This window comes from Amphiura filiformis, chromosome 3, assembly GCF_039555335.1.
Source record: "Amphiura filiformis chromosome 3, Afil_fr2py, whole genome shotgun sequence".
Classification (NCBI taxonomy): Eukaryota; Metazoa; Echinodermata; class Ophiuroidea; order Amphilepidida; family Amphiuridae; genus Amphiura; species Amphiura filiformis.
The window spans coordinates 642,794-786,972 of NC_092630.1; the positions used below are offsets into that span (position 1 = coordinate 642,794).

At 36.6% G+C, this 144,179-nt stretch overlaps 4 protein-coding genes across 7 annotated transcripts; 3 read left to right on the forward strand and 1 right to left on the reverse strand.

The window, feature by feature from the left end:
* The first annotated feature begins 2,368 nt into the window (after positions 1 to 2,368).
* Positions 2,369 to 31,760, forward strand: LOC140147819 (monoglyceride lipase-like). 3 transcript variants are annotated; one of them, XM_072169569.1, is made up of 8 exons: positions 2,369 to 2,570; positions 12,913 to 13,019; positions 13,697 to 13,833; positions 14,969 to 15,079; positions 16,959 to 17,069; positions 22,887 to 22,976; positions 23,417 to 23,632; positions 27,533 to 31,760. In XM_072169569.1, the coding sequence occupies exons 1-8, from the start codon at positions 2,446 to 2,448 to the stop codon at positions 27,791 to 27,793; spliced, it is 1,158 nt and encodes a 385-aa protein (XP_072025670.1). In that variant the 5' UTR covers positions 2,369 to 2,445; the 3' UTR covers positions 27,794 to 31,760. The 3 variants fall into 3 exon arrangements, with proteins under 3 accessions (XP_072025670.1, XP_072025673.1, XP_072025672.1); XM_072169572.1 differs by lacking the exon at positions 16,959 to 17,069; XM_072169571.1 differs by lacking the exon at positions 14,969 to 15,079.
* Positions 31,761 to 45,121: 13,361 nt separating this feature from the next.
* Positions 45,122 to 72,569, reverse strand: LOC140147820 (ankyrin repeat and BTB/POZ domain-containing protein 1-like). 2 transcript variants are annotated; one of them, XM_072169574.1, is made up of 13 exons: positions 72,519 to 72,569; positions 70,378 to 70,475; positions 69,505 to 69,567; positions 68,741 to 68,796; positions 67,051 to 67,195; positions 54,830 to 54,989; positions 53,141 to 53,186; positions 51,436 to 51,552; positions 50,592 to 50,716; positions 48,793 to 48,894; positions 48,301 to 48,462; positions 47,167 to 47,367; positions 45,122 to 46,201 (listed from the first exon to the last, which is right to left on the reverse strand). In XM_072169574.1, exons 2-13 carry the CDS (start codon positions 70,434 to 70,436, stop codon positions 45,995 to 45,997), a joined length of 1,443 nt encoding a protein of 480 aa, XP_072025675.1. In that variant the 5' UTR covers positions 70,437 to 70,475; positions 72,519 to 72,569; the 3' UTR covers positions 45,122 to 45,994. The 2 variants fall into 2 exon arrangements, with proteins under 2 accessions (XP_072025675.1, XP_072025674.1); XM_072169573.1 differs by lacking the exon at positions 53,141 to 53,186 and adding an exon at positions 53,291 to 53,336.
* Positions 72,570 to 72,926: 357 nt separating this feature from the next.
* LOC140147821 (N-acyl-phosphatidylethanolamine-hydrolyzing phospholipase D-like) lies at positions 72,927 to 85,272 on the forward strand. The gene is made up of 6 exons (XM_072169575.1): positions 72,927 to 73,024; positions 77,520 to 77,753; positions 78,180 to 78,661; positions 80,013 to 80,168; positions 80,979 to 81,093; positions 85,084 to 85,272. The coding sequence occupies exons 2-6, from the start codon at positions 77,550 to 77,552 to the stop codon at positions 85,189 to 85,191; spliced, it is 1,065 nt and encodes a 354-aa protein (XP_072025676.1). The 5' UTR covers positions 72,927 to 73,024; positions 77,520 to 77,549; the 3' UTR covers positions 85,192 to 85,272.
* An 8,503-nt stretch (positions 85,273 to 93,775) lies between these two features.
* On the forward strand, positions 93,776 to 100,463 carry LOC140147823 (N-acyl-phosphatidylethanolamine-hydrolyzing phospholipase D-like). Its single transcript, XM_072169576.1, has 5 exons — positions 93,776 to 93,952; positions 95,497 to 95,978; positions 96,761 to 96,916; positions 99,052 to 99,166; positions 100,227 to 100,463. Exons 1-5 carry the CDS (start codon positions 93,776 to 93,778, stop codon positions 100,341 to 100,343), a joined length of 1,047 nt encoding a protein of 348 aa, XP_072025677.1. The 3' UTR covers positions 100,344 to 100,463.
* Positions 100,464 to 144,179: the final 43,716 nt, after the last annotated feature.

Here is a 144,179-nt window from a genome sequence, read left to right on the forward strand (position 1 = left end):
AGATAGTATTTATTTGTAAAATACAAGGAAATTGAGAAAGGTTGAATATATTTTGATAGGCTTATCTACTGATGATAACATTTTTAAACCTAATGAAATAATACAAAAAAGAAGGAAATCATAAGGCCTTTCATGTTTGTTTGTCTGTCTGTCTGTATGTGTGTTTTTTGGGTTTTTTTAATCTATTCAAGATACCGTTTATGGTGCAATTTGCAAATCACCCGTTGCGACATCCATCATCTTCTGTGAACACACGCGAGCCCACTTATACGACCTGCGTTACGATCTGCATCATTTTCTTGTAACGCGCTCGCAAACGGCTATCTTCTGAAGATAGCATTGCGGGCCTAATGAAACAACAGAAAATATTTCACAAATTTAGAAAACGTCTGTTAGGAAAGTTTGTTTTGATGTTTTTGGTTTTCTGTTTGCTTGTTAGTTTTTCCGCTATCTACTCAAGATAGTATTTATTTGTAAAATACAAAGAAATTGAGAAAGGTTGAATATATTTTGTTAGGCCTATCTACTGATGATAACATTTTTAAACCTAATGAAATAATACAAAAAAGAAGGAAATCATAAGGCCTTTCATGTTTGTTTGTCTGTCTGTCTGTATGTGTGTTTGTTTTGTTTTTTTATCTATTCAAGATACCATTTATGGTGCAATTTGCAAATCACCCGTTGCGACATCCATCATCTTCTGTGAACACACGCGAGCCCACTTATACGACCTGCGTTACGATCTGCATCATTTTCTTGTAACGCGCTCGCAAACGGCTATCTTCTGAAGATAGCATTGCGAGCCTAATGAAACAACAGAAAATATTTCACAAATTTAGAAAACGTCTATTAGGAAAGTTTGTTTTGATGTTTTTGGTTATCTGTTTGCTTGTTAGTTTTTCCGCTATCTACTCAAGATGTATTTATTTGTAAAATACAAAGAAATTGAGAACGGTTGAATATATTTTGTTAGGCCTATCTACTGATGATAGCATTTTTAAACCTAATGAAATAATACAAAAAGAAGGAAATCATAAGATTTAGCATGACTGAATTTGTGTTAGTTACACTCTCTACATTGAGTAGTGAGTACATTCAGTACAAAACAAATTAAAATGTTAAGGTTTGCTTGACTTTAAAGGGCTCGGATAGCGATGTTTCCACGTATTTTTTTTTTAATTCGCGATATACACATTTCCCGACAAATGATTAGGGCCTAAAGATTCATATAGATTTTTAGTGTAGAACATATTATTGAAAAAAAATTTATTGCATTAGCCACTAGATTTGCCATTTCACTGGCCCGGAGGGCCAGTAGAAAACTGAAGTCTGTCCCTGGCTTTTATCCAGCAAGATAATTATGTTGCTTCATAATTCAAGATCAGCTTTTTCTAAAATACGTGTTATTGCACATTGTCTATAGAATTGAAAAGGGAAGATATTCCATTTCAAAAATTCCACCTGAGAATAGAGTTTGTGAAGTCTGTGACCTGCATGAAGTTGAAGACGATTAGACGAATACCATTTCATTATGCGCCGTAAACCGTGAAAAGTTATTTTCTAGTATCTCAGAAATGTTGGACATTGATAATCTTTCTCTTGATCAACTATTATTGTATTACTTTAATGAGGTCACAAGAGTATGATATTGTTATAAACTGTTATATCCAGTGGATTTTCATGAATTGATGAGGGAGGGAATTGTTTTTTGTTTTGTTTTTTTTCAATGTAAAATTAGCATTGTCAGTAGTTTTCGGTCTTCTCCAACAGTGCTCGAGGAAACGATGAGGCCCTTTTTTTTTTTTTCAAATGTGAGATTCTGAGGATAAACCCCTAGAGTACCACAAAAAGACTTGGAAGTGATGCTTGTTCTCTAATAAACTTATTTATAGGCCCTATGTATGAAGATTTCATAAATCATTCCAAAGTCTAAAAAAATTGAAAAATCTATAAAAAAAAAAATTTAAAAAAAATCTGACAAATCCCAGAAATTGAGGAGGGAGGGGACGAGAACCAAAATATTAATTTTACACGGCCTTAGCACTGGGACTAGCATTTTTGAACTTTCTTTACCCATGCAGGGTCAAACACTGAAATTCGTAATAATGTTTTCACATCATATTACTCAAGAATACACATTCAGTTGAAAGTGAATGTGTATTCTTGAGTTGATATCATCAATATGTCTTTGTTTTGTTAATGTTTTTCTCTGTTTTTGACCCCCGGGTTTTGACCACACCTATAATTATGTTGCAATGTTGGGTTAGTAAAATCTTGAATCTTGGTAGGGCGGTCTGGCCTGTTTGGTTTTTCAAAAGGTTTAGCGCCCTCTATAGGTGTGGTCAACATTGTTGATAAATATTTACACGTGACATGATCAACTTTCACTTGGAACTGGCGATCTCTCTGACTGAGCTTTCTGAAATTTCATGAAAATATCCCAGAATGGCAGAAGTGACTGCATCAAGATTGAGTCCTTTAGGCAAGCCTTATTCTGAATTGAAACATATTGTGAACGCTGATGGACAGAACTTGTACTGCAAATATTGGGAGCCGGAGGAAGAACCAATGTAAGTAAGCTTAAAATTTATTTTCATGTTTATGTGCTGAATTCCGCACCACTTCCGCAACATTCACTTCGGGAGTTAGATTTATACTAAAATGCACAAAACCTTTTACGAGAGCGTACTTCCTCGATGTTTGTAACAACGCGTACGGCGCACACTATTGCGTGCTGTATATGCACCGTAGCTTGTGCATGTACAGTGCCTGTACGGTGACGTGGAGATGCCCGACGTTCACGGCTCACAAGAAATAATACGCACACACACACAGGGCAAAAAAGAAAACTAGTAGAGCCAAAAATAATAAATAAGCCCCGTCGTCTGCTGTGCATAAATTCAATATAAACACCGGATGAATTAATATTTAATATACTTAAATGGTAGATAGGTATGTTCATAAAATTTTGAAGTTCAATAATTTTAGCTGAAAGTTCTTTCATTTGAAAGAGAATCAAATTACCTAAACAATAAGGGGTCAATCATGTTTCTAGTGCATATACTTTTGAAGTTACAGACAAAAATAGTGTCACCAAATTGTCCAAAATTTTGTGTGTGAAATTGTGACAGCAAGAACATGTACAATGTACACTACTGTATGTGACCCCAGATGACCTCCTAGTCCTATTCTTTACTGTAAGAAAGCTGTTTTGGATGGTCTTGATTTACACACAAATTGCTTTTGCGCTTTAACGAGTGTCCACTTGGTGGAACATAGATTGCACCGTGTGATAGCTTATGAATCCATTATTATGCCAGTACCAACATAAGTCAACATCACTTAGGTTTTGGTGGTCAAAATTAATTTTTAGTAATATTTTCCATTGAGCCCCACAGTAAAGCCATTTTTGGACCGTACAGGCACATTCCACTTCCCTATGGACGAATAGCGCCACCTATAATGTGTGATATGAGCCTGACTATGGTAGATATCATGTTTAATCATGCTTCCAAAGTGTGTTTTAATAGTACCATACCCTCTGATTGCTAACTTTTCAGCCGGCGATTGCCCGGCAAGTTTAATTGTACAATTTTACTCACCGCCTATTTCGCTGCACGTATGTACACACGTCGTATATCCACACAGGAGTAAATTTATAGTTATTTTCCTTCGATTACTGTGCAAGATTTCCATATTTCAACATGGCTTCCATTCTTGGTCAAGGTAAAGCCTATTGCCGACAGGCACAGGAAATTGTTCTGCATGTATACCGCTATTTTGCTGGAAATTCCCATGAAGATCGGGAGAAGATGACACCACTTCAAGAAGTAGTAGAGGCGACAGGCGTTTGTAGGCAAACCGTATATAAAATAAGGAAGCTCGGCGTTCATTCTCCGAAGAAAAACGGCAGAAGATCCAAGCCAGTTCAAGATGAAGTCGATAACTTTGATCGTTCCGCTATACGTCGGATAATTCAAAACATGTACGTAAACAAATCGTGGCCTACAATAGCCAAAATCCACGAGAGTGTTAAAAATCAGTTAGGATTCACAGGTTCAGAATCAACACTTCGCCGAATATTGAAGAACATGGGATACAAATATCAAACTCGTTCATCACGAAGTATTGTCAAAGAAAGACCCGATATAGTGGCCAAGAGGCATTCATTTCTTTTAACAATGCGAGATATTCGCCAAACTGGTAGACCCATCATATATTTAGATGAAACTTGGTTAAATGCTAACCACACAGTATCAAAGTGTTGGTTGGATAAAGACGGTGAAGGTGGAATAAATGTACCTAGCGGTAAAGGAAGCCGACTCATAATTTTGCATGCCGGTAGCTCCGCGGGTTTCGTCCCTGATGCCCTGCTCTGCTTTCAGAGCAAACAAGGCAAAGCTGACTACCATGATGAGATGGACGGGGATACTTTCCTCACTTGGTTCCAATTACAACTATTGCCAAATATTCCAAATAATTCCATTATTTTAATGGATAACGCGTCCTACCATTCTGTTATCATGGACAAGGTTCCAACGTTGAATTCCAGAAAACAGGAGATGCAGCAATGGCTCACGGATCATAACATACATTTTGAACCCCGGATGATCAAAGCCCAGCTTCATGAACTTATTCAGCTAAATAGACCACGATTTCCTACGTACGTGATAGATGAACTGGCAAAAGAACATGGTCATCTAGTTGTTCGCATCCCTCCTTACCATTGTGAGTTCAACGCCATTGAACTTATATGGGGACAAGTCAAAGGTGGTGTTGCACGGAATAACGAGTGTTTCACAATGACTCATGTAAAAACTCTTCTTGAAAAGGAGCTGGATAAAGTTACTCCAGAAAACTGGAGAAAGGCTGTACACCACGCACAAAAACTTGAAGATGATGTGTTCGAAGAAGAACTTAAAATTGATTCGCGATTAAGCGGACAAGAACTGGCAAGTTTTCGATTTCACCCATTGCTCGCCGATTCAGACTCGGAAGACAGCAGTGAAAGTGACGGCGATTGGCCATCGGACATGTCAGACGACGAATCTATGATCTGGTTCCCACAACAAGAAGCTGTTAGCTCATCATGTCCATCATCGCAAGACAGCGAAATGAACTGCCCGGAATTCCCTTCGTTTACAGCAGCTGAAGCTTGACAAAATGTTTGACGGTTGACATGCAGAATGGTGAGTAAAAATCCACATTTCTTATATTCCATTTGCACGGAAATGACTCCAAGCCTTTGTAAATGGATACCCGTTGATATGCAATCCTTGTATGGTAGAATTGGCTACATTATTATGGTCCAAACAATGTAAAAAACAACGAAATAGAACACACATTTTCGTGACATTTTCTACAGCTGTCAAATCGCACGTGTGTTGTGATTTGAAAGCATGCAGTCGGGTCATGTTCAGGTCAGCGGTGTACGAAAATACGGTACGGTTCCTGTGTGTTAATGTACGGCGGTATGAGTGCAAAGGTCACGGCTCGACAACAGCCAACGGCTCGGCAGCCAATCAGAGGCAAGTACGTTTCAACGCAATAAATACGCGGTATAGCTTATGATACGCGCTCGTAAAAGGTTTTGCGCATTTTAGTATAGTCCTGCAAGCAAGATTTCACTCTTTATCATAAACATAATGACACCCCACGGACCTGAAGTCTTGCAGCGGTACATACAATGTAGGGATGCACTGTACTGGTACATCCAAAGTTCATGAGTTCAAGGGTACATAAACACAATTCTGTCGGTCGAACATCCGGGCTATCTCTAGACTAGTCTCGGGCCCAAACTGCATGTGGCGCACAGTTTGTTGTGAACAACAGAAACCGGCTGTGAAGGAGGCTACATAGCGATGTTGCTGGAGTGGCATTCAATTTCGGAAAAAACGACACTCTTTCGACCATGGAATTTAATTTTAAGTTTGTCAGTATATAAACGGTAAATCAAGTAAGTTTCTTTTTTCACTCTTAAGACTTAGAAACGGTTGTTTGATTCCACTGACTATTTGTGATCGAAATTTACATAACACCAATGACAGAAATCATCAACAAAAATCGAATCAGGGACTTGTTTTCACTCGAACATCATCAACCGGAAGTGACGTGACACGGACCGACAGAATAGACTTTGCATGCAAAATAGGATAGGGGTTGCGTTTTAGGGCATAAGTCGAGTTACATCTTACTTTGAAATATATATAAATATATATCAAATTAAAGCCCTTGAGTAAAGAAAGCCAAAACTGAAAACCTTTTTTTCATAGCACTTTCCGTAGCAAAGTTACATCTTGTCAAAAGATTGACTTTCATCAAAAAGATTCAGCTAGCAAAATTCCCCCAAAACGGCATTTCGGGGGTGTTTCTAGATCTTAGTCTCATGTTGATAGCAGCTTTTTAAATGGAACTGCTATCAAAATCCCTCTAAAATTCCATGTGCGAGTGACTTATCACCATAAAAAATATAGCTTCACATTCTAGGCTGGAGACCATTGCATTCCAAATCTAGTCGGATTCGCTGAAGCAGGACACAGTGCAAAGCAATGGAAGTTCATAATTAAACACAGCCGATCATGACAGGCGATCGCATAAAAAATGTTGCTAAAATAGTAAAATTACACTTTCACAGTAAAACTTTAGACTGTCCAAAATAGGTCAATCTTGCGCAAAAGATAGAGTTGACTCATCAAAATAACATTCATCCAAACTTCAACATTTACAGAATAAATAAAAAAAAAAAAAAAATTGCACCGCTGTCCACAGGAAAACGATAGCAACGCACTCTAGCATCGAATGCATAACTATCATGTGCATTTTTGAAGCTGGCCGTGTGTTATGAGTTGGGGGTCTCATAGGCTGGAGCCTGCCCTGGACATTTGCGCAGAATTTTGTGCATAAATTAGCTCGAGATACTCTAGCTAAAATACAGGTTTACATTTACTATCTTACATTATCTTGCTGTATTTCAGCTAGAGCTCCAAACGACAAGCTTCCGGGTTTTTTGGAGAACAATACTGTTACGTAAGATGAAGAAGAAACCCGCCTCGAGCCCGCCCTACTCATTATTTCATTGTACTTATTGCAATTTGCCTCCCACACATTACGTAATCAACACAAAGCTTTTGTGAGGATTAGTGAGTGTATAAGAAATTGACAGTGGAGGATACGAAGGACACGCCGATTGTTAGTTGTCAATCATGAATTGCCGCAACGTATTAATATTTTACTGCATGGCATTCCGCAAACACCAAGACAAATTATGCCGTATTTTTCCCAAGATCATCTCATATGAAGTAAGCTGAATGCGATCTGTACTTTTGTAACATTCCGATCGCTTTTGATCACCTATTATCGGCGAATTTGCTTGAAAACACGTGAGTTCATGTTGTGTAAACATAATTAGCATAGACACAAATGAAATTACGATGCAATACAATGCAATTTGAATGCGCAGCAGATCTATAGAAATAACGTTGCCGGGTTTTATGCAGAATTAGACCCTGTCTGGCATAAATGTTGAATTGTTTAGTTACTGTAGATACCTACATAGGTAAATTATAGCTCTTAGTGAGTGCTTCACATTGGTACCTTACCTTTTAATATAGCATGTATACTTCAAAAGTTATAGCAGCTGAACGAAAAAAATGTCAGGGTGGAGTCGGCCCATGATATGCTGGCCCATGATATGCACTTTTGTGTTAATGTTTGCTCCAGCTTATTTACATGTTGTTTCTGATTTGCTTTTTTGCTCAAAATTAGTAAAATTGCCTAAATATGACAAGCCTGAATACTATTAAGTATGGTATTCTGAATGTGTAATCCTCCCAAGTTTTAGGGTTTTAATTGAATTAATTAGCCAGGCTAGAGTCGGCTAACGATATGGTTGCTCGGGAAATGCCGGCTCAGGATTATGCTCTTTTCCTATATCAGGATTGTATCTAGAGTTCTCAAGTAATCCAAATCGTGAACATGAAATTTAAGAAATTTGCATTGCAGCAATATTTTGACAAAGTAAATTACTCCCATGAACAGTTAGCAGCCTGGACAACCGATTCTTTTGTTATGCAAGGCTCACTCAGTCATTTAATGTGGCAATACAAACGATCGAATTTGGTGTTGAAACGAGCTAAATTTTGAGTTACACCTTTTCAATGTAAAAATAATTTTCTCGGCCAAATGAAATGCAATCATTTTCATTTTTTCAGTAAATGTCAGGTCAAATTGTAGTGCTTGATACTTATTTTTTTTCAAATCCTAGTGTTAAACTTAGGCGTGAAATTCAGTCATTTCGTGTAAGATTTTCGATTTTGATAGGCTTAAACTCTGCCCATGAGCCTTTTCTTGGATCAACCTTTTAGCTTTTCAAAGTAATATAGTTCGCTAATGAAGGATTTTTCCCAACTTTCTAACGCACATCACCGAGAGAGTTATATCATAGTTTTGTCAGAATTTACGTTTTGATTTCACCATTTTTTCACCGGCTGAAATTTTTTCAAAATCAACGCGTGAAATATAAGGTTTATAATACTAGCATTGTGGATCGATATCCCTGGGTTTAACAGGAATACCGGCATGATGCAGTGTTGCCAGAACTTCAATATAGCAACGAAATTCCCAGGCCTAATAGCGCTCCTATACTGATCATGCTTATAGCACGATGAGGATATTTCATCATCACGTGAGTGATTCGGACCAATGTGTTGAAATTTGCTTCTCCTCAAAACAACTTTGCCCAAGGCTTACATGCAATTGGGCAATATTTTAAACAAAACTTTCTTTTACAAAACATTATATTACGCTGTATGTTTTATGATCACAAACTGTTTGGAACACACTTCCAAAGAAATAACCTTCAGCGCCCGGCGTAACGCCCCCAGACTTTCATTATTTAAACGCCAGAAATAGATTGTCCTTATAAGAACCATCAGAGATTGTGGCTTATAAGAACCGTTCATTATCATTGTTAACTTGAACAGGTTTTTGTTTTTAAACATCTTTATAAATTGATTGTTTTTATGTTTGTTTGTAAATTTTAGGTGCTTTTACGCGCTTTGAGTTCCTCATCAGAGATTGTGCCTTATAAGAACCATTCATTTTCATTGTTAACTTAAACAGGTTTTTGTTTTTAAACAAAAACCTGTTCAAGCAATTATTTAAAATTGCTTGCCTAAAAACAGAATAACTTGGATGTTAATACTTGACGTAGTGTTTCAATTGTCATGAAGGTGACTGGGTATGGTGCCTTTTGTTTGTGTTTGTTTGAAACTGCTTTTTGAAACCCACCGAAAGTCATAGGCCCTAATGAAGCAGCCAAAACAATACCAGGTTAAACATGGAAGTTTATAAAAACTTATTAAATAACCTTAAGGAAAAAAAAAAAAACATTTGTGGCAACAATAAGCCTTGCATTGAAAGTCATGGTTAAAGTGTGTTGATTACCACACCAAAGTTTCCCTACATACACCCCCACTACCCACCTCACACACCTCTGCACCCACCCCACCCTATAGGCCTACATGTACATGATATTACATAATAATATATAGCATAGCTATACATTTAGGTATAGCGCTTAATTATGACAAATATGGTTAGGCCTATATATAGGCCTACATGTCAAATGAAAAACAAACCCGAACACTGATGAATCTCTACAGAAACCCGAACACAAGTCTGAAGGGTGTAATGAAAATGGCAACCCGCGATGGGGGGGTAGGTCATACAAAATTCACATGGAGATAGGAGGGACAGAAGATTAAAATCCCCTATAAGAACACGCTAATTTTTCTAAGTTTGGACCGTGGATTTTCATGAACCTCAAGCGTGCGTCTCTTAAGGCGGACTAACCTAGGTAAACAAACACACAGACAGACAAAATGGTTTTCATAATCACGGAATCCATATAAATTGAAATTGCAGGCTATCACGGGAGCAAATTATTAAAATTCACCTCATTTACCAGAAAACCCAATTGGGGATTTGGGCTACCAAATCGCTAGTCGGGCAATCTTCATGATCTTTGCTTTTCAATGGAAAATTGCCCTGGATGACAACCATGAAAATATCGACTATTTCTGCTGGTTGCGCACGAGATAAAAGCACCGAGTTTGACATTTTGAGAGCATGAAGGGAAAAAGGATAAAATAAAAACGGAAATTCTGACAAAACTATAATATATAGACCCACACGATGTGCTTTACAGAGGTGGGAAATATCTTTCTTTAGCAAACTATATTAGTTTGAGACGCTAAAAAATCAATTCCGTAAAAAGCTCGTGAGAGGCTAACTCAAGGCCTATAAAATCAAAAATATCACACTAAAAGATACAATTTGATGCTTAATTTTAACACCAGGATTTTTAAAAAATGTATATCCAAGCACCAAGTTTTTAACTGACATTACTGAAGAAAAAAAAAATATTGCTTTATATTTGACCGAGAAAATTAATTTCATAGCAAAAAGGTGTATCTCTGAATTGTGCTGATTTTAACATGTATCGATCGACTTTTAGCGCGACTAAGCATTTCTAAAGAATCGGTTGTCCAGGTAGGTGACTGTGAAGATTGTAGGTTTTGCCAACTCAGGGAATTTTGAACCCACCCAAAAGATGAGATCAATGTAATTACTGTAAATCAATCTCAACTTAAGGCAGTATGCAGACTCCGAGTATTAGACGACATTTGATGTAACATATCTACATTAGTCCCATTCTATTTCCAGTAATGTCTAAGTTCTAACGAATGTTTGATGACGTTTAATCGATAATATGTTATGTATAAGGCCCCAAAAAAAATTGTTGTGTTGCCCTCAACCGTCCGGTCCTAAATCCTGAAAAATCAGAGTCGCAATTTTTTTTTGAATGATGATTTTTACAGATTTGTTCAAAAAAATCAATGTTTTTCACTTAAAATTAATATTATATTGAAAGACTAGTCTTTAATTGATGTCTAACAGGTATCCAGAAGTCAAAATTGACAAATGTCCCCTAATTGAAGAAGCATTATTTAATATTTGAGGGGATTTTTTAAATCTGAAGGTTTAAAAATGAAAAAAAATAAAAAATCCGACCGCCCAACCCAACTTTTTTATTTTTTCCACTTGAGGGCAACACAACAATTTTTTTTTTTTGCCTAATATCTGGTAGATAAGCCTAATTTCGTGTATAATTACATGAAGGAGTAACCAATATTTGGCAGGTCGAGAGGGGGGTGGGAAGCAACAGGTCATTGAAGTGAGGACTTTTCTTTTTGCATTGTATTTATGACAGGTCATTTAAGTGAGGACTTTTCTTTTTGTGTTGTATTTATGACAGGTCAATGAAGTGAGGACTTTTCTTTTTGTGTTGTATTTAGGTCAGATCATTGAAGTGAGGAGTTTTCTTTTTGTGTTGTATTTATGTCAGGACATTGAAGTGAGGACTTTTCTTTTTGTGTGTGTTGTATTTATGACAGGTCGTTGAAGTGAGGACTTTTCTTTTTGTGTGTGTTGTATCTATGACAGGTCATTGAAGTGAGGACATTTCTTTTTGTGTTGTATTTATGACAGGTCATTGAAGTGAAGACTTTTCTTTTTGTGTTGTATTTATGACAGGTCATTGAAGTGAGGACTTTTCTTTTTGTGTTGTATTTATGTCAGGACATTGAAGTGAGGACTTTTCTTTTTGTGTTGTATTTATGACAGGTCATTGAAGTGAGGACTTTTCTTTTTGTGTTGTATTTATGACAGGTCATTGAAGTGGGGACTTTTCTTTTTGTGTTGTATTTATGGCAGATCATTGAAGTGAGGACTTTTCTTTTTGTGTTGTATAATAATTTATGACAGGTCATTGAAGTGAGGACTTTTCTTTTTGTGTTGTATTTATGACAGGTCATTGAAGTGAGGACTTTTCTTTTTGTGTTGTATTTATGACAGGTCATTGAAGTGAGGACTTTTCTTTTTGCATTGTATTTATGAAAGGTCATTGAAGTGAGGACTTTTCTTTTTGTGTTGTATAATTTATGACAGGTCAATTAAGTGAGGACTTTTCTTTTTGTGTTGTATTTATGAAAGGTCATTGAAGTGAGGACTTTTCTTTTTGTGTTGTATAATTTATGACAGGTCAATTAAGTGAGGACTTTTCTTTTTGTGTTGTATTTATGAAAGGTCATTGAAGTGAGGACTTTTCTTTTTGTTGTGTATAATTTATGACAGGTCAATTAAGTGAGGACTTTTCTTTTTGTGTTGTATTTATGACAGGTCATTGAAGTGAGGACCTTTCTTTTTGTGTTGTATTTATGACAGGTCATTGAAGTGAGGACTTTTCTTTTTGCATTATATTTGTCATAGGTCATTGAAGTGGGGACTTTTCTTTTTGTGTTGCAAATAGGGGTGTGATTTTGAAAAAAAAAAAATTAAAAAAAAAAAAAATTAAAAAATTAAAATTTTTTTTTTCAAAGTTTTTTTTTTCGGTTTTTAGTAGTGTCTCTGGACCTAGACCTAAATACTAGGATCATGGTTGACCTAAAAAAAAAAAAATTGAATTTTGCACATTGTTTTGTAATTCGATATCAAAATGCATTGAATTTGAATGCATTTTGATATCATTAATAGAGTATGACATGAAAACTATGTATCAATTTTCATATTAAAATTACAAAACAATGTGCAAAATTTTTTTTTTTTTTTTTTTTTAGGTCAACCATGATCCTAGCATTTAGGTCTAGGTCCAGAGACACTACAAAACCAAAAAAACACCCTTTTTTTTAATTTTGGGTACCCGGGCAGGGAATTTCCTGCCCGGGTAATAGGATTATCGGGCGGGACTCGAATTCCCGGGACTCGCTCACACCCTTAGTGACTTGCAAATATAAATTTTTAAACTGAAACAATTAAGCCATTGATGCAATTTTTGTTTGATTTCATTTTCAGAGCTTTGGTTGTGCTTGTTCATGGAATGGGAGAACATTGTGAACGCTATGACAGAATTGCTGGAGCTTTAACCAAACATAATATGCTCGTCTTTGCACATGACCATGGTAAGGGGATCAGCCCATTACTCTGAAAAAGTTAGAGTTTAGGTTAGGGGTAAGGCAAGGGGTAAGGTTAGGGTTAAGATTAGTGTTAGGGAAGGGTTAGGGTCAGAGTTAGGATTTAGATTTATGGTTAGGATTAGGGCTTAGGTACAAGCCTTGGTTCAAGGCATCAGGCTTATTTTTCTCTCTCATTCTTTTCTTTAAAAACTTGTTTAAAAAAAATAGTTCATCATGATCTATAAATGCATGGCTATTAAGTATTATGGCTCTACTATCGTTTGCATGTTTTGCCTTTTTTTTTATAAACCATGGCAAAGTTTCTTTCCTACATATGTATCTTATATGAGAGATACTAGTACTTACTCTGTACTGTATGCCTTATACTGTACTCAAGATTCTGAATCCTTAGATATGTGCCAAGTCTTTGAATTTTGTGACTGCGACTGTGGTACAATTTCATACGCATGCAAAATTGCAGGTTTTTGCCTTTTTTCCACAAAAAGTACAAGAAAAGGGTGTGTTTCATTTGGTATAAAGCATACATGTAATAATGTTATTATTTGATCAATACATCAAAATTAGTGCTACATTGTATATTTTCTTTTCTGGGATTTACTTAATTTCAGAAAATGATTATTTAAAAAGCTAATGTATTGGGTACTTTGTTTACATTTGTGCAGTTGGCCATGGACAGAGTGAAGGTATACGGTTGGATGTGAAGACATTTCAAGTATATATCAGGGATCTGTTTCAGCACATAGATGTGATGAAGAAGAAACATCCTAAATTACCATTATTCATGGTCGGACATTCAATGGTGAGTTGATATGAGTAGAGTTGAGTGCACTTTTGCAAGAATCAGTTGTAGCATCTTTCATCTTTCTTTAAGCAGTAAAGTTAGCTCAATCGATAGGTATTCAAATATGGTGCGAGAGGTTGTGGGTTCGCACCCGGGCGGTGGTTAGTATACTCTCATGTAAAAAATATTGAGTTAGCTTGAAATTCCCTGGATAAGGAACTTACTGCTAATTGTCTCATTGTAATCCGTACAAAACTCGGGGAGCTGATCCTGGCTGCAAAGGTCTATTGTCTGTTTAATGGTTTATGGAATGATGTGGAACCGTAGTGGTCAGCAACAACGTGTAAAGTGTGCCGAGGCTTGTGGATCAACATTCAGGCGTTGTGCCAGTGTGTAGTGCACTATAAATCACTGAGCTTTCTTTTTTCAATCCAGGACAGTGGCCAGTGCCAGAGAGTTTAAATTCAGGTTTCAAGAGGAAGGAAGAATTTGAAAAGCAGCTGACTAATTTAAAAACACAAACAATCAAGATAATTTCTCACAATTCTTTCTGTAGGTTTGTAGATACTCATAATACAGTCCAACCTCTCTTATTCAGCCATGATGGGACCAAGCATTGGCTGGATAAGTGAAAAATTTATGATAAGTGAATTATATGCAATTCAACATTGAATGTCTGAAGGAAGTGTTAATATTGAGATGGCAAAAGGTCACTCCAAATGGGGTTATAACATTGAAAGATGGTATCTGAATGCTTTAATTATGCCACATATATGTACATGTAGCTTTCTAATGCTTCCATGCATGAAATCAAGCTCTCAAAGCATTAAAACATATTTTTCTATGAAGATCACATGTCCAGATAATAAAAGATATCCGTATAAAAAGAAGTCCGGATAAAGGAGGTTGGACTGTATGCATTTTCATCCTGCCAAAACCAAAAGTTATTTGCCGAAACAAGTTGGATCTACAAGTATCACTCTGAAGATGACCATTGCCAAAGACAGTCAAAACTGACACATCAGTAAATAACTTTCGGGTTTTGACATGATGAAATGTATAAATGAATTTCTCACAAAATCATATGCATGTTCATGTAAAAATTCAATTATGTTTGATGTTCTTATTACAAATATAATGGTCATACCACTAGGGTGGGACAATAGCAATTAATGCAGCCATGGATAATCAAGTGGAATTTGCTGGATTGGTGCTTATATCACCTGGGATTAGGCCCAATCCAGTCACTGCTACACCATCTAAGGTATTGTACCCAAATCCTTGGTTGGATTACTGGTTAATATTGATATTATTGCTTATAAAGCTAGCATGGAAATTGGTGCAATAGCTTTTACTTTTTGTTTCTTAGCAGTTTACTTTGCAAAAAAATTTATATCGCAAGCCTTCGCTCGGCTGTTGCAATGTTTATAGTGCAAAAAAAGTATAAGTTTTGTGCTCATACATGTAGATTTTCCATACTTCTCACAACTCAAAGTTGAATGGACAGATTTTATTGCAACATTTGACCTCAAATTGCAGAGTATGAGTTTTTGTACTCAACTTTTCAAAGGTCATTCAATGAATGTACAAATGTATTGGGGTTAAAAAACTGTGCCCTGATAGATGAACATGTTGTGGATCCTTTTGTTACGTGTGTACAGCAATTTCAACATGTACCAAAATAGTCTCATATCCAATACAAATACGAGTATGAGTTTTGTATCCAGAATATTCAAAATGTCATTCTATGAATGTTCAAGCACATTGGGATTTTAGGAACTGTACTCATAGATGACTATATTTGACATTCTTAAGAGTTTGAAGAATAAGAATTTACAATGTTATGCTGTCCAATCAACTTTTGTAATAGAGATTTCATAAGTTTACCTTTTCATATTTCCTTGGAATTGTTATTGTAAGTTTGTTGGTAGGTCAATGCAGTGAAAATGGATAGAGATTTCTAACAATAATACACAATGAAAATTTCCATAATTTTGCAATTTCAAACATGTGATGTTGTATTTCAAGAAAATGGAGATAAAGCAGGTGCCATGCAGTGTAGCTCCTGGTCTCTACATGTATTGAATCTCTATTATTATGATTTAGAAATACCCTTTTCATACTAAAAGTGCATGCATTGAAAGAGGACAACCCCTTAATAAGAGCCACTGGTATAGCACAGTTACGTAAGATCATTGCGCCGTACTTGTAAATATATACAAACTAGAAAAGTTCATAGGGTGCTACTTTTGGAGAGGGGGCCAGGGGAGGGGGTCCATGGTAGGGTGGCTTTTAATTAGACTGAATACACTACAATTGGCCAAGCAATACAACTCAAAGAAATTTCTATCCATTATCCTTCATGCATGTGACCACATCAAGTAAACTTTATTCCAAGGATTTGCATCCTATGTTATCCACTTTTGCTATATGTGTAAGAGAGCCTTCCTTTGGTCAACCACTGTTACTTGGACAGAAGCCTCCTCCCTCCCTTCCATGTAGCATGAGCTGATGTACCCACTTTGGACTGACAGAAAGAGAATTCAGTATTATAAAATACAGGGGAAAGAAGAACCATGCACCATACTCTAACACTATATGTAACAAGAAATTACAATGGAAATTAAACATAACATGCATAGACCGATAAGCCAGTGAAAAATCTGCAGATATGCCTGTTTGTGCAGGGACTTGAACCCCAGACTGTCAGATATAGTGTTTGATGCTCTAACCACTGAGCTACATACAGATTGTCCCATAGTGGACTAATCTTGTTTTGATTTGCTGCAAGTATAACAGACTTCTGGACCTAAATCTCTGTTGTTTCATGCTAAATTTTCACAAAAGATATATCAAATTATTGTATCTTCAATTTTGTTTTTATTGAAAGACTCTTAATTTAACAATGGTGGCTCATAAAACTGAGTATTTCCGCATTGTTTTTCAGGTATATTTATTGATAGTGATTTGAACAAGGAAGGATATTAAAGCAACATACACTATAGCAAAAGTGACGACTAACATTATTGGTGCAGACATTTTCATCAGCTATGAATGTACATAAAGACCCGCACTAACAATCTTAACTCATGTTTTTCTGTTCCCTTGTTCTTGTTTTTGTGCACATGGCCACATTTTTTCAGGGTGGCACAATAGCTATACTGGCTGCTTTTGAAAGAAGTTCGCTATTTACTGGAATTGTGTTAAGTTCACCTGCCATTGATGTTAACCCTGTAACTGCTACACCTTTTAAGGTATTTGGAAGTTTGTATTAAAATTAACACTCCAACAGATTAAATTTGCATGTTGTATGAATTTAGAATCAAATTATTCTAGAAATAATGTTTGGAATATGACTCTGCAGATGCAATACTTTAAGAAAATCATTTATTGTGGTTTGTGTTAGGTTCTTTTTTGTTAGTGATAAGTTGAAATAGCTCAGATTTTAGTTTTTTGTTGTTGCTTCTGTTACAGTTGTTTATTTGTTTTTGTTTTTCTGGTGATTAATTATGCATCATGGTGTGTATATATACCGCAGGGGTATTCAGTACAAATAACCATTTAGGATTCAATCATGTTTCACCGTTGTTCATCACCGTTTAACAGCGATGTGACGCGTCGTCTGCGTGGTTTATTTCAGCGAGGGCAGCTTTAGCTGCCCGTAAGTAAACCATTTAGACGCTGCTGGACGCGAGTTGTTAAACGGTGATGAACAACGGTGAAACATGATTGAATCCCTTTCAACAACGAAAATAAGCTAAAGATCGTATAATTCACGATTATTTCACGAGGAAATGTCAGTTAATCATTGTCACTAAGCCTTACAAAAACTTCGATGATTTCTCTGTTAATATCATCAATAAAACTACAGAATAAAACGGCAAAGTTTAGCCGTTATTTGAAAATACTGAATTCAACTTGTAAGCTTGCATACGCACAAAGGTTCCAGGCATGACGAATTTTACGCTCTCGCCAGAACGCGTAGTCTCGCTCGCGTTCGCAGTATACGCTACAGTAAAAGTGTGGATTCATCACGGATTAACAACGGTTGGCTCCTGTACAAAGGTATAGGAGGAGTTGTTGAAATAATAATATGGGATGGTCAAGTAATATAGACATTGAAAGTACATGCATGCATGGGCCATGGATTCATGTTCGTGATCATACAATTAATTGACAGCTATAATGAAGAAAACATTGCCTTTTCCCCAACATTTCAGAATTATATTTTTGAATTAAATCATATTTCTGTTGCAGAAAGGTAAAATATAACACAGTATACGATCTGAAACTTGGATGCTTACGAGAATCAATTTTGGTTCTCCTAGTTGTAATCCAGCAAGAACCTTTAGGAGAACCGGTTCTCGGGTTCTCCTCGAATTTGAAACCCTGAACATAATAGGGATGTTCTGCCAATATGGATCTCATTTTGGAGCCTCCTCTGTTGTAACTATACTACATCCGACAGTTCAAATATTAGCCCTTTCCGGGGTATAAGCCTACCACTTTTTTGCAAATCTAGGGGGATGTGGTTTACAGGACTTATACCTGTGTCATCACGATATATGGTACAAATTGAAAACCTCAGAACTTAAAGGGGGATCAGTCACAGGAGATGGTTTTGTCCATGCATTTTAAATGCCATTATTTCACTAAATTGTGGGGCGTAGTTGTAGCAGAAACAGACATATGTGATGCGATCAAGCAAAATTAGTTGGAACTCGGAAATATTGATTTTGAGATACAGCCAAACAAAGAAAACATTTCCTTTTGTTTCCTTTTGTTTTGGAAACTCTTTAATTGCTCATATCTTTGGAACTGGTTGTTCAATTTCAATGGGGTTTTCTGCAAAATCCAGCTTTATAAATGCTTCTTACTATCCTATAAGAAACTGAAAATTTAATATTTCCGAGTTCCGACTGATTTTGCTTGATCGCGTCACAGGGGCGCTTATTCTTCCGTTAATCGCCCCCAAAGGGGAGGGAATAATTTTACCCCTTTGGGGAAGAATTTTGCATTTTGAAAAAAAAAAAAAAGAGAGGGGAAAAACAGAAGAAAGTCAACAGGATTCAAGGAAGATTAAAAATAAAATTAACTAATTTGGGGAAAAATGTATAACTGGAACATGTATTATTATGTTTTATGGTATTTTTGGAATGAAATAGATGGTCACTGGCTGGCAGTGACTGCTCTACAGGGTGGGTGAATTTATCAAGTGTCATTTAGGGAAGAATTATAATGGGTACATAACAGCATACATGTAGTGGTCCCTTGGCTTTTACCCATTCCCATCCCAAAAACAATTATTTGAGGGAAACCATGGACTTTATCATAAAACAGGGAAAAGTTGGGTCAGTAATTCTTCCCTGCCTGGGCAATAGTGACTAGTGGTCATACTATAGGTAATAATGCACAGTTTGCACACTAAAATTAAGGGAGCGCTGCTTTGCATATTTCATACAAAATCCATTTTCTTTTTAGTTTGGACATCTGCCTATCTAGGGAAGCATTTGGGATTCTAAGGGAAGAACCATCAATTAGTTAACAGCTCTATTGTCATGTTTATCTTCCCTTTTAAACCTCAGCTTAAGATCCAAATCCTTGATTATTCTTCCCTAGATGCAATAGTTAAGTGGCATTCTCAGAACTCTGCAACAGAAGAATTTTAATTCTAAGGCTTTATAAATCAGGGGCATGCGAGTCACCACATATATAAAAGAGCTGAAAACGCAAAAAACAGATAGCAAAAAGCTCAAAACACCTAGCAAAAAGCTGCAATTTGGGAAGATCCTATACTTTTATACAGAGCAAGTGTACTGGTACAAAAAAAGCTGAACTCTCACACCCTGTAAATAATAAATCACAGCTAGCTCTGAAAATAATAAAGAGCCTAGAGGTGTTTACCAGCCTGTCTTCCCTTTGAATCATTAGTCCATAGATGGAATGGTTCAGTGTCCAGACTGTAACATCTAGGAAAGAATTTGATGGTTTTAGGGAAGACAGAATAGAACAACTCACAACACACCTATGTTCAGTCAGGGAAGGGAGGGAACAAGAAAATAAGGAAAAGTACATGTAGATACCACCCGGGGAAGGCACTCGAATATGAAAGTGACATACCTGTGCCCCGGGACCTGTGCCCACCAGCGTATGAAACTAGGGGTCTATCGGTGTGGAAATTTTTAAAAAAAAGGTGGTCATTCGGTGTTGGCAATGTCAAAAATGGAGTGTTTTTGTATGGGAACGCCTAAAATTTCACATAATTGACAATCAAAAATAGCTTTTTACCCAATTTTACTGTACAACATAGACAAAACTTATTTATTTTGCTCAAAATGTGTGTGAAGTGTGCCAAAATTTGGCAAAAATAATGCTCTCTTCATGGGCTCATGACGTATGTCAATATGGGAGTGCCCCCCCCCTTCCCGAGATAGCAGCCAACCTAAAATTTTCCCTTTTTGGTCCATTTTTGGGGTTTTCAGTTGGGGAAGAATCTGGGGACAGATGTGACACAGCACGGTAGGGTGAGGGAATAATTTCAATTTTCTGGAAGAATAGACACCCCTGTCGCGTCACATAAACTCATTTTGCATGGTTTTGTGACTTATTGCCCTTTTAGTTCTGAGGTCTTCACAATCAGAATACTAAGCACTATATAATGGCCTGTAGTACGTAGTCTTAACAAAGCTGACCTGTCCCATCTCAGCCTGTTATACTCTAGTTTCCTGTTCCTTGTGCTAGTCAGTGGTAATCATTTCCCACGGGTATAATATTAATATAATATTAGGTTTAGTAGACATAATTATGCTCAGTAGGATTAATTGCAGTTATATATCCAGGTTATATATGCTTTGGAAACTGTGTGTGTGTACTTTAAAATTTGTAGTTTTGCCTTAGGAACTTTTCAAAGACCAAGAAATTGTCAGTTCTACAATATGTTTAGAAAAGCCAAAGCAGGGAGGGGGGCAAGGGGAAATACTTCTTGGGGAGGTAGCTGCCTCCCCTTGCCCCCTGGCTATGTCACTTTAAACAAGTCAAAATCGGTAAACAGAAATGGTTAGTTATACAATTTCAAAATATTGCACTAGAACCGGGATAGATGATTTTTGAAATGTATTTATTATGGACATTTCAAAGCTGTTAAGGTTAAAAAGTCATCTGCCTTGGCCTATTTTTGAAATGCTTTATGGTTTTAGATGATTTCATGATTAATAATTTTTAAATAACTTAAAGTGCCCCCTATTGGGCTCTTTCTATACCTGGAATTTTCAACCGTGAGGTGATGAGCCACTTTGGTTGACTCATAGGCTGGTTGACTTTAGGGATACCAATGTGGTTGGAAAGGGGGAAAATCAATTTAAATAAAAAAATCTAATCTAATTATTATTTAAATTTTAGTGCATTTTTTTACACATAAAAAACTTTATAAAAAGTACTAGTATTTAGAAGTTTAGTTGGTGTTGCAGCAGAGTCATTATTCCAGACAATTGATAATTAACAATGAAAATGCCTTTGACCTTGGTAGTGATTTTGACCCTTTACTTTTGTGCTCCGAAACACCAGCAAACAGGCTAAAATCAGTTATGCACCCGTTAATCCGTTATGCATGATAACACCAACCCAGTGCTCGCATATATACCCACTGAGAGAATACAGCACCACTTTCCTCCTGCTGTTTGAGGAGCTTAGCTGTCTGCAAATAGATTCAGCTCTAGCATAGGGTAGCTAATAACCGAAGCTAATAGTAGTGAATGTGAAAAGCACCCCCTTTTTAGTGATTTTTACCCTTTAATATGGGTGTAGTGTTGTGACCTTAATAAATTGTCAGTCTGTTACATGTGTGCACATTGTTTTTATATCTATATCTTGTTTGATTGTGTGACTAGCTGGTGTGAGTAGGGGTGCATGTGTACAGGGGGAATCTAAATAATGTGTACCCAACTTAATAATTTTTTTGTAGAATTTTGGACACCCAGAATAAAAATTATGATGCGCTTATAGACATGATAGAGTTGTCCACATAAATTTTGAATAATTTTACATTGAAACTTAGTTTCGGGGTGTTTTTTTCAAATGATTTTGCTCTGCGAACTAAATGAGGTATTATGTACATTCATAAACCTGAAACATTACATTAGAATAGACAACATAGCATTCTATATTATCCTCCAGAGTTGTTTAATAAATTTAAATATAGCTAAGTATTTTTAGGAATTTTGTTCAGTTGGGTACAGTCTACATGTCATTTTGACTTTCCCTGTAAGCTGGGTGTGTGTGGGCTTGTTAACATAAACGAATGGGACATTTTCTAGTCTAAAACCAACCAAATGGAGACATCTAATGACTAGTGGTCTTCCTTCTCCCCCTGCACCCCTTTATGGCTAATTGTGTCAAATATGGTATTAACTAAGATGTTCGCGGGTGTCAAGGGGTGTAGAACATGTAGGCCTACCCGATTGTAGGTTTTAGACAAGTGTCTCTAAGTTGACACACAAATGTCCCCAATTTGTGGGTTTTAGGCTAGAATTGTGTATCCCCTTTTGGCAGTTATAGGCAAATGTCCCCAATCAACGTATGGTACAAGAGGGGTGTGGGTGTGTGTTGTATTCTGTAGATAGTGTAATCTCTTTCCTTTTTTAGATTCATTTCAAGTAATTTAGTTTTGCTTATACCGGGTGCTTATATACATGTCTTTTTTTAAAGCATTTCTTGATCTTCTTTGTTTTTAACTTAGTGCTCTATTTTCAGTCAAAGCAGTAACTTTATACTTATCATTTTTGTAACAATTATGTTATTCAGAATGTTAACAAATCATGCAAAGTAATCCATATATGAAAGCATCATTCCTTTCTTTAGATATAAAAGATTCATACATACGTGTACGAACCTAAATTCCATTCCAAGCAATTTAAATTAAATTCTGATAAATATTTTTAAATCTCTGTAATTTGTTCTCTCTGAATTCATTTGCTATTAAATTAGTCAATATAATCATGTAGCTCAATTTTGTTTTCTTCATTAAATTGACTTTCTTGTATACTGATTTTTAATATTACATTCATTATTAACAGGTTTTCATGGCCAAAATGGTGGCTTCAATAATACCACAACTACCAATTGGTAGTTTAGACCCTAATGATGTTAGCAGAAATCCAGAATCAGTAAGTACCAAAATGTTGTTCGGCAAAAATCAAATGTTACATTTCTTCCATTGTGACTTCAAACTTGTTATATATTTAATATTTATTTATCTGTCTTTATTTTAGTTGTGTTCACATTGTCGGATGTGCACCCGGCGGAACTATCAAAAAACATACCTGTACCACCTTTACATATCTGCACTCACAAGAAAAATTCCTTTAAATCAATATCCTCAATTTGTGTATGTCAATCCCTTTATGACTTTTTTTTTTTTTCCATCATTTCAATTTTATTCATAATACACATAAAAACAGATATATTGAAAAGGAATACATTTAAGGCCAGACAGGAGGGTTGAGAAGGTACACGACCAGGCTCAAACATCTGCAGGCATATAAAAACAACAGCACAATACAATAAATAAATGCAGGTTATTAAGTACTTGTAACTGTTGTTTCAGGTTAAATCCTATTCAGAAGATCCTCTGGTGTATCACAGTGCCATCAAAGCTAGGATTGGTGCCCAGACAGTGAAGGGAATGGAGAGGATAAGGAATGGTCTGAGTGACATCAGGTGGCCATTCTTGTTGCAGCATGGTGATGAGGATAAGATGGCGGAGGTCAGTGGCTCCAGACTCATGTATGAGAAAGCAGCTAGCAAGGATAAGACATTAACAGTAAGTGTATGGATGGAATTGTAGCAGTGCAATTTTCCCTCAAGATTTCAATCAATTGTGCTCTGTATTTGTAGAACGTATATGTACATTCTATCTAACCTACATACCATCACCACCCACCCACCCAAGTAAATATATTAACATTCCCCGGGGGGTCACTCCCATTGTGGCCTGTACACCATCCGCGATAATAAAAACGCGTAAAAGGGTCGTTTTAGGTGGGTTGGCACTATACTGTGGCGTATCGTGTTTAGGGTGTCAAAAACATGAACAATTGGAAAAAACTAGCAAAAATGCAATTGCAAAATACGCGGAAATGAAATTTAGGGTATAAAATTTGATGTAAGGAATAAAATCCCTGTTTAGGGAGTGAGCAGGCTCGTGTTACCTGTTTAGGGTATCGTTTTAGCCAAGGGTTAAATCCTTGTTTAGGGTGCTTTTCAAAAGTTGATTATCGCGGATGGTGTACAGGCCACAATGGGAGTGACCCCCCCCACCTACAAACCCTCTCCACCCACCCACACACTCACCGAGGTAAACTTGCACACATAACTATCCACCCACCTATCCACCAAGCAGCAAAGCAGCATCACACATTTAAATTTCAACAGAATTTAAAATACAAAGATTACCTTACCTTAGACTGATTTGAAATTGTCTTATTATATTTGCAACTGTACCACACTAACCAAGATATGGATATTTCTAATTACAAAAAAATATTCATAGTGTTGAAATCACCTAAAATTAATAATGCTGGTATTGTATTACTGAAGCTGTTTTCAATACAGGTTTTTTTGCGAGAAAAAAAATGTGTGTGTACCAGTACATGCAATAAAATTAGAACTTTAGTGCATGCAATTTAATTTGTCTTCCCTTATTCACCATGGTGAAATGCAAATTATACACTTTCATTGTATAAATATATAATACTCTGCATGCTGGCCATAGGCTTTAATATAAAAAGCCAAAGTTTTGAGATATTTTCTCAAATTATCAATAGCTATCTTAGCCCCTGAACCAATATCTGGCTTGTTTGTACTCATTTTAATGCATTTTCCATGCTGATTCCAAATATGGTCATGAAAATGTACAATTCGGATTTTGGAAGAAAATTTGTAACTTGTCGTCTGCAGTCGACACCCGTGTGGAGATAGTTAAACATGTTGATAGAATGGTATCCATGATATACCTCAGACAGAAGATTGTTTGCTGATATATGACTGGCATGGTCAAAGATTATGTTTGTACAGCTTGGTTATATGGGAATCACAAATCTTTGTCATCTTGTAAAAGATATAAAGATGCGACTGAAAATAATTGCTGCCCTTTGCAATGTTTTGTCAAGCACTTGAGATGGGTTTGCCAATTTGCCTGGAAAGGCTTTAATTTTTTAAATTTTAACAGGGGATGGGGGCCGGGCACTCGTAGTGACGTACAGGTGCCTTGGGCCTTTCCGAACTAGCGGTCTTTTGGTGACATGACCAATTACATTGAAAAAATAGGGTCTTTCGGTGACTGACTCTTTGATAAAAAGAAGGTGGGGTCTTTCAGTGACAGATGCTTAAAAGTGGTAACTTTGGGTTTTAAAAAATAAGCCTTTTTCATAGAAATTTGCAAAGTATCAATGAATAACTTGTTGCAAATAAAAACAATCTGTCACAGAAAAGGCAAATTACATGGATTAGTCATTAAGGGATGGTGTTTAATAAAAACTGGGGTATTTGGGTGGCATGCTAAACAAATGTGACCAGGTCCAACAAAACAGCTCAAAACACGGAACAAGTCACCAGACATGTTTTTGAGTTCTAGGCTTTTAAAGATGACATTCCCATAAAAAAATTATAATTTTGGAATTCTTAATTTCATGGTATTCTGAAAAGTACTTATTCAAAAGAGGTTTATTTAATCAATAAATAACAGTTGAATCCCTATTCAGTCCTGTGTGAGGCAGGAAACTAATTGGCCCTTTTATATTCAGAATAACAAATTTGGCAAAAATATCAAAGGTATCATTTACAAAATTATCCATAACTTGAAAAGAATTGATGCTATTTATTTCATTTTGGTATCATTTTAAAGCTTATTGTCTAGTGCTTGCATTTGTATTCAAATCATGAAATGTAAAAAATGTTCCTGGTTTTGTCACAGCGGGTCACAAATGTGGTCTTTAGCGGGTCACAAATGTGGTCTTTTAGTGACAAGTAGTAAAATGATAGGGTCTGTTGGAGGGGGTTGATGTGTTTTTGCTTAGGTAGGTTGATGGATGAGTGAATTGGTGGGTCCTTAGACAACCTACAAAATGTATACAAATGGATCTAAGTTTGGTATATGTGTGGACTGATTAAGATATTTACTCAAATTTTCCAAAACTAGGTAGCATAGTTTATCTGCCAGCATACAGCATATTAGTGCGGTATAAATGCCTGATGCAGCTATTAAGATTTCCTACTCGATATATTAAATTGTAGACACCTGTACCAAGCTTCCATTAAAATATTTGTACCAGCTACAATTTATTGCTCCATGTACGTGAAAGTTTTTGTAATTGCAGCATTATATTCTGTTTGTTTTCTGAACCTTTCCAGTAAGAGCAAAGTGCATTAAAGCTGATCAAATTAAAGGAAGGTTTTTGTTTCTCTATCAATTTACATGTGCCTTTGGATGGCTTAGATTAATGTTGAACTTAAATGGGAAGATTTTAAAGTATGATTTTTGCGTACGTTACAACAAACATTTCAAAACTTTACCTGGGAGATGACCAATAATAATAATAAAGTGAAAAGTGGTGTTTTCTTGCAACCACATGATTTAGTTTGCATTTTATGCATTTAAGGATTGGAAATACTTATTTCTATGTTCAAAATGTCTAAGGTATAGTTTTTAAGTTCACCATTTTCCCCAGCACAAGTTTTCTTGGGAAAAGAATTCCTATTCGAGGGGAACTACCTTTATTTATTCAACTTACAGCCCCCCCCCAAAAAAAAAGGTATTCTCCCCCCTAAAAAAATAAAACTTGCAAGGGGCGCAATTTGGCATAAAGGTTTCTATTATTTAAGGGGTATTTTTGCTGGTAGAGTGAAATCTGTGTGGAGGATTTTGCGAAAAAGAAAATAGGTCAAGTTTTTGTATGGTATGATTTGTCATAGACCCAGAAAACAGGGTCTTTGGATTTATCATACTTGAGTGCCCCCCTACTCCATATCCTCTCCAGATAAATAATATAAATATGAAGACAATCCAGATAATGTAAGTAACATTTCAAAAGAAACCCCAAGGTATACCACCTTGAAGTAGGAGGGAACAGAAATACAAAAAAAGTGACAACTGGGAAAATTAATTAAGTATTCCTACCATATTAAAAGACAATCTTAAAATTTTGAGATTTTTGAAAAAATGTTTTGGCCTGTCGCATGGATCAAATTACCACTAAGAGCCCAGTCTCATGTCATAATAACATTATATCTTTTTCTTTTACTGGTATTGTAGCTCTATTATTTAGACATTTGTTTTAGGCCAAAAAATAAAAGGTTCGTCTCAAAGCTCACGAGTGGTTTGAAAACAAATGCAAAATGCAATTTTTTCCCCGACTTGGTGGTATTTTTATGGTATTTTGAAAAAAAAAACTGATTTTCGCCGAATTTTTCCTGAAAAAACTAAAAAAAATTTTGTTTGAAATAAAAAAATGTCTGCATTTCTTTTTTATCAAATCATACGATTTTACAAATGTGTGCGCAAGCTTTGAGACAAACCTCTTATTTTTTGGCCAATATCAAGCATAAAACTGGGGTTTACATCAACATAATGCCTCGCCTTCCCCATCCATGGTGTAAGTAGATGGTCATAAAGATAATGTTGCTATTTTCCCCTTTTTCTCCATCTTCATCTTTACTTTCTCAGATATATGAAGGAAGTTACCATGAATTGGACAAAGAGTTGGAAGAAGTAGCAGCCAAGGTAGTTGGCGAGATTGAAGAGTGGATCGTCAAGCGGCTACCATCACAAAACAGCCAAGAGGCACCAGAGCCAGAGGCGGCAGCTGATGACAAGGATAGGAAAGAAGACGTAGAAGTTATTACGGCAACTGCTGAGGATAGGAAAGAAGAGGCAGAAGTTAATACTGAAGATGTACAACCTGAAGTTCCAGCTGAGTCATCTTAATTCTTGCGGAGTATAAGGGTAGCTAATTAATATAGTTATGTCAGGGTTGGCAGACAGAGTATGTTACAAAATATTCTCTTTTTATATATATATTTATAAAAGTTCTACCTCAGATAGTTTTACAGGTAGCAAGGTATCAATTAATCAATCAAAATCATTTGGGCTAAAAAAGTTATGTCTCAAAGCCCCTGTCATGTTCGTTTTTCCTAGCGCGTCCATTTCAGCTGAACCGGCATATTAATTTTTTGGTTGTTTTTTTAGTTTTTTGCTGTAAAATCATGATATTCTGAGAAATATTTTGAAGAAAATTTACTTGATTTGATACTTGAAATTTTTGTAAAATTAGTTTTAAGAAATCTTAGAAAAATTTGTTTTTCTGCCATTGGCTTTGAGACATAACAATGTTTTTTATCAATGTGTTTTTAGTCTTATAAATCACCAGTTTCATTAGAAAAACTATTCTTAGGCGCTGTGATAATAAAATCAAGATCTATTTATGTTTTTTTTTACAGAATACCTTGTAGTACAAAGAAGTTTTCAATTTTGTTTTCAAGATGGGCACACTTAGTGCAGTCTTATGTAAAGGCAGTTAGTTCGTTCCAGAGGATAGGTGCAGCACTGCTGAAAGAACAACGGCCATATGACTGGTGTTTCCAATTCTCGCGTTTCACAATACGATGCGCCTCCAGCTGTCGCTGGGTCGAGGCTAAAATATGCAGTGCATCATGGGAAAAGGTCGACATCCAAGGTCCGCGTAATACAAATACAATACAGGAACATGCATCATTGTGGGTTTAAATGTCATTATAATGATGTTACATGCGAATGCACACCAAAACAACAATTTACAATTATAGTAGATCCAATTTCTATCTATTGATCAAGAGAATCCTTCGCGGAGCTGTTTTCAACATATTTAGTATCACACTTGTGTGAAAATTCAATAGCAGCTAGAACGTCGATGTCGACTCTGGAGTCAAAAATTTGGCTGCCAAGAGTAACCGCTGGCGGCGCATCGTATTGTAAAACGCGAGAATTGGGTACAACATGAAAATGATCCAGTTATATAACACCTGCCCCACCCATGTCCTACAATGTACAACTCTGAATGTTATTTAATACTTGTCATTATGGCAAGAGCATTTAGTGGCTCAAATTTGAAAATTTGGAAAATATTTGCGTATGTAATTTTACATGCTTGGCCAAGTTTGAACTGTTTCGCTTGTTTTTATAAAATTCCCATTTCTAAGCTTCCATACAATGAGCTATGTATACACAAAACTGAATATATTCATGTGAAAAGTGCAAAATGTGGCTCAAAGTTTGTCACTTTTACAGTAGTATTGCAAGTTGCAACATGGCTGCAAGTCTGCTGTATTCGTTAATGTGTTCTTTGTTCATTGATTTGTTAAATTATTCTAATTTTGTATTCACCAGTTTCTATCTTGAGTTAACAGCACAACCTATATTTTTGCTCTTCAAATACGGTAGTTGCACATGCATAAACTGTTCCGTCTAATGGAATGCGCACACATAGAAGTCATGATCAAAAGTATTATTTACGGCTTGGAGGTCTTATTTACAGCTCATCTGGGTCACTGAAAAGACTATTTACGGATGGATGCACAGATTCTAGAACTATTTTTGGTCATGTGATCCGCTTTTAACCAATCAATGAATAAGAATATATAATGAAGTATACAATGTATACTATGTAGCATATATTATAGCTCTTGCTTCAAGTTTTTAATCATGTAAAGTAGTGTGTAGTAGTAATAGTTGTCTTTCACATCATATTTGTCTGCAATTCAAAGTATTTTAGATTACGTTACTAAAAGAAAATTATTTTGTAAGGGGAAAACTTGCATATAATCTTATAGGGATCTATATGTATATGTGCACTTCAATAGGTGCTATATTTTTTTATCTAAAAATGTTGGTTAGTGTGGCCTTTTCACTGAAAAATGTTTGCTCTCTGTTATCTTGATTAATGCATCCATGTTCTTGGTTAGTGCGACAGGCAAATTTACATTTTTGAATAAACAAAAAAATCAAAATAAACAAATAAATCAAAATACAAAATGCCTTTTAAGAGGTGAAACTTAATTAAGGTTAGATTTGAGGCAATTTTGTTGTTATTGAGTGAGTCTTCCTCTATGTCTGTTTATAGTTAATTTAAAAATGAAAAGGGGAACAATCATGATACACAGAGATTTTAACAGTACTTCCAGCAAACATTTTAACTTGCTTTCTATTTTGTCCTACATCCAGGGGACTTATTTAGAAAGTGAGGTGGAGTGGATAAATGGCTGGCAAAAGTAACTTCTGCCACCCCTGGGATTATGATTAGGGTTAGGATTGCAAGATTAGGGTTAGACTTATGATTAGGGGATGGGTGGCAAACACTATTCGCCAACGAAGCTATGTAATGTTACTATGTCAATGGGATTACACACTTGAGTATTGAAATACGATCGAAACAATCACCACACAAAGTATATGGCACTCGAAGGCAAACCATAATAGCGTGATCCGGTAACCAAGAGAATTATGTAACTACTTCAATGCTGAAGTCCAGAATTGTGCCAAATTGCTTTTTAAATGGGGGTAGGTTTAAATTTGAGACCATTCTGGTTCTTTTCCTGAGAGTCAACCCCTACAGCAGTAAAACTGAAATTAATAAAAATATCTTTAAAAGGGATGAACAGTGACAAACCATGTTTTTGATTATGGGTTTGCATGTGGGGGTATGCCATGTATTATAATGCTATAGATGAGTTGACATCAATATTTTAACAACAATGGCAAGGGACTGGCCTATCGATATGCTTGAGCAAACTGCATACAACCACTGTTCATTAGACTTATTGTGATGTGGTGGGAGTTTTAAAAGCACAGGTAATGAACAATACAACAGGGTTGGCGCGATTTAAATCACGATTTAAATCACGATTTAAATCAAATGATTTTTTATTTAAATCACTGATTTAAATCAACTTTTTCAGTTTTTACCGTTTTTGATCAATTTAAGTTAATTTCTATCTTGAATTGTCTGTTTTACTTCATTTGTAATGTTTCTACACCTTTTGGATACAATTAAATACCTCTATGATGTCATTTTATCTATTGCTAAAAAATCATTTTCGAGGTGCAGAATTCAACAGGTTTTTTCCCATGATTTTACCAAATTTTTTCTTTGAAATTTTCACATCTGAAAACATGTTTTGATTTTTTGTAAATACCTGATAGGATTGTGCATATGTCTAGCATTCCACTGGTCTCTTTAGACTTTATCATGGGGTATAGCAGTTCTTGGGATCAAAAAAATATAAAAAATCGATTTAAATCAAAAAAATCCGATTTAAATCAAAATAAATCAATTTTTTTGATTTTCTTTAAAAAATCAAAAAAATCGCCAACCCTGCAATACAAGATACTGTCGGACAAGGAGCAATGGGCCTTGCAGACAAACTGATGTCAATTAGAAAGGTACAGATAGGCTGTTGATTTGTGGGTAGGAGCACACATGAACAAGTTGTAAATCTTGTGTATGGTGGTTTTGAAAATAGTAAGGCTTGCTATTTGATGTTATATCTAGCTAAAGAGGCCATGTTTTAGCACATTATTTTTCGTAAGGGTTTGTTGCTGTCTGTCCATTTCCTTTCTGTTTGAAATGTCTTGGATGATATTCGTTATTTTAAGCATGTACATTGTAAATATGGTGATACTGTGTCTTGTCAAGATATTTTAGAGGAAGAAATGTATGAATATAAGGTTTTGTTGTGTGTATATTGGGGTATGCATTGTAACATATTAGAAGAGATCATATTTTACTTTTGGTGTAGAAAATATAGTATTGCTATTTAAAAGCGGGTTTAAAGACTTGGTATAGTACCAATTACACAGTGTATTTGTAGACTTGCATTCATTTATTTGTATTAGGCCTGGCATTCTCGGGTAATTTTGTACCCGGTACCCAGGCGCATTTTTCGGGCGGGTAACCGGGTACCCGAAATTGCAAAAAAATAAAATAAAAACGAAAAAACTTTAAAAAAAATTTTTTTTTTTTTTTTAATATTTTTTTTTGAATTTCGGGTACTCGGGCAGGGTATTTCCTGCCCGGGTAATGTAATCTCGGGCGGGTACCCGTTTACCCGCCCGAAAATGCCAGCCTTAATTTGTATATAAAGCACCCCTGTGGCCTTCAGAGATAACCAAATAATAATAGAACAATGCACAAGTGAAACAAACCTTGCATGTTGGGGACTTTCCTTATGACCCAGACTTTCAATGCCCAATATGTAGAAAATATTTATAGCATGTGTGGATGAAGGTGGCAATAAGTATGTGCTTATATAACCAGTACAGGAGAATTATGCGTGTATTTCTAAACTTTTTACCAGGCTCCATGTTGAGTGGTTTTTGAGCACATTTTTACTCTATAATAATATATACATCCATATCAAATGTGCACTTGTCAGCTGTTACATGTCTCTTTTAACGTAATAGCAAGGAATAAATACCAGACTCATCTCAAGTGGAGGTCGCTTCAAAAGCGTTTACAAGTCACATGGTTTAGGTATGTTCTCTGTAATGTATACCCAGGGTATCAGGGTATCTTTGTGCAGATTATTATTATGTTAATTAATCTAATACTGGAATTAAAAGTTGCATCTTGTTTTGCTACATGACACTATATCAATCGGATGCCTGACTGATGAAGTCTGGTGGTTTCAGGCGCAACATAGCAAAGCAAGTTGCAAATTTTAGTTTCAGTATTAATTCATAAAATGTATGCACAGGGTGCACATCGTATGGTGCACATCGTATGGTGCACATCATATAGCATCATAACTAAGTAAAGTGATTAAATGTGAAAGAGCCGGGCAAGAAAAATAGCAAGTGGATTTCTACATGGACTTGTCAAATACAGTGGCATACACAAAGTGGGGGGGGGGGTTGCGCCCTCCCACACTTTTGTTGTTCGGTCGGAGAAAAATCACAGGGTTACCAATTACAGCATGTGTAACAAGCCAATAAATTTTTGAGCAGTCAGGGGAATCAAGACATGTGCCCCCACGCCTAAACCTGCAGATGCCACTGGCTCAATGAGCATACATTGTAGAAGTTTTCAAATTCTGTGAGAGCTGAATTAACAAACACTCAAGTTGCCATGAGTTTCTTCATAGTTGAATGTATACTACGCCAATAAAGTATCCTTACAGTTGGAAAAATTATCACAATTTTAAAACTGAACAATATTGGGGTAAATTTGTTTTTTTAATAGATGCACTATCTAATCCTGCACATTATGACACCACATCGAATCCAATGTGACCTCAAGAAGTAAAGTTACAAGCATTTGAATAGACGAAAATTTTAAAAGTGACAAACTGGCCTATACAAAGATTCCAACAAGCGAAACAAAGAGACAACACAGTTTCTTCAATGAAGCGTTATTTAAAGCAGTTTTTATTTCAGTTTTACTTCTCTGTACTTTTCAAAGCTTTCATTTTATTTGTCAGTTCTTTTGTTTCAATTTTCTTTTGTTCCTTTTGTTTTAAATTAAAGCCAAACGCATAAATTAGCCATTTACCACTCTCAAACCAGATGTCTAGTCTGTGGAGTTTTGAATAGGCTAGTTTGTCACTTTTAAAACTGGACCTTCGTCTAATCAAATGCTTGTAACTTTGCTTCTTGAAGTCACATTGGATTCAATGTGGTGTCATAATGTGCAGGATTAGCTAGTGCATCTATTAAAAAAACAAATTTACCCCAATATTGTTCAGTTTTGAAATTGTGATTATTTTTCCAAGTGTAAGGATACTTTATTGGCGTAGTATAGTATGAGATAATGTACTTTGATCTTTCACCCTGATGTGGTAGTGGCGTCAGTGCATATTTCATTTGGCACAGGTTACACGTTGACATCACTACCACACCAGGGTGAAAAATGTTATAGAGTGTTTAGAGTATGATATTAATAAATGGTTCATAAGTATCCCCCTATGACTTTTGAAATAATCAAAACGTTATTGACAAAATTAACAATGAATCTAAACTTCCAAATATTCTGACAAAAGTGCAATTTTCATAATTGCATCTTTTCTCACACAATAAATTGAACAAGGTGTAAATCATAATAGACTACCAACAACTTTTTAAATTTTGTCAATAACGTTTTGGTTTCTTTTCAAAGCCTTAGAGGAACTTATATTTTTTGAACCCTTAATATTCAGCGCTGTCAATATGATAAGGGCCTGATATGAAATTAAAATTCAAGTACTAATGGGAGTACACTTCAAGATTCATATTGCGCACACCTTGGTACACTGTCACCAGGGTACCTCACTGGTACACATACGGTCCATGCACAGTACCAAACCTTCTACTGCACAGGACCCACCAGCAGTGGTACTGCACTGGTACTACATGGTATTCCCCTGGTACTGCACAGAACTAACCAATAATTGTAAGGTAGCCAAGTACCTTAGCGACGGTGTATCTGTGCAACAGTGCAAGTGGCTGCAATAAGCAGTGGCGGCGCCACAGGGGGGGGGCATGGGGGAAATGTCCCCCTCAGTCAGAACTCTTGCCTCCCCCTTTTGCCCCCCAGAAAAAACCCAAAATTACGAAAATTTCCACTTTTACGGTAATTTTGCGCAAACTTTGTTGATTTTGCCCCCCCTGAAATTCACTTTGCCCCCCTAATGCCCCCGAAAAAAAAATTTTCTGGCGCCGCCACTGGCAATAAGAATCTGGTAGTGTAAAAGTGTTGATGACACTTGCCCTATATTGGGATCTCAGTATATACATAGTACCAAAGTCATTCAAGGAATGCAGCAATGAACATAATAATGCAACATAGAGATAACAGAGAATAACAACTTGACCAAAGACTAATATTAGCAAGCTGTAGGCCTATGTACTATGCTCAAGCTCCACATACTTATTTATTGTACAAAACATTTTGCCTAATTGCTCAGCAAATAATTATTGTTAAATTGCAGGGTTGAATACTTGTGTATGTTGACCCAAGGTTTATAATTCAACTGCATTGAATTAAGGGCTGAGGTATGGACAGTAATTTTTGTGGGACAAGTAAGACACACCTTAAAAAAACTTGCCACCTTGCCACTCTATGAATGAAAAGGTGTTCTTTACAAGGTACATGTAACTGACCTGGGTCAATTTATAACGGGTATTTCCAAACCAGTCTTTCTTTGCGTAGTTTAGAATATTGTATTGTTATGAAATAATTAATAAGGAAGATGGTGCTTCTTAAGTGTATGTTGGCATAGACAACAATAAAATATGGTACATTTTATCATATGTTTCAGTGTACTGATGTTTGAAGTAATTTATTTGAGTTGATTGTTAAATTTCCTAATATAAAAACTTATAAGAATGCAAGGCCAGGGAAAAAATCGACCACTGTAGTGTGATCAGAGACACTTGTAATCGGATCACCAACTCCCTGGATTAATTTCCCATAAGTTATACAAAATGCTACAGCTAAGGCTAATTTTGGAATGGTAAACAAGGACATAAAACCATATGTGACCCATCACATCAAAACTGACCACTTTGCGGCTGGCTTCATTAGGAGATAACAATGAAAGAAGATAAGAAAATTTGAAGAAAATAAAAACAAATTTGAGCTTGTTTTGCCTCATAAAACATTTTTATTGTAAAGGTTTATTCAGATTTCCTTTTACAAATTAAGTGTACTGCTAGCCGTCCAGTGCGTATTATTTGCACAAGGTCCAATGCACACGCTTGGCGTCGCGCACGTATACGCGATGGTTAAGCTGTCAAAGGAAATCTGAATAAAACTTTATCAGATTTCAATGAGTAAGGTGTAATTTTAAAGGTAAAAAACAGTTTATCCTAGAGTTTAAATTTTCATTTCTGCCACAAAGTGGTTGGTTTTGATGCGATGGGTCACATTTATGTCACTACTAAACTTATTTGGAATATGACCCACAGTGTATAGTACTGCCTTAAGTCAAGCAAAAGCATTGGAATGCAACCAAACCTCATGAACCCACACACAACTTCATAAAGGAATTTGATCCACTCTCGAATTCAATCAACGTTGATGTTTTTTTCCAAATCTATAAGGTGATGTGCAGTAATATATGAGCCCTGGGGGAGGGTAAAATTGAGGGAGAATTTATTGGCAAGCCTAAGGGGGGATGCAAGCAATTTTTGGCAGATCACAAGGGTGGCGGGTTACCCTTAAAATTAAACACTCCGGGGGGTCTCAACATTGGTTTGGATGGGGATGTGCGGCTGGACTCTGAAAAACTACCCGACTCTAAACCAAATTTGACAGACCTTAAATTATACATATTTTTGGAAAATTTTGCTAAAAAGCAACAAGTCGTCGGTACTATTTCAAGAAATTGTTTAAAACACATTTCTTAACCAAATTTCATGAAATTGAGGGCCATCAATAAACCAAAATGGCTGAAAATGCACCCTGAATCTGCTGCACATCCATGTACCCACATTTCAATTACCCCCCGCCCCTAAAAAAAAACAATACAGAAACAGTATGGCAAACATTCAAATATGCAGAATTTCATGCTTGCTACACTCGCATTATAATATCTATACTCCCCATTCCAGACAAATACAGAACTAATTTTTTGGGATTAAAAAAATATTATCCTGTTTTGCTTAATGAAACATAGCTAAATCCTAATCCTTTAGTTAGTCCTAACTAGCAATAAAAGTCAAATTTTAATATTTGGCCAATTTTTGGAAATACGGGCCAAAAACATGCATTTTTAGGGTGTTTTTAGTATGCTGTGACAATCAAGCCCAAAGACTTGTACTAAGATTAATTTCAGTTTATGCATTCTAAGTGTAATTTTTGGAAAAGACATGCTTCATTCTTATAACCAACCATTTAAAGTAACACAAAAAAGTGAAAATTGGAGCAAAATTTTGGCATATACTCAGGATTTTGAATGCTTACGACTTGTTCCAAGTCTATGATTTTTGTGATTCGATTGTCAGAAAACATGCCGAAAATGCATGCTTTTGGCTCTTTTTTCAAGAAATCAGTAAAATAGTGAACTTTTTCTGTTATCTTCAGTTAGGACTAAATGAATGATTAGGATTGAGCTATGTTTCATTTGGCAGAACTTGACTATATATTTTTAATCCCAGTGCTGTATTTTTCTGGAACGGGGAGTAGGCCACCACCGCCCTAGTTACATGATACTCACCAATCACGGGCTGTGCTGGAGTTTGATTGACAGAATCATCAGATGCAAACTAATGTTTTTAATCCAGACTTATTATAGGTCTAAAAAAATAATTTTTAATCCCACTTACTGTCAAACAGAAGCTAGTTGCCAAATGTTAGTAGAATTGAATACCTGAGTGGAAGAAGGGCCCAACTCCAATTTTTTACGAAAATGAGTTAGACCCAGCATTTTATTGCCCGCAGATTGTGCTTCCTTGTGTGTGAAAGATGAGCCAAAATCCACCCTCCAAATAGTCTTCCAAGCACGCTTAATCATGGTTTCATGGAAGAAAGGCCCAACTCCATGGAGTTGGGCCCTTCTTCCACAAATATTTGATTAAAGAGGAATTTTGTTCATCCATGATATCTGCTTTTCACTACAATGCTAACATATTACATGCTTCTACTTGTGCAATGAATGCATAATTATCGAATTTATGTACTATTTATAATACATCTGCTTACTAAACTGGCACTTGCAGTATATTAGTGGAAGAAGGGCCCAACTCCAGCTCAGTATTAAGAACTGTACCGCTGCCATGGAAACATTGTATATAATTTTAAAAGTGTGTAATATTGTATGTTTATGTATTAAAGGTCCCCTGAAGATGAAAACATTCTGCCTATAAAACCTTTCCAAATATTAAGTTTTTTCTTAATATCTCAAAAACAGTTTTAATGGAGTTGGGCCCTTCTTCCACTCAGGTATTCAATTATAAAATTGTGCTCCTCATAGGAGGGAGTAACAACAATGGCTGTTGTATGTACCTTACGTCTACCCATTGTTTATGACGTTGTCCTGACATCGACCTCTCACCCTCCTGGTGTTATTCACACAGTAAGACAAAAGCAATTACAATAAAATTGTGCAATTTTTATTTCATAAAATACAACTTTACACATATTGTATTCAATGCAATTAATATACTTTTACAGTAATAAATTAGTTGGAAAAATAGCATTCACCTTGATAAATTATTATTGGTTTTTTTATTGTTTTTAGAATTATTACAAGTAATTTGCTGAACCATTGCTGACTGAAAAGTATTTTAACACATTTTTATCACTTTACAAAACAAAATAAACTAGTTTGAAAAATAGCATTCACCGTGATGACTAATATTAGTTTGTTATTGTTTTTAGAATTATTACAAGAATGCTTTGCTGAACCATTGCTGATTGAAAAATATTTAGCAATTAGCACGCTTTATCACATTTACAAAACTATCAAAATGTTATCATAGGATAGCAAATACAGATTTAGTAATTATAGTATATAGAGTACCAAGTGATGACGTCACAGAAAACTTTTTTTGCATTTCAGCGTTTTTAATACGGTGTATCGGTGGAGCTTGATGAAAAACATCCACAGTCAAATTTGGTGGGAATCAGTAAATTGGCCTGGTTCCAAACAGTTATGAACCAGGCCAATTTACACTGATTTCAATGGGGCTAATTAGGTATTCATGCGGCCAGATCTCGGGGCCCCCATGATCCGATTCCCACCAAATTTGGACTGTGGATGTTTTTCATCATGTTCTACTGAAATATGGTCATGAAAATGCTGAAATGCAAAAAAGATAATTTTATGACGTCACACTTCGGTACTCTATAAAACCCTTTGAATATGAGAAAGGTAGTACTTGACCATGAAGGAAAATAGTAGCCAAATGTTTTTGCCATATGCTGACATGTACGTTTCATGTACTGCAAGAGCTGAAAGTGTAATATTTGATTATTTTAGAGCCTTTAAAATAGGGCCCATATCTTACTTTTCCAAATGCTGATGTGGATTTTGGAGGGAAAAAACTGCTACAATCTTTCAACAAGTGAGTTACTAGTCAGAGTCACCCAATGAGATTATACCCAAAGAGTACCGACTCAAAATGGCTGTGTGTGAACGGAACGCTATGGTAAATCCACCATAATGCATGAACTTAAAGAGCAAAATAGGGCATCTCTGGCATTTATTTTCAGCACAGCTTGAATTGAACGATGATTTGCTACCACGCAGATCAGGTAGCGCACATTATTGCTACAATGCATTGGACGCAGAACGTGTAAACAGAGCACATAGCATCAATCGAGGTTTACTGGGCACATGGCGAAATATTCTGAAGGTCCACTATTTTGTCCTCCATAAGTGACCCACAAACATGGTGGAATCAGTACTCTTTGGTTCAAACCTCTTTGGGGTCACCTTAAAGGGGCATTTCGTGATCCACAGCCTCATCCCCCCACTTTTCCCAAAAAAAGTTGAGATTTTTACACCACTGGATACCTCTGGCTACATATTGTTTATGTACCAAATATTTCTTGCAGATTAATTCGTTTAGCAAAAATATCACCAAATTTGAATTTCGTTCTGGTGCACCAGAACGAAATTACAACACATTGTCTTTGGAGCAGTATAATACACATAATCATGCATAACTCGCAAACGCAAAATCGGAATCAACTGAAATTTTGAAAATAAGCTTTTTTTCGTGGATATCTACTGAAAAATGTCAAAAAAAAGAGGATGCTAGGATCACGAAATCCTCCTTTAAATTGTTTATTCTATAAGTTACTTGAAAGACGACCTCATTCACAACAGCTAACAGTCCACTTACATTTCATATACTAATTAAGCAATATTATATATAAATCTCTAATCTTATATAACTTTCATATTATTCTCAATGTATTTTACAATTCTTCTGTGATATATTATAGAATTATCTACACAAATATTTACAATATTTTCATTGTTTGTAAATATCGCTATTATACTTTGAACCAAACTCACTGCAAAATAAAATGGATCTTAATGCATAGGAGTTTAAATAAAACATTGCAGAAACCTACCTTATACTGTAAGGTAGCTGAACCAGAAAAAAATATATGTATAGTTAGATGTCATTGTTTTTGAAAAACCAAACAAGAAATGTTTTTCTCAGAGCTGTATAATAGTTCTGCATGTCACTATTTGTGACATGCATATATTCTTTTAATAAGTAAAAAAAAAACAAAAAAAAAAGGATAAAAAACAGCATGGCTATTTACTGACTGTTGGTTGTGACATAATAATTTATAAATAAATATTTCCATTTTGCTTGACAAAACCAAGTGAATTTTTCCTCACTACAATATTTCGTCCTTCACATTGGAGTACTTCATCAGGTATGTCTGTATGATCATCTGGCACTTTACCGGGAAACTGGTTTCCGGTACTTTTTAGTGAAGGACGAAATATTGTAGTGAGTAAAAATGCACTTGGTTTTGTCAAGCAAAAGGGAAATATTTCTTTTAATCAACAAACCTAATGAATCTATTCAACAAATAATTCATGTTTGCCAGTTAAACTGATCATTAAGGGGGTACTACACCCCTGCCCAATTTTGTGCCTACTTTTGCATTTTTCTCAAAAAATATAGTGCATTGGTGACAAGTAAGATATGTATAGTATAGGGGCAAGGACTACAACTACTGCACTGGAAATTTTATTTCAGCACAGACAACAGTTGTGGAGTTACTGTCAAAAATGAGGGAAAACCAACATTTGATCAATAAATCAATAATTGTGAGGGCGAGTTAGCGCAGCGGTAATTCCCTCGCTTTGCACCACTGAGTTCCCGGTTCAAACCCCGGCGCGGCCCAAGGACTCATGTGCACTTGGTTTATCCCGATTCCATGCTCGCTCTCGCAGGTTTTCTCCGGGATCTCCGGTTATCTCCTGTATCGCAAAAATCGGTGAATAGTTGTTTGGTTATCAAAAACTTCCTTCACCCAATGGAATTTGGGGAGCTGCACAGATAATTGGTGGATGTTACAATCTAAATGCGGATAGGTGTGCGCCGTTCGGCAGCAACCTAGTTGATGCGATCTGATTGTGATGATTCACCATTGCAGCGAAATTACAGCGCTTTGAGTCCTCTAACATCTGGAGAAAGGCGCTTTATTAATCCAAAATTTATTTATTTCAGTGCAGTAATTGTAGTCCTTGCCCCTATAATATACATATCTTACTTGTCACCAATGCGCTATAACTTTTGAGAAAAATGCAAAAATAGGCACAAAATTGGCCAGGGGTGTAGTACCCCCCTTAAACGTCATGCACACCATTGTTTTATCTATATAAATCAAAGGAAGTCGCTAAATCTTGTCCAGAAGCAGTCTCCGAGATGCTTTCACTTTCAGCTCTGATTTATTCGTACATTGATCGGGTACATATTGCCATTAAACCATCTGACGTTCATTTTGCAAAACTATTCAGTCACTATGGAAATAACAAAAAAAATGTTCGGTTGCTAGGCCGTTGAGGTCAATAACCTTATGGGTCAGGTCATGACAGCAAACGCGTCAAAATGCAAGCGGTGTCCAACACGCGATGTAAGTGGCGAAGTCGCGCACCTGCGCGCGTACACGGCACATGGTTTCCGCGCGCATTTGCGGCGCATGGTATGGACGCATTTAATGTTGGCTTACGCGTGAGGGCTCACGTATGTTTGTCTGGGTGTCTGGGTGTGTACGTGACTGACTGCTTCTCTGAGACAGTGGCGGATCCAGGAATTTGGAAGGGGGGCACACTCGGAAGTTTTTTACCGCCACCTTTTTGAATACCACTCCCGTTTACTAACCGCTCCCGTTTACTCAACTAGCGGGGACCCGCGCAAAGCGCGGGTCTCCCGCTAGTATGTATATATTTCTGATATAATTTACCCTCAAATTGTGTGAATTTTGGGAATTTCCATGAATTAGAATGCTGTAATGGGCTATTCCAGTTAAAATTCACACTACCCTTGTTAAAGATTTTGGAAATTTATTCCACAAAGGGAGTATGTGTTTCAAATGTAATTGGCCAGAGTTAATCATTTTGAAACCCATACTCCCCCTGTGGTCGGCATTATATACCGGTATACTAGTATCTTTCACAACTGGTGTATTTCAAAATTCAAAACACATACTCCCTCTGTGGAAGACTAGCTAAATCTTTCACAGGGGTTGTGTGAATTTTAAATGGAAAAGCCCAACTGGTACAAAAGACAACTCTAAGCTCTAACACAAAATAGCAAAACCATTATGTTTCACTACCTGGAGAGAATTGATCAAAAATTAAATTCCCTTCTGAGGTTCGAATCTGTCAATGAGTTGACCAGATCACAAGGATGTCATTAGCTAAAGGCAGTTTATAACACAAATGGGTCAATGAGTTGCATAAAAATGACCTTGTGTGGTATTTGGTTCTCAGGAAATGAGGCAATTTGTGGTTAAATGTTGATCCCTCACTACAAGAGTTATTACCATTGATTTGATTGAAAAAGGAGGCGAGACATGATCAAATCTCTCCAGGTAACAAAACGTAATGACCAAAAAAGTACAATAATGCAAATCAGTAAGCAACATGTAAAATCATGTATAAAAATGAAAAAAAAGGTCAGAAAGGCTATGCAAGATTGTAAACTTTTGTTTCATAAAGAAAGAATTAATAACTCATCAAAAACTCATTTTTACCAAGTTACACACTCAAAATACATTTGAATTGATGAAGTTAGTCAATTTGAAATATAAGCAATACCACACTTATTTTCAAAATGTTCAGAATTGCTAGATCCTATTACATCATAGATAACATATCAGTAGTACACTAAGCCAAAAAAGAAACTTATAATTTTTCACAAGGTCATATCTTAAAATCCTCTCCATAAAAATTAACAAAAATTGCACACAGGATTATTTCAATACTCTACTCTAAACACTGGTCAGTAACCAAACAGTTGTCCAACTGACACAACAGCAAAATGCACTGACATGCAACACCTTCCTGGACCACATTCACAGCGCAACAGATTTCTTTGGCTGGGTTCCAATTATTCGCCTGTACATGAACAAAAATTACACACAGGATTACTTCAATACTCAACTCTAAACACATGTCAGTAACCAAGCAGTTGTCCAACTGACACAACAGTAAAATTCACTGACACGGAACAGCTTCCGGGATCGCATTCACAGGCGAATAATTGGAACCCAGTCAAAGAAATCTGTTGCGCTGTTAATGTGGTCCAGGAAGGTGTTGCATGTCAGTGCATTTTGCTGTTGTGTCAGTTGGACAACTGCATAGTTAGTGACATGTGTTTAGAGTAGAGTATTGAGGCAATCATGTGTGTAATTTTGGTTAATTTTGATAGACAGGATTTTAAGATATGACCTTGTGAAAAATTATAAGTTTCTTTTTTGGCTTAGTGTATATTGGGTTGTTCCACTTGTAATACATACACCCCCAATGGAAGACACAGTCTTAGTCTTATTATCTTCCACACAGTGTGAATTTTAAAATGGGGTTACCTGAACAGGTGACTCTATTTGAAATATATGCCCCCTGTGGTTGGCCTTCCAGGGGGAGTATGGATTTCAACTGGAATAGCATAATCACAGAGTACTACAAAGTACGTACCACCAGTCAAAGTCCCCGTGTATTGTATATGGTGAGTTCTCGCATATTCATGAGGGCCGATTGTTCGAGCGTGCCGTGTCAAACAATCACGCCAGCGCTGTGTGGCTTCGCGTATACGCGATAGAGCGTTGCGTGCTTTCGCGATAGACCATGAAAATACGCGGTAATTGCGTATCAGTCTCGCCTGTCGCATTTCATGGAACAATCGGCCCTCATTATCGGATGATGCGGAGACTTTGACTGGTGGTACGCTCTCTGTAGTACTCTGTGAGCATAATTTATAGCAGCCATTTGTACTTTGCGCATAGAACTTTACATGGCAAGTTTTCCATTTTGAATAGAATGCACTTTTTGCACATATTCTCTATCAACATAGTTCATGAATACTACTATAACAATCAGAGAAGAGATTTTCTTTCCTAAGCAAATCCAATGGGCTTATAATATTACAAACTCACTCTAGCTTTAGAAATATACAATCTTACTACCGTACTAGATGTCACAGTGCCTACAAAACTTGTCAATTGATATAATTATGTAATACCTGTACATAGTGCAATCTACTGAATGACTTGTTCTGCTGGGCAATGGCTAAAAGCTCAGAGAAATCTTGCCTAATTATGATGAAATAGTGAGCAGCGTCAAGTGTACCACAAAGTGGACCACATTGCCGATGATACCCAAGTTTGTATAAAGGACTCACTGTTTTATGTTCAAGCAATAATTTTAACCATAGAAGATAAAATAGGGCCAGTATTCGCTGTCATAGTGCACGTTTGAATATGACCGTTGCTAGGTCAACTGGATCACGCTTTCCTTGTTACGAACCACTGATCGAAATGATCACAACACAAAGCCTATGGCATATCAAAATTTGGAACAGGTGCTTGAGCCCAGGCTTGGAGCAGTAACCAATGGTTACTAACGTGCACTATGGCAGTGAATTCACCCCTTGCTCAGTTTTTCCATGTTGGGTTGAACCTCGAACTGGCAACAGACATGGAACTTTTTACCTAATGCAGTATGTCTTGAAGTGCATATAATAGCCCTACTAAATTGTACACAAGTCTAAATATAATAGATACATCATATCAAAGCAATTCACTCATCAGTCAACTCTGTTTAGTGATGTATTGCAGCATCTTTTATGATAAATAAAGCCAGTATCTTGTGTCACTTTCCCATGTAACACCATCATTCCGTATTTGTGGAGAGCATGGCGCAATGGCTAGGGTACTTGCCTTTAGTGTATGAGGTCCCGGGTTCAATTCCCGGCTGTGGCGATTTGCTGGGATATTGACTTGGAAAAAAAAAAAGTCTGAATTTAATTGGCAACATCTGTAGATTAAATTCAGACTTCCGCTCTCCCCATGGTTCACTTAGAAATGGGTAAAATGAATCATGAAAGTACTCCGTCCTTCGGAGGGGACGTTAAGCCGTCGGTCCCGTGTGCAGAGAGCCATACCTGTACATGTATCTCACAGCCAGTTTCAAAAAGAGTAGGGTGTTAACCCCTGACCGTTCCCAACCCGTCCCGGTATTCAAATGGACCCCAATGAAAATAAGCCGCAATAGAGGCTTTCTTGGGTTATCCAGGGTTGTCAAAAACCCAAACAAATAAATAAAAATAAAAATCCATGTCATGTTTATCTATCTGATACAGAAGTCACAAATCAGACTGCTGTATTCAGACACTGTGTCACTTACATGTATGTTGGTTTCATACTTTCTGCCGCTTGCCGCTGAGCAGCGTGACACTTCAATCATGTCATTTGCACTTTTCTGCATGGTGGAATAAACCCGCAGAGCAGCAGCAGCAAAGCCAATGTTGCTGCTCATCACCGCTCTGTGTTCATTGGCAAAAAATTGTATCCTGTTCTCATATGTCATAGTGGCACCGCTTTTGACTTGAATTCAACTCCTCGCGATCTGCCGCTTTGGGCAAAGTGATGGAGTGATCTATATAATCGGCTTGCTGCTGGTCACCGCTTGTCACTGCTAACGTTTCTGGTACAACTGCAGAGTGAAGCAAAATCTATGTCAAAGCGGCAAGCGGCAGGAAAGTATGAAACCACCGTTAGTACCCACCAGTGGCATTAGCAGGGGGCAACTGCCTCTGTTAAATTTTAGATTATAGAGCTTTTTGTACTAACAGCCCATACTCAATCAATTGTTCCTACTGTAACCATTCCCCCCAGGGACATTAGAAATGTAGCCCAGGACAGATGTCTATGGAGGCAGCTTGGCAGTGGCGGTGCCAGGAATTTTTTGGGGGGGGAAGTGAATTTGGGAGGGGGGAGCAAAATCAAGTTCTGACTGGGGGGCATTTGCCCCCCTGTCCCCCATGGCACCGCCACTGCAGCTTGTGCCAAAATGCTCCACATCCAATGATTATCACTATCATTTTATAAAAGTATATCAAATAAAGGTAACATATGCCATGGTTACAGGAATCCACGATGATGTTAAAAAGTTACACAAGATAATCAATTTGATACAACCCTGTCTAACACTCCATGCCCATCTGGATGAGCAACTCATCCAATGCTTTCAGTTTGTCTTCAGCCTCACGTATGTTACTAAAAGTCTGTACATTAGCTGAGATGTGATACCGGATGTCATCAACTATCATGATAGAGTCCATCTCCTCCCGGTCTTTGACACTTGCCGCATCTTCTTGAATGAGAGCTGTGAATTCATCTTTGTCTAAAATCTGATATAATAAAATGGTAAAATAAAGATGGTTATTGTTGACAAATTATGGAGAACAAATGGATGATTTCTCTATAGTCAAGATTCAGATTTATTATTTTTTCCCTCAATGGGCTATTTCAGTTGTCTAACCACACTAAAAACATTTTACAAATTTTATACCAAAAATATGAACATTCAAATATGAAAAACAAAACATAAGAAAATGCAACCTTGGATTTTCATTAATAAGAGAGAGACGGGGGATAGAGAGAAGGAAGGGAGAAAGAGGCACAAACAATGACAAAACAGATGCAAGGAGAGACAAAGGAGATAAACAAATTGAAATTGTTTATAAATTGCTTAAAAGTGAAGGATAAGTCATTCAAATTGTCATTTGGTATTTTTGAAATGAAAAATTTGGCAAAAACAAAGAAAACAGCAGTATTGAAGAAGTTGAAACCCCAGTCAAATACATACCCAATTTATACTGTCAGTATATAAATTACTGATTCATGTAAATTCCTTATTTTTGTCTATACAGCTTTCGGCTGAACCACTTACAGGCTATGTTAGCACGTTTATGACAATGACAAAGGTACCAAAATCTAAATTTTGATGATTTTGATGATCGTTCGCATGAGCAAATCACTGAATGGACCTTTAACCCTAACCCGCCTGTATACTTCAAAATACTACTTGATATATGCGCTGTTCGTGCGTGCATCCCACGTGGTGTGATGACGCAATCGGCCTAAGTGATATATAGGCACGGTTTCGCTGGCCAGCGAAGCCCAAGACCCGTGGCAAGGTGTCGCCGACCGAGTGCTTGGCATGCGAGGGGTCTCGGGTTCAAATCCCACCCACAGCAAACAACTTCTTTCCTTCTTTTCTCTCTTTATTCTCTCCTTCTTTCCCTTCCCGTCGACAAAAAGCCCTTAGGGGGTTAGGGTTAGGTATTTTAACCTTATTTTATCCCTCACTCACCCTTTCCAAATGTTTAGCCATGTATTCAGCACACTGATCCTCCAGCTTATTCAAATCAAACATCCTTGACACACGTAATACTGATATCACACTGCTATCTGTTAATGTCTGCCCAATCACATTGGCACATAGTTTTTTCAGACCAGGCAGTAGGTATAGATCTGCTATGCATAGTACGTCATAACTGGTGTCTTCTGATAACTGATATTGATATAAAAACATGAGAAAAATGTCATAATGAAAACCCGCGGGGGGGGGTTCTTCGAAAAAATTTGTACGGGGGTGTGCCACGCAGACTTTCGGATGCTGACTTTCTCTATACCTACTTTTTGCTGTTTTGCTACCCATCAGTATACCAATTTTCAAGAAAAAGCACCCAAAAAGCACCCAAATTTGCCATAATTGGGCGCTTTAATGGCATTTTTGCCCAAATCGCCTAATTGGGCGCATTGGTATCCACTGAAAACCCACCCGTCGATATACCAAAATCGCTGAAAAGGTACCCCAAAACCGTGGCACATCCCCGTATACCTTCAACCAGGAAGAACCCCCCCCCCCCGGATGAAAACAAGCAAGTCCATGTCTTGAGAGTCTTTCTGCTTCTGATTGGTTAGTCTTTGTCAAAGACCCTCACAATCTATATCAAAGAGGTGAGCGGCAAATGGGGTATGAATGAGTAGATAACCGTGAGGTTCCCACTTTGGTTTCCTTGAGCAAAGCTGTAGCCAGAGGGTGCAGGGGTGCAACACACCACCCCTCAAATGATAATCTGAAAAAATGTTCACTGTTTTTGTAAAATTTGTAAAATTTCACTGCCATGGTGAATCATCACAATCGCATTGTACAGCCAGACTGGCGCAAACCTATCCACACTTAGATTGTAACATCCATCAATTTCATTGGGTGTAGGAAGTTTTTGATAACCAAACAACTAATCACCGATTTTTTGAAAGCAGGAGGAATCCGGAGATCCCTGAGAAAACCTGCAAGAGCGAGCATGGAATCGAGATAAACCAAATGCACGCGAGTCCTTGGGCTCAGTGGTGCAAAGCGAGGGAACGACAGCTGTGCCAACTAGCTCTCCTCAGCTGTTATATCATGTAATGTTACTTGGAGTTTACGGTATATATTTACCTCAACTCTGTTGGTATATAAATAGTAGACCACATGAGAGAAGACCTCAGCTGTTATATCATGTAATGTTACAACTGGTATTGAATGCTGATCCTGAGCATTCTCACTAAAATGATCTGATAATAGAGCTTTGAAGTAATCACTACGACCACAAAAGAAAACCTGCAGGATAAAAATATTTCAATGGTGAGACCCAAAATGGGCTATTTCAGTTAAAATCCATACACCCCATATGGAAGACATGTCCTTGATCTTCCACACGGGGGTGTGAATTTCAAATGGGGTTACCTAAATGGGTGACTCTATTTGAAATCTACACCCCTGTGTGGGAGATTAACATCATGTCTTCCATAGGGGGTGTATGGATTTTTGCAATAGCCCAATGACTTGTTCATTTTACCCATTAAAGTATAAACACTACAGAAATATAGCATAGTTACTCTGACTACCATACCATTGGTTTTTGTTATACAAAACATTCTTAATGATTACCTTGTGACAGTAAAAATGATGTCCTTCAACAGAAAAGCACACATCAGCTAATGGCGGTGCCTCACCAGGCTCCCCACAAAATGGTAGCTCACCAGGACCAACCTGTTTAAAAAAGCCACAAATTTATATAGCACAGTTAAGTTACACAATGTATGAGTGCAAAAACACTCCATAACTAAGAAATACACAAAGCAATATAGCTACATTCCAATTGCTCTCCTACAGAGTAGCCCTATAATATAGGGTCCACAACTTATAAGTTCCCCCCGATACTTTTTAAAATAAGTCCAAAAATATTTTACGAAACATAAAAATGTAAAAAGGTATTTATAGCCCTATTTGTTTTACACATGTGGACCAATTTATAGCGTCACACGTCATTGGGTTCAGTCACAATGGTTAATTGTGTTTTAAAAGTTGCACCCGAGTCCATAGCAGTCCGATTTTCTTTAACAAACACATAAATAGACCTAGCCTACTGTATTGTTTGAGAGCTGATTCCTATGGAGTCAGATGCAACGTTTAACACTGTTTAAAACGGTCTCTTTTTTAACATAATGAACCATTGTGACTGAACGCAATGATGTGTGATGCTATAATTTGGTCCATAGGTGTAAAACAAATAAGGCTACCAATATCTGTTTACACGTTTGCATTTCGTCAAATATTTTTCAATTTATTTTAAAAAGTATTTAGGGGAACTTATACGTTGTGGACCCTATGCTACCGCATTCATTCCAATAAGCGCCCAGTGCGCTTAACAAAGTCATTTTGGGTGGGTGCTTATTTTTTACCTAATTTTTTCGTAAGGGGTGTTTATTATATACGAATTTATGTACGTTATAAATGCAGAAAATGTAACTAAATATTACAAGTTTACACAGGACTTCTAATCTCCCAGCTATTTCACTGTATCTACATCTACCTGTCACTTCAACATTTATAATGGTACCCTTTAGCAAATTGACAATACTCTGGGTGGGCGCTTATTGAGGCATGGGCGCTTATTGGAATGAATACGGTAGTTGTAATTGTATAGTACATGTATACTAAAAAGGTCCCAATGCAAGTCTAATACCTTGTCAATGAGCTGTCAGCAGTTCAACAGTTTATTTCGAAGCCAATCAACTTCAAAGTTATACTAGGAGTTAAATTGTTTTTTAGGCTATGCAGAAACTACCCTGGCTTGACTTCTTTTCAGAGTTCCTGGAGATTATTTGATGAGTTCACTTCTAAGTTGTAACTGAAACCAGTCCTGTATTCACTATTTATATATAGCTATTTATAAATCACCATAGGGTACATGGGCGCAGCCATTACACAACATCGTATCACCAAAGAGTATCTAGATAAGCATTCACTCCATACAAATGAATAGGAAAACAAGATGTCGGTATTCATGAATTTTCACAAAAATGACATGTGCCAAAAAGCTGAAGATTGGGGGATCCCGTTACTCACATATGTTATGATGAACTGATTTTAGAGAAAAGTTACCGAAAGCGATTAAAAATTTACCGAGCGCGATTCATTTTATAATGGTTTATGTTCGGTAAAACACACCAAATTTTGAGCGACAAGTTGCTGAAGTCAACTGCCTTACCATTGAAAAGTACAGGAAGACCACCAACTGTGCTAGAGGTCAACTCTCCAGACATACTGGCGCCCAGCCATAATGGCAACCTCCATTGCTCTCTATCAAGAATTTATATATTGCTATTTATAAATAGTGAATACAGGACTGGAAACTGATCCACAATCATACCTGCTAAATGTATTCAACCTAGTGTGATACTTACAAATCCCATGACTTCAAGAGGAATTGCTAGATCTGCTAGATACTCTAGGTCATCCTGTAATGAGGTATCATCCATTCCTGGCTCTATGCTGATCACATTGATTTCTGTACCTGGCTTCTGTGGTACTACAAGGATAAAACATGTGTACACAATATATGATGTACTCAATCATTTTTAACACATGCAATTGGCTTGGGATTTGACTTCTTGGTCTTGGTAAAGTAGGTAACGGTGGGTCCAACAGATGAGAATTTGGGGACTAACCCACAGCAGCTGAAGGGAGTATCCCATCATGCATTGCAGTCTATCTGCTTGCTCCATAGCAAATGTATACAAAATATAAACAAGAGCCGCTTAGATATTGAGAGCTATGGATAGTTTCACAATGCTTTAGAGATCATATTTTTTCAAACAAAAATCTAAGCTCTCCTGATATAAGCGAGTAATTGAAAGTAGAAGTGAAGGATTTTGTGTACACTTTCTATGGCATAAACAGTTTTATTATGGTACTGCAGAGCATGATGGGATACACCTATCAGCTGCTGTGGGACTAACCTAGTCCTAACGTTTGCTGGTCCCAATTAAAAAAAGCTTGCTAGTCCGAAAAAAAGGTTCACTAGTCCAAACAATAAAAAATATTTGATAGTCTGAAAGTTAAGAGTGAGGGCAAGGTTTGGGGTACTAGCAAACTATACCAAGAGTTGTTTTCTCAAAGCTTTATAGCCTTTACATAGTCTTTTGAGTTTGATAAGGAATTCATTTATATGAATCGCTAGCATGCAATGGTATGGGGTCTAATTTCTGTATATGTGCAGCATTTGAACAAAGAATTCTGTTATCTTACCAAAGTTTAAGATTGCTTGTAACCTCTCAATCAATTTCATTTCCAGGTTTGACATTTTACAGTACTTTGCAAAGGTAATACAATCATCCACACAGTCTACATGAACCTCAAGATGACCTGAAAAGATATCACAAAAATAATTTAATTAACATAAATATTTGATAATCTATGATCTTAACACAGCAAGATTAATGACGTACCTCAAATTTTCAGTCACAACTTAAGAAAGTTTATCAACACAGATGAACTTTCATTCTAATATATAATTGACATATATTTTCACTTCCATTATTATTCTAATTGTTGAAATAAGATACCGGCACAAAGATTGCACCTACTTCTCACATAATATGTAATAAATAAAAAAATTTGACTAAATAATGAATTTAAAACCTTCCATCTGATTCAAACATAATCTTAATGATTCTTGGAAAGTATGAACCACAGCTTGTCTGGAATGGAGTTACATTGTATCACTCAAAATACCATTTGGTACATGAACCTTTAATATGTGCCAGATCTAGTAGTCATGGTCGTTCAACTTTAAAAAAAAATCCATTTTCATTGTCTAGATTAGGGGTAAGGGGATTAATGAAAAGTTACACCGTGGAAGATTTGAATAGGTACGGAATGCAAAACATCGTTTTATGGAGATGTTTTGTTTTGACACTTTTTAAGCTTTCTTGCATCTAATGCATCATAACTAAAGAACCACAAGGCATACAAAAGTGTAACTGTGACAATTGAATTCTTCGTCAAGCCTGCTTCAAAATTACTATTCACAGAATACCACCAAGCCAACAACAGCCAACTACTATGACACGCCTTAATGCATAAACTTATTCAAAATCGTGTGCAAGACCTGTAAAATCTCTCTGACTTTTGTTGGGCAACATAAGCTTGTTTACCAACAACTACAGACAGGACACCGACACACATACACATCCACCCCCCTTTTTGTAAATACCTGCAATCGAGGACCTCATTCTGCATATGATTTAATCCTATCTAACTGAGGACACACACCCGATTTCAGTCGACACACCGTGGCCTTACCCCCACACACCTGACAACTTCCTATCCAACGTGACTTGTCCTGAATCCCCAAACATGGACAACTTTTAAATGCATTTTTACGTTATTTGCATTGTCCTAGTTATAGCCATCAACTGCGGACATCCACATAAAAAAATCCCTCCCAGTGAGGATTTTGGGGATTCTTGTAAAACTTCAACCAGGCGAATCCATGTGGATTCGTGTAAACTTTGACAGTTTACTTACACATGTACAGAAAGGAAAAAGATGTACTCGTGAAACTCCCGGTTTGACTACTTATACTTCATTTTTTTAAAGCAAATAAACCCAAAGAAATGGCGAATTATGGTTGCAGGTGTGTCTATATTTGTGATGTGTGTATCCTAATGTAGGTCCATGTTTGCAGGTAATTACAAATGCCCCCACAAATGCACCCCACCCACCCACACACCACCATGCACACCCCAGCAAGCAAGCAGATAGATACACACAGACAAATGATTGATGATAACTATTTTACCTGTATAGATGTACTGTAAGACTGCTTAGAATGCTTGTGGTCGTACCTGAAACAAATGCACCCCACCCCGCACCCACACACCGCCATGCACACCCTAGCAAGCAAGCACATAGATACACACAAACAAATGATTGATGATAACTATTTTACCTGTATAGATGTACTGTAAGACTGCTTTGAATGCTTGTGGTCGTACCTGAAACAAATGCACCCCACCCCGCACCTACACACCGCAATGCAAACCCTAGCAAGCAAGCAGATAGATACACACAGACAAATGATTGATGATAACTATTTTACCTGTATAGATGTACTGTAAGACTGCTTTGAATGCTTGTGGTCGTACCTGAAATAAATGTTGAAAAGAAATAATTTACCACTGCAAAAAACATTGCCATGTAATCATGAAAATTACAATTAACTCAAATCAACAAAAGAAAAATATTTATATCAGCACATTGTGAAAAAAATTTGCAATTAACCCAATGGCTTTGGATTTATAATCCTGACTCAGAGTCATGATCAATGTCAGACTATATACATGTAGTAGTGTTGATGATTGTCTTTGTTTTTTAATTCATATGGCAAAACATGCGCTGATCGCACAGTCATCTCAAAACATGGTTCTACCTTTCTTCCCGCAAAGTGTGTGTGTACGCCTGTCATAACGGAAAACGCATATTTTAATTACCACGCAAGCATAATTGCAAAAGCCTTCTGGCGTGTTGCTAGAAAAGCGTGAGAAACAAAAATGCACATTTTGCACATGCGTTTGCAGGGAAAGCCTCGTTTTGGTAGCAAGATGACGGATCCCTGCAAAGCGTGAATTGGTTTGTTGAAGACTAACTGCAATGCTGTGCTCAGGGACTTTGAGTAAGTAAGTTTTAAGGGATTGTACCAGGTGAGTAGGTGAATTCTCAAAATGGTCTGCTCGCCTCCACATTCAATGTGCATATTTGAACAGCTTTTCTATAACTTTAAGATGTGATATTAAAAAGGTGCCCCTAAAATCTCTGCTAAATATTGCTTGTCCCCCTCCCAATAAAAATTCTTGCCCCATCCTTATGCTTGCCATAAATGCTTGCCACACCTATTCTTGACCCTAGGGGGTACATAAACTGAGCTCAAAAAGAAACTTATAATTTTTACAACTTATGAATCACAAGGTCATATCTTAAAATACTGTCAATCAAAATGAACCAAAATTACACACAGGATTACCTTAATACTCTACTCAAAACACATGTCAGTAACCAAGCAGTTGTCCAACTGACACAACAGCAAAATGCACTGTCATGGGACGGCTTCCTGGACTTCCTTCACTTTCACAGCCCAACATTTGGCACCCAGGACAAAAAATCTGTGAAAATGCACACAAGATCCTTGCACAGATGGTAAAACGGTGCTGCTTTCTGCTTTTCATACGCTTTTTCATGAAACAGGGCTGGGCTGTGTATGTGGTCCAGGAAGCTGTCCCATGTCAGTGCATTTTGCTGTTGTGTCAGTTGGATAACTGCTTGGTTACTGACATGTGTTAAAGTAAGTATTGAAGTAAATCTGTGTGTAATTTTGGTTCAATTTGATGGACAGGATTTCAAGATATGACCTTGTGAAAAAGTATAAGTTTCTTTTTGAGCTCAGTTTATAATATTGTACCAAGTCTAATCACAGATCCTGAGGTATCCTTGAACCAATTATAGGTAAACAAGTTTTACAAATTCAACATGAATTAGATGATGCATACCAACCATACACTACAGTCTTCACAAAAATGTAATTTACTATTTCAATCAATTCTATTTTGCAACAGAAATAACACATAATTGCAGTATGCCTTACTTGTGAGTGTTTAATGTTGACTGTTTCCTTATTCCTCCATTTTGTGTCCAGCATTTCAGCAAAGTAATGTGACCTCGCATGGAGAATGCAGCGGTGGGCAGTATAGGTTTTGTCATGAACTACAAAGGCAATGTCTTCATAGCACCCAGGCTCTTGTAATCTGCAAACAAAGAAAAATGGAAAAAAATACTCTGCAAAATCTTTTTTGTTTAATTATTTGATTTGTTCAGGCTTAGCAACCCTGGATAACCGAATATGATTTGATTTGAGTTTATTTATGCATATCATTCAATTTACAGAGTCACATTATAAAAACATAGAATATAAAAAAGACAATAAAAGTACATTTAAAATTACAATATACAATACAATATTGCAGATATGCATGTAGGATAACCCTTTAAGCCCTAAAAAGGGCTTATTTCCAAAGGGGTCCTTTAAAGCTTTTAAACATTGCACTCATTAACATCAAAAATATCAAAAAAATAAATAAGATAACATCAAAAAATCAAAAATTTATAAAAAGCTATGAAGCTTATTTCTGTTGGGGTCTACTTGAACACCAGGATGAGTTGGGAACAGTCAGGGCTTAACACCCCCCAGTTAACACCTTACTTTTTTAAAAACTTACAGCGAGCTAAAGTACAGGTATGGCTCTTCTGTGCACAGGACCAACAGTTTTAACCTATATGTGTCTAACTCTAAATGCACCACGTCTGGATTTAATCTACAGAACTACAATGGACAACTCATCTTGGAACTTTGTGCCCAACATGATCTCTTTGTCACAAACACATTCTTCCAACATAGGAGTAGCCAAATATTCACATGGTACAAGTGGAATGACCTCACCAAAGCTTCTCAGCTTGACTTCATCCTCATTAACAAGGCGGTTCTCGAACCACGAGTCTCGCCTGCTTTCGCGATCGCCTGCTTTTACGATTACTTTTGGTAGAAGTAAATGAACCTGCAACAACCCATGGCGATTTGCCTGTTCAATTTGAGCTTGATTGGACCAATATTGGAATTTGACCTTTGATCCCTAAATTTTGGTGGGTCTCGGCTGGGCACAATTACCTTGCTGATGGTGACTGTAGGCCTACCCACCAAGTCTCATGCCCATCCGACAATTTTAACTAATTTGACCTCAGATGACCCCTACTGACCCCAAAATGACCTTCCAAAAATTGGGCTCTAAATGTTGACTGTACATGTCATGCCCATACAACAGTTTTTAGTCATTTGACTTCAGATGACCTCTGAGTGACCTCAGGTGACCTTGCAATGACTGTCCAAAAATTTGGCTCTAAATGATGACTGTACCCACCAAGTTTCATGCCCCTGTGACAGTTTTTAGAAATTTGACCACAGATGACCCATGGGTGACCTCAGATGTCCCTGAAATGACCTTCCAAAAATTGGACTTTAAATGTTGACTGTAACCACCAAGTGTCATGCCCATGGATGACCTTTGATGATCCCAAAATGACCTTCCAAAAATTGGCTCTAAATGTTGACTGTACCCACCAAGTTTCATGCCCATACAACAGTTTTAGTAATTTGACCTCAGATGACCCTGGGTGACCCGAAATGCCCTTCCAAAAATTTGACTCTTAATGCTGACAGTGACCACTTAGTGTCATGCCCATACGACATTTTTAGTAATGTGACCTCAGATGACCCCTGGGTGACCTTGGATGACCCGAAATGACTTTCCAAAAACATGACTCTAAATGTTGACTGTACCCACCAAGTTTCATGCCCATATAACAGTTTCAAGTAATTTGACCTCAGATGACCCCTGGGTGACCTTGGATGACCCAAAATGACCTTCCAAAAATTTGGCTCTAAATGTTGACTGTACCCACCAAGTTTCATGCCCATCGACAGTTTTAGTAATTTGACCTCAGATGACCCCTGGGTGACCCCGAAATGCCCTTCCAAAATTTGACTCTTAATGTTGACTGTAACCACTAAGTGTCATGCCTGTCGACAGTTTTAGTAATTTGACCTCAGATGACCCCTGGGTGACCTTGGATGACCCCTAAATTACCTTCTGAAACTTTGACTCTAAATGTTGACTGTACCCACCAAGTTTCATGCCCATATGGCAGTTTTTAGTAATGTGACCTCAGATGACCCCTGTGTGACCTTGGATGACCCCGAAATAACCTTCCGAAACTTTGACTCTAAATGTTGACTGTACCCACCAAGTTTCATGCCCATATGACAGTTTTAGTAATTTGACCTCAGATGACCCTTAGGTGACCTCGGATGAACCCGAAATAACCTTCCGAAATTTTTACTCTAAATGTTGACTGTACCCACCAAGTTTCATGCCCATATGACAGTTTTAGTCATTTGACCTCAGATGACCCCTGGGTGACCTCGGATGACCCGAAATAATCTTCCAACCATTTTACTCTAAATGTTGACTGTCCCCACCAAATTTCATGCCCACACAGAGTTTTTTGGTAATTTGACTGCGATGACCCCTGGGTGACCTCGGATGACCCGAAATAATCTTCTGAACATTTGACTCTAAATGTTGACTGTACCCACCAAGTTTCATGCCCATACGACAGTTTTAGTAGTTTGACCTTAGATGACCCCTGGGTGACCTTGGATGACCCGAAATAATCTTCCGAACATTTGACTCTAAATGTTGATTGTACCCACCAAGTTTCATGCCCATCGACAGTTTTAGTAATTTGACCTTAGATGACCCCTGGGTGACGGATGACCCCGAAATAATCTTCCGAACATTTTACTCTAAATGTTGATTGTACCCACCAAGTTTCATGCCCATACGACAGTTTATAGTAATTTGACCTCAGATGACCCCTGGGTGACCTCAGATGACCCCGAAATAATCTTCCGAACATTTGACTCGATGTAGCACCCCAACAGAGACATTTTTGACATAAAAACCCGTTTTAGACATTTTTTTTTTTTTTTTCTTCCTTCACCCTAAAAAGGTTGTTTTAAATGTACAGTTTCCTATACTTTTGTACATGAGAGACATTCTTAAAAGTCTTTTTTGGCCTAATAACTTGGCCTACATGACCGAAATTGATATATATATAATGCGCCAATATAAAAACATTATTTAATTAAATTTTTGACCCCCCCAACTTTGAGTGTGTGGGAGGGGCCACATTGGGGGGGGGGGTACTAGTGTGCATCCTCTGGTCATACTACCCCCTACCACATTATGTTGACCGTACCCACCAAGTATCGTGCCCATACGACAGTTTTAGTCATTTGACCTCAGATGACCCCTGGATGACCTTGGGTGACCTTGACGCACTAACCAATACAAACTTGTTCTGTCTGGGGTGAAGATGCACCCACCCACCAAGTTTGAAGAACGTGCGACCCCTAGTCTCCGAGAAAATAGGTTTTTGCATTTTATGCATAAATTATGCAAATTAGGTACTTAATTACCATATTTTGCGCTGAAAATCGAATCGGATTGAGATCCTCTGGCCATACTACCCCCTACCACGTTTCATCATCATAGGGCTTAGGGATCTTACGAATCCCCAGATACAGCTCCACAAGGCGGATTTCTTCAGATTTCCAACCATATTTGTAGAATCGTTCCGCATAAATTATGCAAATTAACAACTAAATGCACATAAAAAAAAAAAAAAAACTAATCAGGTGATCAGCAGATGTGTATCATAGCTGAAACCAGGTTTCGTTACCATGCGCCCGACGGATCTTGAGATAGTCTGTCCACAAACTCCGCTATCAATTTGCGCTGATTTGGGCATATATTATGCAAATTAGCTATGTTAATTTGCATATTTTTCACCGAACACGTACGGTTACGGAGCAAACTTGGATACCCTTCCTCCCACCAAGTAGCGTCGCCGTAAGTCTTACGGTTCCCCAGATACAGCTCCGGACGGACACACATACATACATCCACACACACACACATCCATCCACACACACGGACAGACAGAAATAGTGATTACTAAGTCCCATCCTGAACAAAGTTCAGGCGAGACAAAAAGACAGATCGATGCAAAGTGAATGACTCTAAAGCAATGCCAAACATCCACATATAGATACTGATCACAGACCAGTCATGATGGAAACAAGTGCCAGGAGAAGACCACGGCCAAATAAAAGGCAGCAACCTGAGACAATAAACCTCAGAAAATTAGCAGAAGAACCAGTGAAGGCAGCCATCGAACAACAGATGGATCAGCTATTCCAAAACTACCAGATCAGGAAGGAAATACAGAAGAAGAGTGGATATGGTTCAAAGATGCTCTAACAGACACCCTTAAAGCAAACTGTGGGACTAAGAAAAGAAAAACAGGACAAGTGAAAGGGACATCCTGGTGGAATGACACGGTCAAAGCAGCAACCAAAGAGAAGAAAAGACTCTTCAAGAAATGGTCCAAAAGCAACCTGGAAGCAGACTACAACGAGTACAGGGAAGCCCGGCGTAACTGCAAGAAGACTATCAAAGAAGCCAAAGACCAGTCTTGGAAAACATATGGGGAAGATCTGGCAGAAAAATCAAGTAGCTCAAGCAGAGAGTTCTTTAAAGCAGTTAAAGCCTACAAACAGCGGGACGAGCCTTTTGACCCAACCGCCATCATAAACGACAAGGATGGAAACCCCCTCACAGACAGCTGCGAAATCACCAACAGATGGGGAGATTACTTCGAAGATTTGCTCAACCCAAGCGGTGATGGTGACAGACAACAGCAGCAGCCCTTCCATCCTCGGTTCCAAGAGGAAGTTGATCCACCCATACTCCAAGAGGAAGTCAGAAATGCTATTAAAACCAGTCCCAAAAACAAGGCAGCTGGAATTGATGACATCACAACAGAAGCCATACGTGCTTGTGGAGATACAGGAGTCAAATGGTTGACAAGAGTGTTCAACAGAGCTTGGGAGGAGCGAGCTGTACCCGATGACTGGCAACGTGCAATAATTGTCCCCATCTGGAAGAAAAAAGGGAGTAAAAGAGATTGTAGCAAATATAGAGGAATCTCTCTGCTCAGCCATATACTGGGAAGATTTATGGAAAGATCTTAGAGAAACGAATACGACCAGTTGTTGAACATCAGCTGAGCGAAGCGCAGTTTGGGTTCAGGAAGAACAGAGGGTGCACTGATGCCATATTTGCTCTGAGACAGCTGTGTGAAAGGAGTATTGAGGTTGTTATGGCGCTCGTCTGGCTGCTCATCACATCGGGCTGGAAATCAACTTGATTGTTTTACCGTATTTGACTCGAATTTTTTAAATTTTACTTTATTGCTGCATTTATCTAATCATCAAGAACATTTTGTGCCGCAGAAACTGTTTGAACTGTTATGTTTTGGTGTATTTTACTTCATTTTCGTCTCGACTACTGTGCTCTTTTATACATTGAGCTATTGCGTATGTACAATCTCTGTATATTAACCGTATCGAATAAGTATCGACATATCGATTTGTTTATAACTAGTACTTTAACAATTTTGTGCAATGATTCCTACTCTGCAATACACCAATTCCACGCTGATCAATATTGCGGAAAGTGTGATAAACACCTCTCAGAACAAGGTTGATGCACAGACATGGAACATTATCAATGAGCTTGGTATATCTGCCAGAAAGAAAACCAGACGCGGCTGTCGAGCGGGTAAAAATAAACAGCGAAAAATCCCCTCGATCGTTACAATGTGCCGCGATTCAATACCCGATTGCCAGACGAGCATGCCTACAGTGAATCATTCCAATATTGTACCAATCCCTATCAACCATAATCAGCAGAACGCTCTAACGAATGTAAAACTGCTGAAAACTTTCCGTAAGACAACCAAACCTCATATTCAAACTAAAGTTGCTACATGGAATACCCGTTCAATGAATAATAAGACTACTGTAATTTGTGATTTTATAATCAGAAAGGAAATTGATATTCTCGCCATTCAAGAATCGTGGCTATGTGGTGACGAGCGAGACAATTTTACACTTGCGGACATATGTTACACCTTGCCTAACTTTGACTATTTCCATTCGCCTAGAAAATCCGGAAGAGGCGGTGGAATTTGTTTCATCCTCAAAAAATGATACCATCCTGTAATCAATAAGGGTGCAGTGTACCCGAGCTTCGAATGTATGGATGTGACAATCTCCCAAGGATCTTCTTCTGTCAGGGTGTTTAATATATATCGCCCACCACCCTCCTCGGAAAATAAACTTACTCAGTCTATGTTTCTCGAGGACTTTGGGACATTCCTTGAGACCATTTCAGCCATACCTGGCGAGATCATTCTCCTAGGGGACTTCAACTGCCACGTTAACGACGCAGACGACCGATTTGCCAGAGCCTTCCAAGATTTGTTGGACGCCGTTGGTTTGAAACAGCATGTCAATGGCGCGACGCATACATCAGGACATACCTTAGATTTGATGATCAGTCGTGACACATCTAATGTCATCACAGGTGTAGTTGAAATAATTCCAGAGATATTCTCTGATCATTATCCTGTTGGCTGCTACCTCAATCTACAACCCCCCAAAGCACCCAGAAAGACTATGAAATATCGCAAAATCAGAGAAATAGACACAACTGAATTCATGCGTGATATCGAGTCATCGTCACTCTATACTAATCCTGCACCTATCTGGAAGAACTGGTTAACCAATATGAAACGGTAATGGGCATGCTCCTCGATAAGCACGCTCCGCTTGTTGAGAAGTCTGTAATTGTCAGATCGCACTGTCCTGGTACACCGCGAACTTCGATTGGCAAAGCAGAAGAAGCGTCAGGCGGAAAGAAAGTACACCAAATCCAAACTTGAAATAGACAAGCAGATTTATGCCGATCATAGCAAAAGCTACAAGACTATGCTTGAGACGGCAAAGCGTGACCATCACCGATCCAAGATTGAGGGTTGTGACAGCAAGGAATTGTTCCGCGTTGTTGACAAGTTATGTAATCCCGCTGCCGAACTAGCCCTTCCCGATCACAATTCTGAAGATGAACTTGCAGAGAAATTTGCTACATACTTCGATGAAAAAATCCAGAAGATCCGCAATGACTTGGACTCGGCTGATCAACCCAAGAAATCATCTGCAACTGGAGGCTCCTGTGTTAGCTCATTTGAAACTTTTCGTGAACTCTCAAGTGATGACATCCGCAAGATCATTATGGATTCTCCCACGAAAAGCTGTCCGCTTGATCCTATCCCAACTGATCTCTTCAAAACATGCGTGGAGAGTCTTCTCCCTGTAGTCACCAAAATAATCAACCGGTCGCTGTCACAAGGAACTGTGCCTTCGAGTTTTAAAACGGCAAGAGTGTCTCCGTTGCTGAAGAAATCAAATTTGGACAAGAGCGTTTTCAAGAATTATCGCCCGGTTTCTCAATTGCAGTTCATGGGTAAACTTCTGGAGAGGTGTTGCCTGGCACAAGTCCAAGAGTACTTTATGTCCAATGATCTTTACGCGGAAGCCCAATCTGCGTACAGGCCCAATCATTCAACAGAAGCGGCACTACTGCGTGTCCAAAAGCGACATCTTGCAAGGACTTGACAAACATCAGGAAGCAGCGCTGATCCTACTGGACCTAAGCGCTGCTTTTGATACCATAGACCACACCATCCTCCTTGACAGACTTCAAGAGCGCTATGGTATCTGCGGTGCAGTTCATGCCTGGTTTCGCTCTTATTTGGATAGTCGAACTCAAACAGTTGTCATTGGTGATTCTGAATCGCGTCCTCGAAATCTTGTGTACGGTGTGCCTCAGGGTTCGGTTGCAGGAGCTCCACTTTTCACATTCTATAGTGCCCCACTCAGCGACATCATAAAGAGCCACAACATCAGCCATATCATGTACGCGGATGACACCCAGGTTTACCTTCTTTTCCATCCAGATGACAAAGACTCCGCCATTCGCCAAGTTGAACAGTGCGTGAAAGACATAAAAGCCTGGGCTGTCACTAACAAGTTGCAATTTAATGACTCTAAGACTGAGGTACTGCACCTAACATCGCGCTTTAAGGACACCAGTAACATCGATCCAGTAATTATCGGCGATTCCGTTGTTACCCGTGTTCGCAGGCTCGCAACCTTGGAGTAGTGTTCGACGAACATATCACGATGGAATCTCATATTTCCAATATTCTTCGTGCAGGATGGGCATGCATCTATAAACTGGGCAAGATCAGGAGGTTTTTGGACCGCTCATCTACGGAAAGGCTAGTGCATGCATATGTAACATCTCGTATTGACTCATGCAACAGCTTACTTGCTGGACTACCCACGAAACAATTGCATCGCCTTCAAAAACTCCAGAATGCAGCTGCCAGACTTGTTTCGCGTACTAAGCGGTGCCAGCACATCACCCCTGTTCTTCTTAAACTACACTGGCTGCCAGTTTGTAAACGTGTTCAGTACAAGGTCTTACTTCTGACTTTTAAGTGTCTCCACGATCTTGCCCCATCATACTTGAAGGAACTGATCAATCGGTACGAGCCCGCGTGCTCTTCGCTCAGCATCTCAAAACCTTCTGAAGCAACCATCTCGAATGCGCGGACTCTCACTTATGGCACAAGAGCTTAAATTGCGCGACGCTCCTGCATTGTGGAATGAGCTTCCCACGAGTATCAGGCATCAGAATACCATTGGACAATTTAAATCTGTTCTAAAAACATATTTGTTTGAGCAATATTTTATGTAATTGTTTCTTGCTCTGCATGAAGATCGCGTGTTATGCAGCTTTTGGATTGTGTCTCAATTGTTTCTGTTCAAGTTATCAGTATTGCTTAGTTTGTATTATGTTTCTGTTCCCTTGTTCATGGTGTCTGCTCCTTGCCATTGGTTTGTTGTCCCTTGTTTCTACTCAGAAACAATTTTATGGCTTGTCGCGGGCACCCGTGAGGGGGACCAGTTAAGGTTTGGTGCATTGTATTTGATTAATGTTTTTACGTTTTGCTTTTTTCTGATGCATGCATCGCCCACTGGTTTTTGTTTTTTGCTCGTCCCGGGTGGGTTTTTGCATGGGTCAGGAAAACGTGATCGTTCCACGCATAATTTTTTTTCCAGTAGTGTATTTTAATTGTTATTACAATAAGATATATGCTTGCCTTATATGTATGTTTTTGAATGCAAATGTATAGTTTTTTAGAAATATTTTTTATGGTATAACTTTTTAAGCAATGTTCTGATGTTTTTACTGCCTTGGTTATGTGTAGCATGTTGTACGATTTTATCTATTGTAGTTTATTACCTTTTGTATTATATTGTTATAGAATTTATTTGTAATTTGAATTTTGCTGTTGTTTTAAAAACCTCTGTTTTTATAGCGCCTAGAGGCCGCTTTTGCATGCATTAGTGCGCTTTCAATAAATGTCTTTTATTATTATTATTAACCAAGATCTGTACACTATATTCATAGACCAAGAAAAGGCGTTTGATCGAGTAAACAGAGATTTACTCTGGACTGTGCTAGAAGACTACGGTGTAAAAGGGCAACTGCTGGACAGTGTGAGAGCCATCTACAGGGACAGCCTCTGTACTGTCAGGACAAGGACAGGACTCACCAAGTGGTTTCCTGTGAAGTCAGGTGTCCGACAAGGATGTGTCCTCTCGCTCTCCTGTTCCTCATTTTATGGACAGGATCACCCAAGAAGAAAATCTAGATGAAGAAGCTCTCAATGAACTACTGTTTGCAGATGATCAATGTCTCATCCACCAAGACAGCCTTAGCTTACAAAACCACACCAACAGACTGCACGCAACCTGCCAGAAGTATGGCATGAGCATAAGCATCCCAAAGACAGAAACCATGCTGATCAGCCGATCCCAAAAGACCTTGGACATCAAGATTGACAACACAACCCTCCAGCAATCAAAGGAGTTTAAGTACCTGGGCAGCATCTTTACTGAAGACGGAAGATAGACCGAGAAATTGAAACCAGATGCCAGAAAGCAAACAACATCACCTTCATGCTTGGGCCTATACTTTCCCACCCAGCTGTGCCAATGGATGCAAGAACAATCATCAACGCAATCTATACTCCGACTCTCTGCTACCAGGCACAAACATGGGCTATGAACAAAAAGACTGAACGGAAGATCACCACCTGTGAAATGAAATGCCTACGAAAAGCTGTAAACAAGACACGACGGGACAAAATTAGAAATGAAGTCATCAGAGACATGGTTGGCACCAAGCCTATGCTAGACCAGATTGAAAGCCATCGCATCAAATGGTTTGGTCATCTTATGCGCATGCCCACAAATCAACCAGCCCATGGACCTACAACAGCAAACTGTCTGGTACCAAGCCTGTAGGAAGACCAAGAAGAAGATGGATTGAGGGGGTCAAGAAAATCCTGACAAGGCACAATACCAACCTGACAGATGCTACCCATGCAGCCCAAGACAGGCGTCCCATCATTTCCCAGCGACTCTGAGAGGAACAAGCGGAGGACAAAAGTAAAGTAAAGTAAGATGTTGCCAATAAATTCAGACTGGTTTTTTTTCAGGTCAATATCCCAGCAAGTTTTACACCATCCAGAATCGAACCCAGGACCGCATACACCAGAAGTGAGAAATCATACCACTGATCCACGCTCTCATGGTAAAGTCAATCAGAGTTCTTACAACAATTTGCTTTGATCACAAAAGAATACCCAATTAGGTCTTGCTCTAGCTTTGATATCAAATTTGTTCCTTGATTACAATTATTTATTTATTCAGTAGTTTACACATCATTTGAGATGAAATCATACACTGGATATACATACAGACCGCCAAAAGAACTAAGGTACCAGTTATGTTCACCCCCCCCCCTCCCTGTATATCCTAAACAAAGACAAATGTCATAATTGGAACCAGCTGTCAAAAGCTGCACCATTTCTATAATTCTCAACCAACTTCAACAGATGAGGTCTTAAATCAGAGCCAAAGCATACAGACATTGGTTGCTTATATTAATTTGACCTCTTTGTTTAGGATATACAGGGGTGAACATAACTAGTACCTTAAGGGGTACTACACCCCTCGATAAATTTGCGTCTATTTTGTATTTTTCTCAAAACTAATAACACACTGGTAACAAAAGTTATGTATATTATTGGGGCAAGGAATCCAATTACTTCACTGAAATTTCAGTGACTCAAGACAAGCGGTTCGTTATTTATGATAAGAAAAGAGGTACAGCTAAGATGTACCTCATTTCGTATCATATATACTGAACGCTTGTCTTGAGTCACTGAAATTTCAGTGTAGTAATTGGATTCCTTGCCCCAATAATATACATAACTTTGTTACCTGTGTGTTATTATTTTTGAGAAAATGCAAAAATAGTCTAAATTTACCACAGAAGTGTAGTACCCCTTAATTCTTTTGCACATTTTATATACAAATCCCAATGATCCCAAAGAAGAAAGTTACTTTCCAGTATTTTGATAAAATTTCAAAATTACCAATTTTGTTTGTTTGTTGGAGTTATTATCCCAATCTTGTATTACAATTACAGCTTTGCACTTCATTTTCATCACTGCTTAAGGGGGTACTACACCCCTGCCCAAATTTGTGCCTATTTTTGCATTTTTCTCAAATATTATAGCGCATTGGGGACAAGTAAGATATGTATATTATAGGGGCAAGGACTACAACTATTGTACTGGAAATTTTATTTCAGCACAGACAACAGTTGTGGAGTTACAGTCAAAAATGAGGGAAAACCAATATTTGATCAATAAATCAATAACTACTTGCCTTGAGTTGCTGAATTTTCAGTGCAGTAGTTGTAGTCCTTGCCCCTATAATATACATATCTTACTTGTCACCAATGCGCTATAATTTTTGAGAAAATGCAAAAATAGGCACAAAATTGGCCATGGGTGTAGTACCCCCTTAAAATAAGGGTAAAAATAAAAAAGGTGTCATTTTGGCACATTTGTTGTCATAGGTCAAGGGAAAACTTTTGGCATATACACTAGAAGATGTGCCAGGGGTCTTAAAAATGTAAGAAAGATAATTTATTATTAGTAACTCCTTAAGTGGATGATATACATTCAATTTTATTAGGCAATATCAAAAACCATGGATACAAAATCTACCATTGTACACTATTAATGGTCGTGTGTACAGTGCACAAGGGTAGATTTTGTATTTACGGTCTTTGATATTGCCTAATAAAATTGAACGTGTATTGGCCGCATTACTTGAATTGTACCAACCCAGCTACCTACCTTTCTAGAAATTCCAAGTATAGATCTCTTCTAGTTTTGCCAACTTTGACAGCTTTATAGTTCTTCAGAATATCCCTTATCTCATCTGTGAGAGCACCATATAGACAACGCTCACCATCAAATGTCTTGGCTTCACACCTAGCACCTGTTCACATCAAATCAATTATGTGTACACATGAAATTCATTTTACTTATGATAATTTCTTTCAGACCACCATTATACTCCTTTTAGTTGCTATGGTTGACACCACAGCAGCTGAAGGCAGTATCCCATTAATATGCTTTGCGGTACCATAATAGAACTAAATGTGCCATAGAAAATGTACACAAAATCCCTCACTTCAACTTTAAATAACTCGCTTAAATCAGGGAAGCTTAGACTTTTGTTTGTAAAAATACGACCCCTAAAGTATTGTGAAACTATCCATAGCTCTCAATATCTAAGCGGCTCTTGTTTATATTCTATATACATTTCCTATGGAGCATGCAGATATACTGCAATGCATGATGGGATACTCCTTTCAGCTGCTGTGGGTTGACGCAAGGATAGCACTGATACTTGGGTCCAATTAATGAAATAAACCTAAGTTTTAAATTAACACCGAAAAAAAGCGCAGTGACTTATAGGGCGCTACTATGCACTGATGCACAAGCACAATGCCTGGATGTTGATCCACAAGCTTCGGCACACTTTACAGGTTGCCGCTGACTACATGCAACGGCCCCATATCATTCCATAAACCATTTAACAGCAACACAGGGACTTGCAGCTAAGAAGTGTACTGTACACCTACGTATTTCAAGCAAACTCAATTTTTACATGTGAGCATACCAATTAGTTGCTCACCTTATCGATTGAGCTATACTTGACTTGTCTTTGCAACTTGCGTTCTCTTCCTGGTTATAGCATTAGGCTATATGCCAGTTGGTATCCATACAACCCTTATGAAAGACATGACCTTAATCTTACACACAGGGAGTGTGAATTTCAAATAGGGTTACCTGAATCTGAATGTGTGACTCCATATAAAATTGGCACCACTTGTGTGGGAGATTAAGGGCATGTCTTCCATAGGGATGGATGGATTTCAGATGGAATAGCCCATTATATACTCACATGGTCCCTTTTATACTGCTACATGTAGTGTATTTTGCAAATGAATTGTTCAGATATTATTTATTTCATAAGTCTTGCCAAAATACATAGTAATATTTGTTTTTCTGTGTTTTCTTCTTTCTCTCCCCTAACAATATGCAGCTAAATTTGTAATATGAGTGGGGATTATACAAAATGTATAGTACCGTACTGATGCGAGTATAGTCCCACCTTCGAGTAAAGTCCCACCCCCAAATTTTCGAAAAATTTCAGAAATTAAAGTTATTTATTTTTTCGGCTTTGGAGTGTCCCAGGACCTAGACCTAAATGCTAGGATCATTCATGGTTGACCTAAAAAAAAAAAAATTTCAAGATGTTTTGTATTTTTAATATGAAAATTGATAATTTGTATTCATGTCATACTCTATTAATGATTTCAAAATGCATTCAAATTCAATAAAAACTTTTTGAAATTGAGTATAGTCCCACCCCAATTTTGAAAAATGTTCACCCAAAAGCGGGGTGGGACTATACTCGCGTCAGTACGGTAATCATATTCGGTAGAAACCATAAGCATCATATTACATTACATACCACATTCCAGAAGATATTGCACTAGATCTTTGTGACCACATAGACAAGCATAGTACCTACGAATGAAATCAAATAATACAGAAAATTATGATCAATACAGCTAGGTTCTATAAATCTATGACATATTATGACAACAACAAAGGAAAGAAACAATCTAGCTTGCAGCTTCTTAAAATAATCTAATCACTATTCTTGCCTACTTATATGCCTATTGCCTAACATTCAGCGTTTTTCTATTGAACGTATGGTATAATATAGAATCATTCCAGTTAGAGATTAAACCGGAATATTCCTGCTCGCCGCAATTTTCTACTACGCTAAATATCGGGTAAATACCCGATGCCGCTGATGTCATTTGCATATTTGCCGATTGTCATTACCCACATCACGATTAAACCTTTCAAAGCTTCAGTACTCTACGGTGGCGAACCAAAATACGGAGGCTGTGCTTTTCTATTGACAAAAGCCGGCTCTTTTCTCTGGAAAAAAATCTACTTTTACAAGGATAAATGCCGGCGAAATAGTGGAGAAAATTTAGCCAGCATTCGCGGCCAAATACCGGAGGACAGCATTTTCTACTGGTAATTTTTAATCCCCAAACCGGATAAAAGCCGGCTTTTTACTCCAATCGAAAAACCCTGATATACTGATATCTAAGATATCATTGCAATAATTTTCAATACACTGAAAGAAAGTAAATGCTATCCTTCTCTTGATCATGCTTCAATTATTTCTTTCCCAAATGAATTTGATATCATACTCACAATGGTGTACTGTCAAATTTATCTCTGATATTGAGTTCCACTTCTTTGACCTCTACCAAGTACCTGAAAAATGTGATGCAACAACAATTCCAAATAATGTATAGTGTTTGACCAAGAGGAGGCGATGTCCCCTCCCCCATCCACCCCCAAAAATAAAGCAATACAACAATCCAGAAAATTTGCACAAATCAGTCTATTTTCTGCCAATTTAACTCCTCACCAGCCCACTATTTTTCAAATTCTGGGTCCGCAGTTGATGTACCTCCTCACCTCACCTCACAGGCTGTGTCACCCACTGTCGGATGTAGCCCTCCTCAAGTAACTTCCATTTACTTCTGTTCTGTGCTTCTCTTGCCCAGGTTGTACCCAAATAGGATGTGAGATCATCACGCTATCTTCGTCATAAATCATTTAATTGTTGAATTGGGAGAGATATTAGATCTAGGGGGCCAGTATGGAATATCAGTTGATTGATGAATCTGATATTATGGTCTTCATTATAAAGTCATATTTGTCCCCTGTTGAGGGGCCACAGATCACATGTTTCAGTATTGGAATGCCCATAAACATTTTCTACATCCCACTATCATCACCATACAATGTAATTCCAAAATGGATCCATGATAGATGTTGATTGAACCATATCATACCAACAAGAACAGTAAGCTTATAATTTTTGAAAACTGAACTGAAACAAAATGAAATCTATCCTATAAGAGACATTTTATGTTCTCCTATGGACAACAAAATTATTCAAATTAACTAGACATAGAAATTCTGCCAAAATTAGTAAAATAAAAATGCACATTTGCAAACAATACCGACTTATAATAAAAAACGCATGTAATTATTTCTTCACAAACTAATACTTACTGAACTCTCTGCAAGTCACCCACTTTACAGCAATGAAATACTTCACTTTTCCTGTCCATAATTTTTTCAGATGATTTTTATCCGCAAAACAAGGAGATCTTTATTATGTTGAAAAAAAATTAAACATAGAAATATATAAATTAATTTAGGCACATCACACAAGGAAAAAATGCTGTAAATAAATATAAGTGGCTAAAGCTGAATTTATACTCAATCGCCGCGCGATTGTGCTTGGAAAGCGATGGGCAATCGCCGAATTTTGCGATGCATCGCCCGTCGCTTTTGCATTTATACTTATATCACGGCGATAGCAATTGCAGACGACAATTAAAATATTCTAAATGCCACAAAATACATTTTTAAAACATCAGTTGCTGTCAATAATTATTGCTTTGAAATAATTCATCACCAAAAATTAATCGAGAAAATAATCGAGAAAGGTAAATTAATTAGCAAAATAATAGATCCAGTTGGTTGTATATGATTGGTTGACGCATTCACGTGTCAAGCGATATCGCTGGGAAGTTGAGATTTCTTCAACTTGCAATTTAAGCGACATCGTTTTTGCCTCAGCGATTTGAATCGATTGATCGGTTTGACGCTCTGGAAAACATTGAGCATGCGTGAGAATCGCTTTTCTGCAAAAGCGATAGAGTATAAATTCAGCTTAAGAATGTATGTAAAATATTTATGCAGCTGTGATGCTCACCATTTGAATATATACATTCAATATTTCAATACCAATTGAGCGAGATCCTTTTACAAGGAGTATGCACTCATCAATTAACTTTAAACTGAATTATACTACATCTCTGAATGATAGTGATTGTTTTTAGCAAATGAGGTAGAGGCTAGCGCTTTTTGTTGCATTGCCATTGGGAAGAGTATCCTATCTCATTGGTCAAATACCAATCACTCGCACTCAGCAATGGAGTATATTAAATTCAGCTTAATTTGCTGTTGGCAGATTGGGATGGATAAATATAATTCAATGCCTGTTTCAGGTAACATGAGTTGGGGGTATCTGTAGAAGAAGGGAGGATTGGGGTTAGTATTTTTGCAGATTTCCTTTTACAAATTAAGCGTACTGGTAATTGTCCAGCGCATATCATTTTGAACAAGGTCCTATAGCAGTATGCACAAAATTGACGTCACACGCATATAGGCGACGGATATTAATTTAATTCTAAGTCATGCAACAGAAATGTATAAAAAAATTTGTTTACACTTGCGCTGGGATCACTGAATGGGACTTTTATAGGAACCTTGCGTCCTTGGCTTTGCAGTTGCAAAAAAATAAATAATTCCAGTAAAACTGAAACGCGTCATTCATTGTCATGTACATTGCTAGTACGAGGAACCCATACCGTAGTAGCTCTGCACAACGGTATGGGATAAAGTGTATACAAAAAGCTAGTGCAACGTTGCACTAAAAAATACAAGGCTCCTGTAGCTTAAATAGTTGCATGTTTGTCATAATATTATTTACACAGCTTCTTGTACTTCTTGCCTAAACTCCTATGCTTGAAATTGTAATTAATTCTGTCGGTCCGTTTCACGTCACTTCCGGTTGATGATGTTCGAGTGAAAACAAGTCCCTGATTCGATTTTTGTTGATGATTTCTGTCATTGGTGTTATGTAAATTTCGATCGCAAATAGTCAGTGGAATCAAACAACCGTTTCTAAGTCTTAAGAGTGAAAGAAACTTACTTGATTTACCGTTTATATACTGACAAACTTAAAATTAAATTCCATGGTCGAGTGTCGTTTTTTCTGAAATTTAATGCCACTCCAGCAACATCGCTATGTAGCCTCCTTCACAGCCGGTTTCTGTTGTTCACAACAAACCGTGAGCCACATGCAGTTTGGGCCCGAGACTAGAGATAGCCCGGTTGTCCGACCGACAGAATACTCCATTATTTATCCAGAATAAATAAAAATTCATTAACACATGATCCATATCGGCGCACCAAAACTGAGATGGCACTTCAGTGCAAACTTAGATAGGGCAGCACCAATACGAAAATGTCATACCGATAAACGATGTGTCTGTTTTGCCCGTTTTTTAAGTTTGTGTTGCGAACTAGTACATTGCGTATTAGCTGATATGGCTTGCGTATATAAAACAATGCACACTTACCTTTATTTGTTAATTGTGTTTTACACACTGACTTAGAGTCCTGCAAGGAAATACCTACGCTACGTACATGTACATGTACGTCAGTGATCAGGAAGCTTAACTTTATATCGTTGGCTCAATTTCAACTTCAACTAGCCAACTGACATTTGTTTACGGTTTTTGTGACCCAGCAAATGGAGCTAATTCATAACGTATGCATACGTGTTTCCACAAAACCACATCTACAATGTCTCAACTCAATAGTTATTACACGATCCTCTCTTGGCAAGCTCAAATTTTGCAGAATTCTGGGGTTAAAGTGTGGAGACATCTTATACTTCAGCTGATTCTGTCGCTTGTTGTTTTGCTTTTCCAGTGGAGTAATGACGTATCAACAGATAAACTCGGGTCAAAGTTCATTTTGTCGTCTGCTCCAAGGGTGACAGGCTGTCAATATCAGAGAGGAAAAAGGAAAAAAAAAATACAAAAACACAACAATGACAAAGCAATAATTCTTGTTCCCTTTGGTAAGTAGCCTAGCTAACGTTTATGTCTTTCTTTATAATCAGCGTGAGGTATGCATGGAGTTTAGCATGCTTAGGTACGTAATATGTGTCATCTTTGAATTGCCAGTCCAGCCGGAGTAAGTTTATAAAACATCATCATCATCAATATATATTCAATAATATCATGCATGCATAACATGCATGTCATGATCATGATTCATGAATGATGATGTAGTATGATTTTATAGTTCCAGTAACTGTAACTCAGTATCTTCATTTATCATTAGGACATTATTAGTATAATAGCACGGGCTCCCATGCATTGAACACGTACATTGGCGTGCCACCCTTTTTAACTGCGCCTGACCGTTGTTTTTGACGTCTGAAAATTGAAATCATAAATAAATCATGTTAATTATATTACATGTTTCACTTGTTCATGTGTTTCAAGGGTGACCGTCATCAACTAAATTAAAATAATGAATTTCTTCGCCCCATTAGTTACTTTGTAATGTAACCTAGATAGCTCTAGATTCTTAGACTTAGTCTCCATGTCTCGCAAAATAATAGATCCAGCTCTATCAATGTTAGGACTGACAGAAATCGGCTTCAAATTGCTAGCATTCGCTAGACGTTCGCTTTTCGTATCTCTTTCCTTGTTGGAAAGGTATAACGTTGAGGAGATAGGAACATGTACATACCGAACATCCGGGACCTACTCTGCCATGGTTGGTTGGTTGACGTAATTCCCTCCTTTGCATTAGGAGCACCAGAAAATCAATTCTGTAAAAAGTCATATTGTATATACAAGTCCTTTTATGTAGTTAAAAGTCAAAATTAGGAGTTTCACAAAGTCATTAGGCAGGCAGAGCAGCGATGATAGCAGATCTTGTGACATGAAGTCTGTACACAAGTAGTCTTGAGATGGGTTCAGTGTGAGCATGCAGGTTGGGATAGCAGGCAAAGCGGGTTGGATCAAGAATGAGTTGAGTAAGTGCTGTGTTAGATTCAGCAGTTAGTGACCAGCTACCCGGATACAGACTTTCGCACTGAGCTTTTAGCTGCTTGACAAAGGGGTCTCTCTGTTTGTGAAGGGCTGTGCAGCAGACAAGAAAGTGCTCCCTGGTTTCAGCCTCTTTATTACACAGCAGGCAAGTTGGGTCAATGTTGAATTGGTTAAATTTGGCACGATTGCCCTGTAGGTTGTACATGTAAGTACCAGTCAGTAGTTTTGTCTTGATGGTAGCTCTGTAGACATCTCTCTGGTTACATTCCACATTTTCCCATGTTGGGTGGGTTAAACCGATGCCGCAGTATGCAGTGTTGAGATATTTCAGAGAGGACTTTCTTGTGGCTCCAATTCTCAGCTTATCATTCCAGAATGTAGTTACTGCAGAATGGGTCGCATTCTTCCACATTGCTTTTGATGGAGGACTGATGATCAAGTCATGAGCACTTGGGAGATCATATTTATGAAGTAGTTTGTTCACACCTATGAACCAGCTCTTTGATTTCAAGTCTTTCATTGCCAGTTGTCTTTCAGCAATCTCCCACTCAATAGATTGACCGGTTATAGTCATCAGGAACAGTGTAAGCTGATTAAGCTCAATTCTGGCTTCAACTGGAAGTGCACCAAGAAGAAGGTATACCGCTTCATCTGCAGTCTTCTCTGGCAGGTGTTGAATTTGCTTCAATATCTTCTTCTGGAAAGTTGTCAATACTTTCAAGTCAGCCAATGTTAGGTTCATGATTTCCATTCCATAGAGATAGCGTGGTTCCACATAAGTGTGAATCAATTTCCAAGAAAGCTTGGGGTTAATCCCATTAAGGCCATGCAATCCAGCTCCCATGAGAGCATAAGTGGTGCGTCTCCCCGTCAGAGTCCTATCCTGGATTACTGCTTTATTTGAAGAGTGGTTGTTTCTTTCTACACCAAGGTGCTTGCTGCTCTCAGCCACTTCCACTACTTGTTTGGCTGAGTAACGGTACATGAACACGGTCTTTTGTGCCTATGTAAATTAGTCATTGTGTAAAGCTGTGTTTATACCCATGGGTTACTCATCATCAGACTGAATCATTGTCGTTAACTGCACAAGTTATGTGTGCAATTCTAGAGAACGTTGACCGACAGCGGGTGTCAATATAGGCCTATGTGTCACTTTTAAAAAACAACGAATCATGCTCATTCTCAGCAGGCAAATACGATGGCGATGTATGCGATTTAGGTTTGGTATAAATGCATCTCTAGAAATGACCGGCGATTGTGTGTTCTCCAGTGGGTTTTATCATGTTAATTAGTGACCTGACACACATTTGTATTGGTTTGATTGAAATGCTTTCATTTTTTGTACTGGATCGTTCAAGCATTCCCAACAAATTTTTCAATGTAAGTGCCTCTGGCCCTAGTGGGAGTATAAACGGATACTATGGCCAGAGTTCTAGGGCTAGCATTTGCCCGAAACGCTGGCGTACACATGCAGTCAGACACGCACTTGAAAATGCCACATTTGCGTGCGAGAGCTACCTCTGTGCATTGACATCACTGCCACGTTGGAGAAAAATGGTCACATAGTCGATAGCAGCTATTGTTCATAAGACCAATATTGTGGGGAGCAGAATACACAAAATTTGTGTTTTAATATTACCTTTGACATTCTTCTGGGGCAAGCGCCAAGTCTTTATTCGTCTTTCAAATCTATGCCAGCTTCAAAAGGTTTAAAAGATAATCTCTGCACTAATAAACCCAAGCTGTTGTCGGAAACTGCTTCCCGGCGCGGCCCGGAGGATGTATCATTTACTCAGTCTTCAAATGATAGTCATATATTAATGACTGAGTAAATGCATATTTATGTAGATTTTACTTGTTTTGGTAAACTTGCAAGTAACTTCTCTAAGTCTTAGTCAAATTCAATATTTGAACCATTTCCATCAGTTAACATGATTCTGCGAAAAATTGATGTTTAAATAATGCAATCTGTATATCATTTGAAAGCTATATTTGTCAGCAATAATATTATACAGCTTTGGAGTTGAAAAAAGGCAGCATCAAATCATTGTAATGCTGTTTGTTAACTTTGGTATTTGGCCATTTTTCTTCATATAGCCAATTAAAAAATAATATTTGAAAAAAAATAGTGGTTAAGTGGCTAAATAATTGTTAGAAATTGAAAATTTGATATATTTAAACCACTTTAACATGTAAAACAATCACATTAAGACACTCAGATTTTGCACCCTCGTGAAACCCACTTGTGTACCCTGATTGTGAAACAGCCCATGTACGTATATGCATCAGGGAGGTAAATAAGGATAATTTACTGGGTGGGAAATTTAATTTATTTTTGCCCTCAAATCAGGGAACATAATTTACGGGGTGGGCAGGAGTAATTAATGACAACCAGGCGTGTGGATTTTCCAAAATGTGGACACTTTTTGTGAAGAAATCGGCTTCAATGTAAAAAGTAAAATTTACCCCCCCCCCACACACACACACCATAATATGTGTGATGTGTGATTCTATTTATCATATATCCTCAGGAAAATGTCCTTTTGTGATAGTTCCCAAACTGGAAAAAGAAAAAGTTATGTGACAATTTTAACATGATTGATGATTGTACCTAATCCTGTAATGTTCTGACTCATCTTGTCATGATTATAGCTGTTGATTTCTTGGTCACAATCATTGTCAATATTCGAAGATAAACTACCAAGAAGGTTAATACTGATTTTTGCCAATTACCACTCAGTGAAAAAAGTGAAAGACAGGGAAATACTGGGAAATTCTAATAAAAGTGCATTTCAAACGTTAATAAATAAGTAATACACTTTATACATCTTTAGATAGTTAAAAACAATAAAGAAGTAAAAGTGTGTTGGTAGATGAGAAGGGTTATGTTTTTATTTGGAAGCGAAATAAAAAAATAACTTCTTACCAATATCATAGACACACATTCAACAGTTACCGATTAGAGACGGTATAGGCTAATTAGTAGCTGATTTGCTAAATGTGTTGAAATTATTTGATAAAAATTATGAACATCTGTTTGCTTTTAATTTAAAAACATAAACTAAATTGATTTTTATTAATTTATTTACATAATTTAATATTTCTGAAATATAAAGGATTGCCTAACCAGTATTTTACCAAGTAGACATATCAATATTTTTAATGTTTACAAGTATTTCCTGGCTTGTGATATTACTATTCCCACTGTTTTTCTGCCCAAGCCAGAAATGAATTTATTATCATTTTGATTTTAGGCAGTAAATAGCTGACTTTGAAGTTTGTTGACCTATTTCCCAACAATAATAGGCCATTTATATTCAGTTATTCACCTTTCTGTATACTCTGCAAGCAATTTGCATGTTCAGGAAGAGTCATTATACTAGAATTAGGGCAGCTGTTTCCCCTATCAAGAAGGGGACTGTCCGGCACCATTCCCTATCCTTGCTCAAGTGCCACAAGCTATGTAACATTGTTGCAAATCATTAATTTATTCATGTTTATCTTCCACAGATATAGGTGAATATTTTAAGAAGATACATCATGGCAACTGCGGAATCACTCAGCAAAGATCCACCAGCTGCCGATTCTCAGGATTCTCAAAATGACAATGCAAAAACCAAATCAGTCTTTAGAAGTGGTCGTTTCTGGAATCCATGGGACACCTGGTCAGAGGATGAAAACATTTACTCTTCTGGTTTGAAAATGCTCATCAAAGAGAAAATTTCAAGAATCCCATCCCAGGCTGTAAGTTATACATGTACATACCGTACCAGGGTCAGAATTTCGGCGAGAATCCACTAATCGATTCTCGCAAAGATTCCCGTAAACAGATTCGCACGAATCAAGGTTGATTCTCGCAAACTTTTGTAGTGTACACAGAAGTTGATTGGCAAGGATCAAATGATTCCCGCAGATTTATTTTGCAAGAATCAAGATTGATTCTAGCACTATGAAACAAAATTCTGACCCTGCCGTACACTGTATTTGATATTATTATTGCGGTCTTGATTTTTTATTAATTTATACACAATCTGTAACTTTTCTCGAATAAATCTGAAACAATAAGAGTTAATATGCTTTAAATGAATTTTAATTTAAAAATTGCTGTGTTTGTTCTTTCCCGTAGTTAAGTGTTAGAAACAATAATATAGTGATTTTGCTTGTTTGCAGATCCTTGATGAAACATTACCTATTGTGAGACCAGATACAAACCAAATCAGCAATCCTCCTGCATCAGGAATCCGTGTAACATGGATTGGACATGCTACAGTACTAGTGCAATTTGATGGCATATCTATCTTGACGGATCCAATCTTCACAGACAGGTGCGGACCCACAACTTGGCTTGGTGTAAAAAGATACAGAGGCGTCCCTCTGAAAGTAGATGAACTACCTAAAATCGATGCTGTTGTAATAAGTCATTCCCATTTTGATCACCTCAGTTATCCGACGGTCTGTGAACTGAACAAAAAGTTTGGTAAAAATCTCCACTGGTTTGTACCGCTGAAGTTAGGTGAATGGATGAAAGCTGCAGGATGTGAGACTGTGACGGAGTTAGACTGGTGGGAGGAGGCACATATAGATGGTCAACCTGGTATAACTTTCGCTTTTACGCCAACGCAACATTTGAGCCAGAGAACAGCCTTTGACAAGTAAGTGCACTTATTTTACCCCATTTTATCTTCAAGAGAGAATTATGAATGAGTTGACATGTAATTTAAACAAAGGTTGTGAAGATTATACTGACTACGAGGGGGTATCCAAAAGTTTTTGAAATCACCCAGAAGTGAAGGAGCTATATATATCGATGAAATTTTGTCAGTGTAATCACTGGTCCTTACATGTATGTACATTATGGTCCAAAAATGATCTCATAAGTATGCTTACTTTTTTACAGGTGGCGCTAGATGGGCAGTAGGCGCATAACCTGCAAGATGGTGAAAATTGAGGCACGCAGCATGATTAAGTTCCTGCATTTGAAGGGTTAGGCCTATGCTCAGAAAATCTATCAATGAAATGAAAGCAATCTACGGTGATGATTTCCCATCATATGGCACTGTTGCTTTTTGAAAAAGGAATTTCCTAGTTTGCCACATGTCCCTCACAGATGAGCCAAGAAGTGGATATCCATCACTTACAGATGATGCGGCCACAGTGAAGAAACTCAAGAAAGAGGAGGATCTTATTTTTATGAAAAGGTTATGTGCCTACTGCCCATCTAGCGCCACCTGTAAAGAGAGTAAACATACTTATGAGACCATTTTTGGACCATAATGTACATAAGGACCAGTGATTACACTGATAAACTTTTGGATACCCCCTTGTACATACCTTTCATAGTGTCTGCCTGCTATGTTGAAGGTTCACTTTGTCAAAAAAATAAGGTTCGCTATGTCAAATATACAATGAAATTGGCTGTGTCAAATATACAATAAGGTTTGTTATGTTTAGGTTTAAGGTAGTGTTGGGTAATAATACAGTGATATAGGCAAGGGGGTGCTCCCCCCAAAAAAAAATTGTCTGTTGGTTGGAATACATCCAGTTGGGGGGAGGGAATTTGGGGTTACCAATTACAGCAAGCGAAGAAAGGGGATCAAGACCCCCAACTTTTCAAAACCTGTAGATGCCACTAGTTTAGAGCTCATATTGAAATACCCTACCACGTTTTCACACAGAAAGAAGGCAGGATTCCCCTCGCTAAGCGCGCGCCTCAGGAAAGCTCAGTCATAAAACGGATGGATTATATGCATCAGTGATACACCCTGCCCAGGATTTTAACAAAAGAAGGCTAGCACAGGAAAGCTGCAGGATGGCGCACACCTTCCTGTGTAAGGGAATTTCAATATGAGCCCTTAATAGATTTGATTATAGTGAACCTTATTCAACCTTTCAAACTTTTAACATAGCGCACTGTAACTTCTGTCACCTGCCGTTTCCAATTTCCCCTGCCTGTGCAGGAATATAACAAAGTCTGACACTGATTTTGTACTCATTACTTTACAGATTCAAGGTTCTTTGGGGCAGTTGGGTTGTAAAAGGACCAAATCACAGCTTCTTCTTTGCTGGTGATACAGCCTATTGCAGAGCTTTTCAGGAAATAGGACAGCACTATGGTCCTTTTGATGTGGCCGCTATTCCAGTAGGTGCAACAGAACCAAGGTAGGTACTTTCTTTAAAAGAATTTTGGTATAATATTGATATGTTTCTGATTATGTGTACCAACTTTGGTGCTTATACCAACTCTTGTCATACACCTTGTGATTATTGTGAGAATGGTGAATACTCACAGGGCATACAGTGCAGCTCTTGGGTGTATACCTTATTTAAAACCTAGCCCAAACTTTAACTTGGTTTTGTTTTAAATAGATTTCGTCATGGTTTTGACAACAAAGCCTAAAAAAATGTTTGATTTGCGTAACATAAAAGAAAATTAGGGTAGTTAGGATTTTTTACTTTTAAAGCTGTAAATTGCGTTTGATGAAGGCCTTGGAACTTTTTTTTTTTTTCTTTTCTTTTTTAATTTAATTGATTTTATTTTTTTAAAACTTTTTTTGGGAAAAAAAAGAAAAAAATCAGGGTCAGGCCTATTTGTAGGGTAGGTCGGGTTACGCTAATCAAACAACTTTTTTAGGCCTAAGCTAATATAAGTTTCAGAGTTCTATGATTTGGATCTTTGGGCTTACATATTTTTATAGTTTTAAAATTTGAATATTCTTGTGTTGTCCGAGTACAGTAACACTGTTTATAACATAATGTATCATGCTCATATAAATGATATTAAACAAGCAGTCACACTTAGTGCTCAAGGAATAAATTTTTGGTTAATGCTGATAGCAATTGCGCAAAGGCTACCAGCAATTCAGTCGTGGTGAAAAAGCACAAAGCAACTTTGTATGAAGTTTGCTGTTGAGTCCAACAGATCAAACAAAACCTCATGGTAATAATTGGTTAATGTTCTGTTCTTTTTAGGTGGTTTAAGAAAAATCGGCATTGCAGTGTTGCAGAAGCTGTTCAGATACATCAGGATGTCCGGGCCAAGAAGTCACTGGGAATACACTGGGGAACTTTCAAATTGGGCCATGAGGTAAAGTGGCTATAATATGCCTTAAATTTATACTTTAAATGCGTTTTGAGTGAACACAAGATGATAAATTCCTATTAACCTAATCATCCTGGCTTCTGCAGTGATTTAGTGAAGGTGACCCATGTGTTGCATGCCCAGGTTGCATGCTCTTACCCCACTCAATAGGTTGTAGCAGGGTCTTAGCTAGAAATTGAGGGTTGCCCGTCATTCAATAAAATTGCCTGTCCTAATTTGACCTTTAAAACATTTACCAGACATCTATAGCCCATTGGGGGTTCAAAGAGTTCAAATATGTGCTGATATGGCCTTGTTCTACAAACCTGGTCTACTAAAGAGGTCAAAGCTTCTCAAAACATACAATTTATGATACAGCATCTGTCAAAGGCATTAATTTTGCCCGTCCCAGGAGCAAACTGGCTGTCTAAAATGACGGCCAGACGGGTGGCTAGCTAAGACCCTGGGTTGTAGGCCTGGGATGAAACAAGATTCCAAGTATAAATAATATTAAAGAATACAATGTATCAAATCGGTGACATCCCGCTATCTCTAAGGTCCGCTATCTCTAAGGTTCGCTATCTCTAAGGTTCGCTATCACTAACGTGTAAAGTCTATGGAGATCAGAATCCCGCTATCTCTAATAGAGAAACAGGTTCGCTATACCTAAAAAAAGGTCCGCTACTTCTAAGGTTCGATATCACTAATTTAGAATAAGGTTCGTTAGTTCTAAGGTTCGATATCACTAATTTTAAATAAGGTTCGCTATCACTAATTTAAAATAAGGTTCGCTATCACTAATTTTGAATAAGGTCCGCTATCACTAATTTATTGAAGGTTCGCTATCTCTAAGGTTTGATATCACTAATTCCAATAAAGGTTAAGCTATACCTAAGGTTCGCTATCACTAATTTTGTTTAAGGTTAGCTATCCCTAATTAATTAAGGTTCGCTATCTCTAAGGTTCGTTATCACTAATTTAGATTAAGGTTCGCTATACCTAAGGTTCGTTATCACTAATCTTAAATAAGGTCCACTATCTCTAATTTTAAATAAGGTCCGCTATCTCTAATTTCAAATAAGGTCCGCTATCTCTAATTTTAAATAAGGACCGCTATAGCGAACCTTATTTGAAATTAGAGATATTAACCTTATTTGAAATTAGAGATAGCTTAACCTTATTTAAAATTAGAGATAGCGAACCTTATTTAAAATTAGAGATAGCGAACCTTATTTGAAATTAGTGATAGCGAACCTTAGAGATAGCGAACCTTAGAGATAGCGGACCTTATCTAAACTTAGAGATAGCGAACCTTAGGGATACCGGGATTGTTAAAATTAGAGATAGCGGACCTTATTTTAAATTAATGATAGCGAACCTTAGAGATAGCGAACCTTCAATAAATTAGTGATAGCGGACCTTATTTAAAATTAGAGATAGCGAACCTTATTTAAAATTAGTGATATCGAACCTTAGAAATACCGAACCTTTTTCAAAATTAGTGATATCGAACCTTAGGTATAGCGGACCTTTTTCGTAATTAGTGATAACGAACCTTAGAGATAGCGAACCTTAGAGATAGCGAACCTTAGAGATAGCGAACCGTAACCATCAAATCATGACTGTTATTAAATCACCTGACTGCATGCCATCCCAAATGGGCCAATTTTTGGCAGGGTGGAAGGGCGACCAATTTTTTGGCATGTCACTTGAAATTTTACCCCCTTCCCCCGGGGCTCATAATTATTGCACAGCCCTTATTTGGAATGTTATACATTATGCTTTTAAAAATGTTTTCTGAATGTTATTGATGATACCCTTTATATAAAATGTTTTGTGTTTGCTGGGTATTGTGCAGCTTGAAAATACAATGTAAGGCAGTCAATGCATTTTAAGGCGCATGCGAGTGCGATCGCCCGCATAGAGCCCACCTTAAATCACTTTACCGAGTGCGATTTATAGCGCACCTTGTCACCTGAAGGGGTTTCCAAAGTTGCAGCGGTTCCCGAAAGTGATTTGCATAAAACAAATCGATGTCATGGCCTTTACAAAAGTGACGACCCAAACAATATCTTTTCTACTCGCTGATTGGCCGTTTTTGACAATTTTTAAAATATTAAAATATGTAAATTAGCTGACCTTACTTGTGAGGTCACGCTATCGAAATATGATAACGTGCTGTTCATGTCACAACAAAGCCGTGACATGCCATTGCCCACCGTAGTAAATGAGGTAATGTTTATGCATTCAACTGAACTATATAATTATTTAGAAGCTGAACAAGGCTGATTTAATATTTTGACATGACCTACACACGTGCGATCTGTCAGCGGTGAGTGTAGCGCTATGATAAAATTGTACCGAGGTTTGCCGATAGAAATATCAGTTTATACTACTCATCGTGGATTCATGGCGGACAAAAAGAACAAGTGGGTTCAGTATAAGACATGGAAAACCTACAAGCTTAATGATGTAATGGGGTTTGAAAAAAACCGAGGCAGACACCAAAGTTTGGTGTTTGAGTTGTTTGAGTAAGCCCATCCCACGAACGAACTACCCCCATTCACGCTGTACAAAAGTTAGAAAAAAAGGAGCCAGTTAGCACGCCAGGCACCACTAAGCATGCAAAGTGCATAGCATCGGACTTTTGGTGATCCCCGTTGTCTTTTTTTACCGTGTCAGGCAGGAGCGTGCTGCTCATTAAATATTCATGAACCCAACACGTCACAAACACGTGGTCTTATTCGGCCGATCAGAATCGTTGCAATTAACCCGACATGGTTTTATGAATGAATTTTTGACCTTACTGGGCTCAGATATATACATATTCATATATATTCAAGATGGCTGCTGGGTCCTGGCAAAGACGGAATGAAAATCAATGGTTCCGTTCGGAAAATATTGCCGTTTGAAAATTGACTTTTTTCTGGCGTCAAACGAGCAAAAATTTCGATGACTTTACTCAAATTTCATTTATCTGTAATTTTGGTTATAATTTTTTGTTGGACATGGTATATTTTGTCTGACTTTGCTGGAAGCTTATTTCAAGTGGATTTTACTGCGGAGGATCCAGTTTTTCAACGGAGACGGACAATATGCATGAGGTGTTTCTTACCAAATTTTACAAAATTTCACCGATCCCACGCTTTACGATTCGTCAGTTCTGTGCACGTGATGTCATGCAGTGGGTGCGTGGGGCAGTGCTGGGAAATTTGCATAATTTTAACTTGGTAAGAAGTTTGATTGCCCACCTATACATTGTAGTCTCACATTCAACACCAATTCTTCTTATCTGAATATCAAGTGCAATAATTCAAATAGCCCACCTAAACTTCTTACCGAGTGCAAATGATAGCACACCTAAAATCCTTACCGAGTGCAATTAACAGCACACCTGTAGCTCGCCTGACTATTTCCAGGAGTGCGATTTATAGCACACCTGCTTTTTTCAAAATTCATTGACTGGTAAGGTTTGTTTTGTTCTGTGCGAATTCCATCTGCTCATATCTCAAAAGTTAATCTAGGTGTGTATTTTTAAAAAATGTATCTCTTTTAAATTTCATCATTCATATTGCAAGGAAATCCACACAAAAGATTACCTAGCAAACTTTTTTCTCTTTAATGGGTTCTTTATTATCAACGGCTATCAACTCTTCTTCAGAATGGCAACCCAACAAGAAAAAGTTGAGTTGACAATTTGAGGAAAGGGTGCACCTCAACTTGAAACTTTGCATAATAATAATAATTAATTGCATTTTTACACCCTATGTTAGACCTGAGATGAGCTTCTCGGGCATTAATCAACTTTGGGGCAAATTACAAAGAAACATGAACAAAATCCATGTTTGTCACCAAATTTTTTAATTATACTATGAATTTTTGGAGCATTGCCATTTGAACAATCAAGATGGATTTTTAAAAAGAAAAATACAAACTTGAATCATCTTATATTCTATGCATTAACATGGCTATATTGTGTAATTTTATTTGTTTCAGCATTACCTCTCGCCTTTAACAGAAATCAAGGAATGCATGGAAGAAGCTGGACTACCTGCTGAAGATTTCTGCACAAAGAAACATGGAGAAACATGGCACATTGAGTAGATAAATATAAATTACGTCTTTCATATCTTTTCAAATCGCACAACCAATAATGAGGAGAGATTTATGTGAAATTTTATAATAGGAGAGGGGAATTTTTTTATAGTAAAGCAATCAGTTTTAAACACCCCACTATGCATGCAACAAAGTGCCCTAATTTAAATCCTTGTTGTCAATGTCAGGTGCCCACAAATAAATATGTTGTTTGGTAGGAAATTAAACTCATTTTACTTCATACCTACCCTCATTTTATGCCACATTTTCTCTAGAGCAATTAATGATGTATGACCTCTAATTTGCAGTTTTGTATGGTGACAGCACCATGAGGGATGTACCCCCAGTTACAACTACTGCATTACTCAGATGCCCCCCCACCAAAAACCCAAAATTATAAAACTTTTCACTTTTGCAGCAATTTTGCATACTAAAAATGTGTTGATTGTCCCCCCCACAAATTCATTTCCCCCATTCCCCCGATAAAAATGTCTGGTGCCGCTACTGCATGCAATTGATAAAAAAATATCTGTAGCATTAAAACATGTTGCATAAAACCCAACAGCAGAATTGCTGAAGTGATGTTAGGGGGGCTGATGCAAAAAGGAGGGACCCTGAAAATTTTTGACCCTCCAAAGGGGGGGGGGGCTGAAAAAATGACCACAAATTTTCCTGGAAAAATTGAGTTTATATGCTTTTCTATGGGGTTGACCCATAATTTTCATGTCAAAAAGGGGGGGCCTTGACATTTTTAAGGTCTGTAAAAGGGGGCCCTGAAAAAATTTTGCGATGAGATTTTTTTGCATCAGCATTCAGTGTTTGTGAATGGTCTCTTATACAAATACACACCTGTCTGAAAGTGTAAATATTTGCAAATTATGTCAATACAAAAATTGTAATAATTTTGTTATTCATAAGGTGGTGAAAAAAAAACCCCGTTTTATGGACCCAACCAACCCAGATTTTATTTTGGGTTGTTTTTTTAAATAAAATACCTGTTTTTTGCTGAAGTGGATTGATTTTGACAGAAATGTTTTGGAAAAAATTCCAAAACTTTTAAAAGTGTGGTTGCAAAAGATTTCCCGATTAGTTTTTAATTTTTCAAGATTTCTGTTTTGATTTTTTTTAGGGGTTTAGCTAGCCTCTTCCAATACTTAGCAAGTCCATATCCGCCATTAGAACAGGTTTTTTTTTTCATTGCCTTATTATCAATTTTATATTCAAATATTATTATATATATCAGTTCAAATTTTATTATATTTATGTATGATGTGAGTAAAATTTAATCTTTAATTAATTAAAAAGATCATGGTAGGAGTAAAATAATATTGGTATCCCTTTTTCTTGACACCTAGAACAAGGATGTTGTTTGATATCTCATTGATATGACTTGACTAATTACAAGCGCACAAAAAAATTAATATGCAATATGTGACGCCATCTGGTCCATGGCGGAGGGCCAAAGGAGGCATTTTTGAAAATTGAGTTACTGTAATCATTACCTTATACATACAATAGGCTATCATTTACTGAAAACTCCAAAGGTCTAGCATACTTGGTTCTAAAGTTATGAAGTTTTCTGATGTCTATTTTCTTATGTATTTTATTGTTTTTTTCTCCTTATTTTTACCTTTATCTCAGTTTCAAATTTGCCGCCTTTTGCCCCCATGGACCAGATTGTGTCACATATGAAAATAAAGCATTAAAATGCAATAACAGTGATTGTAAACTGTTGAAAATTGACCATAGTTATGTGCAATAAACTTTGTTAATTTCAAATCATGATAAGTTTGTTTTGTATGTATTTTAAAGTGAATTAAATTTGATAGCTCTTGGTAAAGGCACTGAGTATCTCTGGCACCTCTAGACACATGTTTGCACAACTCTACTCAGTGGCGTCACCATGGGGGTGCACTGGGAAATTCCCCCAGTGAGAAAGTCTTGGCCCCCCCCACTTCCCCCAGTAACCCCCAAAAAAAAACCCAATTTGGCCAAGATTTTGCCCCCTGAAATTCACTTTACCCCAATTCCCCAAAAAAAAAAATACCTGGCACGGCCACTGTCTTTACTTGGCATATACTTGACTTGAAGAGCTCAGTTGTCACAAGTGACCTTCTATCAAGGAACTATCAGTGGTGACCTAAAATATTTTTGCTGAACCATGAAATGGTATCAGCCTATATGAGTGAATGTTACTTACTAGCTTACTAGCTTACTTACTAACTGACTAACCATTTGGTCTGAAATGGACATATCTCTAAATGCCACGAAGGTATGACCCCATGAGTGGTGTCACATGAAAGAGGAAAACATAAAGAATATAATAAAAATATTTCCAAACGTCAGAGGTCATCCAGGGTCACAGGGGTCAAAAAAGGTCATTTTAACCAAAAATGCTCCGATTGAGCTTAAATTTAAATGCAATGATCCTTATGACATTCTAAACATGTTTAAAACATTTAAAAGTTATTTAAGGTCATAAAGGGGTCAAAGTTCAAGGTTTCCAAAATGCTCCAATTGAGCTGAAATTTAAATGCAATGATCCTTATGACATTGTAAACATTTTTAAAATATTTTAAAATTCATTTAAGGTCATTAAGGGGTCATAAAGGGGTCAAAGGTCAAGTTTTTCAAAATGTTCCAATTGAGCTGAAATTTATATGCAATGATCCTTATGACATTCTAAACATTTTAAAAACATTTTAAGATTCATTTAAGGTCATTAAGGGGTCATAAAGGGGTCAAAGGTCAAGTTTTCCAAAATGCTCCGATTGAGCTGAAATTTTACAGCAATGATCCTTATGACATTCTATAAACATGTTTAAAATATTTTAAAATACATTTAAGGTCATTAAGGGGCAATAAAGGGGTCAAATGTCAAGTTTTCAAAATGCTTCAATTGAGCTGAAATTTAAATGCAATACTGCCGAAGCCACATGGTTCAGCTATGGTGCGGTTATCGCTCTAGTTTAGGAATGGCTTAAATTGAAGGAATGTACCGGACATTTTCAAATTTAACATTTTCTGATATCATTGATAGTGCTTTTGATATCTAAAGCTCCGACTGGGAAACTGAACTGTTTTTCTATTAAAAAAAACCTTTTAAGAGTGTTTTATTTAAAAGCCTGAGTGGCAAAATCTTGTGCCCCCTACCTGTTGACATACACCAAAAATCTCTTGCCTTTTTTGGGGGGCTCCTCTCCGTCTCCTCTTTTAGGAAAAACTAATTATGAACAACCATTAGAAATGGATAAGGGTTTAGCAGTTTGAACCACACACCCAGTTGACAGAAATTCAAGTACCCCCAGGAATTCACAAGTACCTTTTGATTCGGGTGCTGCGCACAATTACCGCAAGTTCCATCATATGCAGTAATATTTTTTTTGCTGAACCATGAAATGGTATCAGCCTATATTAGTGTATGTTACTTACTTGCTTACTTACTTACTTCCTTACCAACCATTTGGTCTGAAATGGACATATATTTAAATGCCACGAAGGTATGAACCCCCCAAGTGGTGTCACATGAAAGAGGAAGGAGTAAAGAATATAATAAATATTTCCTAACATCAGAGGTCATCCAAGGGGTCTCAGGGGTCAAAAAAGGTCATTTTAACCGAAAATGCTCCAATTGAGCTGAAATTTATATGCAATGATCCTTATGACATTCTAAACATGTTTAAAATATTTTTAAATTCATTTGAGGTCATTAAGGGGTCATAAAGGGGTAGGCCTATACATGTAGGCCTACCACAATGTACTGCCAAAGCCCCATGGTTCAGCTATGGTGCGGTAACCGCTCTAGTTTTGCTATATTTTATTATTCATGTAATCTTGTTTGGGTCGATAGAGAAATAAAAGTCCATCATTGGATGGACGCCTAACTAACTAAGTAATACCCCCGGCAATAGCTGCACTTGGTGCCCTCATTTTTTGCCCTATCCCTGGGCCCCATTGCCAGCAATATGTTCTTTGAATTTCCCAGCCACCCCCCACACACACACACACACAAATCATGTGTCCAACCACGCCCACCCACCTAGTTTAAACCCAATGGCACTGTTAGGGTGACGAGCTTTCTTTACAGCACATCAATTATGTAATAATTTATGTAAACATCATTGTTTGCATTATTTTTTACTCGATCAAAAGGACTTCGACTTTGACTGGATGCCTCACAACGCTTTTGTAGAACCCATGCGCGAAGGAATGTTGATATCCATGAGTTTGCATTTTTACTCGATCAAAATTTAATAGCAGAACTTAAGCTTACCATCTGCACTGCACTACCACACCAGTCGGGACACCAGTGCAGTACCATCTAGAGTTACAGGTTGCTGGCTCCCAATTTAATAGCAGTTTATTCAAAGGTAAGTCAGACTTTTGATAAGATTTGTATAATTCATTGGCTCAACTTCTACGGCAGATGTCTCACTTCTCATCTAAGTCGGCACCAGTGTCCAGTCTTTTTACTCGCACTTACTTAAAGCCTTAATGTACGATCTTTTTTCAGAATTTACCTTTATTTTTTTCAAACCCGATTTTTTGGCATATTTGTAATACTTACACATGTTCTAACTTAAATCTATGAGCAAACTGTCAAATTCACCCTATATATTTTGTAGTAAAACGGGATGATTTTCTGTTGGTCCGACATAAAATCATAATTTTTTAGATTATGATTTTATGTCGGTCACGATCGCAAACCGTAGTCTCTTACAAAACTAGTCTGGTTAAGCTCCCTCCACATGCCGCGTAGGAGACTAACTCTGAGGCCGCACTCGCTGTCCTAATCCAAATGTACGAGATGTTTCGAGTGATAGAGGTGAAGTTTATGATGTTGTTTCTTTGCAAATTCCCAATGTTTTTGTGTCCAAATGTATTGGGAACTTTCATAATGATTGCATATTATCATTTTGGAAGAAAAAAAGAAAAATCTAAAAATTTAAGAAGATCGTACATGTACATTAAGGGGGTACTACACCCCTGCCCAATTTTGTGCCTATTTTTGCATTTTTCTCAAAAATTATAGCGCATTGATGACAAGTAAGATGTATTATAGGGGCAAGGACTACAACTACTGCACTGAAAATTTTATTTCAGCATAGACAACAGTTGTGGAGTTACAGTCAAAAATGAAGGAACACCAATATTTGATCAATAAATCAATAACCTACTTGCCTTGAGTTCCTGAATTTTCAGTACAGTAGTTGTAGTCTTTGCCCCTATAATATACATATCTTACCTGTCACCAATGCGCTATAATTTTTGAGAAAAATGCAAAAATAGGCACAAAATTGGCCAGGGGTGTAGTACCCCTTAACCGTAACCCAACTAGGTCTCACTAAAGCTCACTATTTAAACCACTCTGCGTGCATGCATTCCACGTGACTTGATGACTTAATCAGCCCAAGTCATATATACCCAGGGAATCGTTGGCGGGCCGCGTCACCTGTGTGGCTACATGCTGGGGATCTTCTGCGTGGCATGCGAGGGGTCCCAGGCTTGAATCCCGGGGGTGCCAAGTGACTTTTCTCCTCATCTTCTCTCCTTTTTCGTTTCTTCTTTCCCTTCCGATAGCAAAAAAAAACACGGGTAGGGTTAGAGTTAATATGCATGTTTTTCCTAGGCTTATGCCTCCTTAACCCTAACCCAACTAGGTCTCACTAAAGCTCACTATTAAAACCACTCTGCGTGCATGCATTCCACATGACTTGATGACGCAATCAGCCCATGTCATATACATGTATACCCAGGGAATCGTTGGCCGGGCCAACGTCACCTGTGTGGCTACATGCTGGGGATCTTCTGCGTGGCATGCGAGGGGTCCCAGGCTCGAATCCCGGGGGTGCCAAGTGACTTTTCTCCTCATCTTCTCTCCTTTTTCGTTTCTTCTTTCCCTTCCGATAGCAAAAAACCACGGGTAGGGTTAGTTAGGGTTAAGGCTTTAAATTTAACGTTCACATCTTTGTTGGTGGAATGGTGGCGGGCGAAAGGATTTTTGGATGTTAGTTTCTGCACCGAATATGATGTTGCACCACTTGGCGAGATACCAGTGAATATTGGGCTACCAAGAATCACCGTAGAAGTAGAATTCAAGAATTGGTGAAATGAGACTTATTAAAGGAAGCTGGAAGTCTCCGGCAATCACAACATTATGCTGTATATGTTACATAAAATGATCAAGCACAAAACTCATACTGACCATAAAAATGAACAAAACGGTGTCTCTCAACACATGAATGTGATACGATATTCAAAATTCCCAGGGCAATGACGTCCCATTCTTAGTCAGTGGGAGTGGTCTAGTTCGTAGACACATAATCTGATTGGACAATCGCATGATTTTGGGTGCCATCTATCAGGCAGTAGAAGACCCCACGTCATCATGCGTGTTGATAACGCATAACACGCTTGTAAGTTGTAGAGGTGTGCATATGTATCGCGTATGCGTAGACTAGTGCGGAGTACGCGAACGCGCTAGCAGTACGCGCAACAGAATACGTGAAGTTGTAAACAAGTTGCGTTCATTTTATAATAAGAGGAGTTTTTATGACGGTAACTTAATTTTTGCTTTAAAAAATAGTTTACAGTTATTAAAATAATATTTAACTGACTAAGAATGAGAATAAACTATAGGAATTTTTATTTTGACTATCCTCTACCTATGATAGATGACAAGCAGGTCTTTTTTTATCGTAGTGGATGCACTACTCAAAATATTGGACCTGCCTGTCGTCTATCACACGGTAGAGGATAGTCAAAATAAAAATTCCTATCGTTTATTCTCCAAGTAATAGCATGAAGGCTGACGACAATGAGCACAAATAACCATGACATCAGTGCCCTGGTACACCCATTGTCCATTGAATGTGTGTCATCGGTGACTGTAGGAACCCATGGATTTGATTCATATATAGTGCCCTGGACAATTTCGGCTCGGGAATTTTGAGAGCCGGCGGTTTTTATTCATTTTTATGGTCAATATATGAGTTTGTTTTAAATAAAACCAAGTCGTTATTCGTTCTTGTTGATTATGTAATGTAAGACATAATCATAATGTTATGATTATGATTGCCGGAGTATTGATCATTTTGTATATGTCATTGATTCAATGATATGCATGCATGAGACGTGTCAGCCATAACTCGATCTGTGAACTCGGAACAAAACCGCAGATCTCTGGGTTATTATTGTGCAATTGTAGCAACATTTTTGCTGTCATGACCGGTACCTCCAAACTTCCATTGGTTTACATGGAAATGTAGTTATACTCAGGGTCCAACAATTTTTGTGGTACAAAATTGAGTGCAATTTAATTTTCTCTGTGAAATTCATGTTTTTCTGCGCAATTCACTATTATAAAATGTGGACAAAAATGGTCTTTTGTTTGCTTGTATTGAAATTTCAGCCTTGTTTGAGGTGTCACAGTAATGAAATAATAGATTAATAAACACATGAATGTAACCATTTGCTAATTTGTCTTGTCCTCCTGTGGCATGTTGATCGCCCCCTTGTAAACTTTTAGGCCTTTTTTATACTTTTTAGCCCATTTTTGACAATTTTCATCAAAATTTCCCTCCTTGAAAGTTGTCTTTCCCCCAGTGTCTTAGCGAGTCATCTGTCTGCATGTCATGCTCATGGGATGGGCAAAATGAATGACAGATGCTATATTATAATTATAGGTGTTGAGAAAGGCTATGGACCTTTTAGTATACCAGATTTGCGAAGCAAGGCCATGGCAACACATATTTGAACTCTTTGAACCTCCAGTGGGCTGTAGAAGTCTGGTAAATGTTTTAAAAGGTCAAATTAGAACCTGCAATTTTATTCAAATGACAGGCAAATCTGCAGTACCTCAATTTCTAGCTACAACCCTGCTTTCCCCCATTGCCCCCCCCCCCCCAAAAAAATCCAGGCTATCAGTGCTGTACGGTGCGACCAATTTAGGCACATTGGCGACTAGATTTTTTCTGATGCGACTAAACCTTCAATCCTTGGCGCCAATGGCGACCAACTGTTGAAGCTTTTATTCGTCACCAAATGCAAAATGTGTAAATAATGTAGTGTTCAATAGTACAAATGTATGGCTATGAATATCATGACATCTCAATGCCAATGGGGACTTTCTGGAAAACATATCTATAGGCCTACACTGTACATGCTGTGTATGGAGTATGTAGATTGAGTACAGCAGCTATGATTCATTCAACGCAACATGTGGCTGTGACAGGGAAACCCCCTTAAAATTGAACGTAGATATACATTGTGGCAGAATGACTTTGAGAAAAGTTGGAATATGGTGCGTTGGCGCCTCAGTTTTTTTACTTGGGAGCAAAATTTGGACGCCTAAATTTATAAAGTTAGGAGCCATTGGCTCCTCAATCAGTTTTTGCACCGTACAGCACTGCAGGCTATTCTAACTACATGTACTGCCGGCACAGGCTATTCAAGTGTAGTATCTTGTGGATGGTATGTAATGCATTGAAGTACAATGACAGTGTTTAGGGGCTGAAGGTAGGGGGAATAATTTATTTTTTTTAAACCAGAAGTAACATATTTGTTTTCTTTGCTGACAAATATAGATCCAGAAATGGCAGCAAATTTGACAGAAGAAAGCGCTTCATGCCAAGTAGGCATCACCAAATCAGTTTATAAGAATGGACACTTCATGAACCCATTTAAAGATGGACAACAACAGTCCAACATGTTATCTGTCTTCAAATTTATGGCAGAGAAAAACAATAGCAAGGTTCCTAGTTCACAAAGTGTAAGTGGTCAGTCATTTAGGGCTCATATTGAAATACCCTACCACATTTTCACACAGAAAGAAGGCAGGATTCCCTCGCTAAGCGGCGCCTCAGGAAAGCTTCGGTCATAAAGCGGATGGATTATATGCATCAGTGATACACCCTGCCCAGGATTTTAACAAAAGAAGGCTAGCACAGGAAAGCTGCAGGATGGCGCACACCTTCCTGTGTAAGGGAATTTCAATATGAGCCCTTAGGGAAACAATGTGAATTTTTGTTTTTACTATCCTCTACCGTATGATTGACGACAGGCAGGTCCAATATTTTGAGTAATGATACAGGTGCAAATGAAAGAAACTTATTTACGGTTTTAGTTGCACGTACTGTGATCTCGTTCATGTATTATACTCTAGAATGTGCTACATGCTCATGTCTCGACAAGTGTCTTCTGCAGTGATGCAGCTCCTGCCGTCTACCGTGTAATAGACAGCATAGAGAAATCAATCAAATTCATCGCTAACAAGCTAAGCCATATATCCACTGACTAATAATTTCATTTCAGAGTTCATACTTAGTAGCCTAGGCCTCTGTGTTCCCTTAGTTTTGCGCCCTCTAATAAGGATTTAAAAGTTTTCAAAATCCACATTCACTCACTAAGTAAAGAAAATGTGTAGCTCAACACCGAAGATTTCATGTCTCTGCGACTTTCCGTTCAAAAGAAATCATGTTTTAAGGGTTTTTTTGTTGGGCCAATGTTAGATGGTAGTAGCAAGCACAATCCCTCATGTACATGTGCGGTGTCCAGTGGCCCTTATCATGGGGCCCTATCTTTATTCTTTTCTTCCTTGCATCAACTAATCAACATTTCTTGGAAGCTCAAGATCTGGGTAGTCTAGTCATAAAATGAATAAAAATTATGGTCAAGGCTAAAATTTGTAGATATATCCCATCAAATGGGATCAATTTAAAAAAAAATCAGATTACTATATTATTGACAAACCCGGTATATCTAAAAGATACCAACATAATCAAAGCGACACCAAGCGACATCAAATCATTAATGATTATGCCCGTATTTATGATTTGATACCAAATTTAACCCAAAGCACACATTTTTATAGATTTTTATTTTTCTCAATTGGAGAAGGTGCTAGGGCCACAAGTGCCATACAGCCAGCCAGCATGACATCACTAATCATAGATCACTTCATCGCATTGGTTGTTTTTGCCGGTATATGGCTGTACCATTTCGCACCCTCTGACATTAAGGAAACACTTAATTAATTCCAAAAGTTTGATTTCTTATACATTCCCCATAATTACCATAGAAAAGGCAAATTGGTGACAAAGAAATTGACTGGAACTGAAAGGCCCTGTACAAAGCAATAGGAATTTTGTGAGGGTGTCCTCTTTGACAGATGTAAGAAATGGGTAAGGGCAATAGATGGAATAACCCCAATTGAGAGAATTTCAACAAGAGTGATTGCTCCTGCACAAGATGCTGTGTCTACTTGATTTCTATATCAAGTGATGTGGACTCATTTTACATATTTCTAATTTACAGGTCTTGGATGAAACTTTACCCATCGTCAAACCTGATGCTACAGAAATTAGCACTCCACCAGAGACAGGTATTAGACTAACCTGGATCGGACATGCCACTGTACTGGCACAGTTTGACGGCATCACAGTCCTTACAGACCCAATCTTCACAGACAGATGTGGCATGATGTCTTGGCAGGGGCCCAAAAGGTTTCGTCCAGTACCTCTAAAGGTGAACGAGCTCCCTAAGTTGGATGCAGTTGTCATCAGTCATTCTCATTATGACCATCTCAGTCGACCGACGGTTCTGGAACTGAACAAAAAGTTTGGTAAAGACCTTCACTGGTTTGTACCGCTGAAGTTAGGTGAATGGATGAAAGCTGCTGGATGTGAGACTGTGACGGAGTTAGACTGGTGGGAGGAGGCACATATGGATAGTCATCCTGGGGTGATGTTTGCATGTACACCGACTGACCACTGGGGAATGAGAAACCCTACTGATAGGTATGTTGTGAAAGAATTCCAAATGTTGAAGCAAAAATTTAGTAGATGACTAAAAAAACTGTTTTGAAATAGTTAGCATACATTTACCGTAACCACCCGGGTATAAGCCCAACCCCTAGATGGCAGTTTTCACTTCAAAAATGGGGGTGGGCTTATAACCAGGGGAGGGCTAGTGCTTGAATTTAAAAATAAGAACAATTATCCCCCATTTGTCATTTGTATATGCCCAATGTATATGCCCAATGTACCAGTAATTTCTATCATCTATATCAATTTCTTAAAATTATAAGTGTGGAATGTTAATTATCAACAGTGTTCTTAAATATGAGAGCAAAGCATTGCTTTGATTCAAGAACTTGGTCAAAATTTAGTACTGGGCTTATACTTGAGTGCACCCTTGTTCCCAGAATGTATAGAAAAATAAGGGGTGGGCTTATAGCCGAAGGTGGGCTTATACCCGAGTGGTTACGGTAATATTATACAAGTTTATATTGTGGAAGTATGCCGATTGGTAAGCATCGGTAAGCATGCTGTAATAGCTCACTCACATCTTATTCAGATTGTCACCAAAATTTGGAAGCATGCAAAGATTTGGATGAAGTGGATATGCAAGAATTTTAAGTTACAAAATTTTTACAAAATTTATGCAGTATTAATCCCGTCAGACTTTACATGATTCTTCCTATTCGCAGTCACAGCTGAGCTTCTTGCTCAAAAGAGTGAAAAATACATGCAAATGCAAATATTTACTAATTCTTTGTATTTTTTCTGTATTTTAACAGATACAAGGTTCTTTGGGGCAGCTGGGTTATAAAAGGACCAAATCACAGCTTCTACTTTGCTGGTGATACAGCCTATTGCAGAACATTTAAAGAGATCGGACAAAGGTATGGACCATTTAGTGTGGCTGCCATTCCAGTTGGTGCAACAGAACCAAGGTATGAGATATATTTCATTTTATTTCATCATTGGACAGAAAAAAAACCCTCCTATGTACTTGTAGCCCTTAAGAGGTTACAAAGAAGGTTTTGCTTTTATGTTCAGGGTACTAGACACTTAGGAGGTTTATCCTGCCCAACAACGATCTGTAAAATCATGGTTGAACCAAGTGTTAGAAATAAGCCAACATTTTCATGGGCCATTTGGGTTCTGGCTTTCAGATCTGAAAATCTGCAAGCCCTCATCAATAATTACAGGTTAAACTGAATTGTGAAATGTATCATAGAGTTTGAGAATTTAATGTTATACTGGTCCATAATTTTGTGACACTTAATATCAAATAAAAGATTGAAGTTGAATACAACATTGGGTCTGTCCTGCTGACTTCGATAACAAAATTTCCAATGCCTTGCAGGCCCACAGAACCCATGGGATCAGCAGGTCTGCAGTGATTTTCACAAAATTTTGGCCTAATGGCTTCTTTCTTCTATCACTAGTTGTACCTACAATGTCCATACCACTGCATGTACAGGAGCACATACATACATATTTTGTACATGTTATTAACCCCCATGCAAATGCAGTGGTTGGTGTAGAGTGAGTCATCCAATAGGAGGGGAGCACCGATCATGATGGGAGGGGGCACAAGCCATTTTTCGGCAATTTTCCTATGGGATTTTCTAAATTTTCAAATCGTTGATATGGGGGGGCACATGCCCCTATTATGCTATGCTACTGAACAAATACTATGTTGTACAGTAATTATACAAACTCAGATGTAAGCATTCAGTTTCATACTTTCTGACCCTGGATTTAACACAAATCAACTTTCAATGTTATGTATAAATTCAGATCTGACCAATCAAACATGGACTGATTTATTGCTTTCTGACAGTATATAAATGTCAAACATGCTTCTAATGTAAGGATGTCTGAGGTGGACTCAGACTCAGGTGGTGCTATGCCTTTTGACTAGACTGGCCCCCAGTCTCGGTTCGGTTCCATCTCTGGATAATGTAACAATAAATAATTACGTAATGCCCTATGAAAAAAATGCCAACTCCCCCCCCCCCTTATTTTCTTCAATGCCAAAAACCCATTCCTCTTCATCCACAAATCGACGCCACTAATTACACCCACCACAGTCAACCATGCAGCAATATAGAAATATACTCATATTATAAGTGAACGCGAAAGTCCATTGAGCGCTGATTCCGAGACTGGTCCAATCTGTTAGAGATCTCACTTCCAAATATTCGTTCAACGAAGCACGGTGATTCCGATGTCAATTACGTAAAGCCCGCCCCAGTTTCAATTCAAATATGGTAGCACAAAGCTATGCCGCGGGATGTGACCTTAAGATCGGATGGGACACTTGTCAACAACTGAGAGGTATTGAGCTCAAGTGGCACGCGTCTGATAGACCCATGGTATGCAGCGCAATAATAAAAGGCAACCACTCGACTCGGACTTAGGCCTATTGTCCATATTGCGTACATTATCGCGTGCGGTTTGCAAATGTTTGCACATTATTTAGCTAGGAAGCCTTTTCAAATATCCCAGCGCTGCCAAGCAGCGTTGCCTGGACGGATACAATATCGTTGTTTAGTCGCCTACACAAACGCTAATGTAGTGAAAACATGGACGTGGTATATAGAAAGATTTGCGTGACTCCAAATCCGAAAAGTGAACTTCCAGCAGTTTGTGGGAGCTGGAAGTCAAATTGCCTACAGACTGGGAGGGTCCGTGTATTGGGTTGATTTTTAATGCTATGTAATCTACATTACCAGTCGTTCTCCACGGACCCGAGGGAGGGTCTACCTTTTGACAAGACTTTTAACATCTATTGGCTCTCTCCACCAAGGTGTATCAGAAGGGAAGGTAAAACAGACTTGTACTGGAGGAGTGACAACACCCCCCCCCCATACACACACACAACATTGATATTCAGGGGTAGCCTGGCTCAAACGACAAGGAAAAGGGGATGGACACCAGTTTTGACATGACTTTCCCTTACCTTAATGTTTGTATATTTTGTTCAATTCACCCAGTCACCCACCCCCTCCCCACACACGTGCATACACTCTTTACCTATTGTTTTCTTTACATACTGTTTGTTTATTCTACCGTACAGGTGGTTTATGAAGAGCATGCATTGTAACATTCCAGAAGCAGTCCAGATGCACCAGGAATTGAAAGCTAAGAAGTCTCTGGCTATACACTGGGGAACATTCAATCTCAGTTATGAGGTAATGCCATTGTCTATTGAATATTAAATCTTATAGGGCTATTCCAGTTAAAATACATACGCCCCCTATGGAATTAAGACATGACCTTAATCTCCCACATAGGGAGTGTAGATTTCAAATGAAATCATTTCAGGTAACCCCATTTGAAATTCACACTCCCTATTAGAAGATTAAGGTCATGTCTCCTATAGGATGTGTTTGGTTTCAACTGGAATAGCCCATTATGTTTTTGGAATCTTGCTTCCTATGTATACCTTGTACATTATACATAACCTGGCTATCATCATCACTTGGACACTATAATACTTTGCTGTAAACCTTTGACAAGCACATACTACTGTTATGTTGCAAAGTCGCATTTAACGATGTGTACAGCGCAAAATTAATTCCTAAATTTCCACTCGGCAACAGCAGATCACCTCAGCAGGTCAATGATCTTTCAACCTTGTTCTTGTATGACTATTTCAAATTATACCATTTTTTCACCCTGATGTGGCAGTGACGTCATTGCGCATTTCATTTGGTGCAGCTTCAAATAGCTAATGCTCCCTCAAAGCGCTGCCGTACGCATGCACACATTTAAAGATGCTGCACAGATGTACATGCAAAACAGCTGCCTCAATATGTTGACGTCACTGCCACATCAAGGGGAAAAATGGTAAAGTCAGTCGTGTTTGCACATCCTATGTTAGAGGTGCAAAATTAAAAACCTTGTCAAATTTCAAATAAAAATTGAGCTACAGCACCATTGGTGCTCTTGTTTTTTATGTCAAGGGTAATCTGGGTATTAACAGCAGTTATAGGTAATGCTGACAGGTTGGCACTTAGATAGGTATTGACCTCCTGCTTGAAGCTCTGCAAATCCTGATTTGAAGTAGGCCTATGTGCTGTCACAACATTCCAAATTCCTGCAGAGTGTGGGAGAAATGATCACCTGTGGGGCGACCAAGTTAGATGCAGAACATCTGTGTTAAATGTGAGCAAGCAAAGAAACCACATAATCACATTGTTTGTAAGAAACCATAAATCATAAATTTTGTTTGTATTTTCTTTTTTTCAGCATTACCTGGCACCGTTGACAGAAATCAAAGAAAACATGGAGAAAGCAGGCCTACCAGCAGAGGACTTCTTAACAAAGAAGCATGGTGAAATATGGCATTTGTTTGCTGATAATTAACATAAATGGAATGGCCTAGAAAACTGAGAGCCATGTACACTGAACCATATGCACCTGTTTTTAAGTCTAAGTAGAATGAATAAGTAAGATACACAGTATGTGCAGAATGTAAATAAGACTGATATTAAAGGGGCATTTTGTGATTTTAGCATCCTCATTTTAGGGTATAGTAAAGTTAAATGACTGAATCTGCTAAAAAGTTAATGCACTCAAACATTATTTAGAGGTTAATGACTGCGCATCAGTTGTTTTGAGGGCATTGTGAAATGTCTAAACATTGTGCTTTATAACCAAGGAATATTCCGAGGTCCAAAGCTCAATGTTTAATATTACACAATACCTGAAAAATAACTGATGCAAAGTCATTAACCTCATTCATAACCGTCACTTTTCACTTTTTCAAAATTCCATTTACGTCACATTTTCATCACAAAACAAAATACCATTCTAACTTTATCTTTCGTTTTCCCTGTAAAAAATCAAATAGACCCGTGTTAGGAAATACCGCTAGCCACCAATCACACTAGCGCGCAATCATGTGATGTCCGAATTTGGTGACTAGCGTCCGCTTAAATTGTTCGAATGCATAATACGTCACGAAACACGGTCATTGTAAAGCGTAATTCTAGCTACGTAACAAGACGCGGTCATTATACTTTTTCAGTAACCTGCATTTGCGTCCGCGTATTTAATAGTTAATATCTGTGATTGGATTAAAAACATTGTGTATATTCATAAGGTTATGAAATACTCATAAAGGTTTGTGATTGTATAACTTTTTAAAAGTAAGTTGGGTGGGAACTGTGGATCACAAAGTGTTCCTTTAGGTATTCCAGGTAATCACTCTCAGGAAATGGGCCAAAATATTCCCATTAGCTGCTCCCCCTCCCGGAGGTTCACATGTTTATTGCACCTCTTAATAACCTATATCGGTTTAGAGTGTTACTTGTATTGGAGAAATTTCTCATATTTTAAACCAGTTCAAGTGTATTTAAAGCCATATTATAACATTTTCAAACAAAATAGATTAGCATTTCTTTGCCATAAAATGTTAGCTTTTACTGTCAGATATATCCCCTTTTATTTTTGAGCCGAACAACTATGGCAAAGCAAAGAAAATTGGAATTAACTACCAGCGCACATGTCGCCAATACGTACCACTCCTTCGGTCATGTTGTGGTACGACCCTTTGTTGTGTATATCACCGTCCCACACGCCGTGTACGTAGTGTGTGTTATGAACATCGTGTATGCGTTTGACTAATAATTCCATCGTAATAATAAAGCGGGCGGTTCGGCGTTTTATTCAAAATCTCGGATTTTGACAAAACTACAGCACCTAGAGTCTTGATTTTTGCAGGGTATATTGGTTTAATAAAGTACAATTTAATCGTGTAAAAATGGAATTTTAAAATTTCAGTGAGGGCGTCTTCCTCAGCAAATGTTATAATATGGCTTTAAGTAAAACAGAAATACAAGAGTCGCAATTTCTTGCAAATACAGTCAAATCAAATTAAGTTAAAATTTGCAATATTTATTATACAAATAAATCATTGTGAAAATTGCAATAAACCAGTCTTTAAGTTCATTCAAAGAATGTAAATATATAAATGTAAATATTAATGTATAAGTACAGGTATATTTTATAGCATTGTAATAGTATATTTTTAGTCACTGTATATAGTAATCATATAGTATTCATATATAATATTAGTATACAAATATTACATGCCTATGAGTGTGATAGTACAAAATATATCATGAGGTCAAATTTTGACTTTTCTATTTGCGTAGCCGAGTGAAATAGATCAGTCAAAATTTGACCGAATGATATATTTTTACTATTACACAAATATTGGTATGTAATATGTGTTTTATATCATGATGTCACATGGTTTCTTTTCATGCCATGTGATAGTAAAAACTATCACACGGCTAAAGTCACTGTAATCATGATATAATACAAAATCTTAAACTGTACAACAGGTGACAGCACAAGAAAGTTAAATGTAATATTATATTGTTCCAATTATAATTAAGAGGATGGACTGTGCAGAATGGGTTATTGGTTGTTGGCCAATCGGATCAATAGAAGGATCAGAGATTCTTCGATGATTTCTTGCATAAATCATTGTGCCTTCATTGAATAATTCAAAGACCAAATTAACATTGTTATAGCTATATTAATATCATAATGAATGGCTTTGAGTGTGATACAGGAACTTCATTCCACAAGATTGCAAATTAATAGTCGAAGATGAGTGTTATATTTTTGTATGGAGTGCAATCAGGGCTCGGTTTTTGCCTGCAAAAACCTGCTTTAAACTGGCAAAAATGGCAAAAACTCGTAACACAGAAAGCTCATAAACAGAAACACAAAAATGCACTTGAGCAATGAAAACGCATGCCTTCAATTTCTTAATATGTTACTAATATAATAACAAAATCTGGCCTCAGGAAATTATTTTTGCAACTTAATAATTTGTTTGAGATGAAAAAAACTGAACTATAAATCACCTATTTGCCATGTTTGCCGGCAAAACCTGTTTTTGCCAAGCGGTTAAAACCGTGGTTGTTTCCACCTGTGGCAAAAACCTGCAAACTCTTGAGTGCAATATATTCTTGTATCACACAAAAAAGAAGCAAATGAATATTATTAATATTTTGGTCAGACTGACTTGGTAAAGTTGGTAAAATTTAATTAAAGATGAGTTTGACCAAACCCAGTGCGACTGTGATGCTGATTAGCGAAATGTATACGCCCAGGCCCGTAAGCAAGATTTCATTTGGGGGTGCTGATTTTGAAAAAGTGAAAAATTTTGTGAAAAGTGTCCAAAAGTGTAAAAACCTGAATTTATTGCTTTACGCTCATAAATTCTGAAATTTTGGGACATTTTGTATACTTTTCCAATTTTTCCCCCTGTCCCCCCCCCCTCCCCCCTGTGTACGGGCCTGCGCTTACATGTCATCTGCGCATACAATATATTTTTGATAATGTAGTTATCTGGGTACTTTGAAGAAATTATGCAATATATGCAGATTTATATAAGAATATTCACAGATATATATGCAGATGTATTGTACCATGCTGAAGGCTGGTATGAATAATAAGATATTTTATTGTGTTAATAATGTATAATGAATGTAAACATTCCTGTCAATTGACAGGTGGGTTGCTACATATCATACCATCATACAGTGGTCAAATTTCAGAATCAGGCATATTGTTGTATTGTAACAATTAGTTATTATTCGTCACCCTGCTACAATAATTGCCTAACTCACTTTTCAGCCTAATTGAGCATTTTGCCTAAATCATGTCTCTATTACATACATATTTTACATATTTTATTTATTTCCATCATATCAAAATACATGCAAGTAAATTTAACAAAACGGCAAAAAAGAATTTAAAAAGATGGCGGAGATGTAACAAAAGGCAAAAAGCCTGAATTGAGCGTTACACCACCTTAAAAAAAAGAAATATTAGGCTAATTAATATAATACTAGAATTACAGAAATTAAAATTACACTCAAATACAGATACATACATTTACACACACACACAAACAGATGTCTCAAGCAACAAAAGCAAGGTAATGTAGGAAAATAACTCACAAAAATAAATCATTTGATCAATAAGTCAAAATTACGGATGTGATAAGAAAAATAGTTCAAACAAATCCTAAACCAATTATATACATGTACCAAATACTGATACATAATTTACAACAAAGATATATTATATGCTTAGATTTTTCTCCATGAGAAAAGATGACAAATGCTTTTTAAAAGAATTTAAATTTCGAGCCGCTTTAATATCATGGGGGAACGAGTTCCAAAGTTTTGGTCCCAAAGTTAATACAGATTTAATTTTGTGTATTTCGAGTCTGTAATCAGTCTTGTTTCTCGTATCATATTTGTGAATACTTTCCAATTCTGTAAATAAATTATCAAATGATTGAGGAAGTAAACCAGTTTTATACTTATACATAAATATACCCAGTTCTTTGTTGTACAATTCGAAAATATTTAAGGTATTGTAGTTTTCAAACAAAGGCTTTGTATGGCATAGATAAGAGCTATTAGAGATGATTCTTAAAGCCCTTTTTGAAGTTTAAAAATTTTCACAAGGTACTCTTTGCTGGCATTACCCCACAACAATATTCCATAGGTCATATAAGGCAAAATTAGGGAGCAGTACAATTGATACAATGATTGTTTTGGCAGGAAGTGCTTAACTTTATTTAAGACACCTATATTTCTCGAACACACCTTATAAATTTCATTTATCTGTGATTCCACGTCAAATTCTCATCAATTGTTATACCTAAGAATTTTGCAGTAGAAACACGAGTTAATTTACAACCATCTAAGTGGATATCAGCATTTATTTGAGCGTGTTTTGTTCGATATGCTGTTCCTATAAGCATAAGGTTTGTTTTTGATGCATTGAGTGATAATTTATTGCATTTGAACCAATTGCATACTTCTTTTAACTCACAGTTCATTGTATCATAAAGCACATTTACATCACGATCAGTATGAAATACAGTTGTGTCGTCAGCAAATAAAATAAATGATAATAATTTGGATGTAAAACAAATATCATTCATATAAATTATGAAAAGTAATGGCCCCAGTATTGAACCCTGGGGCACACCACAAATTACATTTTCATTAGATGACACAACATTATTATACGATACATATTGTTTCCTATTAGAGATAATTTGAAAACCAATTGTGTGATACGCCACGAAAACCATAGTGATACAGCTTGCTGAGTAATATATCGTGGTCTATGGTATCGAAGGCTTTCGATAGATCCATAAAAATACCTAGTGTATACATATCATTATCTATAGCCTCACTTATGTCTTTTACAAAATCCAGAACAGCCATATATGTAGCATGCTTGTTTGAAAACCATATTGTTTTTTGTACAGGATGTTATTTTTGGTCAAAAATCATAACATCTATTGTGCATAATACGTTCCAAAATTTTGGAAAAACACGGTAACACAGAAACAGGTCTGTAATTACCAAATATTTCAGGGTTGTCCTTTTTGTAAATGGGCACAACCTTAGCTATCTTTAAATCGTTTGGAACAACTCCACTACCAAGAGATTGGTTAAAAAGTATTTTTAGGGGGTAGGAAATTTCATTTGCAATTTGTTTTACAATATCAGATTTTATATTATCATGACCCGGACTCTTTTTTGCTTCCAAGTTTACCTATTATTTTAGTTATTTCATCTTCGTCCGTTGGTTTTAAAAAACAAGTAGCACTGAAATAAGTTTTCTTAAGGTAAGTGTTATAATCGCTTCCAGTATGTTTGATACTAGAAGATAATGAAGGACCTATGTTAGCGAAATACTTGTTAAATTCATTAGCAATTTGTTTTGGATCTGTAATTGTTTTTCCATTTTGTACAAATTTATCAGAAATTGATTTTCGTGAAGACCTAATAATTGAGTTAAGAATTTTCCATGTATTTCTCATATTGTATTTTCTTTTTTTTAATAAGGTACTAAAGTAATTTTGTTTAGCCAATCTAAGTAAACTATTTAGTTTGTTTCTGTACATTTTGTACTTTTTTATATTACCTTCATTTGGTTTATTTAGTGATTTTTTATACAAAATATTCTTCCTACGAATACACTTCAACAATGAAAATGTTATCCAAGGTGATTTTGGTTTGTTTTTTCTAGTATGTTTTTTCAATTTCTTTTTTTGGAAAAGTCTCATCGTACAATTGATTAAACTTATCAAGGAAGGAAGTGTATGATACATTGACATCTTCTGATGAGCAAACAATATCCCAATCAAGCATAACTCAATTTGTTTTTAAAAACTTGTACATTTTGATCATTTATCTGTCTAACTTCTACATTGGTATGGGTTACATCTTTTTGATATATCGATAGATTTGTTGAGATGAAAATTGGTAAATGATCACTAATGTCAGTTAGAATAATACAAGCAATTTGCTTTGTATGGGAGTTAGTAAATATATTGTCAATAAGCGTTGCTGATTTTGAAGTAATTCGGGTTGGTTTAGTAATGCTAGGATACAAAGAGTGACTTGTCATTACACTAATGAAGTCAGAAGTAGGTGTATGGATGTCCTCATTCAACAAATTAATATTAAAGTCACCCATTATATACAGAAGTTTGTTTTCATGTTTAGTAACATTGGCTAATATGTTATCAGCAAATTGATTAAACTCATTTATATCTTGATCTGGCGATCTATATACAATGCCAATAATTACATTTTTTTTTTTTTTTTTTTCTATTTCAATAAACAAGGTTTCAGTATTCATAGGGTGCTTTACCTGGCTCAGATCAGTTCTTACAGTATATTTTAAACCATCTTCAATGTATAGGCCTACACCACCACCTCGTTCATGTCGATTGTTTTGTCGATTTGTGAGTTCCAAATTAAAACCATCTAATTGATAATACTCAAGAGGTTTATCTTTCAACCACGTTTCGACAAGGCCTATAATATTAAAATGAATATTACAACTATGTAAGAAGTCTTTGAATTTGTCGAAGTTTTTGTTCATGCTCCTTATATTTGCATTTAACATAGAAAGATTATTACCATTGATTTTCTTGTTTACTTCATCAATATTATCTTCTAAATAGTAATCGGAATTGCTATTACATAGAGTATTGTAAATATCACTTGGTATATCCTTTAATGGATTAAATACAAGATGTTCATATTTTTTCTCTATAAAATCTGTCGATTTCTATTAGTAGGGATGCCCACTCTCAATACAGTTTCCACTAGAACGATTTTTCATTTACTGTGTGCGTGCACTCACACACGTATTGTCTATGGAGAAACTGATCGATACAAGAAATCCCAGGCATGTTAAATGGCGTACATACTTGTTTTGATCCAAATGTAGGCCTATATCAGGGTGTTTCAAGAAATTCCTGATTCCACCAGAAAACATTCACCAAACTTTTTCCTGTTTGGTCAGTAAATAGAGAGGACCTTCCTGCATGAAGAGATCAACTTTTTTAATGAAAAATTTAATGAGATGAGAACTACAACAGGTTGAAGTGACACCATTCCGTGCATCAGGTGTTCAAACGCAATTATCTCCGAATTTGGAGTGAATCAGACAAGCAAACTTACATACTCATAAAATTTAACTATTTATGAAGACAAAATGTGTAGGATGTTAAGAAATTTAAGAATGTTTAAGCCTACATGGCCCATCTCAAATCATGCACTTCCCGTGCACTTCTCACTACCATGTCCATTTCATAGGGAGTATAAAAACCGGGGACCATCATGGCTTCCATGCACACAGTGTATTGCTCAATGTAGTAAAGATAACCTTTGAGTTGGAGCAAATTTCTCAAAATTGGTAGTGATTAATGTTACCAAACTTATGCCATGATGAAATATAATAATTTTTGAAGATAAAATGTGCTGACCTTAAAAGATTGAACAATGTTTAAGACTACCGCTTTTCATTTGAAATAATGCACTTATTGTTCATCTCCTCTATGGAGATATTTTCCATGGCCATCTATGATCATGCTTGAGGTTTCAACAAACAAACCATGGGTTTTGAGGTCTTATAGTTTTTGTTGTATGTCACAAAATCGATTAAATTTTCAGGATGATCTTATTTTCATTTTGTTATAAGCAAATATAATGTTCCAGATAAGATAGTTAATAAATACATTAAGAAAAAGTACTTTCTGTTAGTATTCCTTTTTGGACTTTAACTTTTTAACATGTTCTAGCAGCCCTATATAAAACCGTGACACTCGAAAGGCCATATCTCTGGAATGAAACGTCCGATTAAGATTATTTAAACGCCAAAATGTTTCTTTCATCAATTCCCATCCAATAAGTTAGGTCTGAATCAATTTAAAAGTACTTCAATTTTTAGTGGACATGCCTACTATTAGCATATGCACCTACTGTACTAATGACATTAATATTGACCAATCATAGGAGATTTTGGGGTGAGTTGGGCAATTTTGACAGGTGACAAATGGTGAGTTAGGCATCTGAGAATTTATATACTTTTGGTTTAAGAGTTTGCTCTGATTTATGCCTAAGTCACAGGTAAGGCCAAGAAAGTCACATGTATCAGTTATGTAATATTGCCCTAATCGTTTCTGATAATTCTTTTTTTTATTTGTCGCATTATCATATGTTCTTGTTAAAAGATTGTTGAATAAATATGTGCATACTTGAACATATTTTGTTATTTTAAGTTAGGCAACTATCATTTAAGTCTAAATATGTTACTTAATTAACAAAATCATGCGCCCTCCTCACCACATTCCGGCAATTTAATTGTATAGTCATAAGCACATGATGTTAAAAGTCCTTTAAGTCCTTTAGACCACAGTTTGAGGTCTGTGCTATAACCAGAGAAGATGAGAAAAGCTTTTCTCATCTTCTCTGGCTATAACCAACTATTAGTTATAGTGTATAAACTATACTGTAAAAAATTTATATTCTATAGCACTTCTTTGATGCCTTATCATTGTGATCCATATCATGAATGTTAAAATGAAACAAGTTTCAGGGTACTACCAAATATAACATAAGCCTTTCTGAGCTATGGCGGACATAATAGGTAAAGTCTTTTGAATTTTCTGGGGTTTACCCATATTGAAGACTGCCCTCCTATAATGTGTACGCCATATCTCAAAAAGGCTAATGCACAATTCTATGTAGCTCAAAGTTTTCCGTATACTGTGCATTTTTTGAAATCAAGTACTTGATTTGATATAATCAACAATTAGATATTTATTGAATTAGTGTCTATGTGTCATTTCTGATTGTGCAATAAAATATTTGGTAAACTATCTTTGTGTTGTAATAGCTTTCACTCATTTAGTTACGGCAGGTCAGAGGGGAGCATGATCTAGTTGTGAATCCACTCCAATATTGAGACAGATAAAGCCCACACACACAAGAGTAATGATATGGGTTCTATAAAGGAGATCCCGAGGCTTGATATTAGGGTTGGGGGGAATATGACAAAAATCTCCCCTCCTGTCAGAACTGTTTCTCCCAGTTGTCCCCCAACAGTGAAAACCCCAAATTCTGAAAAATTCCACTTTTTGCTGCAATTTTGCGTTACTACAATGTTTTGATTTCACCCCCGTCCCCGAACTTCAATCCCACCAAAAAAAACCAGGCATTATATTATTTATAAATCAAATTAAATGTCAGAAAGATGCTATAAGCCACAAAAACCAACATTCCATACTATATTAGCCTAATATACATCCCATCTACATTTTAACTGCTCAGACCGGAGACATGCAACTCTAATTAAAGTGGCTGTTAGTATATACCTCTAACTAGACCTGCATGTATGAGGATAATGACCATGATTTGGCCCCGGATTGGGCACCCAGTTTCTAGATTTTCAAATCATTGGGGGGGGGGATTGAAAAGTGTGTTTTCCCACAAATACACACTCCCCTGTACTTCTAGCAGTCATGGCAGTAGGCCTACCAGGAAGGCAAGAAAATGTTGGGTGAAATTTGAAAATTTGCTACTCGGTACAAATAATAGGAACCCTGATCTTCTGTTAGTGCACAAGTTTGTGTCAATCAGCAACCAAACAAACAACCTACCACCCATAAAGTGACCGACCCAACCACACCAACCTGGGAGGAGATTCAGCAGTGGCGGCGCCAGGAATTTTTTCCGGGGGGAATTGAGGGGGCAAAGTGAACTTGGGGGGGGCAAAATCAACACATATTGCACAAAATTACCGCAAAAAGGTGAAATTTTCGTAATTTTGGGTTTTTACTGGGGGAAACAGGGGGCAAGAGTTCTGACTGGGGGGCATTTGCTGCCACTGGGATTCAGTGGTAGTATCATAGGGGGCATAATCCTTAATCGACTTCAAAATTTGCCAAAAAACAGCTTGTTTGTTTGTTTGTGTGTGTGTGTTTGTTTGTTTGTTTGTTTGTTTGTTTGTTTGTTTGTTTGTTTGTTTGTTTGTTTGTTTGTTTGTTTGTTTGTTTGTTTGTTTGTTTGTTTGTTTATTTATTTATTTATTTATTTATTTATTTATTTATTTATTTATTTATTTATTTATTTACTTTTTCCACCCGATTGCTTTTATCACAAACAAAACTTGATAGCATCATAGGGGGCATAATCCTTAATCGACTTCAAAATTTGCCAAAAAACAGCTTGTTTGTTTGTTTGTTTGTTTGTTTGTTTGTTTGTTTGTTTGTTTGTTTATTTATTTATTTATTTATTTATTTATTTATTTATTTATTTATTTATTTATTTATTTATTTATTTATTTATTTATTTATTTATTTATTTATTATTTATTTATTTATTTATTTACTTTTTCCACCCGATTGCTTTTATCACAAACAAAACTTGATATTTTGGTGTGATATTTTGGCGTGATTGCACTTTGGGAGACGAGCTCACTTTAGCGTTGTCTCGTTTCGGGCGCACACCACCAATACAGCGTCCCATTGAAACACACGTGAAAACACACCTTTTCCGTGCGCGATTTTAGGCCTTTTCGGCAACAAATTGACTATAAAAATACTATCAATCGATTGCAAATCGATGAAAATTTAATATATGTTTCAATGTACGGGTAGTCTTGTGATTAATTTTTCGAGATATAGGCGCTTAAACTGCACCATGACCATTTTCGACCCCTTCTATACCCTGAAAACCCGTTTCTGGCCATTTTTCAATCCGCGGGCCTACTTTATTCAAAAATTGTGTTTTGCACCTTTTGGGGCGATCCAAGTTCATGTATAGGTCTCAATGTTTTATTTAAGCTATAACATGCTTCTCCTTTTCCTTACAAGTCCACAGAAAGACCCAAAGTACCTCTAAAAGATTTCGATTTTACCGGAACTCATCCACATTACATCGCTCGCGGAGTGATTTGGTGGTGTGCGCCCTTATAAAAGACATAGTTTCAAAATCGGTTCTTTTTTCATAGATTTAGAAACTTTCTTAACTTTTGAGTTGAATCCTCAAGTTTTATTACTCTAGGACATATAGATTTAGAAAAATGACCTTTGTAGTCATGCGTCCAATACAGAAAATATACAGTTTTTGTGATTTTGACCATTCTAGCAGGGATGACCATTTTCTTCAAAAACGTCATTTGCATCAGCGGCTTTTGAGTGGTGTATTTGCATTTTTCTTTCTTTAAACGTAATAAAAGTAAGTTTATACATTTTCTACACATTCGTATTTTGATATTAAGTTTCATTTTGCCCCCGAAAACAACTGATATTTGACTAGTTTTAAGGACACGTGCTCAAATGTACACATGAGATTAAATTATTCAAAACTCACCAAAAACCGAATTTGTTAACTTTTAAGCTCTTTTCATCACTTTCATGAACTTTAACAATCCGAATTAGGAAAATTAAATCATACTTTCACTTTAAAGAGCTTTAAAATCATTAAGTGATTTCTTAAGAATTAATTCAGACCATAAAATCAGAATTTTACACATATCTATCCTGTTTTTGACCTGATTTCTATGACAGGCCTAATTCCGGCCAATATGCCTTATAAGGGCGCACACCACCAATACAGCGTCCCATTGAAACACACGTGAAAACACACCTTTTCCGTGCGCGATTTTAGGCCTTTTCGGCAACAAATTGACTATAAAAATACTATCAATCGATTGCAAATCGATGAAAATTTAATATATGTTTCAATGTACGGGTAGTCTTGTGATTAATTTTTCGAGATATAGGCGCTTAAACTGCACCATGACCATTTTCGACCCCTTCTATACCCTGAAAACCCGTTTCTGGCCATTTTTCAATCCGCGGGCCTACTTTATTCAAAAATTGTGTTTTGCACCTTTTGGGGCGATCCAAGTTCATGTATAGGTCTCAATGTTTTATTTAAGCTATAACATGCTTCTCCTTTTCCTTACAAGTCCACAGAAAGACCCAAAGTACCTCTAAAAGATTTCGATTTTACCGGAACTCATCCACATTACATCGCTCGCGGAGTGATTTGGTGGTGTGCGCCCTTATAAAAGACATAGTTTCAAAATCGGTTCTTTTTTTCATAGATTTAGAAACTTTCTTAACTTTTGAGTTGAATCCTCAAGTTTTATTACTCTAGGACATATAGATTTAGAAAAATGACCTTTGTAGTCATGCGTCCAATACAGAAATTATACAGTTTTTGTGATTTTGACCATTCTAGCAGGGATGACCATTTTCTTCAAAAACGTCATTTGCATCAGCGTCTTTTGAGTGGTATATTTGCATTTTTATTTCTTTAAACGTAATAAAAGTAAGTTTATACATTTTCTACACATTCGTATTTTGATATTAAGTTTCATTTTGCCCCCCCCCCCGAAAACAACTGATATTTGACTAGTTTTAAGGACACGTGCTCAAATTTAAACATGACATTAAATTAATCAAAACTCACCAAAAACCGAATTTGTTAACTTTTAAGCTCTTTTTCATCACTTTCATGAACTTTAACAATCCGAATTAGGAAAATTAAATCATACTTTCACTTTAAAGAGCTTTAAAATCATTAAGTGATTTCTTAAGAATTAATTCAGACCATAAAATCAGAATTTTACACATATCTATCCTGTTTTTGACCTGATTTCTATGACAGGCCTAATTCCGGCCAATATGCCTTATAAGGGCGCACACCACCAATACAGCGTCCCATTGAAACACACGTGAAAACACACCTTTTCCGTGCGCGATTTTAGGCCTTTTCGGCAACAAATTGACTATAAAAATACTACCAATCGATTGCAAATCGATGAAAATTTAATATATGTTTCAATGTACGGGTAGTCTTGTGATTAATTTTCGAGATATAGGCGCTTAAACTGCACCATGACCATTTTCGACCCCTTCTATACCCTGAAAACCCGTTTCTGGCCATTTTTCAATCCGCGGGCCTACTTTATTCAAAAATTGTGTTTTGCACCTTTTGGGGCGATCCAAGTTCATGTATAGGTCTCAATGTTTTATTTAAGCTATAACATGCTTCTCCTTTTCCTTACAAGTCCACAGAAAGACCCAAAGTACCTCTAAAAAGATTTCGATTTTACCGGAACTCATCCACATTACATCGCTCGCGGAGTGATTTGGTGGTGTGCGCCCTTATAAAAGACATAGTTTCAAAATCGGTTCTTTTTTTCATAGATTTAGAAACTTTCTTAACTTTTGAGTTGAATCCTCAAGTTTTATTACTCTAGGACATATAGATTTAGAAAAATGACCTTTGTAGTCATGCGTCCAATACAGAAAATATACAGTTTTTGTGATTTTGACCATTCTAGCAGGGATGACCATTTTCTTCAAAAACGTCATTTGCATCAGCGTCTTTTGAGTGGTATATTTGCATTTTTATTTCTTTAAACGTAATAAAAGTAAGTTTATACATTTTCTACACATTCGTATTTTGATATTAAGTTTCATTTTGCCCCCGAAAACAACTGATATTTGACTAGTTTTAAGGACACGTGCTCAAATTTAAACATGACATTAAATTAATCAAAACTCACCAAAAACCGAATTTGTTAACTTTTAAGCTCTTTTCATCACTTTCATGAACTTTAACAATCCGAATTAGGAAAATTAAATCATACTTTCACTTTAAAGAGCTTTAAAATCATTAAGTGATTTCTTAAGAATTAATTCAGACCATAAAATCAGAATTTTACACATATCTATCCTGTTTTTGACCTGATTTCTATGACAGGCCTAATTCCGGCCAATATGCCTTATAAGGGCGCACACCACCAATACAGCGTCCCATTGAAACACACGTGAAAACACACCTTTCCGTGCGCGATTTTAGGCCTTTTCGGCAACAAATTGACTATAAAATACTATCAATCGATTGCAAATCGATGAAAATTTAATATATGTTTCAATGTACGGGTAGTCTTGTGATTAATTTTCGAGATATAGGCGCTTAAACTGCACCATGACCATTTTCGACCCCTTCTATACCCTGAAAACCCGTTTCTGGCCATTTTTCAATCCGCGGGCCTACTTTAGCCAAAAATTGTGTTTTGCACCTTTTGGGGCGATCCAAGTTCATGTATAGGTCTCAATGTTTTATTTAAGCTATAACATGCTTCTCCTTTTCCTTACAAGTCCACAGAAAGACCCAAAGTACCTCTAAAAAGATTTCGATTTTACCGGAACTCATCCACATTACATCGCTCGCGGAGTGATTTGGTGGTGTGCGCCCTTATAAAAGACATAGTTTCAAAATCGGTTCTTTTTTTCATAGATTTAGAAACTTTCTTAACTTTTGAGTTGAATCCTCAAGTTTTATTACTCTAGGACATATAGATTTAGAAAAAATGACCTTTGTAGTCATGCGTCCAATACAGAAAATATACAGTTTTTGTGATTTTGACCATTCTAGCAGGGATGACCATTTTCTTCAAAAACGTCATTTGCATCAGCGTCTTTTGAGTGGTATATTTGCATTTTTATTTCTTTAAACGTAATAAAAGTAAGTTTATACATTTTCTACACATTCGTATTTTGATATTAAGTTTCATTTTGCCCCCCCCCCCCGAAAACAACTGATATTTGACTAGTTTTAAGGACACGTGCTCAAATTTAAACATGACATTAAATTAATCAAAACTCACCAAAAACCGAATTTGTTAACTTTTAAGCTCTTTTTCATCACTTTCATGAACTTTAACAATCCGAATTAGGAAAATTAAATCATACTTTCACTTTAAAGAGCTTTAAAATCATTAAGTGATTTCTTAAGAATTAATTCAGACCATAAAATCAGAATTTTACACATATCTATCCTGTTTTTGACCTGATTTCTATGACAGGCCTAATTCCGGCCAATATGCCTTATAAGGGCGCACACCACCAATACAGCGTCCCATTGAAACACACGTGAAAACACACCTTTTCCGTGCGCGATTTTAGGCCTTTTCGGCAACAAATTGACTATAAAAATACTATCAATCGATTGCAAATCGATGAAAATTTAATATATGTTTCAATGTACGGGTAGTCTTGTGATTAATTTTCGAGATATAGGCGCTTAAACTGCACCATGACCATTTTCGACCCCTTCTATACCCTGAAAACCCGTTTCTGGCCATTTTTCAATCCGCGGGCCTACTTTATTCAAAAATTGTGTTTTGCACCTTTTGGGGCGATCCAAGTTCATGTATAGGTCTCAATGTTTTATTTAAGCTATAACATGCTTCTCCTTTTCCTTACAAGTCCACAGAAAGACCCAAAGTACCTCTAAAAAGATTTCGATTTTACCGGAACTCATCCACATTACATCGCTCGCGGAGTGATTTGGTGGTGTGCGCCCTTATAAAAGACATAGTTTCAAAATCGGTTCTTTTTTTCATAGATTTAGAAACTTTCTTAACTTTTGAGTTGAATCCTCAAGTTTTATTACTCTAGGACATATAGATTTAGAAAAATGACCTTTGTAGTCATGCGTCCAATACAGAAAATATACAGTTTTTGTGATTTTGACCATTCTAGCAGGGATGACCATTTTCTTCAAAAACGTCATTTGCATCAGCGTCTTTTGAGTGGTATATTTGCATTTTTATTTCTTTAAACGTAATAAAAGTAAGTTTATACATTTTCTACACATTCGTATTTTGATATTAAGTTTCATTTTGCCCCCCGAAAACAACTGATATTTGACTAGTTTTAAGGACACGTGCTCAAATTTAAACATGACATTAAATTAATCAAAACTCACCAAAAACCGAATTTGTTAACTTTTAAGCTCTTTTTCATCACTTTCATGAACTTTAACAATCCGAATTAGGAAAATTAAATCATACTTTCACTTTAAAGAGCTTTAAAATCATTAAGTGATTTCTTAAGAATTAATTCAGACCATAAAATCAGAATTTTACACATATCTATCCTGTTTTTGACCTGATTTCTATGACAGGCCTAATTCCGGCCAATATGCCTTATAAGGGCGCACACCACCAATACAGCGTCCCATTGAAACACACGTGAAAACACACCTTTTCCGTGCGCGATTTTAGGCCTTTTCGGCAACAAATTGACTATAAAATACTATCAATCGATTGCAAATCGATGAAAATTTAATATATGTTTCAATGTACGGGTAGTCTTGTGATTAATTTTCGAGATATAGGCGCTTAAACTGCACCATGACCATTTTCGACCCCTTCTATACCCTGAAAACCCGTTTCTGGCCATTTTTCAATCCGCGGGCCTACTTTATTCAAAAATTGTGTTTTGCACCTTTTGGGGCGATCCAAGTTCATGTATAGGTCTCAATGTTTTATTTAAGCTATAACATGCTTCTCCTTTTCCTTACAAGTCCACAGAAAGACCCAAAGTACCTCTAAAAAGCTTTCGATTTTACCGGAACTCATCCACATTACATCGCTCGCGGAGTGATTTGGTGGTGTGCGCCCTTATAAAAGACATAGTTTCAAAATCGGTTCTTTTTTTCATAGATTTAGAAACTTTCTTAACTTTTGAGTTGAATCCTCAAGTTTTATTACTCTAGGACATATAGATTTAGAAAAATGACCTTTGTAGTCATGCGTCCAATACAGAAAATATACAGTTTTTGTGATTTTGACCATTCTAGCAGGGATGACCATTTTCTTCAAAAACGTCATTTGCATCAGCGTCTTTTGAGTGGTATATTTGCATTTTTATTTCTTTAAACGTAATAAAAGTAAGTTTATACATTTTCTACACATTCGTATTTTGATATTAAGTTTCATTTTGCCCCCCCGAAAACAACTGATATTTGACTAGTTTTAAGGACACGTGCTCAAATTTAAACATGACATTAAATTAATCAAAACTCACCAAAAACCGAATTTGTTAACTTTTAAGCTCTTTTTCATCACTTTCATGAACTTTAACAATCCGAATTAGGAAAATTAAATCATACTTTCACTTTAAAGAGCTTTAAAATCATTAAGTGATTTCTTAAGAATTAATTCAGACCATAAAATCAGAATTTTACACATATCTATCCTGTTTTTGACCTGATTTCTATGACAGGCCTAATTCCGGCCAATATGCCTTATAAGGGCGCACACCACCAATACAGCGTCCCATTGAAACACACGTGAAAACACACCTTTCCGTGCGCGATTTTAGGCCTTTTCGGCAACAAATTGACTATAAAATACTATCAATCGATTGCAAATCGATGAAAATTTAATATATGTTTCAATGTACGGGTAGTCTTGTGATTAATTTTCGAGATATAGGCGCTTAAACTGCACCATGACCATTTTCGACCCCTTCTATACCCTGAAAACCCGTTTCTGGCCATTTTTCAATTTTTGTTTTCCTACTTTAGCCAAAAATTGTGTTTTGCACCTTTTGGGGCGATCCAAGTTCATGTATAGGTCTCAATGTTTTATTTAAGCTATAACATGCTTCTCCTTTTCCTTACAAGTCCACAGAAAGACCCAAAGTACCTCTAAAAGATTTCGATTTTACCGGAACTCATCCACATTACATCGCTCGCGGAGTGATTTGGTGGTGTGCGCCCTTATAAAAGACATAGTTTCAAAATCGGTTCTTTTTTTCATAGATTTAGAAACTTTCTTAACTTTTGAGTTGAATCCTCAAGTTTTATTACTCTAGGACATATAGATTTAGAAAAAATGACCTTTGTAGTCATGCGTCCAATACAGAAAATATACAGTTTTTGTGATTTTGACCATTCTAGCAGGGATGACCATTTTCTTCAAAAACGTCATTTGCATCAGCGTCTTTTGAGTGGTATATTTGCATTTTTATTTCTTTAAACGTAATAAAAGTAAGTTTATACATTTTCTACACATTCGTATTTTGATATTAAGTTTCATTTTGCCCCCCCCCCCGAAAACAACTGATATTTGACTAGTTTTAAGGACACGTGCTCAAATTTAAACATGACATTAAATTAATCAAAACTCACCAAAAACCGAATTTGTTAACTTTTAAGCTCTTTTTTTCATCACTTTCATGAACTTTAACAATCCGAATTAGGAAAATTAAATCATACTTTCACTTTAAAGAGCTTTAAAATCATTAAGTGATTTCTTAAGAATTAATTCAGACCATAAAATCAGAATTTTACACATATCTATCCTGTTTTTGACCTGATTTCTATGACAGGCCTAATTCCGGCCAATATGCCTTATAAGGGCGCACACCACCAATACAGCGTCCCATTGAAACACACGTGAAAACACACCTTTTCCGTGCGCGATTTTAGGCCTTTTCGGCAACAAATTGACTATAAAATACTATCAATCGATTGCAAATCGATGAAAATTTAATATATGTTTCAATGTACGGGTAGTCTTGTGATTAATTTTCGAGATATAGGCGCTTAAACTGCACCATGACCATTTTCGACCCCTTCTATACCCTGAAAACCCGTTTCTGGCCATTTTTCAATCCGCGGGCCTACTTTATTCAAAAATTGTGTTTTGCACCTTTTGGGGCGATCCAAGTTCATGTATAGGTCTCAATGTTTTATTTAAGCTATAACATGCTTCTCCTTTTCCTTACAAGTCCACAGAAAGACCCAAAGTACCTCTAAAAAGATTTCGATTTTACCGGAACTCATCCACATTACATCGCTCGCGGAGTGATTTGGTGGTGTGCGCCCTTATAAAAGACATAGTTTCAAAATCGGTTCTTTTTTTCATAGATTTAGAAACTTTCTTAACTTTTGAGTTGAATCCTCAAGTTTTATTACTCTAGGACATATAGATTTAGAAAATGACCTTTGTAGTCATGCGTCCAATACAGAAAATATACAGTTTTTGTGATTTTGACCATTCTAGCAGGGATGACCATTTTCTTCAAAAACGTCATTTGCATCAGCGTCTTTTGAGTGGTATATTTGCATTTTTATTTCTTTAAACGTAATAAAAGTAAGTTTATACATTTTCTACACATTCGTATTTTGATATTAAGTTTCATTTGGCCCCCCCCCCCCGAAAACAACTGATATTTGACTAGTTTTAAGGACACGTGCTCAAATTTAAACATGACATTAAATTAATCAAAACTCACCAAAAACCGAATTTGTTAACTTTTAAGCTCTTTTTCATCACTTTCATGAACTTTAACAATCCGAATTAGGAAAATTAAATCATACTTTCACTTTAAAGAGCTTTAAAATCATTAAGTGATTTCTTAAGAATTAATTCAGACCATAAAATCAGAATTTTACACATATCTATCCTGTTTTTGACCTGATTTCTATGACAGGCCTAATTCCGGCCAATATGCCTTATAAGGGCGCACACCACCAATACAGCGTCCCATTGAAACACACGTGAAAACACACCTTTTCCGTGCGCGATTTTAGGCCTTTTCGGCAACAAATTGACTATAAAATACTATCAATCGATTGCAAATCGATGAAAATTTAATATATGTTTCAATGTACGGGTAGTCTTGTGATTAATTTTCGAGATATAGGCGCTTAAACTGCACCATGACCATTTTCGACCCCTTCTATACCCTGAAAACCCGTTTCTGGCCATTTTCAATCCGCGGGCCTACTTTATTCAAAAATTGTGTTTTGCACCTTTTGGGGCGATCCAAGTTCATGTATAGGTCTCAATGTTTTATTTAAGCTATAACATGCTTCTCCTTTTCCTTACAAGTCCACAGAAAGACCCAAAGTACCTCTAAAAAGATTGCGATTTTACCGGAACTCATCCACATTACATCGCTCGCGGAGTGATTTGGTGGTGTGCGCCCTTATAAAAGACATAGTTTCAAAATCGGTTCTTTTTTCATAGATTTAGAAACTTTCTTAACTTTTGAGTTGAATCCTCAAGTTTTATTACTCTAGGACATATAGATTTAGAAAAAATGACCTTTGTAGTCATGCGTCCAATACAGAAAATATACAGTTTTTGTGATTTTGACCATTCTAGCAGGGATGACCATTTTCTTCAAAAACGTCATTTGCATCAGCGTCTTTTGAGTGGTATATTTGCATTTTTATTTCTTTAAACGTAATAAAAGTAAGTTTATACATTTTCTACACATTCGTATTTTGATATTAAGTTTCATTTTGCCCCTCCCCCAAAACAATTGACATTTTTCTAGTTTTAAGGACACGTGCTCAAATTTAAACATGACATTAAATTAATCAAAACTCACCAAAAACCGAATTTGTTAACTTTTAAGCTCTTTTTTTCATCACTTTCATGAACTTTAACAATCCGAATTAAGAAATTTAAATCATACTTTCACTTTAAAGAGCTTTAAAATCATTAAGTGATTTCTTAAGAATTAATTCAGACCATAAAATCAGAATTTTACACATATCTATCCTGTTTTTGACCTGATTTCTATGACAGGCCTAATTCCGGCCAATATGCCTTATAAGGGCGCACACCACCAATACAGCGTCCCATTGAAACACACGTGAAAACACACCTTTCCGTGCGCGATTTTAGGCCTTTTCGGCAACAAATTGACTATAAAAATACTATCAATCGATTGCAAATCGATGAAAATTTAATATATGTTTCAATGTACGGGTAGTCTTGTGATTAATTTTCGAGATATAGGCGCTTAAACTGCACCATGACCATTTTCGACCCCTTCTATACCCTGAAAACCCGTTTCTGGCCATTTTTCAATCCGCGGGCCTACTTTATTCAAAAATTGTGTTTTGCACCTTTTGGGGCGATCCAAGTTCATGTATAGGTCTCAATGTTTTATTTAAGCTATAACATGCTTCTCCTTTTCCTTACAAGTCCACAGAAAGACCCAAAGTACCTCTAAAAAGATTTCGATTTTACCGGAACTCATCCACATTACATCGCTCGCGGAGTGATTTGGTGGTGTGCGCCCTTATAAAAGACATAGTTTCAAAATCGGTTCTTTTTTTCATAGATTTAGAAACTTTCTTAACTTTTGAGTTGAATCCTCAAGTTTTATTACTCTAGGACATATAGATTTAGAAAAAATGACCTTTGTAGTCATGCGTCCAATACAGAAAATATACAGTTTTTGTGATTTTGACCATTCTAGCAGGGATGACCATTTTCTTCAAAAACGTCATTTGCATCAGCGTCTTTTGAGTGGTATATTTGCATTTTATTTCTTTAAACGTAATAAAAGTAAGTTTATACATTTTCTACACATTCGTATTTTGATATTAAGTTTCATTTTGCCCCCCCGAAAACAACTGATATTTGACTAGTTTTAAGGACACGTGCTCAAATTTAAACATGACATTAAATTAATCAAAACTCACCAAAAACCGAATTTGTTAACTTTTAAGCTCTTTTTCATCACTTTCATGAACTTTAACAATCCGAATTAGGAAAATTAAATCATACTTTCACTTTAAAGAGCTTTAAAATCATTAAGTGATTTCTTAAGAATTAATTCAGACCATAAAATCAGAATTTTACACATATCTATCCTGTTTTTGACCTGATTTCTATGACAGGCCTAATTCCGGCCAATATGCCTTATAAGGGCGCACACCACCAATACAGCGTCCCATTGAAACACACGTGAAAACACACCTTTTCCGTGCGCGATTTTAGGCCTTTTCGGCAACAAATTGACTTTAAAATACTATCAATCGATTGCAAATCGATGAAAATTTAATATATGTTTCAATGTACGGGTAGTCTTGTGATTAATTTTCGAGATATAGGCGCTTAAACTGCACCATGACCATTTTCGACCCCTTCTATACCCTGAAAACCCGTTTCTGGCCATTTTTCAATCCGCGGGCCTACTTTATTCAAAAATTGTGTTTTGCACCTTTTGGGGCGATCCAAGTTCATGTATAGGTCTCAATGTTTTATTTAAGCTATAACATGCTTCTCCTTTTCCTTACAAGTCCACAGAAAGACCCAAAGTACCTCTAAAAGATTTCGATTTTACCGGAACTCATCCACATTACATCGCTCGCGGAGTGATTTGGTGGTGTGCGCCCTTATAAAAGACATAGTTTCAAAATCGGTTCTTTTTTCATAGATTTAGAAACTTTCTTAACTTTTGAGTTGAATCCTCAAGTTTTATTACTCTAGGACATAAAAAAAAAAAAAAAATGACCTTTGTAGTCATGCGTCCAATACAGAAAATATACAGTTTTTGTGATTTTGACCATTCTAGCAGGGATGACCATTTTCTTCAAAAACGTCATTTGCATCAGCGTCTTTTGAGTGGTATATTTGCATTTTTATTTCTTTAAACGTAATAAAAGTAAGTTTATACATTTTCTACACATTCGTATTTTGATATTAAGTTTCATTTTGCCCCCCCGAAAACAACTGATATTTGACTAGTTTTAAGGACACGTGCTCAAATTTAAACATGACATTAAATTAATCAAAACTCACCAAAACCGAATTTGTTAACTTTTAAGCTCTTTTTCCTCACTTTCATGAACTTTAACAATCCGAATTAGGAAAATTAAATCATACTTTCACTTTAAAGAGCTTTAAAATCATTAAGTGATTTCTTAAGAATTAATTCAGACCATAAAATCAGAATTTTACACATATCTATCCTGTTTTTGACCTGATTTCTATGACAGGCCTAATTCCGGCCAATATGCCTTATAAGGGCGCACACCACCAATACAGCGTCCCATTGAAACACACGTGAAAACACACCTTTTCCGTGCGCGATTTTAGGCCTTTTCGGCAACAAATTGACTATAAAATACTATCAATCGATTGCAAATCGATGAAAATTTAATATATGTTTCAATGTACGGGTAGTCTTGTGATTAATTTTCGAGATATAGGCGCTTAAACTGCACCATGACCATTTTCGACCCCTTCTATACCCTGAAAACCCGTTTCTGGCCATTTTTCAATCCGCGGGCCTACTTTATTCAAAAATTGTGTTTTGCACCTTTTGGGGCGATCCAAGTTCATGTATAGGTCTCAATGTTTTATTTAAGCTATAACATGCTTCTCCTTTTCCTTACAAGTCCACAGAAAGACCCAAAGTACCTCTAAAAGATTTCGATTGTACCGGAACTCATCCACATTACATCGCTCGCGGAGTGATTTGGTGGTGTGCGCCCTTATAAAAGACATAGTTTCAAAATCGGTTCTTTTTTCATAGATTTAGAAACTTTCTTAACTTTTGAGTTGAATCCTCAAGTTTTATTACTCTAGGACATATAGATTTAGAAAAATGACCTTTGTAGTCATGCGTCCAATACAGAAAATATACAGTTTTTGTTATTTTGACCATTCTAGCAGGGATGACCATTTTCTTCAAAAACGTCATTTGCATCAGCGTCTTTTGAGTGGTATATTTGCATTTTTATTTCTTTAAACGTAATAAAAGTAAGTTTATACATTTTCTACACATTCGTATTTTGATATTAAGTTTCATTTTGCCCCCCGAAAACAACTGATATTTGACTAGTTTTAAGGACACGTGCTCAAATTTAAACATGACATTAAATTAATCAAAACTCACCAAAAACCGAATTTGTTAACTTTTAAGCTCTTTTTCATCACTTTCATGAACTTTAACAATCCGAATTAGGAAAATTAAATCATACTTTCACTTTAAAGAGCTTTAAAATCATTAAGTGATTTCTTAAGAATTAATTCAGACCATAAAATCAGAATTTTACACATATCTATCCTGTTTTTGACCTGATTTCTATGACAGGCCTAATTCCGGCCAATATGCCTTATAAGGGCGCACACCACCAATACAGCGTCCCATTGAAACACACGTGAAAACACACCTTTCCGTGCGCGATTTTAGGCCTTTTCGGCAACAAATTGACTATAAAATACTATCAATCGATTGCAAATCGATGAAAATTTAATATATGTTTCAATGTACGGGTAGTCTTGTGATTAATTTTCGAGATATAGGCGCTTAAACTGCACCATGACCATTTTCGACCCCTTCTATACCCTGAAAACCCGTTTCTGGCCATTTTTCAATCCGCGGGCCTACTTTAGCCAAAAATTGTGTTTTGCACCTTTTGGGGCGATCCAAGTTCATGTATAGGTCTCAATGTTTTATTTAAGCTATAACATGCTTCTCCTTTTCCTTACAAGTCCACAGAAAGACCCAAAGTACCTCTAAAAAGATTTCGATTTTACCGGAACTCATCCACATTACATCGCTCGCGGAGTGATTTGGTGGTGTGCGCCCTTATAAAAGACATAGTTTCAAAATCGGTTCTTTTTTTCATAGATTTAGAAACTTTCTTAACTTTTGAGTTGAATCCTCAAGTTTTATTACTCTAGGACATATAGATTTAGAAAAATGACCTTTGTAGTCATGCGTCCAATACAGAAAATATACAGTTTTTGTGATTTTGACCATTCTAGCAGGGATGACCATTTTCTTCAAAAACGTCATTTGCATCAGCGTCTTTTGAGTGGTATATTTGCATTTTTATTTCTTTAAACGTAATAAAAGTAAGTTTATACATTTTCTACACATTCGTATTTTGATATTAAGTTTCATTTTGCCCCCCCCCCCCGAAAACAACTGATATTTGACTAGTTTTAAGGACACGTGCTCAAATTTAAACATGACATTAAATTAATCAAAACTCACCAAAAACCGAATTTGTTAACTTTTAAGCTCTTTTTCATCACTTTCATGAACTTTAACAATCCGAATTAGGAAAATTAAATCATACTTTCACTTTAAAGAGCTTTAAAATCATTAAGTGATTTCTTAAGAATTAATTCAGACCATAAAATCAGAATTTTACACATATCTATCCTGTTTTTGACCTGATTTCTATGACAGGCCTAATTCCGGCCAATATGCCTTATAAGGGCGCACACCACCAATACAGCGTCCCATTGAAACACACGTGAAAACACACCTTTTCCGTGCGCGATTTTAGGCCTTTTCGGCAACAAATTGACTATAAAAATACTATCAATCGATTGCAAATCGATGAAAATTTAATATATGTTTCAATGTACGGGTTGTCTTGTGATTAATTTTCGAGATATAGGCGCTTAAACTGCACCATGACCATTTTCGACCCCTTCTATACCCTGAAAACCGTTTCTGGCCATTTTTCAATCCGCGGGCCTACTTTATTCAAAAATTGTGTTTTGCACCTTTTGGGGCGATCCAAGTTCATGTATAGGTCTCAATGTTTTATTTAAGCTATAACATGCTTCTCCTTTTCCTTACAAGTCCACAGAAAGACCCAAAGTACCTCTAAAAAGATTTCGATTTTACCGGAACTCATCCACATTACATCGCTCGCGGAGTGATTTGGTGGTGTGCGCCCTTATAAAAGACATAGTTTCAAAATCGGTTCTTTTTTTCATAGATTTAGAAACTTTCTTAACTTTTGAGTTGAATCCTCAAGTTTTATTACTCTAGGACATATAGATTTAGAAAAATGACCTTTGTAGTCATGCGTCCAATACAGAAAATATACAGTTTTTGTGATTTTGACCATTCTAGCAGGGATGACCATTTTCTTCAAAAACGTCATTTGCATCAGCGTCTTTTGAGTGGTATATTTGCATTTTTATTTCTTTAAACGTAATAAAAGTAAGTTTATACATTTTCTACACATTCGTATTTTGATATTAAGTTTCATTTTGCCCCCCGAAAACAACTGATATTTGACTAGTTTTAAGGACACGTGCTCAAATTTAAACATGACATTAAATTAATCAAAACTCACCAAAAACCGAATTTGTTAACTTTTAAGCTCTTTTTCATCACTTTCATGAACTTTAACAATCCGAATTAGGAAAATTAAATCATACTTTCACTTTAAAGAGCTTTAAAATCATTAAGTGATTTCTTAAGAATTAATTCAGACCATAAAATCAGAATTTTACACATATCTATCCTGTTTTTGACCTGATTTCTATGACAGGCCTAATTCCGGCCAATATGCCTTATAAGGGCGCACACCACCAATACAGCGTCCCATTGAAACACACGTGAAAACACACCTTTTCCGTGCGCGATTTTAGGCCTTTTCGGCAACAAATTGACTAAAAAAATACTATCAATCGATTGCAAATCGATGAAAATTTAATATATGTTTCAATGTACGGGTAGTCTTGTGATTAATTTTCGAGATATAGGCGCTTAAACTGCACCATGACCATTTTCGACCCCTTCTATACCCTGAAAACCCGTTTCTGGCCATTTTTCAATCCGCTGGCCTACTTTATTCAAAAATTGTGTTTTGCACCTTTTGGGGCGATCCAAGTTCATGTATAGGTCTCAATGTTTTATTTAAGCTATAACATGCTTCTCCTTTTCCTTACAAGTCCACAGAAAGACCCAAAGTACCTCTAAAAGATTTCGATTTTACCGGAACTCATCCACATTACATCGCTCGCGGAGTGATTTGGTGGTGTGCGCCCTTATAAAAGACATAGTTTCAAAATCGGTTCTTTTTTTCATAGATTTAGAAACTTTCTTAACTTTTGAGTTGAATCCTCAAGTTTTATTACTCTAGGACATATAGATTTAGAAAAATGACATTTGTAGTCATGCGTCCAATACAGAAAATATACAGTTTTTGTGATTTTGACCATTCTAGCAGGGATGACCATTTTCTTCAAAAACGTCATTTGCATCAGCGTCTTTTGAGTGGTATATTTGCATTTTTATTTCTTTAAACGTAATAAAAGTAAGTTTATACATTTTCTACACATTCGTATTTTGATATTAAGTTTCATTTTGCCCCCGAAAACAACTGATATTTGACTAGTTTTAAGGACACGTGCTCAAATTTAAACATGACATTAAATTAATCAAAACTCACCAAAAACCGAATTTGTTAACTTTTAAGCTCTTTTTCATCACTTTCATGAACTTTAACAATCCGAATTAGGAAAATTAAATCATACTTTCACTTTAAAGAGCTTTAAAATCATTAAGTGATTTCTTAAGAATTAATTCAGACCATAAAATCAGAATTTTACACATATCTATCCTGTTTTTGACCTGATTTCTATGACAGGCCTAATTCCGGCCAATATGCCTTATAAGGGCGCACACCACCAATACAGCGTCCCATTGAAACACACGTGAAAACACACCTTTCCGTGCGCGATTTTAGGCCTTTTCGGCAACAAATTGACTATAAAAATACTATCAATCGATTGCAAATCGATGAAAATTTAATATATGTTTCAATGTACGGGTAGTCTTGTGATTAATTTTCGAGATATAGGCGCTTAAACTGCACCATGACCATTTTCGACCCCTTCTATACCCTGAAAACCCGTTTCTGGCCATTTTTCAATCCGCGGGCCTACTTTAGCCAAAAATTGTGTTTTGCACCTTTTGGGGCGATCCAAGTTCATGTATAGGTCTCAATGTTTTATTTAAGCTATAACATGCTTCTCCTTTTCCTTACAAGTCCACAGAAAGACCCAAAGTACCTCTAAAAAGATTTCGATTTTACCGGAACTCATCCACATTACATCGCTCGCGGAGTGATTTGGTGGTGTGCGCCCTTATAAAAGACATAGTTTCAAAATCGGTTCTTTTTTTCATAGATTTAGAAACTTTCTTAACTTTTGAGTTGAATCCTCAAGTTTTATTACTCTAGGACATATAGATTTAGAAAAATGACCTTTGTAGTCATGCGTCCAATACAGAAAATATACAGTTTTTGTGATTTTGACCATTCTAGCAGGGATGACCATTTTCTTCAAAAACGTCATTTGCATCAGCGTCTTTTGAGTGGTATATTTGCATTTTATTTCTTTAAACGTAATAAAAGTAAGTTTATACATTTTCTACACATTCGTATTTTGATATTAAGTTTCATTTTGCCCCCGAAAACAACTGATATTTGACTAGTTTTAAGGACACGTGCTCAAATTTAAACATGACATTAAATTAATCAAAACTCACCAAAAACCGAATTTGTTAACTTTTAAGCTCTTTTTCATCACTTTCATGAACTTTAACAATCCGAATTAGGAAAATTAAATCATACTTTCACTTTAAAGAGCTTTAAAATCATTAAGTGATTTCTTAAGAATTAATTCAGACCATAAAATCAGAATTTTACACATATCTATCCTGTTTTTGACCTGATTTCTATGACAGGCCTAATTCCGGCCAATATGCCTTATAAGGGCGCACACCACCAATACAGCGTCCCATTGAAACACACGTGAAAACACACCTTTTCCGTGCGCGATTTTAGGCCTTTTCGGCAACAAATTGACTATAAAAATACTATCAATCGATTGCAAATCGATGAAAATTTAATATATGTTTCAATGTACGGGTAGTCTTGTGATTCATTTTCGAGATATAGGCGCTTAAACTGCACCATGACCATTTTCGACCCCTTCTATACCCTGAAAACCCGTTTCTGGCCATTTTTCAATCCGCGGGCCTACTTTATTCAAAAATTGTGTTTTGCACCTTTTGGGGCGATCCAAGTTCATGTATAGGTCTCAATGTTTTATTTAAGCTATAACATGCTTCTCCTTTTCCTTACAAGTCCACAGAAAGACCCAAAGTACCTCTAAAGAGATTTCGATTTTACCGGAACTCATCCACATTACATCGCTCGCGGAGTGATTTGGTGGTGTGCGCCCTTATAAAAGACATAGTTTCAAAATCGGTTCTTTTTTTCATAGATTTAGAAACTTTCTTAACTTTTGAGTTGAATCCTCAAGTTTTATTACTCTAGGACATATAGATTTAGAAAAAATGACCTTTGTAGTCATGCGTCCAATACAGAAAATATACAGTTTTGTGATTTTGACCATTCTAGCAGGGATGACCATTTTCTTCAAAAACGTCATTTGCATCAGCGTCTTTTGAGTGGTATATTTGCATTTTATTTCTTTAAACGTAATAAAAGTAAGTTTATACATTTTCTACACATTCGTATTTTGATATTAAGTTTCATTTTGCCCCCCGAAAACAACTGATATTTGACTAGTTTTAAGGACACGTGCTCAAATTTAAACATGACATTAAATTAATCAAAACTCACCAAAAACCGAATTTGTTAACTTTTAAGCTCTTTTTTCATCACTTTCATGAACTTTAACAATCCGAATTAGGAAAATTAAATCATACTTTCACTTTAAAGAGCTTTAAAATCATTAAGTGATTTCTTAAGAATTAATTCAGACCATAAAATCAGAATTTTACACATATCTATCCTGTTTTTGACCTGATTTCTATGACAGGCCTAATTCCGGCCAATATGCCTTATAAGGGCGCACACCACCAATACAGCGTCCCATTGAAACACACGTGAAAACACACCTTTTCCGTGCGCGATTTTAGGCCTTTTCGGCAACAAATTGACTATAAAAATACTATCAATCGATTGCAAATCGATGAAAATTTAATATATGTTTCAATGTACGGGTAGTCTTGTGATTAATTTTCGAGATATAGGCGCTTAAACTGCACCATGACCATTTTCGACCCCTTCTATACCCTGAAAACCCGTTTCTGGCCATTTTTCAATCCGCGGGCCTACTTTATTCAAAAATTGTGTTTTGCACCTTTTGGGGCGATCCAAGTTCATGTATAGGTCTCAATGTTTTATTTAAGCTATAACATGCTTCTCCTTTTCCTTACAAGTCCACAGAAAGACCCAAAGTACCTCTAAAAAGGTTTCGATTTTACCGGAACTCATCCACATTACATCGCTCGCGGAGTGATTTGGTGGTGTGCGCCCTTATAAAAGACATAGTTTCAAAATCGGTTCTTTTTTTCATAGATTTAGAAACTTTCTTAACTTTTGAGTTGAATCCTCAAGTTTTATTACTCTAGGACATATAGATTTAGAAAAAATGACCTTTGTAGTCATGCGTCCAATACAGAAAATATACAGTTTTTGTGATTTTGACCATTCTAGCAGGGATGACCATTTTCTTCAAAAACGTCATTTGCATCAGCGTCTTTTGAGTGGTATATTTGCATTTTTATTTCTTTAAACGTAATAAAAGTAAGTTTATACATTTTCTACACATTCGTATTTTGATATTAAGTTTCATTTTGCCCCCGAAAACAACTGATATTTGACTAGTTTTAAGGACACGTGCTCAAATTTAAACATGACATTAAATTAATCAAAACTCACCAAAAACCGAATTTGTTAACTTTTAAGCTCTTTTTCATCACTTTCATGAACTTTAACAATCCGAATTAGGAAAATTAAATCATACTTTCACTTTAAAGAGCTTTAAAATCATTAAGTGATTTCTTAAGAATTAATTCAGACCATAAAATCAGAATTTTACACATATCTATCCTGTTTTTGACCTGATTTCTATGACAGGCCTAATTCCGGCCAATATGCCTTATAAGGGCGCACACCACCAATACAGCGTCCCATTGAAACACACGTGAAAACACACCTTTCCGTGCGCGATTTTAGGCCTTTTCGGCAACAAATTGACTATAAAAATACTATCAATCGATTGCAAATCGATGAAAATTTAATATATGTTTCAATGTACGGGTAGTCTTGTGATTAATTTTCGAGATATAGGCGCTTAAACTGCACCATGACCATTTTCGACCCTTCTATACCCTGAAAACCCGTTTCTGGCCATTTTTCAATCCGCGGGCCTACTTTATTCAAAAATTGTGTTTTGCACCTTTTGGGGCGATCCAAGTTCATGTATAGGTCTCAATGTTTTATTTAAGCTATAACATGCTTCTCCTTTTCCTTACAAGTCCACAGAAAGACCCAAAGTACCTCTAAAAGATTTCGATTTTACCGGAACTCATCCACATTACATCGCTCGCGGAGTGATTTGGTGGTGTGCGCCCTTATAAAAGACATAGTTTCAAAATCGGTTCTTTTTTTCATAGATTTAGAAACTTTCTTAACTTTTGAGTTGAATCCTCAAGTTTTATTACTCTAGGACATATAGATTTAGAAAAAATGACCTTTGTAGTCATGCGTCCAATACAGAAAATATACAGTTTTTGTGATTTTGACCATTCTAGCAGGGATGACCATTTTCTTCAAAAACGTCATTTGCATCAGCGTCTTTTGAGTGGTATATTTGCATTTTTATTTCTTTAAACGTAATAAAAGTAAGTTTATACATTTTCTACACATTCGTATTTTGATATTAAGTTTCATTTTGCCCCCCGAAAACAACTGATATTTGACTAGTTTTAAGGACACGTGCTCAAATTTAAACATGACATTAAATTAATCAAAACTCACCAAAAACCGAATTTGTTAACTTTTAAGCTCTTTTTCATCACTTTCATGAACTTTAACAATCCGAATTAGGAAAATTAAATCATACTTTCACTTTAAAGAGCTTTAAAATCATTAAGTGATTTCTTAAGAATTAATTCAGACCATAAAATCAGAATTTTACACATATCTATCCTGTTTTTGACCTGATTTCTATGACAGGCCTAATTCCGGCCAATATGCCTTATAAGGGCGCACACCACCAATACAGCGTCCCATTGAAACACACGTGAAAACACACCTTTTCCGTGCGCGATTTTAGGCCTTTTCGGCAACAAATTGACTATAAAAATACTATCAATCGATTGCAAATCGATGAAAATTTAATATATGTTTCAATGTACGGGTAGTCTTGTGATTAATTTTCGAGATATAGGCGCTTAAACTGCACCATGACCATTTTCGACCCCTTCTATACCCTGAAAACCCGTTTCTGGCCATTTTTCAATCCGCGGGCCTACTTTATTCAAAAATTGTGTTTTGCACCTTTTGGGGCGATCCAAGTTCATGTATAGGTCTCAATGTTTTATTTAAGCTATAACATGCTTCTCCTTTTCCTTACAAGTCCACAGAAAGACCCAAAGTACCTCTAAAAGATTTCTATTTTACCGGAACTCATCCACATTACATCGCTCGCGGAGTGATTTGGTGGTGTGCGCCCTTATAAAAGACATAGTTTCAAAATCGGTTCTTTTTTTCATAGATTTAGAAACTTTCTTAACTTTTGAGTTGAATCCTCAAGTTTTATTACTCTAGGACATATAGATTTAGAAAAAATGACCTTTGTAGTCATGCGTCCAATACAGAAAATATACAGTTTTTTGTGATTTTGACCATTCTAGCAGGGATGACCATTTTCTTCAAAAACGTCACTTGCATCAGCGTCTTTTGAGTGGTATATTTGCATTTTATTTCTTTAAACGTAATAAAAGTAAGTTTATACATTTTCTACACATTCGTATTTTGATATTAAGTTTCATTTTGCCCCCCCCCCCCGAAAAACAACTGATATTTGACTAGTTTTAAGGACACGTGCTCAAATTTAAACATGACATTAAATTAATCAAAACTCACCAAAAACCTAATTTGTTAACTTTTAAACACTTTTTCATCACTTTCATGAACTTTAACAATCCGAATTAGGAAAATTAAATCATACTTTCACTTTAAAGAGCTTTAAAATCATTAAGTGATTTCTTAAGAATTAATTCAGACCATAAAATCAGAATTTTACACATATCTATCCTGTTTTTGACCTGATTTCTATGACAGGCCTAATTCCGGCCAATATGCCTTATAAGGGCGCACACCACCAATACAGCGTCCCATTGAAACACACGTGAAAACACACCTTTTCCGTGCGCGATTTTAGGCCTTTTCGGCAACAAATTGACTATAAAATACTATCAATCGATTGCAAATCGATGAAAATTTAATATATGTTTCAATGTACGGGTAGTCTTGTGATTAATTTTCGAGATATAGGCGCTTAAACTGCACCATGACCATTTTCGACCCCTTCTATACCCTGAAAACCCGTTTCTGGCCATTTTTCAATCCGCGGGCCTACTTTATTCAAAAATTGTGTTTTGCACCTTTTGGGGCGATCCAAGTTCATGTATAGGTCTCAATGTTTTATTTAAGCTATAACATGCTTCTCCTTTTCCTTACAAGTCCACAGAAAGACCCAAAGTACCTCTAAAAGATTTCGATTTTACCGGAACTCATCCACATTACATCGCTCGCGGAGTGATTTGGTGGTGTGCGCCCTTATAAAAGACATAGTTTCAAAATCGGTTCTTTTTTTCATAGATTTAGAAACTTTCTTAACTTTTGAGTTGAATCCTCAAGTTTTATTACTCTAGGACATATAGATTTAGAAAAATGACCTTTGTAGTCATGCGTCCAATACAGAAAATATACAGTTTTTGTGATTTTGACCATTCTAGCAGGGATGACCATTTTCTTCAAAAACGTCATTTGCATCAGCGTCTTTTGAGTGGTATATTTGCATTTTTATTTCTTTAAACGTAATAAAAGTAAGTTTATACATTTTCTACACATTCGTATTTTGATATTAAGTTTCATTTTGCCCCCGAAAACAACTGATATTTGACTAGTTTTAAGGACACGTGCTCAAATTTAAACATGACATTAAATTAATCAAAACTCACCAAAAACCGAATTTGTTAACTTTTAAGCTCTTTTTCATCACTTTCATGAACTTTAACAATCCGAATTAGGAAAATTAAATCATACTTTCACTTTAAAGAGCTTTAAAATCATTAAGTGATTTCTTAAGAATTAATTCAGACCATAAAATCAGAATTTTACACATATCTATCCTGTTTTTGACCTGATTTCTATGACAGGCCTAATTCCGGCCAATATGCCTTATAAGGGCGCACACCACCAATACAGCGTCCCATTGAAACACACGTGAAAACACACCTTTCCGTGCGCGATTTTAGGCCTTTTCGGCAACAAATTGACTATAAAATACTATCAATCGATTGCAAATCGATGAAAATTTAATATATGTTTCAATGTACGGGTAGTCTTGTGATTAATTTTCGAGATATAGGCGCTTAAACTGCACCATGACCATTTTCGACCCCTTCTATACCCTGAAAACCCGTTTCTGGCCATTTTTCAATCCGCGGGCCTACTTTAGCCAAAAATTGTGTTTTGCACCTTTTGGGGCGATCCAAGTTCATGTATAGGTCTCAATGTTTTATTTAAGCTATAACATGCTTCTCCTTTTCCTTACAAGTCCACAGAAAGACCCAAAGTACCTCTAAAAGATTTCGATTTTACCGGAACTCATCCACATTACATCGCTCGCGGAGTGATTTGGTGGTGTGCGCCCTTATAAAAGACATAGTTTCAAAATCGGTTCTTTTTTTCATAGATTTAGAAACTTTCTTAACTTTTGAGTTGAATCCTCAAGTTTTATTACTCTAGGACATATAGATTTAGAAAAAATGACCTTTGTAGTCATGCGTCCAATACAGAAAATATACAGTTTTTGTGATTTTGACCATTCTAGCAGGGATGACCATTTTCTTCAAAAACGTCATTTGCATCAGCGTCTTTTGAGTGGTATATTTGCATATTTATTTCTTTAAACGTAATAAAAGTAAGTTTATACATTTTCTACACATTCGTATTTTGATATTAAGTTTCATTTTGCCCCCCGAAAACAACTGATATTTGACTAGTTTTAAGGACACGTGCTCAAATTTAAACATGACATTAAATTAATCAAAACTCACCAAAAACCGAATTTGTTAACTTTTAAGCTCTTTTTCATCACTTTCATGAACTTTAACAATCCGAATTAGGAAAATTAAATCATACTTTCACTTTAAAGAGCTTTAAAATCATTAAGTGATTTCTTAAGAATTAATTCAGACCATAAAATCAGAATTTTACACATATCTATCCTGTTTTTGACCTGATTTCTATGACAGGCCTAATTCCGGCCAATATGCCTTATAAGGGCGCACACCACCAATACAGCGTCCCATTGAAACACACGTGAAAACACACCTTTTCCGTGCGCGATTTTAGGCCTTTTCGGCAACAAATTGACTATAAAAATACTATCAATCGATTGCAAATCGATGAAAATTTAATATATGTTTCAATGTACGGGTAGTCTTGTGATTAATTTTCGAGATATAGGCGCTTAAACTGCACCATGACCATTTTCGACCCCTTCTATACCCTGAAAACCCGTTTCTGGCCATTTTTCAATCCGCGGGCCTACTTTATTCAAAAATTGTGTTTTGCACCTTTTGGGGCGATCCAAGTTCATGTATAGGTCTCAATGTTTTATTTAAGCTATAACATGCTTCTCCTTTTCCTTACAAGTCCACAGAAAGACCCAAAGTACCTCTAAAAGACTTCGATTTTACCGGAACTCATCCACATTACATCGCTCGCGGAGTGATTTGGTGGTGTGCGCCCTTATAAAAGACATAGTTTCAAAATCGGTTCTTTTTTTTATAGATTTAGAAACTTTCTTAACTTTTGAGTTGAATCCTCAAGTTTTATTACTCTAGGACATATAGATTTAGAAAAATGACCTTTGTAGTCATGCGTCCAATACAGAAAATATACAGTTTTTGTGATTTTGACCATTCTAGCAGGGATGACCATTTTCTTCAAAAACGTCATTTGCATCAGCGTCTTTTGAGTGGTATATTTGCATTTTTATTTCTTTAAACGTAATAAAAGTAAGTTTATACATTTTCTACACATTCGTATTTTGATATTAAGTTTCATTTTGCCCCCCGAAAACAACTGATATTTGACTAGTTTTAAGGACACGTGCTCAAATTTAAACATGACATTAAATTAATCAAAACTCACCAAAAACCGAATTTGTTAACTTTTAAGCTCTTTTTCATCACTTTCATGAACTTTAACAATCCGAATTAGGAAAATTAAATCATACTTTCACTTTAAAGAGCTTTAAAATCATTAAGTGATTTCTTAAGAATTAATTCAGACCATAAAATCAGAATTTTACACATATCTATCCTGTTTTTGACCTGATTTCTATGACAGGCCTAATTCCGGCCAATATGCCTTATAAGGGCGCACACCACCAATACAGCGTCCCATTGAAACACACGTGAAAACACACCTTTTCCGTGCGCGATTTTAGGCCTTTTCGGCAACAAATTGACTATAAAATACTATCAATCGATTGCAAATCGATGAAAATTTAATATATGTTTCAATGTACGGGTAGTCTTGTGATTAATTTTCGAGATATAGGCGCTTAAACTGCACCATGACCATTTTCGACCCCTTCTATACCCTGAAAACCCGTTTCTGGCCATTTTTCAATCCGCGGGCCTACTTTATTCAAAAATTGTGTTTTGCACCTTTTGGGGCGATCCAAGTTCATGTATAGGTCTCAATGTTTTATTTAAGCTATAACATGCTTCTCCTTTTCCTTACAAGTCCACAGAAAGACCCAAAGTACCTCTAAAAAGATTTCGATTTTACCGGAACTCATCCACATTACATCGCTCGCGGAGTGATTTGGTGGTGTGCGCCCTTATAAAAGACATAGTTTCAAAATCGGTTCTTTTTTTCATAGATTTAGAAACTTTCTTAACTTTTGAGTTGAATCCTCAAGTTTTATTACTCTAGGACATATAGATTTAGAAAAAATGACCTTTGTAGTCATGCGTCCAATACAGAAAATATACAGTTTTTGTGATTTTGACCATTCTAGCAGGGATGACCATTTTCTTCAAAAACGTCATTTGCATCAGCGTCTTTTGAGTGGTATATTTGCATTTTATTTCTTTAAACGTAATAAAAGTAAGTTTATACATTTTCTACACATTCGTATTTTGATATTAAGTTTCATTTTGCCCCCCGAAAACAACTGATATTTGACTAGTTTTAAGGACACGTGCTCAAATTTAAACATGACATTAAATTAATCAAAACTCACCAAAAACCGAATTTGTTAACTTTTAAGCTCTTTTTCATCACTTTCATGAACTTTAACAATCCGAATTAGGAAAATTAAATCATACTTTCACTTTAAAGAGCTTTAAAATCATTAAGTGATTTCTTAAGAATTAATTCAGACCATAAAATCAGAATTTTACACATATCTATCCTGTTTTTGACCTGATTTCTATGACAGGCCTAATTCCGGCCAATATGCCTTATAAGGGCGCACACCACCAATACAGCGTCCCATTGAAACACACGTGAAAACACACCTTTCCGTGCGCGATTTTAGGCCTTTTCGGCAACAAATTGACTATAAAATACTATCAATCGATTGCAAATCGATGAAAATTTAATATATGTTTCAATGTACGGGTAGTCTTGTGATTAATTTTTCGAGATATAGGCGCTTAAACTGCACCATGACCATTTTCGACCCCTTCTATACCCTGAAAACCCGTTTCTGGCCATTTTTCAATCCGCGGGCCTACTTTAGCCAAAAATTGTGTTTTGCACCTTTTGGGGCGATCCAAGTTCATGTATAGGTCTCAATGTTTTATTTAAGCTATAACATGCTTCTCCTTTTCCTTACAAGTCCACAGAAAGACCCAAAGTACCTCTAAAAAGATTTCGATTTTACCGGAACTCATCCACATTACATCGCTCGCGGAGTGATTTGGTGGTGTGCGCCCTTATAAAAGACATAGTTTCAAAATCGGTTCTTTTTTTCATAGATTTAGAAACTTTCTTAACTTTTGAGTTGAATCCTCAAGTTTTATTACTCTAGGACATATAGATTTAGAAAAAATGACCTTTGTAGTCATGCGTCCAATACAGAAAATATACAGTTTTTGTGATTTTGACCATTCTAGCAGGGATGACCATTTTCTTCAAAAACGTCATTTGCATCAGCGTCTTTTTGAGTGGTATATTTGCATTTTTATTTCTTTAAACGTAATAAAAGTAAGTTTATACATTTTCTACACATTCGTATTTTGATATTAAGTTTCATTTTGCCCCCCCCCCCCGAAAACAACTGATATTTGACTAGTTTTAAGGACACGTGCTCAAATTTAAACATGACATTAAATTAATCAAAACTCACCAAAAACCGAATTTGTTAACTTTTAAGCTCTTTTTCATCACTTTCATGAACTTTAACAATCCGAATTAGGAAAATTAAATCATACTTTCACTTTAAAGAGCTTTAAAATCATTAAGTGATTTCTTAAGAATTAATTCAGACCATAAAATCAGAATTTTACACATATCTATCCTGTTTTTGACCTGATTTCTATGACAGGCCTAATTCCGGCCAATATGCCTTATAAGGGCGCACACCACCAATACAGCGTCCCATTGAAACACACGTGAAAACACACCTTTTCCGTGCGCGATTTTAGGCCTTTTCGGCAACAAATTGACTATAAAATACTATCAATCGATTGCAAATCGATGAAAATTTAATATATGTTTCAATGTACGGGTAGTCTTGTGATTAATTTTCGAGATATAGGCGCTTAAACTGCACCATGACCATTTTCGACCCCTTCTATACCCTGAAAACCCGTTTCTGGCCATTTTTCAATCCGCGGGCCTACTTTATTCAAAAATTGTGTTTTGCACCTTTTGGGGCGATCCAAGTTCATGTATAGGTCTCAATGTTTTATTTAAGCTATAACATGCTTCTCCTTTTCCTTACAAGTCCACAGAAAGACCCAAAGTACCTCTAAAAGATTTCGATTTTACCGGAACTCATCCACATTACATCGCTCGCGGAGTGATTTGGTGGTGTGCGCCCTTATAAAAGACATAGTTTCAAAATCGGTTCTTTTTTTCATAGATTTAGAAACTTTCTTAACTTTTGAGTTGAATCCTCAAGTTTTATTACTCTAGGACATATAGATTTAGAAAAATGACCTTTGTAGTCATGCGTCCAATACAGAAAATATACAGTTTTTGTAATTTGGACCATTCTAGCAAGAATGACCATTTACTAGAAAAACGTCATTTGCATCAGCGTCTTTTGAGTGGTATATTTGCATTTTATTTCTTTAAACGTAATAAAAGTAAGTTTATACATTTTCTACACATTCGTATTTTGATATTAAGTTTCATTTTGCCCCCCCGAAAACAACTGATATTTGACTAGTTTTAAGGACACGTGCTCAAATTTAAACATGACATTAAATTAATCAAAACTCACCAAAAACCGAATTTGTTAACTTTTAAGCTCTTTTCATCACTTTCATGAACTTTAACAATCCGAATTAGGAAAATTAAATCATACTTTCACTTTAAAGAGCTTTAAAATCATTAAGTGATTTCTTAAGAATTAATTCAGACCATAAAATCAGAATTTTACACATATCTATCCTGTTTTTGACCTGATTTCTATGACAGGCCTAATTCCGGCCAATATGCCTTATAAGGGCGCACACCACCAATACAGCGTCCCATTGAAACACACGTGAAAACACACCTTTTCCGTGCGCGATTTTAGGCCTTTTCGGCAACAAATTGACTATAAAAATACTATCAATCGATTGCAAATCGATGAAAATTTAATATATGTTTCAATGTACGGGTAGTCTTGTGATTAATTTTCGAGATATAGGCGCTTAAACTGCACCATGACCATTTTCGACCCCTTCTATACCCTGAAAACCCGTTTCTGGCCATTTTTCAATCCGCATGGGCCTACTTTATTCAAAAATTGTGTTTTGCACCTTTTGGGGCGATCCAAGTTCATGTATAGGTCTCAATGTTTTATTTAAGCTATAACATGCTTCTCCTTTTCCTTACAAGTCCACAGAAAGACCCAAAGTACCTCTAAAAAGATTTCGATTTTACCGGAACTCATCCACATTACATCGCTCGCGGAGTGATTTGGTGGTGTGCGCCCTTATAAAAGACATAGTTTCAAAATCGGTTCTTTTTTTCATAGATTTAGAAACTTTCTTAACTTTTGAGTTGAATCCTCAAGTTTTATTACTCTAGGACATATAGATTTAGAAAAAATGACCTTTGTAGTCATGCGTCCAATACAGAAAATATACAGTTTTTGTGATTTTGACCATTCTAGCAGGGATGACCATTTTCTTCAAAAACGTCATTTGCATCAGCGTCTTTTGAGTGGTATATTGGCTTTTGTATTTCTTTAAACGTAATAAAAGTAAGTTTATACATTTTCTACACATTCGTATTTTGATATTAAGTTTCATTTTGCCCCCCGAAAACAACTGATATTTGACTAGTTTTAAGGACACGTGCTCAAATTTAAACATGACATTAAATTAATCAAAACTCACCAAAACCGAATTTGTTAACTTTTAAGCTCTTTTCATCACTTTCATGAACTTTAACAATCCGAATTAGGAAAATTAAATCATACTTTCACTTTAAAGAGCTTTAAAATCATTAAGTGATTTCTTAAGAATTAATTCAGACCATAAAATCAGAATTTTACACATATCTATCCTGTTTTTGACCTGATTTCTATGACAGGCCTAATTCCGGCCAATATGCCTTATAAGGGCGCACACCACCAATACAGCGTCCCATTGAAACACACGTGAAAACACACCTTTCCGTGCGCGATTTTAGGCCTTTTCGGCAACAAATTGACTATAAAAATACTATCAATCGATTGCAAATCGATGAAAATTTAATATATGTTTCAATGTACGGGTAGTCTTGTGATTAATTTTCGAGATATAGGCGCTTAAACTGCACCATGACCATTTTCGACCCCTTCTATACCCTGAAAACCCGTTTCTGGCCATTTTTCAATCCGCGGGCCTACTTTAGCCAAAAATTGTGTTTTGCACCTTTTGGGGCGATCCAAGTTCATGTATAGGTCTCAATGTTTTATTTAAGCTATAACATGCTTCTCCTTTTCCTTACAAGTCCACAGAAAGACCCAAAGTACCTCTAAAAGATTTCGATTTTACCGGAACTCATCCACATTACATCGCTCGCGGAGTGATTTGGTGGTGTGCGCCCTTATAAAAGACATAGTTTCAAAATCGGTTCTTTTTTTCATAGATTTAGAAACTTTCTTAACTTTTGAGTTGAATCCTCAAGTTTTATTACTCTAGGACATATAGATTTAGAAAAAATGACCTTTGTAGTCATGCGTCCAATACAGAAAATATACAGTTTTTGTGATTTTGACCATTCTAGCAGGGATGACCATTTTCTTCAAAAACGTCATTTGCATCAGCGTCTTTTGAGTGGTATATTTGCATTTTATTTCTTTAAACGTAATAAAAGTAAGTTTATACATTTTCTACACATTCGTATTTTGATATTAAGTTTCATTTTGCCCCCCCGAAAACAACTGATATTTGACTAGTTTTAAGGACACGTGCTCAAATTTAAACATGACATTAAATTAATCAAAACTCACCAAAAACCGAATTTGTTAACTTTTAAGCTCTTTTTCATCACTTTCATGAACTTTAACAATCCGAATTAGGAAAATTAAATCATACTTTCACTTTAAAGAGCTTTAAAATCATTAAGTGATTTCTTAAGAATTAATTCAGACCATAAAATCAGAATTTTACACATATCTATCCTGTTTTTGACCTGATTTCTATGACAGGCCTAATTCCGGCCAATATGCCTTATAAGGGCGCACACCACCAATACAGCGTCCCATTGAAACACACGTGAAAACACACCTTTTCCGTGCGCGATTTTAGGCCTTTTCGGCAACAAATTGACTATACAAATACTATCAATCGATTGCAAATCGATGAAAATTTAATATATGTTTCAATGTACGGGTAGTCTTGTGATTAATTTTCGAGATATAGGCGCTTAAACTGCACCATGACCATTTTCGACCCTTCTATACCCTGAAAACCCGTTTCTGGCCATTTTTCAATCCCATGGGCCTACTTTATTCAAAATTGTGTTTTGCACCTTTTGGGGCGATCCAAGTTCATGTATAGGTCTCAATGTTTTATTTAAGCTATAACATGCTTCTCCTTTTCCTTACAAGTCCACAGAAAGACCCAAAGTACCTCTAAAAGATTTCGATTTTACCGGAACTCATCCACATTACATCGCTCGCGGAGTGATTTGGTGGTGTGCGCCCTTATAAAAGACATAGTTTCAAAATCGGTTCTTTTTTTCATAGATTTAGAAACTTTCTTAACTTTTGAGTTGAATCCTCAAGTTTTATTACTCTAGGACATATAGATTTAGAAAAAATGACCTTTGTAGTCATGCGTCCAATACAGAAAATATACAGTTTTTGTGATTTTGACCATTCTAGCAGGGATGACCATTTTCTTCAAAAACGTCATTTGCATCAGCGTCTTTTGAGTGGTATATTTGCATTTTATTTCTTTAAACGTAATAAAAGTAAGTTTATACATTTTCTACACATTCGTATTTTGATATTAAGTTTCATTTTGCCCCCCGAAAACAACTGATATTTGACTAGTTTTAAGGACACGTGCTCAAATTTAAACATGACATTAAATTAATCAAAACTCACCAAAAACCGAATTTGTTAACTTTTAAGCTCTTTTTCATCACTTTCATGAACTTTAACAATCCGAATTAGGAAAATTAAATCATACTTTCACTTTAAAGAGCTTTAAAATCATTAAGTGATTTCTTAAGAATTAATTCAGACCATAAAATCAGAATTTTACACATATCTATCCTGTTTTTGACCTGATTTCTATGACAGGCCTAATTCCGGCCAATATGCCTTATAAGGGCGCACACCACCAATACAGCGTCCCATTGAAACACACGTGAAAACACACCTTTTCCGTGCGCGATTTTAGGCCTTTTCGGCAACAAATTGACTATAAAAATACTATCAATCGATTGCAAATCGATGAAAATTTAATATATGTTTCAATGTACGGGTAGTCTTGTGATTAATTTTCGAGATATAGGCGCTTAAACTGCACCATGACCATTTTCGACCCCTTCTATACCCTGAAAACCCGTTTCTGGCCATTTTTCAATCCGCGGGCCTACTTTATTCAAAAATTGTGTTTTGCACCTTTTGGGGCGATCCAAGTTCATGTATAGGTCTCAATGTTTTATTTAAGCTATAACATGCTTCTCCTTTTCCTTACAAGTCCACAGAAAGACCCAAAGTACCTCTAAAAAGATTTCGATTTTACCGGAACTCATCCACATTACATCGCTCGCGGAGTGATTTGGTGGTGTGCGCCCTTATAAAAGACATAGTTTCAAAATCGGTTCTTTTTTCATAGATTTAGAAACTTTCTTAACTTTTGAGTTGAATCCTCAAGTTTTATTACTCTAGGACATATAGATTTAGAAAAAATGACCTTTGTAGTCATGCGTCCAATACAGAAAATATACAGTTTTTGTGATTTTGACCATTCTAGCAGGGATGACCATTTTCTTCAAAAACGTCATTTGCATCAGCGTCTTTTGAGTGGTATATTTGCATTTTATTTCTTTAAACGTAATAAAAGTAAGTTTATACATTTTCTACACATTCGTATTTTGATATTAAGTTTCATTTTGCCCCCGAAAACAACTGATATTTGACTAGTTTTAAGGACACGTGCTCAAATTTAAACATGACATTAAATTAATCAAAACTCACCAAAAACCGAATTTGTTAACTTTTAAGCTCTTTTTCATCACTTTCATGAACTTTAACAATCCGAATTAGGAAAATTAAATCATACTTTCACTTTAAAGAGCTTTAAAATCATTAAGTGATTTCTTAAGAATTAATTCAGACCATAAAATCAGAATTTTACACATATCTATCCTGTTTTTGACCTGATTTCTATGACAGGCCTAATTCCGGCCAATATGCCTTATAAGGGCGCACACCACCAATACAGCGTCCCATTGAAACACACGTGAAAACACACCTTTCCGTGCGCGATTTTAGGCCTTTTCGGCAACAAATTGACTATAACAATACTATCAATCGATTGCAAATCGATGAAAATTTAATATATGTTTCAATGTACGGGTAGTCTTGTGATTAATTTTCGAGATATAGGCGCTTAAACTGCACCATGACCATTTTCGACCCCTTCTATACCCTGAAAACCCGTTTCTGGCCATTTTTCAA

What these genes read in the sequence shown, in the direction of transcription:
- LOC140147819 (XM_072169569.1), top strand. Translation starts at nt 2,446, where the DNA reads ATGGCAGAAGTGACTGCATCAAGATTGAGTCCTTTAGGCAAGCCTTAT. An exon ending in TCACTGCTACACCATCTAAG is followed by an intron (nt 15,080 to 16,958) that starts GTATTGTACCCA and finishes ACATTTTTTCAG; the next exon opens with GGTGGCACAATAGCTATACT. An exon ending in TAACTGCTACACCTTTTAAG is followed by an intron (nt 17,070 to 22,886) that starts GTATTTGGAAGT and finishes CATTATTAACAG; the next exon opens with GTTTTCATGGCCAAAATGGT.
- LOC140147820 (XM_072169574.1), bottom strand. Translation starts at nt 70,436, where the DNA reads ATGGACAGGAAAAGTGAAGTATTTCATTGCTGTAAAGTGGGTGACTTG. An exon ending in ACAAGCAATCTTAAACTTTG is followed by an intron (nt 50,717 to 51,435) that starts GTAAGATAACAG and finishes TTATCCTTGTAG; the next exon opens with TACCACAGAAGCCAGGTACA. An exon ending in TATATACCAACAGAGTTGAG is followed by an intron (nt 47,368 to 48,300) that starts GTAAATATATAC and finishes TATCAATATCAG; the next exon opens with TTATCAGAAGACACCAGTTA.
- LOC140147823 (XM_072169576.1), top strand. Translation starts at nt 93,776, where the DNA reads ATGGCAGCAAATTTGACAGAAGAAAGCGCTTCATGCCAAGTAGGCATC. An exon ending in GTTGGTGCAACAGAACCAAG is followed by an intron (nt 96,917 to 99,051) that starts GTATGAGATATA and finishes TCTACCGTACAG; the next exon opens with GTGGTTTATGAAGAGCATGC. An exon ending in CATTCAATCTCAGTTATGAG is followed by an intron (nt 99,167 to 100,226) that starts GTAATGCCATTG and finishes TCTTTTTTTCAG; the next exon opens with CATTACCTGGCACCGTTGAC.
- LOC140147821 (XM_072169575.1), top strand. Translation starts at nt 77,550, where the DNA reads ATGGCAACTGCGGAATCACTCAGCAAAGATCCACCAGCTGCCGATTCT. An exon ending in CAGAGAACAGCCTTTGACAA is followed by an intron (nt 78,662 to 80,012) that starts GTAAGTGCACTT and finishes ATTACTTTACAG; the next exon opens with ATTCAAGGTTCTTTGGGGCA. An exon ending in CTTTCAAATTGGGCCATGAG is followed by an intron (nt 81,094 to 85,083) that starts GTAAAGTGGCTA and finishes TATTTGTTTCAG; the next exon opens with CATTACCTCTCGCCTTTAAC.